This window comes from Xenopus laevis, chromosome 1L (assembly GCF_017654675.1).
Source record: "Xenopus laevis strain J_2021 chromosome 1L, Xenopus_laevis_v10.1, whole genome shotgun sequence".
In the NCBI taxonomy this organism is placed as follows: Eukaryota; Metazoa; Chordata; class Amphibia; order Anura; family Pipidae; genus Xenopus; species Xenopus laevis.
Genome location: NC_054371.1, coordinates 20,802,058 through 20,946,236, shown reverse-complemented (window position 1 = coordinate 20,946,236; position 144,179 = coordinate 20,802,058). Strand labels below are relative to the sequence as shown.

General features: G+C 40.1%; 1 protein-coding gene across 4 annotated transcripts; it reads left to right on the top strand.

The window, feature by feature from the left end:
- Positions 1-32,757: 32,757 nt before the first annotated feature.
- Positions 32,758-107,540, top strand: fam53a.L (family with sequence similarity 53 member A L homeolog). 4 transcript variants are annotated; one of them, XM_041587534.1, is made up of 5 exons: positions 32,758-32,879; positions 62,328-62,562; positions 75,694-75,748; positions 76,950-77,746; positions 104,448-107,540. In XM_041587534.1, the coding sequence occupies exons 2-5, from the start codon at positions 62,485-62,487 to the stop codon at positions 104,751-104,753; spliced, it is 1,236 nt and encodes a 411-aa protein (XP_041443468.1). In that variant the 5' UTR covers positions 32,758-32,879; positions 62,328-62,484; the 3' UTR covers positions 104,754-107,540. The 4 variants fall into 4 exon arrangements, with proteins under 4 accessions (XP_041443468.1, XP_018083420.1, XP_041443473.1 ...); XM_018227931.2 differs by lacking the exon at positions 32,758-32,879 and adding an exon at positions 32,998-33,185; XM_041587539.1 differs by lacking the exon at positions 32,758-32,879 and adding an exon at positions 37,238-37,608.
- The last annotated feature ends 36,639 nt before the right edge of the window (positions 107,541-144,179 follow it).

The following is a 144,179-nucleotide window of genomic DNA, read 5'->3' as shown; positions in this document are numbered from 1 at the left end:
AGTACCCGGGATCTTAATCCTTCTGACTCTCCTCGTCGGAGCCATGAGCTGCTCAGCTAAATAACCAGTCTGTCTGTCACTCCTAGAGTGACCTCTTAAGTGTGAGTAGCCTGTCCTTACTAGACCTGACCTGTCTAGGTTCCACTCAAGCTCTACCTGCCTGTTCAGGTCAGAGCCAGCACAAAATGGACACTGAAAGCATGGCTTCAGAAGCTTTTATATCCTAGCACAATGCCATCTGCTGGTCACTGTGAGAAACAACAAGGGGCATAGCTTAGAGCAGGAATAGGAAACAGTTACCCCTCCCAACTGTATTTTAGGACCCAGTTAGGTGTCTATAACACTGATGGACTGCCTGCTAATAATACTGGTGATGGCTATTTAACACATCCCTACAACAGTATATATATATATATATATATATATATATATAGTTCTCCCTGTTCATTTTAGGAGCGGAAAGAGAATTGCTCCTACATGAAGTGGGACAATTTGTAAAGTCAGGGGGCCTGGGAGTTATAGGGCTCCTGTGAGGCCCTATTTCATATACCCATATGTATGGGACCTGTTATCCAGAATGTTTGGGACCTGGGGTTTTCCGGATAACGGATCTTTCTGTAATTTGGACCTTTATTCCTTAACTCTACTAGAAAATCATGTAAACATTAAATAAAGTCAATAGGCTGGTTTTGCTTCCAATAAGGATTTATAATATCTTAGTTGGGATCAAGTTCAAGCTACTGTTTTATTATTACAGAGAAAAAGGAAATCATTTTTAAAAATTTGGATTATTTGGATAAAATGGAGTCAATGGGAGACAGCCTTTCCGTAATTCTGAGCTTTCTGGATAACGGGTTTCCAGATAACAGATCCTATACCTGTATTATCTCAATAAATATATGTAAACAGGTTAACCTTTAGACATTTTGGGGGCTTGAAAAATAATATGCTGGGCCCAGTAATTTGTAGTTACGCCCCTGTGTAAAGTGCATAGGAGCAGGGAGGGAGTTCTTTGGATAAGGAGTAGGCTGGAATGAGATATAGCTATAGGCTACTGGATCTTGCACATCAGACAAGCACATGTGAGGCGAATGTGAATTCATGGTGAAATGTCGGTCGAATGTCACTTGAAAACCAAAAACAAGAAAACCAAGAAGATGTCAGTTTCCCGGGGCTTTCAGCTTCAGAGAACAAGAATCAGTATTCCTGTAATTGCATAGAATGGGAGGTAACCTGCTGACAATGACTGGCCAATGCGTTGTACCCCCCACGCTACAATAGTGACGTTTATTGTACAGGAGGGAGAGTCAATAGGACTCGTCATTCACATGAGTAAAAAAGAGCAGTTGTAGGGCAAGTGTAATGCAGTCAATTCTTTTCAAGCTGTTCCTCCAGTCACATTTATGGGTTTGCCCCTTTCAACATATGTTTTGTGGTTCTCACACTGGTACCTATTTATATATCTGTATATCTATTTCTGTGCAGTTCAGCATTTTTTGGTGAAAACGAAACCACAAAAATCAATACAAATACACAAATAGCTTGTTTTTCAATGGGGACAGACTGCTAAAAAAATATAAATAATAGTTTTGCCCCTGGACCAATCTTTGTTAGTTGAGGCTGATTTTGTTTTTAGAGTTGCTCTACCCACCAGCTCAACATACGAACGAAGTGTCACAGGGATACCTTAGGGTTCATTTATCAACACAGCCGCAAGAGCAGTCGTGCAAAAATGGTTAACTTTTAGTATGATACGCAGGGTGATATTCTGAGACAATTTGCAATTGGTTTTCATTTTTTATTATTTATGGTTTATGAGTTATTTAGCTTTTTATTCAGTCGCTCTCCAGTTTGCAATTTCAGCAATCCGGTTTCTATGGTCCAAATTCCCCTAGCAACCATGCATTGATTTGAATTAGAGACTGGAACATGAACAGGGGAGGGCAATTACAATAAATTTGCAGCCATATGGCGCAGCAGGTTTTTTGGTTTTTTTACATGGGGGGAGTGACCCCCATTTGAAAGCTGAATAAAGTCAGAAGATGGCAAATACATAAAAAACTATAACAAGAAAAAATTAAGAACAACTGAAATATTGCTTAGAAAATGAAAGTTACCTAAAAGGTGAATCACCCCTTTTAAAAGAGAACTAAACCAAAAAAACTGAATATGGTTAAAAATGCCATTTTATATACTGCACTTATTACACAAGGCTAAAGTTTCAGCTTGTCAATAGCAGCAATGATCCAGGACTTCAAACTTGTCACAGGGGGTCACCATCTTGGAAAGTGTCTGTGACACTCACATGCTCAGTGGGCTCTGATTGGCTGTTGAGAAGCTAAGCTTAGGGCTCGTCACTAATTATCCAGCAGAAAATGAGCTTCCCCTGTAATATAAGCTGATGCTACAGGTTTGCTGATTATTAAATTCTGATGCTAATTGCACTGGTTTCTGTGCTGCCATGTAGTAATTATCTGTATTAATTACTAATCAGCCTTATATTGTGACATTTCTATTCTATGTGTACTGTATATTGTGAGTGGGTCCCTAAGCTCAGTAAGTGACAGCAGCACAGAGCATGTGCAGTGAATCAGCAGAAAAGAAGATGGGGAGCTACTGGGGCATCTTTGGAGACACAGATCTTTACTGCTAAAGGGCTGTGGTTGCCTTGGGCTGGTACAGAAGCCCAAAACATAATGTACAACATTTCTAGCTACTTCTTTACTTAAGCTTTAGTTCTCCTTTAAGAAAACCTTTCAAAATCAGAAAATAAATTCTACTAGCCAGGCATGGGCTTTTAAAGGAGGCCTGTCATTCTAAGGAATAATTACAAATTCTTTATTATCATGTTAGCGGAGCAAAATAAACTTTACTAACGCTATATGTATTATTTACATTTTGTTTCCTTCAGTCTTAGAACTACACTATTACAGCAAGCACGAAGGAGCCATTTTGTGGACACTGTTATTAAGATAAATTTTGTATCACCCCAAAATCTTATGTATACACCAGAATGGGGAACGTAATGCCCATGCACATATGTGTCTTACATAATTATAAAGCCTGAGGAGGGAAGGGGCAATGTGAGAAGTGCAGTGATGTGTAGGAAGTGCTGAATTGAAAGTGAAAGTAATTGACTGCCCCACCTCTCTGCCTCAGGCATAGAGGCGGGGCATATAATATTTAATTGATAGCTCAAATATTTAAATACCTTCAAAACAGGTATGGATGTTTTAATGAAAAAAATAACTTGTGTTTCATGTTTAATTTGCAAAGGACTTTCATTATGCAGCTTTTTATGCGTAGGTGACAGGTCCCCTTTAAAACGACTAATACTAGTGGGCTTCAAAGGATGCTTTACTCAAAGATTATTGCTTAGTAAAGAAAACAAGGATCATATCATAATTTGACCCCTTCAAGGGCCATTATAAAGTATTACACTGGCAGGAATGCAGCATGGCAGCTTCTCCTCATAGTATTAACTTCTGTATGTTGCTAAATAACTCTAAGCCATACTGAGCAAAGTAACTCACCCTTCTAAAAGATTAGAACAAAAAGCAGAGCCTTTTAGTTAAAACAGCGAGGCCTAAAAAAGGATTCAATTCTGTGTATGTTTATTTAATTTGTATTATTTATATTCCTGTCTGTACATTCCTGGCTGCACTGTATATTTTGCTTCACATCGTTGTGGATAAATAGAATTGATACACTTGTGTTTGTGCTTTCTACTAGATGTAAAAACACACACGTTACTATTCTGGCTTTGGGTAGATCCATTTAAGTCACTATAACAAGAGTTGTGATGATAAGCCTCATTTACTAATGCAAAGAGCAATTTTTAGATGCAGTTTGCCATGTTTTTTCGCATTGCAGTGTCTGCCCATTCATTAAAATGAACACTATAGTCCAGGTGTGTTATTTGTGAATGGGGTACAATCTGCGGCTGTTTTCAGCATGGGAATTTGTGTCACATCCAGTGGGACCAAAATAGCATTAAAAGAACAGTAACAACAAAAATGTTTTAAAGTACTTATAATCGAATGTACTGTTGCCCTGCACTGGTACCACTGGTGTGTTTGCTTTAGAACTCTACTATAGTTTATATAAACAAGCTGCTGTGTAGACCTGGGGGCAGCCATTCAAGCACAGGATACACAGTAGATAACAGATAAGTACTACTATAGTTTATATAAACAAGCTGCTGTGTAGTCATGGGGGCAGCCATTCAAGCACAGAATACACAGTAGATAACAGATAAGTACTACTATAGTTTATATAAACAAGCTGCTGTGTAGACATGGGGGCAGCCATTCAAGCACAGGATACACAGTAGATAACAGATAAGTACTACTATAGTTTATATAAACAAGCTGCTGTGTAGTCATGGGGGCAGCCATTCAAGCACAGAATACACAGTAGATAACAGATAAGTACTACTATAGTTTATATAAACAAGCTACTGTGTAGCCATGGGGTCAGCCATTCAAGCACAGGATACACAGTAGATAACAGATAAGTACAACTATAGTTTATATAAACAAGCTGCTGTGTAGCCATGGGGGCAGCCATTCAAGCACAGAATACACAGTAGATAACAGATAAGTACTACTATAGTTTATATAAACAAGCTGCTGTGTAGACATGGGGGCAGCCATTCAAGCACAGGATACACAGTAGATAACAGATAAGTACTACTATAGTTTATATAAACAAGCTGCTGTGTAGCCATGGGGGCAGCCATTCAAGCACAGGATACACATTAGATAACAGATAAGTACTACTATAGTTTATATAAACAAGCTGCTGTGTAGCCATGGGGTCAGCCATTCATGCACAGGATACACAGTAGATAACAGATAAGTACTACTATAGTTTATATAAACAAGCTGCTGTGTAGCCATGGGGTCAGCCATTCAAGCACAGGATACACAGTAGATAACAGATAAGTACTACTATAGTTTATATAAACAAGCTGCTGTGTAGCCATGGGGGCAGCCATTCATGCACAGGATACACAGTAGATAACAGATAAGTACTACTATAGTTTATATAAACAAGCTGCTGTGTAGACATGGGGGCAGCCATTCAAGCACAGATGGGGGCAGCCATTCAGTATGAAATATTCGAGTTTTTTCTTAAATAAGAAAATATTCGAATTTCGAGGTCAATCAAATTCATTCGAATTAAAAAAAACTCTAACATTCGACCTTTGATAAATCTGCCCTTTAGTGTCTGTTGTGGCTATTGATGCAACCAAATGTAGTGACTGTGACATGTTCAAACAGTTGTCTTAGTAAATGACAGAATCCCAAAGTGTTCACCACGTAGGCACTCTAAGGCATGAGCATGACAGAACCCAGCTAGTCCAATCCACAAACAGTTTGTTAAAAAATGTAGGTTAATTCGATAAAAGTTGCAACGTTTACAGAAGGTCTAGTAACCCATATCAATGAATCAATTGATATACTTGAAATATACTCAACCCTATACTCAACTATACTCAACTATACTCAACTCTTTTGGAAGAGTGTTGCTCTTGTCTTGAGTTTTTAATTCTTAAAAATTTAATAAAACTTAAAGAATTAGGTTTTTTCTTTTCTTACTCATCTTGGAAGACAGAAATCTGCTGCTGGACCTCCAAAACTTGCTGTATAGACAAAGAGGGGTTGCGCCATTTATAAGCTCTTCCTCATTCTCTATGGGAGGCAAAGTCAACAAGAAGGCATGGATGCAAAAACACTGCAGTCATGCATCAAGTCTGTACCACCAGCCTCTGCAATTGTAGGACTTAGGGGCACATTTACTAAGGGTCGAATTTCGAAGTGAAAAAAACTTCGAAATTCCACCATGAAATTGCAAATGTTTTTTTGATCGAATATGGCTATATTCGATCGAAGTAAAATTGTTAGATTCGAACGATTTAATTGATCGAACGATTTAAAAAAAAAACAAAAAACTTTGACTTCTAAAAACTTAGCCAAATGTTGGCTATAGGTTCTAGGAGGTCCCCATAGGCTAACATAGTTGATCTTTTTTAAAGAGACAGTTCGATTTTCGACTGGTTGAAAAGTTTTTTCAATTCGAATTGAAGTCTAAGTTGAATTTGGGCTATTCGATGGTCGAAGTACCAAAAAATTACTTTGAAATTCAAAGTTTTTGAATTCGAAAATTCACTTCAAATTCACTTCGACCCTAGTGTCCCTAATAGCAGTAGAGAAGTATGGGCACCTTAAAACCCAACACACAAAAGCAAGAGCGCTCCAACCTCATCTGCTGATTATTTTACAAGCAAACATTTTGCACACTAATATTATATGTATTGGGCTATTTTTAAAGACCAGTTTTCAATCAAGTTAAAATAATGCAGGGCAGTTCCCCAATAGCTCACCAAATCAGCAATGTGGCTCGGGTGCTTATGCCCTGAACCCTCCTCCTAATGGTAATTCAGACAAACATGTGCAAATGCTGGGGTCACTCACCACTCCTTTTCGGTGGCCTGGGTGCTGTGCCCCGAACCCTCAGCCAAAGTAGACTCCAAATCGACCACACCATACGGTAGGCACGCATCCAGGCAGCGGTAAAATCCAAAATACTTTATTTACACAAACATTAAGGGGCCGATTCATCAAGGGTCGAATATCGAGGGTTAATTAACCCTCGATATTCGACTAGGAACTAAAATCCTTCGACTTCGAATATCGAAGTCGAAGGATTTAGCGCAGATAGTACAATCGTACGATCAAAGGATTATTCCTTCGATCGAATGATTAAATCCTTCTAATCGAACGATTCGAAGGATTTAAATCCAACGATTGAAGGAATATCCTTCGATCAAAAAAACTTAGGAAAGCCTATGGGGACCTTCCCCATAGGCTAACATTGACTTCGGTAGCTTTTAGCTGCCGAACTAGGGGGTCGAAGTTTTTTTTAAAGAGACAGTACTTCGACTATCGAATGGTCGAATAGTCGAGCGATTTTTACTTCGAATCCTTCGATAGTCGTAGTCGAAGGTCGAAGTAGCCCATTCGATGGTCGAAGTAGCCCAAGAAAACTTCGAAATTCGAAGCTTTTTACCTTCGAATCCTTCACTCGAAGTTAATGAATCGGCCCCATAGTGTCCTAACGCATTTCGTGTGTCTCCACACGTAATTATAGGCAACCTTAAAACCCAACAAAGATACCTGGGTCAAACCGGAACATTAATTCCCCTTTGACAAAATAGAATCATATAATTAGTTTCCAATGAGGGTCAAGTATAGTCTTTGTTATACCAACTAGTATCTAATCTATGCAAGAAGAACGGGCTAATAGCTGATATTTCATATAGAAACTCCAAACACTTTTTCTTAGGTGGATGAATCGCCTGTTACTGCTGGTGTCCGGTGGTTTCCTTTTATGTCCATGTCAGACAACAGAGGAGTATAAAGCTTTTTTCTACCGGCTGAAATATGCCATCAGACAAAAACACTAAGGGGCAGATTCACTAAAGGGCGAAGTGACTTTTCGCCAGTGTTGCCACCCGCAGGGACATAGCCTATTCACTAACAGGCGCAGGGTAACTCATTTTCTCCAGACATTTTATAATATATGGAACATTCATTTTACAGTGGGCTCATGTGTAGGGCATTATATTAACTCTCTTGTCTTTATTACGGTTTCCTGGATATGTGTAATACAAACCGGTAACTTCAAGCATTCGCACCAACATTTATAATAAAGACGTCCATACAACTTTAAATTACCCGCCGTATTCAAATTGACCTAAGCACATGATCACTAGCGAATTTTCGGTAGGCACAAATGAAAGCTAGCGCATCTTCGCTATGAAATGCTTGCACTGCCGAAGGAACGGTAGCGGAAATTCGCCAGTGCTCAATGCCCGGGACTAAACTTTGCATTTTAGTGAATTATCATGTTCGTAGCGCATTTGCGCCTGGCGAAGTGGTGAAAATTCGCCCATTAGTGAATCTGCTCCAAAGGAGGTTATTTATCCAAGTTCGAGGTTGTGAGGTTTTTTTTACCTCGTACAAACCTACAACATGTTTGCTTATTTATGAAAAAGGCTCAGATGTAAAAAACTTGAATCGGTGCAATCAGGGTGAAAAACTAGAATACTCAGTCTAATTTATCAAGTGTTTGGCGAAGAAGAATTTAAATAGTTCAAATTGATCGAGTTTTTGAGCAAAAACCAACGAAAAAAACCCGAACATCATGAAGGCTGTAAACATCTTCAAATGGTTCAAGGGACCTCTGCCATTGACTTCTACATGACCTCGACAGGTTTTAGATGAAGTTTTTTTGGATTCAAGCTAATTCCAGCTTCGGAACATAATGAATTTTGATTTTTTTTTAACTGAAATTACCCTTGAAAACTCGAATTTTCGGGGGAAAAAACAACTCAACCTTTGATAAATAACCCCCTATACGTGTTAGTACTAATCTACTCTCATCAACATTTGTCATTTATTTTCAAACCCAAATAAAAACATTTCATGTTGATGAGAGGAGCCATGGAACTGCAGGAGAGAAAGAGAAGTAAGGTATTTTTAAACTTTAACATTCTTGGAAAATGAGATGTTTAGAAAATACTAAAACATGGCGGGCTTGGATTAAAGGATAATAATCCCCTTAAGATCCAAACTGTGGTCAGGAGGTTAAAGGGATACTGTCATGGGAAAAACATTTTTTTTTCAAAATGAATCAGTTAATATTGCTGCTCCAGCAGAATTCTGCACTGAAATCCATTTCTCAAAAGAGCAAACTGATTTTTTTATATTCAATTTTGAAATCTGACATGGGGCTAGATATTTTGTCAATTTCCCAGCTGCCCCCAGTCTTTTAAAAAATTGAAAAAATTGACTGTTATTTTGATACAGATAGTCATGTGTTTTATTTTATATGTATAATTTTGAATATTTGTATATTATTTTGTGAGAACACTTCTTTTTCCCTTTAATTCATTAATGATATGCATAGGTGTCACTATTTAAGCACCTACACAGGTATGCACTAATTACTCTGATGAAGTGTCAGGCTTGCTGACACGAAACGCGTTAGTTGTAATCCCCCTCCACTGTACTTTTAATGCGCTTAATAAAGCCAATAATTTGATATTGAAACGCCTGACTCCGTGACTGCTTTGATCGGCGCTCCGTAGCGATACCATTGGAGTATGTGACTTGTGCTCTGATAAACTTCAATCACTCTTTACTGCTGTACTGCAAGTTGGAGTGATATCACCCCCTCCCTTTCCCCCCAGCAGCCAAACAAAAGAACAATGGGAAGGTAACCAGATAACAGCTCCCTAACACAAGATAACAGCTGCCTGGTAGATCTAAGAACAACACTCAATAGTAAAAACCCATGTCCCACTGAGACACATTCAGTTACATTGAGAAGGAAAAACAGCAGCCTGCCAGAAAGCATTTCCCTCCTAAAGTGCAGGCACAAGTCACATGACCAGGGGCAGCTGGGAAATTGACAAAATGTCTAGCCCCATGTCAGATTTTAAAATTCTATAAAAAAAAATCTGTTTGCTCTTTTGAGAAATGGATTTCAGTGCAGAATTCTGCTGGAGCAGCACTATTAACTTATTCATTTTGAAAAAAATGTTTTTTCCCATGACAGTATCCCTTTAAGTAACCATTTCTGTTTGCTATTTATAAGAAAACATACAGGTTTCTTTTTCCATGGAAAGGTTGATTAGCAGCGTTGGTTTAGGAAGCGTGTGTACGTCTCTATACAAGGTGAGCAGTGTAGCAGGGAATAAAGATAGCATTATTGTCTGTATCAGGCTCTGCTGTCTTTCATCTTCAGTCAAACAATCAGCCAATCACCAGCTTATTTTCCCAATTTCCAACATACAAACCCATTTATAGTGGATGCTCTGTCTCAAATTCGGCAAAAATCTGAACCTAAACGGAAATTAAGCGTCCCAGAAAAAAAAAAAAGAAATCAGGAAATTGACTCAAGTGGTTAAGCCTGAGGAATGCCACCGCAATTTACACACCAAAGTCCTGATATTGACTGAGAGGTAGAATTTCTGAGCCTCCTTGTACTGAGCACCTAATGAGCATTTAATCTCCCAATTCTAAGCCGCTAGGGGAGCAGTTAGGTTTACACTCAAATGCTGTTAAAAATAATATTACATGTTCAAAGTGAAAATAAGCACTGGTAAGTATTTATTTATTGAAACGGATCTAGGTTTGGGGGAAGGTGCTCACAAATGCTTTTGATATGGTTCTCTGCTTTTTTACATTACATCTTTATGAATTTGATGCTTTCAACCCCTTTCAAGTCATGATGCAACACAACAGCTAATGACCAAAAAAAAATTGCCATGTGCTGGGAACCCGTGTCACAGACGTGTTTTTAAGAAATTGACAACATGGGAGACTTTTTTTATACTGAAAAAGCAGTTCAAGTAGCAATGTGGGTTGTAGGTCCTTCAACAATGTAGTACGTGTGTGTAGTAGTATACTGAGCAAAAAAAGGGTGTGAGTTTGCCTTCCCGTTGACTCCGATGTCATTTTTCAAATTTTGACTCCAGTTTGCAAATTTTGACACAAAGAAAAACATGGCAAATTTGCTCAACACAGTCAACAGGACTTGAATGTAAGAAAAAATATTTTATTGGTAGCCCAGAAACAAGGTGCCATGAAAAAAACACCCATAGACTCTAATGTTGTTTGCTACAAAAATGTTTGTCATGCTACAAACTATTGTCGTCAAAAAGGTTTCGCATATTTTTCAGCAGTTTCGCAAATTTTTCAGCAAAGCGAGACAGGATAGATTCGCTCATCATTACTAATGACACAAAGAGGCCTTCTAATGTGCAAAGAGGCCTTTGTATAGTTAAAGCTGGCCATAGACGCTAAGATCTCATCGTACAAATCGAGGATTCGTACGATTTTCGGAACGTGTGTGGAGAGTCCCGACATTTTTCGTCGGAGATCGGTCATTTAGTTGTAATATCTCTGCGTGTATTGCCGATCGTACGATTTTCAGTGGGAGACTGTCAGTAGCTTTGTCTATCGTACGATTGCTGTCAGGGGCAGAACATCGGCTGATCTGTTCTTTTATTACTTAATTTGATCGGAATGGTAAGACTTTGATCTGAATGGTTAGTGGCAGGTCGGGAGATGGGAAAGTCTGATCGTACATTGATTCGTATGATCGGATCTTTGCGTCTGTGGCCAGCTTAAGGCTTATAGCAAATGTAATGCTTTTGTTGGCTTTGCCTGCTGGGTTTTTTTTTTCATTGCTACATGCAAATGTCCTCTCGCTAATGTCTATGGGAATAATTGAAAAGTCAGAAGCAGTCAATTTTCACACAATTCAGACCTGAAAATTTGTCTGTGTGAATTTCCAGGTATGAAAATTACCCTTGCTGACGTTTGGACACAATTAGCATAGACATCTGTTTAGACTTAGGGGCAGTTAGAGATGATCTGAGATGTCTTGATGACATGGTTTGGACTCCAAAAATTGTTGGACTGGAGAACCCCAGCAGAACAGACTTATACCAATGATTGTTGGGCACCTTGCAGCCACCAGATATAAGTGGGTTAGTCAAAAAAGCAATGTTCTGGGAAGGGCAAAGATGAGCAGTAGGAGACTAATCCAGTAAACAGATAGCGTTGTATATGACAAACAAGCAGGAAAAGCTCTTTTAGGTACGTAGGTAACAATGTCTTGGAGGTTCACAGAAGGAAGCCTGAGGCAGGTCTAGAAATGTACATTAAATAAAAATATATGTTATGAGCAGTATGTCCACTAGTGTCAAGTAAGTCATGGCCTGCATAAATCCAAGATGGCCAGTGGCATATGTTGCCAGCATCAAAAATGGCTTCCAGTGGGAAGTAGCTAGTAGCCAGTTTTAAATATCGATGGACATGTCAGCAGCCAACATCCGATTATTTCAATAGTATTGTAATGACATCAACAAATTATTATTTGATGTATAGTAAAATATAGAGAAATAAAAAGGAATGCACTGATTCCAGGGTTCTGCCAAGATAAGGGGGCGAATTCCCTAACCGCGAAAATTCCCCGCTTTGCTAGCGTTACATCGGCAATCAAAGCGAAGATGCGCTAACGTTGCCTAATTTGCATACGGCGGGAAATGATAAAGTTACATGGACGTTTATGTTGCAGCAAATACATTACGTTAAACATGTCCAGGGAACCTTAATAAAGACAATAGAGTTGTTATAATGCCCTACACATAAGCCTGCGGTATAGTTAATGTTCCATATGTTAGCAAATGGAGGGGGAACCCGGTTAGCCAAAAAAAAAATTTACAGACTGTGGCAGGCTCACTCTGAAAAAAGGAAAAGGCACCAGCGTTTTTTGGGACTTTTTTGTACTAAAAATTGAGAAGTCCTATGCACTCCATTGCACTTCGCCTGGTCTGAGCTGGCAAAGATAAGTGTGGCGAATGAGGTAACGTTCGGTAAAATCCGCATCTTAGTGAATTTGCGGAGTTACGTCCGTTCACCAGAGCGAAAATTCGCCTGGCGTTAGAGTGGGAAGCAACACTAGCGTCTATCTCCTTCACTTGCGAAGTGACGCCTGCGCCCGTTAGGAAATCTGCGAAGTTCCGGAATTACATCACACTGGTGAATTTTCGCTAGCATTAGACACTTCGCCCTTTAGTGAATCTGCCCCTTGGTCTTTTTCAGCAGGATTCTGACTTGGCTGAATTCAAGTGCCTGGTCGAATCGAATCCGAAAAATTACGTGACTTTTCATCACACAAAAAAATATATATTTTTTTTTTTAGCAGTGGTTCTCTTTCCCCCTCTTTTCCCTAATTTACATATGCAAATTAGGGCTTGGACTCAGTCCGGTATTCTGTCAAATCTTTTTTACAAACGATTCGGGATTCAGACGAAACCTAAAATAGTGGATTGGTGCATCTTTGTCATCCCGTGGGAAATAATGGGAATCTTTTCATGTATAATCTGGCAAGCAAAGCTAGAATTATAATTGAATATTTTTACCAATTTTAATTTTTTTACATGATAAGCTTTTCTGAAAAACAACACAAGTTTTCTACTTGCCGAGCTGAACAAGGCTACGCCACGACAAAGAGAAGCTCAATTCAAAGATCTTAGTTGGGTAAAGCCTGGCAAGGATTCTACCGTTAGATTCTACCGTATTTTATTTACCCTTGGCACAGGAAGCAGCACGTATTAAATAATCAATGCTAAGCAAAATAACCCATACTGTCTGTGGGAAAATAAAGCAAAAGCAAAGTCCTGTACAAGGGCGAGGTTTCAACAAGGATTTCATCTGAACGTATTTTGTGTTATTTATATTTCTCCTCAAGAATATCTACATTCCTTTCCTTTCAGTGTAATTTGCGTAACATCAGTATGTAAATATCACAAATATATGTGTATTTCTGCTTCGTAACTGTCACTTTGCAATGTAAGTTAAAAGGTGACTGCAGTATTCTGGCTTTGGACTTCTCTTGTCCACTTTAATCCAATCGAATGTAAAAACATTATCCCCAACCAAAGGTGCGGGCTAACAGAGCTCGCACTCAGATTGGGGGTAACAGAAGTTTTCTTTTAAAAAACTGCCCCCGCCAGAGCTAGGGCACTAGCACATGGAGGAAGCTCCGGGTGTGAGCGGCCATGTTGTACTTAGCTAATGCGCATAATGTCATGTGCATAATGAACAAGTCGTGGCATTCACTCATTATTTGCATCCATGCGCCCCAAACATGGCTGCTCAGACCAGGAGCTCCCTTCTGGTGCGGGTGGCCTAGCGCTGTCGGGGGGGGGAATTTTTTAAAAAGAAAAAAATACTGTTACCCCCAACCGAAGTGCATGCTCTATTAGCCCACACCTTTGGTTGGGGATAATGTTTTTGCCCAACAGGTGCCCTTTAAGGCCAAAAGGATTTACTGCTCATACAGTTTCTAGTCAGGGCTTGGCCAGATATTGATTGGTCTGAAATAATGACAACTTTAGATCTCTAATGTGATCTGATTATAGGCCATACTATCCAATCAGCCAGATTTGTCCCACCACTTGGGTGGAAATATCAGCCATCATTTTGTTGGACCAGTGTTTTTCAACTTCATTATCAGATGATTACAGGATTATCAAGCCCTGGTAACATTTTACTGGGCAGATTGGCTACAGAGTGTCTTGAAGTTGATTAAAAAAAGAAAACAGTTCTTTTTTTAACATGTTTTAAGGACATAATATATTCTCTTCAAAGCAATCTGCTGTAATATGGCCTTCAGCATTATTGTCCTGTCAAGAAACCAAGTCTACGTTACCCTTTACTGCGACTTTCTCCATCTATATTATATTTCCAATACCAAATCTGACTGCAAACATTATGCTGGCTGAGCATTTCTCGGTGTTGTGTCTCCATTTCATGTAGAGGTTTGTGGTTGCTAAGTGCTTGGTCTACATTTGAATTATCACTGTAAGATGTTATAAAATATATTGTAGATAACAAAAGTAGGGCAGGAGAATTGTTTTAGTGAAGAACACCTTCACGTAAGCATTATTTCCTCCATAAAAGTTTTGCCAGAGCGGAGGAAGCCTGCCTGGGAATCCAGCCAAAATAGGGGATTAGAGGGATGATTGTGATGAGTCTGCAGTGGGGCATGAAGTCCTGGCGTGCAGGAGATATTTATTCACAGAGATGTTATATCCAGCAAAAAGGTCAGCTGAGGAAAGTTTGATGAGCACATTCCATAGCAAAAAAAATACAAGACTAACCCAAAGATGCAATGATAGTGTGCGGGAAGAGGTATATAAGCACCCATCAACATACATTTAAGAAGAAGGAAGAGGGAAAATACTTGAAGCATGAGGACATTTCTGATGGGCACAGCTGATCAGGTGTAGCATAAGGGATGATTACATTTAGCATAAGCTATTTCTGAATCATTCTGTAGCAGATTTCAGGTAACAGACAAGCAATGACGATAGCAAGCATTAAAATGGCATGATTAGACAACACGCTGGATGTGAAGAGAGCAACAGATAACATGTGCTTTAAAGAGAAGCACATTTACAACGCATAGCACAAAGAAGTTCTGGTGCTTTGGATACAGTTCGGTTTAACGTATAGCACAAAGAAGTTCTGGTGCTTTGGATATAGTTTGGTTTAACGTATAGCACAAAGAAGTTCTGGTGCTTTGGATACAGTTCCATTTAATGTATAGCACAAAGAAGTTCTGGTGCTTTGGATATAGTTTGGTTTAATGTATAGCACAAAGAAGTTCTGATGCTTTGGATACAGTTTGGCTTAACGTATAGCATAAAGAAGTTCTGGTGCTTTGGATACAGTTCCGTTTAACGTATAGCACAAAGAAGTTCTGGTGCTTTGGATATAGTTTGGTTTAACGTATAGCACAAAGAAGTTCTGATGCTTTGGATATAGTTTGGTTTAACGTATAGCACAAAGAAGTTCTGGTGCTTTGGATATAGTTTGGTTTAACGTATAGCACAAAGAAGTTCTGATGCTTTGGATACAGTTTGGTTTAACGTATAGCACAAAGAAGTTCTGGTGCTTTGGATACAGTTTGGTTTAACGTATAGCACAAAGAAGTTCTGGTGCTTTGGATACAGTTTGGTTTAACGTATAGCACAAAGAAGTTCTGGTGCTTTGGATATAGTTTGGTTTAACGTATAGCACAAAGAAGTTCTGGTGCTTTGGATATAGTTTGGTTTAACGTATAGCACAAAGAAGTTCTGATGCTTTGGATACAGTTTGGTTTAACGTATAGCACAAAGAAGTTCTGGTGCTTTGGATACAGTTTGGTTTAACGTATAGCACAAAGAAGTTCTGGTGCTTTGGATACAGTTCCGTTTAACGTATAGCACAAAGAAGTTCTGGTGCTTTGGATACAGCTTGGTTTAACAATATAAATGTTCTTTTTAGGGCCCTGTAGTTCAAAGTTAGTCTGACATGGATACAATGAGGTAGACACATAGCAAAGGGGCACTCGCACACTCTTATTATACTCTGTTTGATATGCTTGGTTCTCAGCGATGGAGGATTCAGCAACCTCCCAATGCATAGGTAGAAGGAACACCGATACACAAAGCTAGTAGATTCAGGGAGAACCCTTGAGCAGGGGAACACCTCATATAAGGACTGTCCACCTTCCTGGATTATCTGAGAGTCCCCCAGGTTGATATATACTAAGTTGAAGCAAAGCTGGTTGGTGGCTGTGGCATGAAAGCACATTGCAAGGGTATAATCGGACATGGGCTAGATGTGGCTTGGTCATAAACCTCTTAAAATGGCCAATCTTGATCAAAGAAATCTAGATATAAGATGCTCCTCATATAAATGACTGTTTACAGGCTCCACCCACTTACATAACATAAATAAATAATTCCCGCCTAGATCTGACAAACATCTCATAGACTTCTTCTCGCGTTAGAGGCAGATGACATAAATAAAAGTATCTGCCCTGTATACTTGTACGGTTAAGAGATTCTTCTGTGTGTTTTCTAATATCTCATAGTCTTCTTTTCATAGTCTTCTTCTCACATTAGAGGTAGATTACATGAAAAAAAGTAACTGCAATGCATACTTGTACGGTTATGAGATTCTTCTGTGTTTTCTAATATCTCATAGTCTTCTTCTCATAGACTTCTTCTCACGTTTGAGGTAGATGACATAAATAAAAGTAATTGCAATGCATACTTGTACGGTTATGAGATTCTTCTGTGTTTCCTAATATCTCATAGGCTTCTTCCCATAGACTTCTTCTCACGTTTGAGGTAGATGACATAAATAAAAGTAATTGCAATGCATACTTGTACGGTTATGAGATTCTTCTGTGTTTTCTAATATCTCATAGTTTTTTTCCCATAGACTTCTTCTCACGTTATAGGTAGATGACGTAGATAAAAGTGTCTGCCCTGCATGCTTGTATGGTTATGAGATTCTTCTGTGTTTTCTAATATTAACAATTATCAAATATGTATATAGTATATGGTAGCTTCTCTAAAGTCTTTCCTTTGTATATTTTCATTCACGGTGTTCACAGTGTTCAGTCCACAATATATTGCTCAAAGACCGTAACTCTACAGAGTTGTGCACATAATCCTTTTTTTTTCTTCTGTGCTGAAACAGATGGTGGTTATGGGATAGAAATGCAGCAATAGGGGCAGCTTGTAATCAGATCTGTGTAATGTTCCCTTGTGCTCAGAGCCCTGGTCACTCGTCAGCAAAACTTGCATAATTACTGGTTTGTTAACAAACTCAATCTGGATTTTTGCCATAACAATTATCTTTCACCCTCTGTTAGGGCCAGAGGTTACTCAGAGATGGGAAAGAGAAGAGCCCGGCTCGGTTGGCTACTGTGGCATGATGCCACTTGCTAGAAGCTACAAAGGATAAGTACAATGGAAAAAAACTCACCAGGAAAACATTATCAAGGGCAACGGGCATGAAAGTGCAACCTTCAAGTGCCACCATCCCTTCATTTCTAATACAAAGCATTTGTCTAGTTGGGAGATTGTATAATAGTAACCTATATTGAGAATTTTACTAGGTGTTCCTCATTCTGCCTTTGAATAAACTGCCTTTGTCTCATTCTCTTTCCCACAACCGCCTTTATATCCACACACCACTCATTTGTCAGTGCAATGATCCTTTTGCAAAAAACTAGCAGCTCAGCTCACATGCCCTGATTTCATTGAGGTTGTGGCTAGACAGAAAACTGGTTGAACATGTAAAGGCAGTAACATGAACAACCCCATTCATTTGCTCGTGGCCTGTATAAAGAGACACAGCAGGACTCAGTCTGCCCTGCATAGTGAACAAGTTTAATGGTACAGTTGCACATTTTGGTAGTATTTAAACACCTAAAAGTATTTCAGTTACAGCTGTGGTCGGAAACTAAGCCTATAGTGGTGCATATGTCTTATATAACACATAATAATAACTTTTTTTATACATGTGGAATGTTATCCTTGCACCCTACAATGACAATACAATCCCACGACCAACTTTTTCTGTATGTCCCACCTGCTTTGCTCTCTGTCTAAACAGGATACATCTTTTGTTTCTCTATCTCTAACTTACATTGCCCTCTGTTTGAGCAAGATACAGTCATATGAAAAAGTTTGGGAACCCCTCTCAGCCTGCATAATAATTTACTCCACTTTCAACAGAAACGATAACAGTGGTATGTCTTTCATTTCCCAGGAACATCTGAGTACTGGGGTGTTTTCTGAACAAAGATTTTTAGTGAAGCAGTATTCAGTTGTATGGAATTAAATGTGAAAAACTGGCTGTACAAAAATGTGGGTACCCTTGTAATTTTGCTAATTTGAATGCATGTATCTGCTCAATACTGATTACTGCCAACACCAAATTAGTTGGATTAGCTCATTAATCCTTGAACTTCATAGGCAGGTGTGTCCAATCATGAGAAAAGGTATTTAAGGTGGCCAATTGCAAGTTGTCCATTGTTTGACTCTCCTTTGAAGAGTGACAGCATGGGATCCTCAAAGCAACTCTCAAAAGATCTGAAAATAAAGATTGTTCAGTATCATGGTTTAGGGGAAGGCTACAAAAAGCTATCTCAGAGGTTTAAACTGTCAGTTTCAACTGTAAGGAATGTAATGAGGAAATGGAAGGCCACAGGCACAGTTGCTGTAAAACCCAGGTCTGGCAGGCCAAGAAAAAAAAGTCGCTTGTTGTATGCAAAAGCGCATTTAGACAAGCCACAGTCATTTTGGAACAAAGTGCTTTGTACTGATGAGACAAAAATTTAGTTATTTGGTCATCCCAAAAAGAGCTTTGCATGGCTGAAGAAGAACACCTGCTACCTACTGTCACATTTGGAGGAGGTTCCATCATGCTGTGGGGCTGTGGGGCTAGTTCAGGGACTACTGGGGCCCTTGTCAGATGAATTCAACTCAATATCAACAAATTTTTCAGGATAATGTTCAAGCATCAGTTACGCAGGGGTTGGACATTCCGACAAGACAATGACCCTAAACACACTTGGAAATCTACAAAGACATTTATGCAGAGGGAGAAATACAATATTCTGGAATGGCTGTCACAGTCCCCCGACTTGAATATCATGGAAAATCTATGGGATGATTTGAAGCAGACTGTCCATGCTCGGCAGCCATCAAAATTTAACTGAACTGGAGAGATTTTGTATGGACGAATGGTCAAAAATACCCACATCCAGAATCCAGACACTTATCAAAGGCTATAGGAGGCGTCTAGAGGCTGTTACATTTGCAAAAGGAGCTCAACTAAGTATTGATGTAATATCTCTGTTGGGGTGCCCAAATTTATGCACCTGTCTAATTTTGTTATGATGCATATTGCTTATTTTCTGTTAATCCAATAAACATTATGTCACTGCTGAAATACTTCTGTTTCCATAAGGCATGTTATATAGTAAAAGGAAGTTGCTACTTTGAAAGCTCAGCCAATGATAAACAAAACTCCAAAGAATTAAGAGGGGTTCCAAAACTTTTTCATATGACTGTACATCTGTTCTTATTCAGTTGGTACAGGGTCATACTGGACACTGGGGGACCAAAGGATTATAAACCTCTGGGGGCCCCCCGCGCACATGCGTAAACTCCGGGCCCCCCATACGCGAACGGGGACAGGAATGCACAAATCCCGCCACCGCAGTTTGGTTTTTTGTGGGGCCCGGCAGATCGGGGGAGGGGGGCCACTGGGTTTTTTTCCCATTGTCCTGCTCACTCCAATCCTGAGTTGGTATGTACCATTTACGTTGTTCTCTGTTCTGGTAAGTTACAATTGTGGTTTACCAGTCAGCATGAAGCACTTACATTGTCCTCTGTCTGACAGGCTACATGTTTGGTTACTCAGTTAGCATGTACTAATTAGATTACAATCTGCCACTTGGCAGGATACATTTGTGGTTTCTCATTCTGTAGGTACCACTGACCTTATCCTCTGTCTGGGCAGGGTACATCTGTGGATGTTCTTTCTGACAACAGACATGTATACAAGAAGCCACTTTGACAATGAGTGTGTGCTAGAGTAGTTAAAAATATATCTTAAAAATAAGAAACGTAATTCCCCTTTAATACTCACCATAGCAATGACCCAGTTTTTATTTTAGACTGCGGCAACTAACCATCAGTCCTTCTACAAATAGACTTTAAAGGAAAAAAAAGTCTCATTTAGAAGCAGCGGCTATCTAAAAACAAAAACCTGTTAAGTATGAGAGTGTGGCTCACTCTTTGTACAGATCATTAAAGGAACAGTAACACCAAAAAATTAAAGTGTAGTAATGAAAATATAATGTAGTGTTGCTCTGCACTGGTTAAACGGGTGTGTTTGCTTCAGAAAAACTACTATTATTTATGTAAATAAGCTGCTGTGTAGCCATGGAGGCAGCCATTCAAGCACAGGATATACAGTAGATAACAGATAAGTACTACTATAGTTTATATAAACAAGCTGCTGTGTAGCCATGGGGGCAGCCATTCAAGTACAGGATACACAGTAGATAACAGAATAGTACTACTATAGTTTATATAAACAAGCTGCTGTGTAGTCATGGGGGCAGCCATTCAAGCACAGGATACACAGTAGATAACAGATAAGTACTACTATAGTTTATATAAACAAGCTGCTGTGTAGCCATGGGGGCAGCCATTCAAGCACAGGATACACAGTAGATAACAGATAAGTACTACTATAGTTTATATAAACCAGCTGCTGTGTAGCCATGGGGGCAGCCATTCAAGCACAGGATACACAGTAGATAACAGATAAGTACTACTATAGTTTATATAAACAAGCTGCTGCAGGGCCGGAACTAGGGGTAGGCAGAGTAGGCACGTGCCTATTGTGCAAAGCTGAGGGGGCGCCAGGCACGTACCTGCTCTGTCGCCTACCCCGTGTCCGGTCCTGTGTCTCCCTGACTGGTGGCGATAATTTCTGTTTTAATATGCGCTTGCACGCATGCGCGCCGGCGCGTAGTTTCGCGCATGCACGATTGAGCGCACACTAAGCCGGCGCCGTGCCTGGCCAGGTTGCCTAGGGCGCCTGGCCGGGTTGGCCTGGCTCTGAGCTGCTGCGTAGCCACGGGGGCAGCCATTCAAAGCTGAAAAAGGAGAAATGGCACAGGATACACTGCAGATAATAGATACGCTCTTTGTCATACAATGGGATTCTTCAAAAATTATCTGTTATCTGATATATGTCCTGTGCTTGAATGGCTGCCCCCATGGCTACACAGCAGCCTGTTAATATAAACTATAGTAAAGTTTCTGAAGCAAACACACCAGTTTTACCAGTGCAGAGCAACACTACATTATATTGTCTTTCCTTTTAAAAACTTTTATTTTTTGGTGTTACTGTTCCTTTAAGTTTTCTAAGGGGGTTATGTAATAAAAAGACAGAAAGCCATTACTGGTCACCTTTTTTTAAAAAAAACAAACATCTTATTGATTACTATTAGTTACTGCCCGTGGGCAAATTTAGTGCCTTTTAATCCATATGGGAGAAGTATTGCTAGTTCTGCATGTGAGCGGGAGGTACCATATTGCTCAGCAGGCTCCCAGCATACCCCTTAAACTCAACTTCTCAGGGAGTTTTGTCTAAAGTGCTGATGCCTTTCGGAAGGTTCTACATTTATATATTTTGTTGACAGTTTCCTTCAAACATTCACATAACCTCCCTCTACATTTCAGCACATGGGCAGAAAGATACAAGTTATTTTGTGCTGTGTATGCGTTTCACGCCAATGTCAGAGGCCCTATGCAAATGGCTGGCAATGCAGATCTAGTATTACACCCACGCACAATCTCCTCTTTCTCTGCATCACTAGAAAACCCCTGATGCCTAATAAACCTTGTAGGCCTTGGATACACTAACACCTTCCCTCTTTATTCTGCAGGCCGAGCAGGGCCCTTTGAAGTCGTACAGAGCAGTGCCTGTCTCGCAGCCCCAATGTTGCGGCTACACCTCTGTGAATGGACTTGCCGATGAGAGGCCTAGCTCTATTTCTTTGGATACTTTCATTGCATTACTGGGCGGGGGGGGGGGGGGGTATGCATGTGATCAGATTTCTTTCCCTTGTAAAAACGTACATTTACTTACAAGTTGAACCCATCGCTGTTGCTTTTGCACAGGGACATGTAAAGAGATGATTTAGCAGCAGTAATGGCATGCTTTATGGTAAAGATTCTAACTATCTTTATAACAGTGCCTTTTGTCACAGTGGTCACAGACCATACCGAGGCGATTTATTAAAATTCAACAGTTATGGATTACTAACTGTATCCAGTTCTCCTAAAATCGCAATAGTTCTGGCGCTGTTTCCTTTGGTTTACTAAAATTGAATACAGTTACCGGTAATCCAGATATGGGCTCAAAAGCCTAGAACAACGTTAAAAAATTAATTGTGGGGGAGGAGATAGACCCAAATGTTGCACGTGGTGACAGCATTGGCACATGAGGCCTAATTCAAGGGATTTAACCCAAGTACAGATCGTTTTGCATCATTTTCTTTCTCTGCCTGCATTTATGTGCCATTAGCCTTAAAGGAGAACTAAACCCTGGCTAAAAATGCTGTATTTTTATAATGAATTGCACCAGCCTAAAGTTTCAGCTTGTCAATAGCAGCAATGATCCAGGACTTCAAACTTGTCACAGGGGGTCACCATCTTGGAAAGTGTCTGTGACACTCACATGCTCAGTGGGCTCTGATTGGCTGTTGAGAAGCTAAGCTTAGGGCTCGTCACTAATTATCCAGCAGAAAATGAGCTTCCCCTGTAATATAAGCTGATGCTACAGGTTTGCTGATTATTAAATTCTGATGCTAATTGCACTGGTTTCTGTGCTGCCATGTAGTAATTATCTGTATTAATTACTAATCAGCCTTATATTGTGACATTTCTATTCTATGTGTACTATATATTGTAATTTGGGATGAGAAGGAGACTTACACCAAAAGAATTACACACAAATGGCATTTTAACACTGAAAATTGCACAATCCTAACTATGACAATTTTGACTGCATCTTGCATGTGATTTGTAAAAAAAAAACACTGCTGCATGTATTTTAATACAATAAAGGGATTCTGTCATGGGAAAACTTGTTTTTTTCTAGGGATGCACCGAATCCTGGATTCCGCTAGGCTAGGGATTCGGCCAGGATTCGGCCTTTTTCAGCAGGATTCGGATTCGGCCTAATCCTTCTGCCCGGCTGCAAATTGGGAGCAGGGAGGGAAATTTTTCTTGTTTTATTTTTGATTATTTTTCTTTTCTTGGTTTATAATTATAAGTACATGTGGAATTGATAATCTAGATTGAGTGCTGTTACTATATTATCATATTGCAATTTTGTATAATGTGCGTTCTGCAGGACTGCCTTTCTCTTGATTGTCTAATATGTCTTTGGCAATGTGATCACTGTACTGAAAAAATTTGTTAAAAAAAAAAGTATACCTCTTCCCACCTCTAATTTGCATATGCAAATTAGGATTCAGATTCAGTTCGGTATTCGGCTGAATCTTTCACGAAGGATTCATGGGGTTCAGCTGAATCCAAAATAGTGGATTTGGTGCATCCCTATTTTGTCATAACGTATCAGTATTTTATGCTGATCCAGCAGAATTCTGCATGGAAATATCTTTTTTAAAAAGAGCAAACAGTTGTTTAATATTACATTTAAAAACTCTGACATGGGGTTAGACATGTTATGAGTTTCCCAAGTGCCCTCAGTCATATGCTCTGATAAACTTCAGTCACTCTTTACTGCTGCACTGCAAATTGGAGTGATTTCATCCCTCCCTTTTCCCCCGGCAGCCTATCAGCAGAACAAGGGGAAGGTAACCAAGTAAATCATGAAGCACAAATGTGGTGGGTGCACATCCTCGTGTGTCCACAATTAAGCTGGTATTGCGTGAAAATATTATCATAAATATTGGCGAATTGTGTCTGAAAAAAGGATTTGTAAATGATTCTAAATATTTTTGGCCCTGTGTGGACTGAATCCTTTGTTATAAAAATAGTGCAAGCCATAAAGCATTCTTGAAATGCTGCATTCTGACACAAGGGGAAGGTGACTGTACCATAGTATGCATATAAAGATGGGCTCACGTTAACATATCCAGTTATATTATATATTGTGGTTTGGTTTCTTCTTCCTTTTGCTTAGGTTTCTAGGCTATTGCTTTAATCAAACTAATAATGTTATTATTTATATCATGAAACTAGGGATCTTTTAAAGTGGCAGCTGCAGATTAAAATGCAATTGTTTACACTTATCATAGTGCTTTGGAAGACTATTGCAGGGAAAGACTATGTCCCAGCAGTCTTCATCCTCTTAAATGGCATGTGACCTAGGGAATTGTCTGAAGCTGTCAGTCCATGCTTGGTCAGTAGTTGTTTTATATTAATGAGGAAATAATGTAGAAAAAAGAACACCCTTATATATTTATTTAATTTTCTTATATAAAATCACACTGCTGCCCAGGCTGCATCATATGCAATGTTTTTTGCAGCAGGGATGTTGGCTTGGCGGAAGCACAAGACTGTTGCAACCCTATTGAAGGCCATTTATTCTGCAGCTGCTTTGCTGTTGCTTTAAACTCCATTATTGATTTGCGAATATACAGAATTCAGGTCCATAAAAATTGAACATTGGGAAGAGCAGGGCTGAATATTTTCGTATGAATATTACAATACCCCAGCTGTATTCCCCAGTGCAGTCAAAGCTTTCTGTTTCTGAAGGGGTTAATCCCAGTACATACAATACTTCATATTGTTAATCCTCATTGTGATAGGTTCACCCTCGTGCAATAGATACTCATTCACTACAAGCAAAACTGTTTGTTTACTTTGATCTTCAGAACCTTCCTGGAAATGTTGCCCGATTTCAGGGGTGTTTTTCGCACTGTAACACTAGACAGCCCTTGCCATTAACACAATGTGCCATGAACCTGTAGAGTCTATGCTTGTCACACAGGGCCCTTTGCCTTCTGTGTTTTTCATCTCTCGGATTCCCAGCTGTAGGCTCTGCACATCTCGTATTTATTCTCTATTTGTGTCCTCGCATGTTTCGTGCAGTTGCCTTTTACACTATGAGCCCTGGTTACTCGGGAGTGGGTGAAATTACTAAACCTGAAACTCATTTTGTGCGGTTTTAATTCCCCTTTCGTTGGGCAGTTAATATTCTGTTGTGAGGCTGAAAACCAATAGTTCTTTCATCAGTAACAATATTACTATTAACAATATTATTCATCTTTTTAAAGGAACAGTTCATTGTAAAAATAAAAACTGGGTAAATAGATAGGCTGTGCAAAATAAAGAATATTTCTAATATAGTTAGTTATCCAAAAATATAATGTATAAAAGCTGGAGTAACTGGATGTCTAACAAAACAGAACACTACTTCCTTCTTTTCGGCTCTCTAACTCTGAGTTAGTCAGCGACTATAGGGGGGGGGCACATGGGTCATACTGTTCAGTGAGTTTGCAATTGATCCCCAGCATTCAGTTCAGATTCAAAAGCAACAGTTATGACCCATGTGCCCCCCTCAAGTCACTGATTGGTTATTGCCTGGTAGCCAATCAGTGAAAAGCAAGAGAGCTGCAAAGCAGAAAGTAGTGTTCTGACTATTATGTTACAGGGCAACCCTTTTGAAATAAAAAAATAACAAAAGTGGTATAAAGGTGAAACTAATATACAGTAATCATAGCAAGCTTTTCAGAACATTTTAGTTCCTTTTTCAAGCTGATTACTTGTTCTGAAAGCTTGCTATGATTATATTAGTTAGCCAATAAAGGTTTCATCACTTTTGTTATTTTTTTATTTCAAAAGGGTTGCCCTGTAACATTTTTACTGGCTAACACGGTACAGCAAGTTTACCGGCTATTATGTTAGACATCCAGTCACTCCAGCCTTTAAACACTACATTTTTGGCTAACAAACTATATCAAAAACATTTTTTATTTTACATAGCCTATCTATTTACCCAGTTTTTATTTATATACTATACTATATAATAACTATTCCTTTAAGACTATGATAACTATACTGTAGATATATCTAGTAGACTGTAGCTCATACAATATTATATTATTTTTATTTATTTATGACATATTCTGCAGTGATTATACATCATTCACATCAGTCCCTGTCCCAGTGGAGCTTACAGTCTAAAAGCCCTATCACATATAAACACCATGGAGCCAATTAACCTGCCTGTATGTTTTGAGGTACGGAAGGAAAGCACCTGGTAATGATATGCAGGTATATTGTATACTCACAGAATTCAGGTCACAAAGTTGGTTTGGTATGGGTTTGTTTGAGTGGAGGGTTCAGCTTTGGTTTTTGGTATTCCTGCCATGTTGAGCCCCTGAGTGTTAACACCCGGGAGCCTATTAGGAAGACCATTGGGGATCAGTAAAAGTTAGGGACCATGGACTCAGGTGGGTGTGGGTTCCCTAGGGGGGATTAAGGCCACCATACACAAGCAAATATAAACTGCCGACAGGTTAAGTCGACAGCTTATTGGGCAATGTATGGGGCCCTCAGACAGGCTACCCAGATTGATATCTGCCCAAAAGTCGATGGGAGGGTTAGAAAATCCTGTAGGATCTAGAACTGCATCAGTTCATTGATGCAGTCATAAATCCGACTGCCCGTATTCTCCTCATTGAGATCAGATCGTTGGGCCCTAGGGCCCACAATCGGATCAGCCCAATATCACCCACCTCAATGTGGGCATATCGGGCAGAGATCCGCTCCATATGTATGGCCATCTTTAGAATGGAAAAAAACACATTGAACACTGATGGCCCATCCACATCAGCTACAATACATAGAAGCCTACACCCACTCAGCAAGCTGTAACAGGTGATCCGGGGGTGGAATATTTACTATTAAAATCCTTAACAATGTGGGAGAAAGTCTTCTCTGAATCCTCATTAAACATGCAGATTGCCCATGTGGCAGAATTACACTTACTGAGGCTTAGCTTCCAACTGACCCTAAATTGCTACAGTGCCAATGTCCCTTTGAAGATTTGGCCCAGGGATTTTGGCTTGAAAATCAGCAGCTGCGCAGTATCACATCTCTTGTGTTAAGACCAGTATATTCTCTATAGTTCTGGCTTCTGCTTCATCATGTTTTTAAATGTAGCCAGTATTTTACAGTTTTAATACGTTAGAACTGAAATATGTTTTTGACTAGGGACATGCCAAATACTGGATATACTAACTGTAGGTAGCTCCTGTACTTTACCAGACTCCCAAATTTTTGGTTTATAGGTGAGAATCCAGCATTTTATACCACTGGGGAGAGGCTAGGTTGCATTCAAAGGAAACTATACCCCCCGAACAATGTAGGACTCTATAAAAAGATATTGCATAAAACAGCTCATATGTAAAACCCTGCTTTATGTTAATAAACCATTTTCATAATAATATAATTTTTAGTAGTATTGTATGTGCCATTGGGTAATCCTAAATAGAAAATTGCCATTTTAAAAAATAAGGGCCGCCCCCTGGGATCATACGATTCACGGTGCACACAAATAAACCAAACAGAATTTTTTTGACTGCGCCCATTTTTGTGGCCACACCCCCTAATTACCATGTTCTGTTTACAAAATTTGGCAAGTTATGAACACATTTCTCTGTTTGTTTTCAGTTATTACAGTTTTTCTTATGAAGGTGAATTGCCCTTTAAGCTGTGAGTCTAACTTCTCCCAAATTGTTACAATTACTTATTTACTTATCTCAAAATTGTTACAAAAGAATCTTACTTGCACCTGGTGGCTGTTCTGGGATGTCAAAAGCCAATTAAGTAAGAAACTTTGTATCTTTTTCTCGCTGCTCAGTGGAGAGAAAGTCGGGACTTTCCAGTACAAATGTGGGACTGAGGGTTGAGCTGTCAAAAGCAAGACTGTCCTGCTGAAAACAGGACAGTTGGGAGATATGCTGACCCCATCTAAAAAACAAATGATCTGTAAGGTTACACATTTATTGTTACTGCAATTTGAACCTTAGCAACCAGATTGATGTAATTGCAAACTGGAGAGCTGCTAATTAAAAAGCTAAATAACTAAAAAAACTGCAACCTGTTTCAGAGTATCACACTCTTTATCATAATAACAGCTAATTTAAAGGCAAACCACTAAGCTGGGGGTCAGAGGCAAAATTTAAAAACAACAAAATGCCTAGCTAGACTGCCTTTGCTTGCAGAACTCAAGAACATCAGCTGTGCCTTTTCTTAAAGATACTGCTGGCAGTATTTCCCAGACTAAACATTGAGGTGCTGATCTCCATTGTTGGCCACAAATCAGCACTAAGCATCAGCAAGATTTTACAATGCAGTTTATCAAGGGAAGCTTCCCACTACCAGGATATCAGTAATGATATCACAATGGTTTATCTGCCAGTACAAATCTTGCCCAGTTAAAGGGGTTGTTCATCTTAACTTTTAGTATGATGCTATTGTGATATTCTGTGACATTTTGCAGCTGGCTTTAATTTTTCATTATTTGTGGTTTTTTAATTATTTAGCTTTTTATTCAGCAGCTCTCTGATTTGCAATTTCAGCAATCTGGTTGCTAGGGTCCAAATGCATTGATTTGAATAACAGACTAGCATATGAATAGGAGAGGGACAATATAGAAAATAAAAAATAGCAATAACAATACATTTGTAGCCTTACAGAGCATTTGTTTTTTAGATGAGGCCAATGACCCCCATTTCAAAGCTAGGGTAGCTTTACCGGCCTGGCCACAAAAAATGATGGTTGATCCCAATGTTTTTAATAGGAAAAAAAGATAAATATATAGGAAGGCCGGTATTTTTTTCCAGAAAAGGTGGCAACCCTATTCAAAGCTGGAAAGAGTCAGAAGAGGATGTCAAATAATTCAATATCTCTAGAAAATATTTATATATTATATTTATATATTTATTTATTATATTTATATATATTTCTATCTATATATTTTTAGGGTGTTGTTTTTATTTCTAAATTACACTATTTACACTGCAAATAATTCACTCTACTATGTAAAATGTCATTCCCGAACCAGCAAGTGTATTTTTTTAGTTGTAATATTGGTGTGTAGGTGCATCTCAGGACATTTTGCCTGGTCATGTGCTTTCAGAAAGAGCCAGCACTTTAGGATGGAACTGCTTTCTGGCAGGCTGTTGTTTCTCCTACTCAATGTAACTGAATGTGTCGCAGTGGGACCTGGATTTTACTATTGAGTGCTGTTCTTAGATCTACCAGGGAGCTGTTATCTTGTGTTAGGGAGCTGCTCTCTGGTTACCTTCAGCCAAACGAAATGCAGATGCACACCTGGTCCCTCTTTCAACGTCCACGGTGCATGGACCATAGGAGGATGGCACCCCCAACAAATGGTACGTAATAGAATTAATCCAGCACACGAAATCTGCTCAAGGGTTATAACCCGTGTTTAATGTCAAGCCAAACAGGTTACAACGTTTCGGGGGCGTACCCCTTCGTCAGGTACCCCTCTGGTTACCTTCCCATTGTTCTGTTGTTAGGCTTCTGGGGGAGGGGGAAGGCAAGGGGTGACATCACTCCAACTTGCAGTACAGCAGTAAAGAGTAACTGAAATTGATCAGAGCACAAGTCACATGAGTGGAGGCAGCTGGGAAACTGACAATATTTCTAGCCCCATGTCAGATTTCAAAATTAAATATTAAAAAATCTGTTTGCTCTATTGAGAAACGGATTTCAGTGCAGAATTCTGCTGGAGCAGCACTATTAACTGACGTGTTTTGGAAAAAAAAACATGTTTTCCTATGACAGTATTCCTTTAAAGGTGAACCACCCCTATAAGGTCATGTTAATAAACGTTATTACCCATGAAGGCCTGGCCGTTGGGAATGGGAAAGTAAATATGATCTAATAGCAGACAGAGCGCAGTCACAAGGCCCCTATGCCAAGGAAAGAATATCACTGCCGCTGATTTACCTGCTATTTTGTTTTAATAAAGGCAAATTGTATTTGCAACGGTTCTAACGAACTAAATAATTTGTATGTGTTTGTTTTCCTGTGTGCCCTGGTATATACAAATATGTAACTAGTAGAGGCTGTGTGTGTACTTTGTATTGGTATTCCTGTCTGCTTCCTTCCAGGCACTAACACTGACTTGTAATAGAGAATGTCTGTCACAGAACAACATGGAAGATTACTTCCTCCCCAACCCCCTCCCAGTCAGCTTAGTCTGTCCCTGGCAGCCATCTTAGTATCCCAGAGACTGACTGAGAGATACTCTGCCCCACTTCAGGCTATTTACAGTTTAATCCCCCTTCCTTGCATGGCTCAAAAAATATGGCAGGCCCTGCTTTTATCTATCTAAAATATGCTGAAAATGTGATATTTTTTTGTCCCCCACTTATTTATAGAAATAAAAATCTGACCGGCTAAATTGCCTTGAAATGACACCAGAATACGTAGCGGTCAGATCACAAGTAGCAGCTGGAGACTTTGACCTACAAAGTTGCCAGAGGATCAGTCACTTGGTACATAATGAGTTGAGGGGATTTCCTGTGTTTAACAGCAAAAATAGTTGTTTTTCAACCCATTCTGCCTGCGTAATTGCAGCGGGACAGAAGAACAACACAGAGGAAGACATTTGAAAACAATTTTCAGGGACATTTGCTGCTGGGCCAAGTGGGCACAGTGTATAATACTCACCATACAAGTCTGGCGTAACGGGGATGAATAGAAACAAAATTAAGACTGGCACTGACTTTGAGCATCTCAGGGTTTTTTCTTAAGTTTCTGACCCTAAAGGGGAAGTAAAGGCCTCACGGATTTCTTATAAGACCATATCTGTAATACAGAGCTATGGGATCCCGTATCCAGAAACCGGATATACAGAAAGTTCCAGATAGCAGGAAGGTCATCTGCAGTGGTGTATTTATACACAAAGCAGATCTCGTGGTTGCTGGGGGCAATATACTCTCGAGTACTGGGCAATCGCAGGCAGGGAGGGGGGCAGCGCTGCGGGTAGGTTGCTATGTGCCCAGGTCTGGATTGGGAGTCAAAATAGGCCCTGCCATTTCAAGTACATAGAGGCCCAAACAGCCCTCAAGCAGCCCACTAAATAGTGACTTTCTATGGCATTGTACAGCAGCCCCTATGGCATTTGCCAGAACCCACAGTTTGCCAGTCCGGGCCTGTGTGCGCCCCAGGCAGGGCCGGAACTACGAGTAGGCAGAAGAGCATGTGCCTAGGGCTCAACAGTTGGGGGGAGCTGGGCACATACCTCTTCTGTCTGCCTACCCCTAGTCCGGCCGTCGTTCCTTTGTGGCAGGTAGCCGCCACGAGCTCCCGCCCACCCCATGTGACGACATTGAGCATGCACGCGGTTGGCACGTTCAGGCAAGGTTTGTGCAATGAGAGCTATTGCGCTCACTACACTAGCAGAGATGGATTTCCACATTAAAAAATGGAAATTTCACTCTTAAAGTTACCAGAGGCGGCTTTTTACCAGCCCTTTTATCCTTTTTTTACTTTCGATGTATTTTTCCCCTGATATAGACCACCCTTGTGGTCAAAACGCATACGGCTAATTGCCGATTGATGTAAGTTTGATACAATAAATTTTGATTTTTTTTTTTAGTAAAAGAGTGTGCAATCCTCTTGTTTTGTATTGATTCGTTTAGGAGGTTTCAAAGGGCATTCTCCATTGGATTAGCACCTCAGTATTATCTAATTGGGTGTGCGCCTTCCAAATTCTAGCTCCATTTCCTGGTAACTGGCCACTCCTCTCCTCATGGTAGGAGTGGCCCTGGTGGGGAGCAAGGGGTCTAGCCAGGTTGCCTAGGGCACCTGGCTGGCTTGGCCTTGCACTGCGTTGGCCAGGGTGCAGAATCATGGAGTGGATACGCTCCACGTGGCTACACCCAGGCTCAAACAGCGCCTTTTGGTGGATTGGCTGATTCCCGGCCTGCTTTTATATGCAAGCAGAGAATCAGCCCTGTCTGGCAGCACCCCATTAAAAAAAGATCTCTAAAACAATGTTGCAAACCTCTTTTTTTAAAGGCATTCTCACCGAAGCCTTTGCTGTTAAAGCTGAAAGTAGTAAACTACCTTTAATGTGATTTTCACTATTTTATAGAATGCTCTATTCTGAGTAACTTTTGAAATTATCTTAATTTTTTTTTGTTTGGTTTACTTATTTGCCTTTCTCTTCTGTTTCTTTCTGGCTTGCAGATGAAGGTCAATGGACTCAAGCAGCCAAAAAAACCCAGTTGCTCAGTTTTAAGTTATTTTCACTTTTTTAGTACTTTATATTCTGATTCAGCCCTCTCCTAATCATCTATTAGTCCTTCATACCATTGTCTGGTTGCTAGGGTAGGTTGGGCCCTAGCAACTAGATTACAGTTTAAACCTAAATTAGAAACAAAATTCTAAACAACTAAATAAAACATAATCAGATTGCCATATAATGCCATGTTTTTTCATAGCAATTAATTTAAAGTCAACATTCTTTAAATGTGTCTCCATATTTCCTTGTGGAAAGTAGAAATTAATTATGTGCTTACAAAACCGAAAGCTTTGTAAAATTCCCTGGGATAAATATAAAAAAAAGGCAACAGGAAAAGTGGGTTACTGATTACAGAGGCAGCATTCCTGTTTCATTTATAGTATCAGTAACCCACAGCGCCAATAGAGGGCAGCACTAGCTCTCAGCCAGCCGCAGTACAAGACAGCGTGTGTCTCTGGTTCCCACGAGGTTCTTTGTTTATAATTTGTAAACTAACCGGAGCCGTTCAACTCTCTGATAAAAGGGGGGTATGGATTTCAGGACTCGTGCGTAGCCTCGGAGAAAAGGCAGATCCTTGTTAGACAGTGTGCCGATCTGTCTTTATCAGTAAGTGACATTCACGCTTTAAAATAATGTGACTGAATTGGACGCTTTTTCTTTTGCTGTGCTCCCCTATTTCATCGTGTAAGATGGTATCGGCTGAATCTATATATAGCAGTGCACTGCCTGGAGGCACTCATTGGAGCCCACATAGGCGAGGGCTGTGTTAGTTGCTCTTGCAGAAGCAGTGATATTGCTTGAGACGCGGAAATAGTACATTTATTATTTTACATTCTTCCCTACACCTTTGCTAAAAGCTTCTTGCACAAGTTCCCGGAATTGTAATACCGGTGAGGCTTAAAGAGGACACAGGTAACTGCTATGCTGGTGTGCTTGCAGGCTGGGGCCACATCAGTGCAATTCAATTCTAAACTTCTATAAAGTTATTACTGTCTGCAGCTCAGGATGGGCCCCTTGTAACCAATGCAACCCTTTTGTGCAGAGCTCTAGTTACATAGACTTTATATTGGATCCCTTCATTTAGATTCTATTTTAATCAGGCTATATATATATATATATATATCTCCCTATATAATTTATATATATATATATATCTATCTATATGAAATTTGGGAAAGTGCTGCATTTTTGATTATATATATATATATATATATATATATATATATATATATATATATATATTGCATTGGCATTTACATGAGAATTTACACATGCAGCATTTTCTGTGTGCACTAAAAAAGTATATTGAATTTACCCAAACTTTCATGTGTGTACCCGGAGACTTGTATATTGAATATATCTATATATCTGTATATTACTTCTGTTCCTGAGTGTAATAAACTGTGCATTTTTTTCAATATCTGATATATTTAACCTATTAGTGCTGTGTTTAAATAGGGATCCTAAAATGTGAGGCATATTTTATATAAGATAAGTTTGCCTAATGTATTTATGTGTCAACAGAAAAATAAAAAAAACTGCAGTTCCGTATATATATATATATATATATATATATATATATATATATATATATATATATATATATATATATATATATATATATATATTAGAATGCGCAGAACCTGGGGTTTTCCAGATAACAGCTTTCTGTAATTGGAATCTTTGTACCTTAAGTCTTCTAAAAAATATGTAAAACATAAAATAAACCCAATAGGCTGGTTTTGCTTCCAATAAGGATGAATTATATATTCGTTTGGATCAAGTACAAGCTACTGCTTTATTATTGCAGAGAAAAGGGAAATCATTTTTTAAAAATTTGGACTTTCCGTAATCCGGAGCTTTCTGGATAGCAGGTTGCCGGATAAAGAAACCCATAACTGTGTGTATGTATGTATGTGTGTGTATATATATATATATATATCAGATGTATGACATTTACCTATATTTAATAATAAATGGCTCCATAAAGGGCTACTGCAATTACTGTAAATAAGGCTCTTTATAAACAATATTTATATATTTTTTTTTATATATTTTTTGCAGTCCCCCAATATTCTAACAAAGGGCTGGGTTTGCTGTGAGTCCAGTGTCAGGCAGTGTCTGTAACAATGTTGCTCCCCAGGAATCAGGCGCTGGGGGTCAGGTTTCACGTTGGTGTAACTCAACTCCTCGGCAGCTGCTTTCATGCAATGTTCCCTGAGTCTCCTTTAACTCTGTGCACTCATTCTTGGCCTACAGTTTCCTTAATTCACACCACTGGGTAACTTTGAGACTCGCTGCTTGTGGCTTCCTCCCTCGCAAGCAAATAATATTATAATAGAAGCTGTCAATTCCATTGTCTTTAAATGAGAGCCTGGACTTGGGTCTATTATAAGTCATTTGCTTCATTTTAATATTCACTGATTCCAGATATTTGTGATTTTTGACTCTTTTATTGCTAATGAGTTAAAACATCAGTTTTTTTTGGAAAGCAGTGTTCTTTGTTGTTCATAGAAGTTTGTATTGGGAGTTAGTTTATAAGGATTGCTGCAGATTACTGGAAAGTTTTCTGTTCAGAATTTTATATCTGTAGAGGAAAAATGGCTTCCCCCCCAGCTGGGACAATGCTCTGCTTCTCTAGGAAAAAAAAGCACATGGAGTATTGTTGTACTGGACGGATTTATCGGTGTTTGGGGAATGTGATTGCTCTGCGTGTGAAGTAAGATCCATGCGGAGTCTGTGCTCACATTCATACTTAAAGCCCCTGTAAGCCCAGAACTAAAATGTTATACAGGTATGGGACCTGTTATCCAGAATGCACAGGACCTGGTGTTTTCCGGATAATGGATCTTTCCATTAATTTTCTCTTCATACCTTAAAGGGCATGTAAAGGCAAAAAAATAAAATCCCATTTTTACTTTCTTTAATGAAAACGAAACCGATCTCCAATATACTTTAATTAAAAAATGTGTACTATTTTTATAAGAAACCGACTGTATGCAGTGAAATTCTCCCTTCATTTACTGCTGTGGATAGGAATTGTCAGACGGTCCCTAACTGCTGAGCAGGGAAACAATCATGCTTATGAACAGCAGGGGGAGCCCCCGCCTTAATTCCCAGCCATGCAGAACTCAAGCAGCTTTGTTTATGACGATCCCTAAGCAGACCAGACCCCACTGAGCATGTGCACAGTCTTAGTCTTGCAAAGATGTATAACAAAGTTACAAGATGGTGACCCCCTGTAGCCAACTTTGAAAGCATAAATTATTTTTGATTAGGCTTGTGGTGGAGTAAGTTCATGTCTATATTTAGTATACAAAATACAGCATTTCTAGCCTTATTCTATTTTAGACTTTACATGCCCTTTAAGTCTACTAGAAAATCATGTAAACCTTAAATAAACCCAATAGGCTTTTTTTGCTTCCAATAAGGATTAATTATATCTTAGTTGGGATCACGTACAGGACACTGTTTTATTATTACAGAGAAAAAGGAAATAATTTTTTAAATCTTTCCATTATTTGGATAAAATGGATTCTATGGGAAACGGCCTTTCTGTAATTCGGAGCTTTCTGGATAACAGGTTTCCGGATAACGGATCCCATGCCTGTAGTTTAAAGAAAATGTAATTTCAAAGCAATTTACAGCTATGCATTCGAGAAGAATTTCCAGTGGTTTCAAAGTTCTATAAAATGCAAAGGAAAGCAGTGTGTGCCTGGTTCTGGCTCTTGAAACAATGTAGCAGCAGCCGGCCTTCTACTCATTTTCACAGACTGATTCACTTCTGCTGTGGAGTTTTTAGGAGTGAGAACTACCAGGGCAGAGCATAGCAAACGACAGACGCTTCTTTCCACAGAAATTACATTTACACAGCTGAAAACATGTATAAATGTTAGGGATGCACCGAATCCACTATTTTGGAATCGGCCGAATCCCCGAATCCTTCGTGAAAGATTCGGCCGAATCCTTCGTGAAAGATTCGGCCGAATACCGAACCGTATCCGAATCATTAGGGGTCGGTAGGGGAAAACCTGTCCTTATTTTGTGACAAAAAGTTACTCAAATTCCCTCCCTGTCCCTAATTTGCATATGCAAATTAGGATTTGGTTCGGCCGGGCAGAAGGATTCGGGCGAATCCGAATCCTGGTGAAAAAGGCCGAATCCTGGCTGAATCCTGAACCAAATCCTGGATTCGGTGCACCCTTAATAAATGTATATTGGAAACTTTAAAAGTTACTTTTTGGCAAAATTTTTGGGGATTAAATTCTCTCTCTCTCTCTCTCTGTCTCTGTCTCTGTCTCTGTCTCTCTCTCTCTGTTCAGCTTTCAAATAGGGGTCACTGATCCCATCTAAAAACAAATGCTCTGTAAGGCTACAAATTTATTGTTATTGCTGCTTTTTATTACTCTTTTTATTCAGACCGTCTCCTATTCATTTTCCAGTCTCTTATTCAAATCAATGTACCCATCAAATTGCCCTAGCAACCAGATTGCCGAAACTGCAAACTGGAGAGCTGTTGGATAAAAAGCTAAATAATTAAAAAACTACAAATATTAAAAAAGGAAAGCCAATTGAAAATTGTCACAGAATTTCATTCTCTACATCATATTTAAAAAGTATTTTAAGGGTCAGTCACACAGCCAGATTCGGGGAGATTAGTCGTCCGGCAACAAATCTCCTCTTCTTCTGGCGACTAATCTCCCTGAACTGCCTTCCCTGCTTTCCTGCCGGCTAAAATGAGAATCGCGGGCGGGATGGCACTAGGATCGATTTGTTTTCCGAAGTCGCCCGATATTGCCTCACGAGAGTCCTGCCGGTGACTTTTAAGCCGGCCTGTGTGCCCTGACCCTAAAGGTGAACGACCCCTTTAATTAGCTAGCTTCTGCTACATTGTCTGAGAATAGAAAATGACAGACAGACCCTGCTTTCAGTGACGTATATAGTTATGAATAACTTTAAAACCAATGAAAAGAAGTAATGAATATAAATTGGAAAGTTGCTTAGAATGCTATTTCCTTTCATTAGGCATAATTTTATTTATGGGTTTAAATCCCCTTTCAGACAGTGCTTCACTTATAGCAGGGCTCCGATCTGTATCAGTTGAAAGGCTTGAATAAAAAAAGGTTTCAGGACTTCCACCATGTGGCGCTTTAAGGCCTCTGTGATATATTTATAGCCTGCACGCTATTTTCTTTCTAATCTTTTGGGCATTGGAAAAAAAAAAAGAAGGCCGTGAGAAAGTTTTTCTTTACTAAAGAGAGAGAAGTGTGGATTTAATCCTCCAGTCTCCGCTGCATGGTTATTGTGTGTGTTCTGGTGACTACAGACAGGCCAGGTAAGTACACAAGGGCTTTTACAGGCCAGGATCATGGGGCTGAACTTCACGGTGCATAATAAAGGGAATTTCACAATTCCAATGGATCGTGTAACTGGAAATTTTTAGATAAAGGGCAAATTTGTGTTTTTTTGTTTTTACGATGGTTTATGATGCGATCAAACCCGCAGATAATACGTGTATAAATGCCTCGTGGTTTACAGGAAGGAATATGTGTAGATATGGGCTGGGGTTTCTGTAGATAAGGGTGCACTTGAAGGTGTTGCTTTTAAACACTTAACTGCCTTAATGTGCGGGGGAAAGGGTTATGAGCCACAACTGATGGGGGGAAATATATCATTTATGGAGCCAGCAATTGCTCACATAATGCTTTGTTTATGATACGGACTGCTCAGTATGGAGTTTAAATAAAGGCTGAATTCAAAATAAACGTGCATTGTCCCTTAATAATCATTCAGTAATATAAATATTACATAGTAACTTTAGTTTCTGCTATGACAGTAGGTGTTCACTCGTCTGAGTGGCTACTGCTTTCCTCTTCCTGACAGCCCTTGATTGTGGCCCATTTCAGCTTCAGTGGCAAAAAGATCCAATTCTGTATATGCTCCTGCTCCCCCCACCCGGCCAGGGCCTGTTTATGGTCTGGCTACTGTGTGAATACTGAAAATGTACCCAGTGTTTCATAATTCTGTTGGGTTTTGGCTACATAAATCGGGAAACTTGGAGTAAAGGGTTGTACTTCACAAAAGTCTTTTTTTTTTTTTTTCGCCTCGGCTACTAAGTTGTTGTGTAGCTGGAGGACTCTGTAGCTGCTTTTAAACTGGGGATGCTGGGAGTTGTAGTTAAGCGTGGCTTAAATGGGCTGTCAGTTGGAGGTGCAGATTGAAACTATAATCAGAATGTTAAAGGGATTCTGTGATTTTTATGATGTCGTTTTTATTTCTAAATGACACTGTTTACACTGCAAATAATTCACTCTACTATAAAATATCATTCCTGAACCAGCAAGTGTATTTTTTTTAGTTGTAATGTTGATGTGTAGGCGCCATCTCCGGTCATTTTGCCTGGTCATGTGCTTTCAGAAAGAGCCAGTGCTTTAGGATGCAACTGCTTTCTGGCAGGCGGTTGTTTCTCCTACTCAATGTAACTGAATGTGTTGCAGTGGGACCTGGATTTTACTATTGAGTGCTGTTCTTAGACTAACCAGGCAGCTGTTATCTTGTGTTAGGGAGCTGTTATCTGGTTACCTTCCCATTGTTCTGTTGTTATGCTGCTGGGGGTGGGAGGGGGCGTGATATCACTATAACTTTCTGTATAGCAGAAAAGAGTAACTGACGTTTATCAGAGCACAAGTCACATGAATGGGGGCACCTGGGAAATTGACAATGTGTCTAGCCGAGGGTTGCCACCTTTTCTGGAAAAAAATACCGGCCTTCCTATATATTTCTTTTTTCCCTATTAATAACATTGGGATCAACCATCATTTTTACCGGCCAGGCGGGTAAAAAAACGGCCAGGTGGCAACCCTAGTCTAGCCTCATGTCAGATTTCAGTGCAGAAGTCTGCTGGAGCAGCACTATTAAAAGACTTTAAAGACTTGTGACCTTCCCTGAAAGGGTTAAACATTACAAAGCAAGTGCCAGTTTTGAAACCAATGAATTAGCCTATTTGTACCCAAATATTTTGGGGGTATGTGATGAGAGAGAGGAGTATGTGGCCCCTATAGAGGCCCCTGTGAGTTACTTGTGTAGAAGCTGCAGCAGCACAGGTTGGTATACAAGCTGGGACAGGAGGTAACCGAAGCTCTCACGTGGGCGGCTGTGCAACAGATGTATGACTGCATGGATAAAATAGTCAGGTACATACAGGCTGCTGGAAATTTCCACTAGTCCCCAGGCCTGTAATAAATATTATAGCATTGCTTTTCTCCCCTCAAACAGAAGAATGTCTTCACACACTCCCAGCTGATCAGTGGCTCTGCAAGATCTGGTTTAACAAAAAAAAAAATGAAGTTACTACTGGGTACTGACAGCTTTAAAACTTGCTGTACAACTTGTCATCTGTTTGGCCCCGGGGAGCAAATCTTTCCCATGAGCTGTTAAGAGAAGTCCCATCAGGTATGGATAATACTGCAGGCTCAGCCCATGTCTGATTTAAAAAAAAAAAAAAAAAAAAAGTATATTTGCCCTTTAAAGCGGAATCAGAATTCTTTACTGGATTCATTTTTCCAGACTGAAAAATCCATTGCATGCCCCCCGGTCTCTGTTTTCCCAACGATTGGGCTGATAATGCAGAAAATTAAGTTTATTCTGCCTGCACGATTTGTTATAGACTGAGAGTTGCAGTTCAGCACGAGCCAGCCTATCTGTTGGGCATAAAGAATAAATAAAATTAGACATTTTTTTTTTAAAATGTTTTTATTTGCATCATAGTATCATACATTAGCAACAGAGCAATCATGTTATTAAAATGACAAATAAACATTGCGTATTTAGAACTGGGTCTGGTCTGCACACTTTCATAGCCCTTCCCCAATCACACAAGCATGTATTTAAAAAGGAAAACTATACCCCCCTCAAACAATGTAGGTCTCTATAAAAATATATTGCATAAAACAGCTCATATGTAAAACCCTACTTAATGTAAATAAACCATTTTCATAATAATATACTTTTTTAGTAGTATGTACCATTGGGTAATCATAAATAGAAAAGTGCCATTTTAAAAAATAAGGGCCGCCCCCTGGGATTGTAGGATTCACGGTTAGAGTTGCCACCTGGCCGGTATTTTACAGGCCTGGCTGGTAAAAATGTTGCTTGATGCCAATGTTATTTATAGGGAAAAACCACAAAAATATAGGAAGGCCGGTATTTTTTTCCAGAAAAGGTGGCAACCGTCTTCACGGTGCACACAAACATACCTAACAAACCATACTTGTTAGGTCACATGAGCCAATTAACAGACGAGTGGTGTCTTTTGCTTCCACTCTTCTTCCTGTTACAGTTAGAGTTGCAGTATTTCTGGTCAGGTGATCTCTGAGGCAGCACACAGACCATCACAAAATGGTGGCTCAAGGTAAACTATGTAAAAGGGCAATATTTACTGATATATATATAAAATCCAAAAAGGTAAGGTGCACACTGGGATCCTTTGTAGCTTTTTTAAAAAGATAAATTTTATTCAGTACATGTTAAAAAGGAGGTCAACGTTTCGGTCTGTTCCTAAGACCTTTATCAAGACCAATGATTGGTCTTGATAAAGGTATAGTTTTCCTTTAACTTTCAATATAATACAGAGTATTGGTTAAGAAGACCAAAGATTTTTGTAGTTAGGTATCGCCTTCCCCCAGTTATCCCCACCTCTCGCATTAACCAACTTAGTTCATGCATCGCATTTTTTTAAAGGAAGTTGACATTATTCGTAAATGTAATTGCAACTAAAATCCATATTTCACTGGTTTCTGCACTGCTGGTTCTGGGTAATGAAGCTTCAGTAGAATGTACTGATCTTCCGATTTTTTCTGGTTGTTGTTAATGTTCGCTTTGCAATGTTTGAATAAAGCTTGGGGGGAAAAAAAAGGAAAAAGTGTAGAAGAGTAGCGGCCAATGGGCAAGAGGTGGGCGGGCTTAGCTGCAGGAGGCATGTGTTAGTGTGCGTTTGCTCCTGGCAGTGATGCTGTGCTGGCTCATATGCAGGGAAGCAGCCAGCGAGAGCAGTGAGGAAGGCAGCTGCACAGGTACATGTGTCCTTGTATTGTCAGGGCTCCTGCCTTATTGCACCCTCCTCCTCTTCCTCCGTCATGACAGGCACTCCCTGCCTACTCCCGGCACCTTCATGTAACTAAAGCCACCATGATTAAGCACCTTCTCTTCCATCACTTCCTTAGTCTCCTAAACTTTTTACAGTAGCTTCTTTATTTTCCTCCGCTCTATGCAGAAATACGGCAGCAGAATAAAAAACATATATGTACGTGTGTGTATGTATGTACAAATAATTTTTCAGGTTGTGACACTTTATTTTTAGTAAATTCGCAGTATTGGGTAACATCCCCGTGCGTTTCTGTTCTCCTGCATGACGCACGGCTCCCACACACATGTAGTCTGTTCGTGCCATCTGGGTTGGCAAGGTGTACAATAACATGTAAAGTGCGTGGGCGCCTGTGCTGCTTTTTTAAATGCGTTTCTCTGCCTAAAGCCTCTGCACCGGGGCTGTTTGTAGAGCATGTGTTTTCTTCTTCTGGATGGGTTGCTGTTAACTCATTGTCTGCCTAGGGTATGCAGGCACAGGTTGGTATTGTAAAGGAGCTGCACCTGCTGGTTCTGTTAATAAATATCCATGACGAGACCCTAAAATGGTCATGGGAAAAATTATATATTGTGTAAAAAAAAAACAAAAAAAACCTTGTGTTAAACAACATTGTCGTTTGCAGGGCCACAGGTTGGTATACCACAAGTGCCTCGGCTTTAAGCATTATACCAAGATAAAAGTATCTCCTTTAACTACAGCAGGAACTATCTAGAAGGACACATTAACTCTAGAGCGCCTGCTCTCTCTCCGTGCCTTCGTGCAAGTGTTGCAGGTCACTGAAGGGAGGATTCTGTAAGACAGGAAGACGCAGCTGGTGTTCCGGAGGTTATGTTAGGTGAGACACGGCCTCATGGAGCTCACAATACTCTGCCATCCACTTTATAAATAGTCGTTTTTTTTTTAAAGAAAGACACTTGAGGCCAGATTGGCATTTCAAAGCTAGGAGATAAAAAGGAAAGGCTAAGGGGCTTATTTATTAAAGGAGAAGGAAAGCTACGGAGGCATTTTATTGCCAATATTTTATTATCAATAGTGCAAGCTCGCATGCTATATTTATTCTGTAGAATGTTTTACCTTACCTAAGTAAAAAGCTCTAGAAGCTCTCAGTTTGTTTAGGATAGCAGCTGCAGTATTAGCTTAGCGTGACATCACTTCCTGTCTGAGTCTCTCCCTGCTCACTCATAGCTCTGGGCTCAGATCACAGCCGAGAACAGGGGAAGAGGAGCAAACTGAGCATGCTCACACCCGGGGCAAGGAGGTTTAAGATGAAAACAGGAAGTCTGATACAGAAGCCCATGAGTACACAATAGAAGGAAAGTAATGCTGTTTCTTTTGACAGAGGACTCAGAGCAGCATTACTTTAAGAGTTTACAGTTATATTTAGGTGAACCTTTCTGGTAAGGCTTACTTAGTCTTCACCTTTCCTTCTCCTTTAAAGGAGAAGAATAGCATTTTACACTTGGTCGTGCCAAAAGTTAGCCACCCCCAAGTGACTACTTTTACTTACCTGACACCCCGGGCCGGAGCTCCTATCGGGTTTTTCTTGTGAGCACCACGGAGAGATCCTCTTCCTGCTTCATCGGTTTTCAAATTTCCTGGTGCAGACGCATGAGCAGTAGAAGACCTAAAGAAGCAGGAAGAGGATCTCGCCATGGTGGTCGCTAGAAGAACCCCGGGCCCGTGCTGTTTTCTGCTGATAGAAGCGCCTGCCCGGGGGTAAAATGCTATTCTTTCTCCTTTAAGGGTCAAATTGAGAATTTGAATTTTCTCATTTTTTTATGGTCAGAACTGTCAAATTCGAATAGTGAATTATCCAAACTCGATTCGAGTTTTTAAAAAAAAAAAAATTAGATTTTTGACATTTATCATACTGTGGTCCTTTAAGAACTCGAATTCGACTATTCGCCACTTTAAACCTGCTGAATTGCTGTATAAGTCAATGGGAGATGTTCGGGGATCAATTTGGTGATCTTTGCAGCCTTCCTGACATTCAAGTTTTTTTAATTCGATTCAAGTTTTTCTAATTCAAATCGAATTCTATTCGATGTTATCGGGTCGATTCAATTCGTCCAGGCTGAGAAAATTTGATTTTATTAATAAGTTTCTAATTTATGGGAGTTTAAAAAAAAAAAAAGTGCCTCCCCGTGTATGACTTTTAGGCCCAGGCTGCATAGCAAACTACGTTACCTTCAGCTGTTCCCTTTAGCCCTGTGATTTTGTGGTTTTCCTCTGTACTGTAGAACAATTGTAAGATTTTGTAAGAGGCAGGCTAATTGCATGCTGGCTTTGTAATAGGGGAAAGGCAATTTTGCAGAAGGAAGAAAAAAAAAAAAACCACACTAAAAAAAAAAACGAAAAAAAACCTCTTTAAATAGTAAATGTGAGTCCTGGGGGGCAGGTTGAGGGTTTAACGTAAACCAGAGCCTTGAGTTGATATTCAGGCAATGGGAAGTGTTTATACTAAGGGGCACTAGACATGGAGAGGCTTTAATTTAAGCCACGCCGGGCCTTTTTACTACATCTCCGCTGCCTGGGCTCCAACATGTGTTCACATTTACTCGTCTGCGAAAAGATCGTTAACTCTAAGCCGGCTTGTCCCTAATAGGCAAACGTTTTGTCAGCTCGTTTGTTTCATCCAAACGTTTCATTTATAGAACGTTTCTGCTTTTATGACCTGTAATAAGAGGTTTTTATTGTTTAAAAAAACTTTTTTATTGCCAATTTATGAAAGTGACTAGTAGCCTTCTATATCATGTGGCCAACATGGAATACCTTGAAATTCCATCCAGTAATTAAAACCTTTTCCACCAGGCAGAATTTCAATTGCATTGAAACAGTTCCACGTTTTGTAATATTTGTTTTTAAGGACTAATTTATGACTGTGCGCCTTAAATTTAAAAGCCACTGCACAGTATCACCACCTGCCTGTCTTGCAGCACGCTGGTGCAGTCGTCATGCAGTACTGGGGCCGTAGGTTCAATTCCAGCCAGGGCACCATCTGGAATTTGTGGAGTTCATTTATCAACACTGGACAAATTTGGCCATGGGCAGAAACCCATAGCAACCAATCAATGATTGGCTTTTTTTCAGCCAGCTGCAGGTAAAACAAAGATTGCAGCAAGTTGATTAGTTGCCATGGGTTACTACCCACGGGCCAAATTTCCCAGTGTTGATTAATGAGCCCCAACTATGTTCTTCCCATGTTAGCATGGGTTTCCTCTGGGTATGTCAGTTTCCTCACTCACTCTAAAAACATTCAAGCTTGTTAATTGGCTCTGTGTGTGTGAATGTGATAGGGACTGTAGATTGTAAGCTTCGCTGTACAGAATACATAGATTGTAGCCCACCTCGTGTTAAATGCTGTCGTTAGGGCATTGTCCACACTTTTCAATAGTAAGTCTTCAATAATGTCTAGACTGACTTGTGGTCCCAAGCTATATAATGCCCAAGCTTTCAAGGTGGTTCCCTTCTCCAGGTGAAATAGAAAAATTAAGCAACAGGTGCCCTTTAGCTCAGCTGAGTCTGATGTTTTTATATTGATGGGCAGATTATATAGTGTACTAGAAGGAGTGTCTGCTTTGTGGCATACATATAAGCCTAAGTATCTCTTGGGCAGGCCTGTGGCATTTAAAAGGTTTTTGTGGGGCAGGTCATCATGTGCTCAGGTTTCCATTTGGGTAGGGCAGTTCCAGCCTAATATCACTGTATTCAGTAAAAGGGACGTTGTCTGACACCCTTTATTGTACAGGTACGGGATTTGTTTTTGAAAACCAGTTATCCAGAAAATTAGAATTACAGAAAGGCCATCTTGCATAGACTCCATTTTATCCAAATAATCCACATTTTTAAAAATGATTTCCTTTTTCTCTGTAATAATAAAACCGTAGCTTGTACTTGATCCCAACTAATATCCAAGTAATCCTTATTGGAAGCAAAACCAGCCTATTGTGTTTTATTTAATGTTTACATGATTTTCTAGTAGACTTAAACTATGAAAGAAAGATCCTTCATCCAGGAAAACCCAGGTCCCAACCATTCTTGATAACATGTCCCATACCTGTAATTGTGCCAACCTTAATTCTACAAATATTAGGCTTTACAGGGCTGCATATTTATAATGTGGAATAATTACCGTGGTAAAGTAAAAACCAGGACATCTGGTATGGCAGCACGCTTGGCTTTCCAAAAGAATCATTTTTAAACCGAGCCTGCCATTTTGTTTCCTGTAGCACAAAGCTAAACTAAGCAGGTGATGTGTTCTGCATCTGCAACTGGCAGTTTAATAATGCCCCTTTAATAAGTTAAGGGAACATACCGTAAGATTGAGATTCGGATGTTTTGTACACCTTGTTTTTAAGGTTGACAAGAGCAAATGCTGGTGCTTGAGACATTTTTCTATTCATCTCAATGGAGAAGGAGTCTTTGGGCACCTTGATGGTGACACAACTATTTCACCATGTCATAGACATTATTAAATGATGATCTAATTTTATTTTATTTGGTTATTGATATTATGGATGGCCATTCGATTAACTGGGAAAGTGAACCACAGAGGCCTCCAATAGTAGCAAGGATCAACTGCCTGAAAAACGTTGAGAAGGACATATGGTCCCGTGGCTTCATCAAACTCCGATCTTTTTCTGTTTCCCAGAGCCATCAGCAAGCACAAAGTCTGTTCCACTCCATTAGCTCTGCCAAGTCAACCATATTAAGACCAGAGACTGCTTGTTTTGTGATGACTTCAAAGCACACAGATGGCACATCAGATTTAGTTGTGTGGGGTTCAGAATTTACTTTAATTGGTTTGCACGGGGGTCCGTGAAGCAAATATTTCATTCAACGTTTTTGAGCCTATTGACACTTAGATATTGAGCACCGGGGTAACAGTTTCCATTGGGCAATTCGTTAGTTGCCGGTTTATTTATTTGCTGATACAGTGTATTGGGGAAAAGACATGTCCATCAAGGTCAACCTTTGTGTCCAAATTAAGCTTGCTTAACTGCTGGTGAACTGCCAGAGGAAGGAGAATAACCCCATCACAAGCCATTTCCAATCTGCCTAAGAGGGGAAATAATCCTTCCTGGCTCCTTCTGGGAGCCTATTTCTCAACCAACAGGGCCACTCCCTCTCGTTGTTCTTGCTATTAGGAAACTGCTTATTTCTAATGAAAACATTGCTCAAAGGGAAACTATGCCCTGCTTTAAAACAATGTTAATCTTTAATTTGATGCATTTTTATCTTTAAACGAAAACTGCCTCTATACTTCCATCCATTTTTGTTCAGTAAGAACCACGACTGTGTGCAATCAATATATAGTGAATAAAGTACCCCCTCTTGTAAAATATAAGAATATTATAAGTTACCGCGGAGTTTCATGACCATATAAAAACACAAGTCCGAAGTTCTAATATCCTCATATTTTACAACTGGGGTTACTTTATTTATTATAATACACCAGTTTCAGTGAGTCATGTGACAGAAATGACATCAGAACTCACGGTTTATAACTGATGACATCAGAACTCACCGTTTATAAGGATATAATTTACAAGATATTCATGGCTTTTGTGTATTATATATATATATATATTTATATATTTATTTATATATATATTTATTTATATTCTGGTGGCATGCAGGGATTGTCTTCCTTTATGCCCAAGTATTCATACGCGAGCCTTCTGCAAAGAGCAGGGTTATTAGTACAGGTATGGGATCCATTATCCGGGAACCCATTATACAGAAAGCTGCCAATTAGGGAATGCCTGTCTCCCATAGACTCCATTTTATCCAAATTTTCAAAAATGATTTCCTTGTTCTCTGTAATAATAAATCAGTACCTTGTACTTGATCTCAACTAAGATATAATTGATCCTTATTGGAAGCAAAACCAGCCTATTGGGTTTCTTTAATGTTTACATGATTTTCTAGTGGACTTAAGGTATGAAGATCCAAATTACGGAAAGATCCATTATTCGGAAGACCCCAGGTCCCAAGCGTTCTGTATAACAGGTCCAATACCTGTAATACTTACCGTAAATACTTCTGGATAAAATGTCCATCTAGATAAATGGCCTCCAAAAAGACATTTCTAACTGTGGCAGAAATCAAAGTTGTTTCAGAGTGATCTGAGAACACCCATTGTATTCAATTTTCCTGTGGACTGAATTCTGTGTGACAGAATTTCAAAGCAGAGGATTGGCTGTTGGGGATTGAACATGTGATAATCCTTAAAGGGGTTGTTCACCTTTCTGTTAACTTTTATTATGATGTAGAGACTGATATTCTGAGACCATTTGCAATTGGTTTTCATATTTGATCATTTGTGGTTTTTGATTTATTTAGCTTTTTATTCAGCAGCTTTCCAATTTGCAAATGACCCTAGCAACCATGCATTGATATGAATGAGGGGCTGAAATATGAATAGGAGAGGGCTTGAATATAAAGATGAGTAATAAAAAGAAGCAATAACAACGAGGCCCATTTATCAAATCACAATTCGACTGGGAGTTTATTTAAGAAAATATTACATTTCGAATTAAAATTCGAATCATTTTTGATTCGTACGAATAGAGTTTTTCTTCCGGGAAAAAAAAATTCTAATTTGAATTTGCTCTTCGACGCTTGATAAATATGCCCTTAAAAGTTTTTTTGCTCTGTTGCTTAGAATTGGCCATTCTATAACATACTAAAAGTTAATTTAAAAGTGAACTACCCCATTCATTTTAAAACCATTTGAGGCCTTCTTTGTGGGCTGCAGGTTGTCTAGTCTGCTGTCTAAGATATCCATCAATTGTTAGTGAAAACTCCCAGCGTCCTCAGCCTGAAAATGCAGTTGGTGTACTGGGGAAGTGACACTTGTGTCCTGGAGGAAAGAGTCTTTTCCATTACTGAAATTCTTGTTGACTTTGTAGTGCCCCCCTCCAACGCATTCCTCTATGCTAGCTACGCTCATGGCATGCTCCCGGGGTGGTTGATCTATTACTATGTTTTCTTTGATTAAAACTTTCCTACATTATTAACGCAATAGAACATTTGAATGTATTTGAGCTGTACTTGTGTTGCTAGCGTCTAAAGCTGGCCATAGACGCACAAATCCTATCGTACGAATCGAGGATTCGTACGATTTTTGGATCATGTGTGGAGAGTGCCAACATCTTTCGTCCGGCGGTGATCGGCCGTTTGGTCGATCGGACAGGTTTGATTTTGACCCGACCGATCCTGCCAGAGCCGGATCGTTTGGCCAAACGTTCAGATTACCCCCGATATAGCCATGCTCGTTAATGGCATATCGGGGAAAGATCCGCTCGTTTAGCGATGTTGCCAAACGGGCGGATCTTTGCGTCTATGGCCACCTTAAGCATTTGTGTGTGTTTTTCATGCGAATTATAGAGCTATTCTTTGGTCAGCTGCTGTCAAACATCACGTGCCTTCCTAATATTTCCTGATAAACTCACCGGCTCTCTTCTGCCGTTACTCAACAGATGTCTTCAACGATCTTAAGACTGACAAGAAACCGTTTCTTTCTTATCGGCAGGTGACTTTCTGATAAACGTTTTGTTTTTGATAACTGTAAATCATCAACAAGAGTCCATGGGAACAGGGTCCTGCTTATGAAGATCATTATTAAAGGAACTTTGTACAGATAAACCGAAACTCTAAAATTCATCGAGCACAGAATAACGCCAAGGAGGAAGTGGCCTTGTTTTATTCACTAGAAAAATCCAGATTATTATTTATTATCCTCTCATATAAACGTCATCAATAATTGGTGCTTATCCGTCTCCAATACATAAAAACAGGACTAATAATGAATTTGATGTCTAATATAAATTGTGTATTGCCACCCTAAATATAGAGCTGAGGTTGTAAAACACCTCTATGTGGGTTGGCTCACATTCTACAACCTCCCAATCACATATGCTGATCAGACTCATTAAATAAGGTTATGGATCAATTGAAAATGTTCCAGGAGTATTTCACACAAAGGTTTATTTTGATCTTTCTTTCTCAGAGAAAAATGGTTTTTCGGCACAGGATGTGGAGGAAAAACAAACGAGGTCCCTTGTGGTTGGGGCCCCAGATCCTTCCCCCCCCTAAAAAGTGTGTTCTTGACCCTTAGAAAAAGATCAGGATATGACCTGGGCCAAAACAATCCTTCCAAATCATCCATGAGGTCTATATGGGATCTCCATGAGTATGTGGCTTCTACCAATTACTCAATGCTCTGCATTATTAGTATTTTAATGCATTATGTTTATGAAGGGCTAGCACTAAGGGCGAGGTCACATGTGGCGTTTTTACTTTGCGTTTTTAAAAATGTACAGCCGAGCATAAATACGCACAAAATTAAGCCCCGTTGAAAATAATGGCATGCACCCTATAGCAACTCCTATGGGGTACTTGTAAGCCAACATCTGCTGCGCAATGCCAGTATTTGTTTTTCAGCAGAATATGCCAAGGAAACGCCACATTATTGAACTCTATGGGACCCGCAGGTTTGGAAAATACGCGGCATATTTACAAAATGGCGGCCAAACTCTGGCAAGATAGATTGCACATATACGTATTTGCGGCGTTGTATGCTGGTGGCATAATTAAATTGCATATTGACGATCATTACGGCTACATTTTGCATGTAAATTGCTTTTCCGCTTAGCTTTTTTTCACAAAAGTTTACTAAAATTCTTCGAGTGGAATTGTGGGGAACGAGGAAAAACAGAAATGCATGTTGGGAAAATAAATCTACAGGCTAAAAAAAATGCATATTATCATACGTGTTTGGATTCATTGGCGTATTTACGCTCATCTGTGCATTTATAAAAACAACACGTGGCCTTGTCCTAAAATATGTGTAATAAGCAAGCTGAGACCTATCTGGCAGTAATTTCCCAGCAATCCCAGCTGTCCACTCGTTGCACAAAGTTGGTTACCTGCTTGTATGTACCAACCAATTACAATCAGACATCTGACTAGCCAGTGAATGAGCTGCCGGGGTGTCCGACGTGATCACTGGGTTTTATTTGTCTAGGTCCTCCCGTCACCAGCTCCATCCCCAGGTGGAAAAGGAAAAGTTGTCCCCTTCCACAGATCGGCAATAGACGGGCCATTAAACATCCCAAATTCCTATTCCATACATTGTGCTGCAGAATGCAGATTGATATCATTGTGTAAGGGGAAGTTTATAGTAGGTGTGGGTCAGAGTTGCAGTAATACTTGTACTGCAGACTGTCTGTGTGTTCTGTTTTGCATAAACAACATTTATCACTTACTGTAACCTATTAAATGGCTTGTGTAAGCACTTCAGGGGCATGAGTAAGCCATAATAGACTTTAAAAATGAATTCAAAACAAAGTTTATTTGCTCCATGGTGTTTTGTTATAGGTGTAAAAAAGTGATTAAAGAGAAAAATGCTTGCACCCCCCTATTTAAATTAAATTTTATAGTATTGCTCAGATTTTATTAAGCGGATCAATGATTATCTAAAGTAAAACCAAGGAGCACTGTAAGAAGAAGGTATTGGCTTTTCTATGTGTGTCACCTTATCTAGACAATGACCAGATGATATAATATGTTGTCTGTACACAGGCTGAACCCAAGGGGCTGCATAACAAAGAGACATTGCTGGTGTAAATGTAGCTGCTGTTTTCCTTTAATCTTGAATGCTTGGGACCTGGGGTTTTCTAGATAATAGATATTTCCGTAATTTGAATCTACTAGAATATCATGTAAACATTAAATAAACATTAAATAAACCCAATAGGCTGGTTTTGCTTCCAATAAGGATTAATTATACTTTAGTTGGGATCAAGTACAAGGTACTGTTTTATTACTACAGAGAAAAAACAAATCACTTTTTTTAAAATTGGGATTGTTTGGATAACATGGAGTCTATGGAAGACGACCTCTCTGTAATTCAGAGCTTTCTGGATAATGGATCCCACTCCTATAGCCTTACCTCCTTACCTTTAGGGTGGTAAACACTAGAAAACATAAAAAAAAAGGATGGCACAAGTAGAAAAGCAGGAGCCAGATGATAAAAGTTAAAAATTTACATTTTATTTTCCATAGTTAAAAGCAAAGGCCTGATGCGTTTCGTGTCTACTAGGGGCACTTAGCCACGAGAAAACTTCAGACGACTTCGGAAAACAAAGTGCTCAGAGTGCCATCCCGCCGGCGATTTACATTCTAGCTAGCGCAAAGGCTTTTCGTGGAGATTAGTCGCCCGAAGAAGAGGTTTGTCGCTGGGCAACTAATCGCCCCGGAATCTTACCGTTTGTCACCACCCTTAAATCACCAGAGACTTAATTGCTGCATTTAATAGCAGGTGGTGTTTCTTGAGCACTTTTCTAGTCATACAGGACTGGGATTCTTTATGTAAATTGTTCATCGGAGTCTTGGCAGATCCATGAGCCTTTGAGGTGTAGTTAGTCGATCTGAGTGACCTCGGCAATGATTTTCTGCTCCTGGCACAGGACCCAAACACCCCTGCCAGAGTTTTCCCATTCAATAAGGAACTTTCTATAACAAGAGTTCTTAGGAACTGGCCAAAATAAATCACAGCTGACGAAAAGTAGATGTTTGTGCTCAAAAAGCGCACGACACAGTAACCAAAGTACAGAAATATCCGCAAGGCTGCAGATCTTTGAGATTTTTATCATAATACCGATACGGATATGTTTATGCTTAAGTAGTGAGTGTTTGCCGAAGGGCTCTGTGTTTCATAAGAAAATGCTTGAATTACTGAAACACCTTTCAACATCCAATTTGTGAAATATGACGAGGGAATACAGCGTGGAGCTTGTTTATAAGATGTTATAACCACATCTCTTGCTCTAGACGCACTTGGACCACTCTCAGATCAGTGTTTTGCCGGCCCAGCCAGTAAAAGTGATGCTTGATGCCAATATTATTAATAGGGAAGATAGATACAGATATGATTCCGTTATTTGGAAACCCGTTATCCAAAAAGCTCCGAATTCCGCAAAGGCCGCCTTCCATAGACTCCATTTTATACAAATAATCCATTTTTTAACAGTCCTTTTTCTCTGTAATAATAAAACAGTAGCTTGTACTTGATCCCAACTAAGACATAATTAATCCTTATTGGAGGCAAAATCAGCCTATTGTGTTTATTTAATGTTTACATGATTTTCTAGTAGACTTATAGGGGTGGTTCACCTTTAAGGTAACTTTTATTATGTTATAGAATTCTAAGCAACTTTTCAATTGGTTTTCATTATTTTTTATAGTTTTATAGTTACTTGTCTTTTTATTCTTTGCAGCTTTCAAATGGGTGTCGCTGTCCCCTACTAAAAAATAAATTCTCTTTAAGGCTACAAATGTGTTGATATTACTGATCCTTCTATTCAGCCCCTCTCCTATTCATATTCCAGTCTCTTATTCAAATCAATGCATGGTTGCTGGGGGAATTTGCGCCCTAGTTACCTGATTGCTTAAAATGCAAACTGAAGAGCTGCTGAATAAAAAGCGAAATAACTCAAAAACCTTCAGTAATAAAAAATTAAAACAAATTGCAAATTATCTCCGAATATCACTCTCTACATAGTACTAAAAGTTATCTCAAAGGTGAACAACACCTTTAAAGTATTACGATCCAAGTTGCGGAAAGTCTGTCTCCCATAGACTCTTTATTATACAAATCTTTATTTATACAAATATACTTTATTTATACAAATAATCCACATTATTCCTTGTTCTTTGTAATAATAAAACAGTAGCTTGTACTTGATCCCAACTAAGATATAATTAATCCTTATTGGAAGCAAAACCAGCCTATTGGGTTTATTTAATGTTTACATGATTTTCTAGTAGACTTAAGGCATGAAGATCCAAATTACGGAAAAATCCATTATCCGGAAAACACCAGGTCCCGAGCATTCTGAGTAACAGGTTCCATACCTGTACTGTTATGGTATTTTTTCCAGGAAAGACGGAATCCCTATAGCAATCACACTAATCTGATGCAAAAAAAAAAAAAAAGGAGCTCTGCTGTACTGACTTGCAGTTGTCCCGCAAATCCTGAGTTAAAACATTCAGCACTGATCTAATAACCTTCGGCTGTCCGCAGGATTCCGAGAGTTACAGTTGCACAAGATCTAAAGGGCCTGGCCATTGCCCATGGCTGGTTTCTATAGTGCTTGTAAATGATCGTTTTGATGTGTTAACACAACAGGTCCTATCAGATCAGTGTAACATAAACCAGAGAGATATCTGCTGTGTGTCACGGATTCATGTAACAATCAGATAATCTGCCTGGAAGGAAGACATCAAATGCTCGTTAGTAATCAAAAAAAATATATAATTAATTACAAATACAAAATATGTTAGACAATCACAGGAGATAAGTGTTCGTTGTCCGCCAAACTGTAGCAAGATTATATCTGGACAAGCCAAACGTTGCTGAACTTGGGCCCGTGGGCCTCATGGAGTGACGTTCTGTTTATTCCAAAAAGAAAAAAAGGAAAGGCACTTGAAATTCCAGTGTTCTTAAGGGAAGTCAATTTCCTCTTTAAACTTCCTTTTCATCAGTCTGGAAACATCTCCTGGCCTTTCCCTTATTCTGCTGTTGTAAACGATGGCAGGACCTCTGATCTACAGGATATTACTCTTGACATTTGGGGGTTCAGCCCCGCTGCTTTTGGTATCCAGCATATGGTCGGGCCTGGCTCTCGTATTTTTTTTATTTTTTTTTTTATTGTGGTGACAGGCAACAACTGGTGGTGTTCTTTCCTTTACAACAGCATCCCCTGCCAAACCGTTATAGGTTAAAGGGATTCTGCCATGATTTTTATGATGTCGTTTTTATTTCTAAATGACACTGTTTACACTGCAAATAATTCACTCCACAATATAAAATTTTATTCCTGAACCATCAAGTGTATTTTTTAGTTGTAATATTGGTGTGTAGGTGCATCTCAGGTCATTTGTCTGGACATGTGCTTTCAGAAAGAGCCAGCACTTTAGGATGGAACTGCTTTCTGGCAGGCTGTTGTTTCTCCTACTCAATGTAACTGAATGTGTCCCAGTGGGACCTGGATTTTACTATTGAGTGCTGTTCTTAGATCTACCAGGCTGCTATTATCTTGTGTTAAGGTCCCCACAGACACAAAGATTTTTATTTGGTGAATGACAGATGTTAGTGCAATCCAACCAATTCGTCAAATTATCGTGAGTTAATGGGAATCAAACGATCGTGAATCTAACGATTTTTTGTCCATTGGTCAGAAATTTGAACGGCCAGGTTAGAAATTCATCGGTCACAGCGGAATCTATCTATTGTCCAATTGTTTGCAGGGCCAAGCAGGCAACTACCCTCAGTTTTCCTGGCTTCAACTAGACAACATTGCTTGAAATGGTTTTTTTAGTTGATGGACAAATCGTACATTTAAACGATCGTTTTAAGATAAACTTGGTCTAACAGTAACGAAAAGATCTTTTAAAAATCTTTACATCTGTGGCCAGGTTTAGGAAGCTGCTATCTGGTTACCTTCCCATTGTTCTGTTAGGCTGCTGGGGGGGGAAAGGGAGGGGGTGATATCACTCCAACTTATAAAGAGTGAATTTTATCAGAGCACATGACTGGGGGCAGCTGGGAAACTGACAAGCCCCATGTTATATTTCAAAATTAAATATAAAAAAATCTGCTTGCTCTTTTGAGAAATGGATTTCAGTGCAGAAGTCTGCAGGAGCAGCACTATTAACTGAGAAAACATTTTTTCCCATGACAGTATCCCTTTTAATGATAATTTTAACCCATTGCTGGTACTCAGCTGGGCTGTCATGCTTCCAGTTGAACACATGTGCAGGATGTGGGGTTCTCAGAAGTTTTCTTTATTTAACCAAAGGGTGGTACCCTGATCCGGAAATCAGCAATCATAAGGCAGCTTCACATCTTTATCCCCTTATTATTGGATGAATCCGCAATAATTAAGTACAAGTCTAAATGGGCCGATAAAATTTAATCATTTAAAAACTGAAACCTACAGCTGGTTTTCGTATTTTAATACTTTGTTATAATTCACCTGTCTGCATCATACAAAATTCATTTTAAGGGGAACTACCCTTTAAAGGTCAAGTTCACCTTCCGCATCTATATTTCCCTCAGCTTGGAACGGAGTCTGTCCTGTATTTAAAGCAAAGCCAGAATATGCAAAATGTCTCTAGTCTGATATCCCAGACCTGTCTAGGGCAAATAATCTATGTAACCTGCGTGTGTTCTCCATCCCCGGGTTTATAGGGAGCCGTAGCATCTGTCTGGGGGGTGTATGAGAAAAGAATAATAAACAGAAAAGTACCAGCAATATCCATCATTTCTGTCAGGCGTTCGAGCAGATCAAGATATTTACCATCTGCTTGGTGCACGTTTCCGTCAGTGGGTTACTTGGCGTAATACATGTATAAATATAAACACAGGAAACACACAAAGTAACACTGAATTTAATAATGATGTAACAGTTCTGAGCACAGTGATGTCACTGGACTTTATTATAAGAGGCACATTTATCAAAGGTTTTTTTTAAGCTCCTTTAAATTTGAATTTATTTAAAATTCCATTGGGGGGGTTATTTAATAAAAAAAACGAATATCTAAAACTCACACAAATTTTACCGACTCAAAAACCCGAATCGAATTGGAATCAAATCTGACTTAACCCGATTTGAGTTCTTTCTCTGAAAAAACTCGGATGTCAGGAAGGCTACATGTCCAAATTGGTCCCTGGCCCTTTCCCATTGACTTATACATGAACTCAGCAGGTTTTAGGGGGCGAATAGTCTAATTTGAGTTCTTAAAGGACAAGGAAAGTTAAACTAAAGAAGTAGTTAGAAATGCTGTACATGATGTTTTGTGCTTCTGTCCCAGCCCAAGGCAACCGCAGCCCTTTAGCAGTAAAGATCTGTGTCTCCAAAGATGCCCCAGTAGCTCCCCATCTTCTGCTGATTCACTGCACATGCTCTGTGCTGCTGTCACTTACTGAGCTTAGGGACCCACTCACAATATACAGTACACATAGAATAGAAATGTCACAATATAAGGCTGATTAGTAATTAATACAGATAATTACTACATGGCAGCTCAGAAACCAGTGCAATTGGCATCAGAACTTAATAATCAGCAAACCTGTAGCATCAGCTTATATTACAGGCAGGGAAGCTCATTTTCTGCTGGATAATTAGTGACGAGCCCTAAGCTTAGCTTCTCAACAGCCAATCAGAGCCCACTGAGCATGTGAGTGTCACAGACACTTTCCAAGACGGTGACCCCCTGTGACAAGTTTGAAGTCCTGGATCATTGCTGATATTGACAAGCTCAAACTTTAGCCTCTAACAATAAGTTCACTATATAAAATATGGTATTTTTAGCCATATTCATTTTTAGGATTTAATTCTCCTTAAAGGGCCAGAGTATGATAAATCTTGAGATTCGAATTGAAACTCGGATCGAGTTTGGATAATTCACAATACGAATTCAACATTTTGACCATAAAAAAGAAATGCCCTCCTCCTCCAAAAAAAAAAAAAAAAAGCAGAACCCAGTCAGGTCTGTGAACTCTCATGCTGGAAGCTTGCAAACTACTCCGCCTAGTCAGGGTCCGAGCACAATATCCCATCTGTTGGCTCTGTTTGTTCTGGAGCATCTGGGTAGGTAACGGCTCCTGACAAAGATACAAGTGGCAGGGAAATCATCTGCCCTTCACCTTAATGTGTAATCTTTACTGCTGGGCATAAATCCCTTCCCACATCTGCTGGAAATGGAACAGCTCTCGCCCCTCACTTGTATCATGGCCTTAACTTCTGTTTTTACCGATCAAAAGATAATTTCTAATCTATTTTCCGCACCTTTTTAGTGACGTGTCCTAAACCGAAAAAAATCTTTAGTTTGTTTTCCTCTGTTATAAAGCTTTGGAAACATCAAGTCTTGAAGGCAAAATCATAGCTGTAAATGTAAAATATAGTTTCACTATCACTACAGTTAAGGAGTTTCTTGCCTTATGTATGTTATAGAATGGCCAATTCTAAGCAACTTTTCAATTGCCTTTCATTATTCATTTTTTTTATAGTTTTTTTTTAATGAATTCCCTTCTTTTTCTGACTCTTTCCAGCTTTCAAATGGGGACCCCATCTAAAAACAAATGCTCTGTAAAGCTACACATTTATTGTTTACTTTTCCTACTCATCTTTTTATACAGGCCTCTCCTATTCGTTTTCCAGGCTCTTATTCAAATCAATGCATGGTTGCTAGGGGAATTTTAGCCCTTGCAACCAGGTTGCTGAAACTGCAAACTGGAGAGCTGCTGAATAAAAAGTAGGAATACGCCGAATCCACTATTTTGGATTCGGCCGAACTCCCGAATCTTTCGCAAAAGATTCGGGCAAATACCGAACCCCAATCTCGGGAAGGGGGAAAACATTTTTTACTTCCTTGTTTTGTGACAAAAAGTTGATTTCCCTCCCCACCCCTAATTTACATATGCAAATTAGGATTCAGGTTCGGTCAGGCAGGAGGATTCGTCAGAATCCTAATCCTGCTGAAAAAGCCCGAATCCCAAACCGAATCCTGGATTCGGTGGATCTCTAATAAAAAGCTAAATAACTCAAAAACCACAAATAATAAAAAATGAAAAACAATTGCAAATTGTCTCAGAATATCCATCTGTACATCACAATTTAAACGTGAACAACGTCTTTAACTTGTGTGCCGATGAAAGTTATTTAGTTTGCAGTTGGTCGTTTTTTGTGATTTTTAATTTACATATGTCTTTAAAGGGAAAATTTAAAGACCAACCTATTCACAGAAGTTTTGGCCGCTCACTTTGCAATCTGAGCCGTTAACTCTATCAATAATAAATCTGTAGTTTAGGGTCTGCAGGTAGAAATTGATAACTCACCACACAAGGGAAGAGGCCCAGGTGCACCGCCCTCAGCACGGGGAGCAGACAAACCGAAAAAAAAATTTGGAGCAGGCGCTATAGCTTATGATTAAGTGTTTATCACCAAACGCGTAAGGCTGTGGACACAATAAACTCTTCACTTTAAATTTATTTGCCTGGTGGAAGATTGCCTTCATTGAGTGCCTGCTCCAAAGTTTTTTTCGGTTTGAGCCATTAACTCTGCCATCTAGTGGATGCTACTTTGGGGCCTATGCAAAGTGACAATGACTGCAGTATAACTATAAAGATAGGCCTGTTATATAACCCTTGCCATAAATCTATGACATTACACTATATTCCGGTAATCACGTAGGCATGCTTATAAAATATTGCTGTGGAGTTGCTTAGTGATAGAGTGTGTGGGTGCAATGGAATTCCTAGGCCAGGATTGTATTGGTTAATCACATACTGGCATATTCTGTTTAATTGTGCATGTGGCATATACAGTTCTTTGTCCAGTATGCATTAAAGGAGAAGGAATACCATTTTACACTTGGGGGTGCCAAAAGTTTGGCACCCCCAAGTGATTACTTTCTTACCTGACACCCCGGGCCAGCTCTCTGTTTGTTTAGGATAGCAGCTGCCATATTAGCTTGGTGTGACATTACTTCCTGCCTGAGTCTCTCCCTGCTCACTCATAGCTCTGGGCTCAGATTACAGCAGGGAGGGGGAGAGGTGCAAACTGAGCATGCTCAAGTCCAAGCCCTGAAGGTTTATGCTGAAAACAGGAAGTCTGGTACAGAAGCCCATGAGTACACAATAGAAGGAAAGAAATGCTGTGTTTCTTTAACAGAGGACTCAGCATTACTTTGAGGGGTTACTGGTGTATTTTTATATAGACCTTTCTGATCAAGCTTACTTGGTTTTAGCCTTTCCTTCTCCTTTAAGGCAGGAGCAATAATGTTCATTATTCACAATGAAGTTGGCCAGTGTCTGACCCAAGTGGAGACTGCCAGTGTAGATATGGTCAGTCTGAAAAGCAGACAGGGGGCTCTTTGAAAGCTCAGCAGTTCGGTGGTAGTTGGTTTTTAGAGATATCATGCGGCTCCGGTGACTTCTAGGAAGTGTGAGAAAGAAGAGCACTTGGGTGTGAGCCTGTGGGGAGATAACGGGAGGCACAATCAGGGAACTGCTTATATAATATGTGGTTTTTGGCCAAAATAACTTCACTTCGATAAACCTAATTGTGAACAGTTGGGGAGGGAAATAGCTGTTTCCTTGTTGCATCACAGAATTGGTAATGGGTTCTGTTAATGCTGGCCTTTCAATTTCCAAATCAGAGTTAAAAAAACAAGGCATTCTTTATAAATGGATGGACCTCTCCTCTGAGCACTTTTCCATTAGAAATATCTTCTGGTTTTCATACTAGAAGCAGCTACCTTAACAGAAGTCTGTATCGCCACATCAACAAACTGGCCTTGATGCATTGATATCCCCCATGGAATTTTTACTTTCCAAAGAAGCATCAAGCGCAAGTTGACTCTTGACGTGCCTGCAACAGCCGATTCCATCCGAGTAAGCTGCAGTTAGTGTATAGACTGTACTGGAAGTCAGACAAGCAGCCGTGGAATGGAATCTTACACATACATCTGTGTGGCTGTTTCAACACGTTTATTTTGTCATGGGCTCAAGTTCAGCTCTGATATTAGTGTTATTTCACTGCTCGGACACCGGATCTCTAGAGGATGACTGCTTTAGCCTACAGCTCTCTGTCCCAATCCCCAAGGGCTTAACTACAAGAATGGGGGGCATCTAGTAGTATAGAACAGAGGATTTACTAGGAGCAGTCTAATTATATCATATTTAAATTAACTTTGTAAAATGGCCGTCAGGAAAAGGTCAACTGTTCATTACAATGATTCACACACACACACATACTACCATGCTGTTTATTATGTTTTGCAATTGTCTGTTTTCTAAAGCTCTCCCTCTGCCCTGTAAGATGCCATCTTGGTTTTTTGATCCAGCCCCCCTGCAGCATAGACTTCCTGTAAGACACCCACGGGAAATTTCTTCATCCCATGGCAGCCATATCAGTCGAGTCGGGACCCATATGACATGACTAATTAATTTAATTTGTTTTGAAGCATCACAAAAACAGATTTTCCCTTGCCAAGTGCCCATTTTAAGGCTTAATTTAGCGTGGATAAAGTTTCCACCAATTAATCAAGTCATTACGACTCTGTGCAGGATGTCATATGACATTCTCCTTTCTGAAAATCCAAGGAGTAATGATCTTTTTTAATTTTACTCATTTTAAACTTTTGACAAATCGTGTCTTGTGAGCTACAATTGGCTGCTGGTTTGCTACTGAATGTGGATAGCTTGCTTTTTTTACTTTCTTTATTGTGCCTTATTGGCCAATTCTATTGATTTCCAGTCATTTCCCAGTTCAAAAAGTCGTTAGGATAATAGAATGCTACTGCTGAGGTTTCCTTCTCCCGACTGGGGAGCAAAGAAAACCCTCATCTCATTGCTTTATTAGAATGACATTTCCGGAACACATAATTGTATAGCTGGGGTTAGCCTTCCAGTCAAGTGGCACAAATTGCATTTTTCTCCAGTTTCTTGGGGGGTTAAGTCTTCCTTTAAAGTATAATCTGTGTTTTGTTCTCACACCCCTCCAGCTTCCTAACTTTAATGTAGATGTATTGGTTCATGGACTGTTTGCATCCCCCTAAAGTCTTCTTGCCACCAGCTAAGGTATTGCTGTAATTCCCTGCCAGCTGTTTAAGGTGTGGAAAGGGTTAAAGTGGCTGATAATTTTTGGGAACAACAGGACAAAATTTTGATTTAAAATCCGGGAAAACATTACTTAAAATCAGGGAAATGCACCCATTGAAATGCAGTATAAATTGGTGGAACCACAAACAGAAAGTTTAAAATGTGGGAAAAATTTGACGTTTCTATGACACGCTTATTTTCTGCTAGTGTCTTGATTTCCTAAGCTTGACAACAGCCTAGAGCACACTGAGCATGTGCAGTGCCACTGACTCAAATTGTGACCTAAAATGATCCAGGAGTTTTGTAGGCTTTAGATCTCCATTATAAATAGTGGTTATACCTATACAATACACAGAAGCCATGAATATGTTGTAAACTATATAGTGAATAAAGTACCCCCTACTGTAAAATATAAGGATATTATAAGTCACGAGGAGTTCCATATAAAAAGGAAGGTCATGGAACGCCGAGGTAACTTCTAATATCCTCCTATTTTCCAACAAGGGGTACTTTATTTATTATAATACACAAGTTTTAGTGAGTCATGTGACAAAAATGACATCGCTACTCACCGTTTATACCTGATGACATCACTAGTCACCGTTTATAAGGATATAATTTACAAGATATTCGTGGCTTTTGTGTATTATATCCTTATAATCAGTGACTAGTGATGTCATCAGTTCTAAACGGTAAGTAGTGATGTCATTTCTGTCACATGACTCACTGAAACTTATGTATTATAATAAATAAAGTACCCTCTGTTGCAAAATATGAGGATATTAGAAGTCACCTCGGAGTTCTATGACTGAGTCTTCAGCCTTGTGCTTTTATATGGTCATGGAACTCCTCGTTGACTAATAATATCCTTATATTTTACAACAGGGGGTACTTTATTCACTTTGTATTAGTGCAATTAGTGTATTAGTCTTTTGCTCGTGGTTGGCTGTCAAGTGTCATGGCTGCATGCCTGGGCGTCCATGGGACAGTCCATTCTAGTGTCAATAACAGATGTAATGGTGGTGTTAAAGTGCAGCACATCAAGCCATGCAAACGTCTTTCAGATAGTGTTGTCGTTCCAGATATAGACAGTTGGCACAGAATGGTTACAGCTGTATATTGGATAAGACTTCCTCTGTATATTTTAATGCAGTTATTTTATACATTTCCTTTAGCATAGCATGGGTGACATTCTGCTGCTCAATGTCTGTGGTTTAACAAGTTCTGTCTTTTGCAGATGAGAAGAATGCACTGGAACCCTGTAATGAATTAAGAAGCTCTGCTTTTGCAAGATGGAGGCGTAAGCTCCACCCCCACGCTATCCTCTAAAATGGCCAATCAGTATTAGCCCAAGCTTATCCATTTCACACGCTGAAAAGGGGGGGAAAACTACCATGGTAACATTAATAACCGAGAAGCTTCAGAACCAGAGCTTGGATGATCTGTCATGCAAAACCTACAACCTTAATCTGGTGAGTAATCAACGGGTCACACTCATTTTCTCGTTCACTTGGAACCAATGTGGTTAAAGTTCTAACACTGGACACAAGCACCAGTCATTATTCAGTCATTATGTATCGCATCAGACTCATGCCAGCATATACATTCTAGATATTGAAGTCACTATAATGCCGAATGAATTCAGATTAATTCAGATTAACCAAATATTTATTATAAGGCAATACTTGGTATATTCACCCCCTCTAAGCCATAATTTCAATAGTGACCTGGCCGGTATGAATAATGGTGGATCCCAATGTTTAAAAAAGATAAATATATAGGATGGCTGGTATTTTTTTCCAGAAAAGGTGGCAACCCTACCCACCAAGGATGTTAAAAGGCAGTGTGGATCAGTATGGATCCAAGTTTAAAGGGACAGTAACACCAAAAAAAGCATTATAAAGTAATTAAAATATAATGTACTGTTGCCCTGCTTTAATAACAATTGTTTGCTTTAGAAAGACTACTATCTAAGGGTAAGGCCACACGTGGAGATTCGGAGAGATTTTGTTGCCTGGTGACTAAACGCCTTGTCTTTTGCGCGACTATCTCCCCGAACTGCCTCTGCGTTTTTCCCCATAGGCTAGAATGAAAAGTCGCCTGCGCTAATGCACACGCGGCGATGCGTTTTCAATAGTCGCCCAAAGTTGCCTCACTGAGGCGACTTTGGGCGACTATTGAAAACGCATCGCCGCGTGTGCATTAGGGCAGACGACTTTGCGCTGTAGCCTATGGGGAAAAACGCAGAGGCAGTTCGGGGAGATAGTCGCGCAAAAGACGAGGCGTGAAGTCACCAGGCGACAAAATCTCCCCGAATCTCCTCGTGTGGCCTTACCCTTAAAGGGACAAAAAAAATCAGTTAATCAGTGCTGCTCCAGCAGAATTCTGCACTGAAATCCATTTCTCAAAAGAGCAAACAGATTTTTTTATATTTAATTTTGAAATCTGACATGGGGCTAGACATATTGTCGGTTTTTCAGCTGCCCCAAGTCATGTGACTTGTGCTCTGATAAACTTCGGTCACTCTTTACTGCTGCACTGCAAGTTGGAGTGATATCACCCTTTCCCCCCAGCAGCCTAACAGAACAATGGGAAGGTAACCAGACCTTATATTTTATTTATTTGAATGCACTTTCAGTTTTTGGTGTTACCGTTCCTTTATCATAGGTAGGCAGGTCCACTCCCTTAAGCAGCCGCTAAGCAGAGAAATGTGCCTTATTCTCAGGTTTTACCTTCTAAGAAATTTTCATTCCATGTTATATTCCTAGTACCTGTATATTCAAAGTATTCCATCTCTGCACTTTTGCATAATTTTACCCAGAAGCTGCGTGTTTAGTCCATCCATATGGATAGGCACCCTATATTTCTGACCTGTACGGCCCCCTATTTCATATAACCGCTAAAATGCTGAGAAGGGATTCTGTGCACGCCAAGCTAAGCCTCCTGCTTTCTGTTTAAGGAAAAGTAAATAGAAAATTATTCTCCCTTTAGTAATTTGTATGTTTTTACAGCTGCTTGCTGGTTTTTTAGCTGCTGATATTGCCTTTCATATAAAAAAAGAAATCACCCCCAGACTCTAGTGGGTGCTTCGTAAAGTTTTCAGGATAGTTTTTCAGACATTTCAGTGGTTCATAAGTGGATTCTGCAACCAAACACTTCCTCCCCCCCCCCCTTCTGTTGCTAAGGGCTGCCATACTGTTTTGCACTTGGGCATTCCAGATCTCTGACTCATGAATGGGATCAGTTAGCCAGACCTAAATGATGCAAGCTCCCACAGAAAAACAATTTTCACCTTGTAGTACAAATTGCTGTGGTTATCGGCATGGGATTTATGGCAGGGGTTTTCTGCAGCAGGAAAAAATTGTTGGGGTAATCAGCGCTACCTACCAAAATGACAATTCCACCCTAATATTCCTCCTTAAAGTGGACCTGTCACGAGACACAAAAATCTGTATAATAAAAGTCCTTTTCAAATTAAACATGAAATCCAATTTCTATTTTTTATTAAAGCATTCATAGCTGTTGTAAACTCATTTAAACATCTCAGCTGTCAATCAAATATTGTCTGCCCCTCCTCTATGCCTTAGGCAATTACTTTCACTTTCCATTCAGCACTTCCTACATGTCACTGCTCTCCCCGCATTCCCCCGTTCTCTTCACCGTTTAATTGTGTAGCCAGGGCTTGGGGATGGACATCAGGTCCCCCATTCTGGTGCACAAACAAGATTCTGAGATGATACAAGGCTTGTCTTAATAACAATGTCTGCTGCCTGCTTGCTATAATTATGAATTCCCAGACTGATGGAAGCAAGATTGAAATAATTTATGCAGTGTATTTAAAGTTCACTTTGTTTGACTAACCTGATAAAATAGGATTTTGAAAAATTTATTGGGGCGACTGGTCCCCTTTAATAACACTATCAACACCTTAGGGGGACCATTCCTGACTATTACATAGATGTATATCTATTTATATATCTTTATATATACCTTGAAATCTTGCCACTTCTTTATGTCCGAAATTTCAGTGGAGCGGCGGAAAATCCATTGCCAGTTTGCTGAGCCCCGAAAATAGATTCTACATATGTGTTCCTCTGTGCAAGGATACTAAGATGTGTTCATGAGAAGTTTTTAAAACATTTGTTTTTTTACTCTGCACTATCTGTGAATTGCACCTGCACTTAAAGGTAAACTATACCCCTCAAAATGTATATCCAACAAAAGGTTTCACTATTTAAAGGCACAGTTTCATATAAATAAATCCTTCTCCAATAGCAGGTATAGGTATGAGATCTCTTATCCGGAAACCAGTTATCCAGAAAGCTCTGAATTACGGAAAGGCCGTCTCCCATAGATTCCATTTTATCCAAATAATCCACATTTTTTAATAAGATTTCCTTTTTTCTCTGTAATAATTAAACAGTAGCTTGTACTTTATCCCAACTTAGATATAATTAATCCTTTATTGGAGGCAAAACCAGCCTCTTCGGTAGGGTTGCCACCTGTCCGGTTTTGAACTGGACAGCCCGGTATTTTGAAGGACTGCCCTGGTCAAAACTTCCTTATTTGGAAAACCGTGCTGGATTCCCCATGATTGACACGGCGATCGGCCAATCGTCGATTGCTGTGTTATAGACCCGCCTCAACGTCACGGCCATGGCCCTCGATTTCACTGCCCCGTCCCTCAACATCACAGCCCCGCCCCCTCAATCTCACGGCCCCATGCTAGGTCTCCACCGAGGGAAAAGGTGGCAACCCTACTCTTGGGTTTATTTAATGTTTACATGATTTTCTAGTAGACTTAAGGTATGAAGATCTAAATTACGGAAAGATCCATTATCCAGAAAACCCCAGGTCCCTAACATTCTGGATAACAGGTCCCATACCTGTAGCATTTGAATAACCCCACAATAAAACAGTGCCATTTAACCTACACAAGTCCATCCTTTTGGCTCATATGAAGCACTGTGCTGACACTCAAACCAAGCGCACACATAAATGCTAGGTTACATTAGCCAATGAATGGACAGACGGCGGGTCTTTTACTCCCACTTGTTAGAACGTGTATTATTTTCTGTAAGATAAAATATACAGCTGAAGTAAAAGATTAGTGTTTATAATTGGAAAAATAACTCCTGTAATATTTTACCTGCAGCTTCTTTATTTATTATAATTTAATTTCAAGGTAGCACAGAATTTGGCTGCTGCTTAGTGGCTCCTTGGCTAATTTTAGGGTTTATACTAAAAATGGCATCTTTTGTGGTTGGCACTGCATTTAGAGCAAGCTAAAGCAAAATGGCCCATGTTTATCTAAATAGCGCATTGGTGTGTGTGTGATGACAGGCTGATGCTTTAGACATAAAATAGAGAAAGTTCTCTAAATAAGTGACAGCAGGGCAAATAGAAGGACTTATCTGCCTGTCACAGCAAGGGCCCTAAATCATAAGGAACTAGAGAGAAACCTGATGTCTGTTCTGCTGTGACATGTGCCATGCTGCTTTTGGCTTGAAAGGGAAGTCTAACCTATTTATAAACTGGATGTACTTTCTCCTTACTTTCCTACAGACATTCAGTAAATATCACACATCTGCCTGCTTCAATGCATTAAAGGGGTGGTTCACCTTTAAGTTAACGTTAATATGTCACAGAATGGCCAATTCTAAAACTTTTCAATCTTCATTATTTATTTTTTATAGTTTTTTTCATTATTTGCCTTCTTCTGAGTCTTTCCAAATGGGGGTCATTGACCCCATTTTAAAAAAACAAATGCTCTGTAAGGGTCAGGGCACACAGGCAAATTGGGGGGAAATTAGTCGCCTGGTGACAAATCTCCTCTTCTTTGGGGCAACTAACCTCCCTGAACTGCCTCCCCTGCCTTCCCCCCGGCAAAAATGTAAATCGCCAGCAGGATGGCACTCGGATAGTGTTGCCACCGGCCTGGCCGGTAACAATAATGGCTGATCCCAATGTTATTAATAGGGACAAAAGATAAATATATAGGAAGGCTGGTATTTTTTTCCAGAAAAGGTGGCAACCCTGTGCTCGGATCGATTCTTTTTCCGAAGTTGCCTCACAAGGAAACAGGCGACTTCGGAAAATGAGTGCCATCCCGCTGGCGATTTATATTTTAGCCGGCAGGGAAGGCAATTTGGGGGAGATTAGTCGCCCCAAAGAAGAGATTTGTCGCTCGGTGACTAATCTCCCCGAATTTGCCTGTGTGCCCTGACCCTAAGGCTACAAATGTATTGTTATTGCTACTTTTTATTACATATCTTTCTATTCAGTCCCTCTCCTATTCATATTCTAATCTTGCATCGTTTCTAGGTTAATTTGGACCCTAGCAACTAGGGATGCACTGAATCCACTTTTTTGGATTCGGCCGAACCCCCGAATCCTTCAGGAAAGATTCGGCCGAATACCGAACCGAATCCGAACCCTAATTTGCATATGCAAATTAGGGGTGGGAAGGGGAAAACATTTTTTACTTCCTTGTTTTCTGACAAAAAGTCACACAATTTCCCTCCCGCCCCTAATTTGCATATGCAAATTAGGATTCGGTTCGGCCAGGCAGAAGGATTCGGCCGAATCCGAATCCTGCTGAAAAAGGCCGAATCCCGAACCGAATCCTGGATTCGGTGCATCCCTACTAGCAACCAGCTTGCTGAAATCGCAAACTGGATAACTGCTGAATAAAAAGCAAAAACGACAAATAATAAAAAATGATAACCAATTGCATATTGTCTCAGAATATCACTCTACATCATACTATACGTTATCTCAAAGGTGCACAACCCCTTAAATAGAAGCGGGCTGTTATACTGCTTGCTGAAGTGTATTTATAAGATTCTAACTGATTACTAAAGCTTTTAAGAAATAGCTACAATTATTGCCTAAAATGTTAGATTCCTTTATTCCTATTGCTACTTTTTATTACTTATCTTTCTATTCAGGCCTCTCCTATTCATTTTCCAAATCAATGCATGGTTGCTAGGGTAATTTGGACCCTAGCAACCAGATTGGGGAAATTGCAAACTGGAGAGCTGCTGAAAAAGAAGCTAAATAACTCAAACCACAGATAATAAAAAATGAAAACCAATTGCAAATTGTCTCAGAATATCACTTTCTAAATCATACTAAAAGTTATCTCAAAGTGGCACAACCCCTTTAATAGAAGCGGGGGCCGCTATACTGCTTGCTCTACTGAGCTGAAGTGTGTTTATAAGCTTCGGACGGATTACTAAAGCTTTTAAGAAATCGCTCCCAATTATCAGCTAAAATGTTAGATTCCTTTTTTCTTTCTTTTTTTTTTTTAATTTTTTCGGAGTTCATGAGTGAGTTGGGAGACTGCCATAAACCTGTATAGTATCTGGTGATTCATCAAGGGAAAACCAGCTCAAAAATGCAAACAATCTGCGGGTTTCCTTTTATCACATACCTGAAATAACCGACCGCCTACAGAAATAATGGAAAATATCCTTTGTGAAGAAAAATGTATCCTTTAACATTTTAAAAATATTTCTGCGGTTACATATTGCTGATCAGCAGCTGCATCATATGTACTATTGACAGCATTGTTAAGCCCCATAATATTAAAGGGATAATATTAAATGGGATTTTTTTTTTTTTTTAATGAATCCGTTAATAGTGCTGCTCCAGCAGAATTCTGCACTGAAATCCATTTCTCAAAAGAGCAAACAGATTTTTTTATATTGAATTTTGAAATCTGACATGGGGCTAGACATTTTGTCCATTTCCCAGCTGCCCCAAGTCTCTGTTTTATTATTACAGAGAAAAAGGGAAATCGTTTTTAAAAATGTGGATTATTTACATAAAATGGAGTCTATGGGAGACTGACTTTCCGCAATTCTGAGCTTTCTGGATAACTGGTTTCCGGATAACTGATCCCGGATTAAAACATTAAATAAACCCAATAGGCTGGTTTTGCTTCCAATAAGGATTAATTATATCTTAGTTGGGATCAACTACAAGGTGAAACAAGAGAAAAAGGTAATCATTATTTTGATCAAATTGAGTCTATGGGAGGTGGCCTTCCGTAATCTGGAGCTTTCTGGATAATGGGTTTCCGGATAATGGATCCTATACCTGTACTTGATACTAACTAAGTGGCATGAATCCTTATTGGTGGCAAAACAATCCTACTGGGTGGTTTGACCGCCCAGAACATGATCTCCTGATCAGGGTCGGACTGGGGGGGGGGCCTGGGGCCCACCGGTGCTGCTACTTCAGTCCCTGCCCCAGAGGCGAAGACACCTCAGCCCCCCTCGACGCAACACCCCCCTCTGCACCTACCTTTTTTCCTGTTCTTGGTGGTAGCCAGGGGCCAGAAGGGAGTTCAGGGAGCAGCGCTAATAGGGTCTGGGCCGGCGGGGCCCTCAAGTCTTGGGGGTCCACCAGGTTTTTTCCTGCGGCCCAGTCCGAATCTGCTCCTGTTGCATCTCTGTGGCCAGATGGAGGAATGACGCACCCATAAATGTGAGCAGTTCCTAGTATCCAGTGTATAAATGCACCACCATCTGTGTGCAGGTACAATGACTCAGTAGGGATGAGAGAATTTAACCCGTTTTACTTAAAAATTCGCCGGTGAGAAAATTCACCAAAATGCATTAAAGTCTGTGGGTGACACATTTTTTTTGACGGGCAACATTTTTTCTTGCTCCCATTGAAGTCTATGGGCGTCATTTCCGCAAAAAATTTCGCTCATCCCTACATCTCATTTCCCCTTATCCCATAGTTCCAGTTTCACAGAAAAGCACAAAATCCGCGGAGCTTCATTACTTCCACTTTGCTGCTGCCATGTAAACAAAGCCAGGGTTTCACCTGTTTCTATAAAGACCCCGTTTACCCATGCTACACACTGCATACTATACATACAAGTATGGGATCAGTTGTCCAGAAACCCGTTATCCAGAAATCTCCGAATAATGGGAAGGCAGTGTCCCATAGACTCCATTTTTATCCAAATAATGCATATTTTTAAAAATGATTTCCTTTTTCTCTGTAATAATAAAACAGTTGATTATACTTGATCCCAATTAAGATATAATTAATCCTTATTGGAAGCAAAACCAGCCTATTTGGGTTTGTTTAGTGTTTACATGATTTTCTAGTCTGAGACCTGTACAACATATATGCTGAGTGCAAGAAGAAGCAGGTGCACAAACACTTTATGCTGATTATACAAAACAACAGACTGCAGTAATAAAAGCATGCGTGTTACACACAACCAGACAGGCAGCATTACACACTCCTGACACATGCCTGGGCAACGCTCTCCTTTAGAACAACTTGGCCTTGTGAAAGCTAAACATCTATAACTGTAAGACTTCTTTTCAAACTTCTGATTTGCTTGAAATGACAAATACAAGACAATGATCCATTTTCCGGAAACCCGTCATCCAGAAAGTGCCGAATTACAGGAAGACGCTCCCCAGTGACTCCATCTTAAGCAAATGATTCAAAATGCTGTAACCTATTTCCTTTTTCTCTGTACAGGTATGGGACCTGTTATCCAGAATGCTTGGTACCTGGGGTTTTCTTGATAACGGATATTTCCGTAATTTGGATTTTCATACCTTAAGTCTACTAGAAAATCATGTAAACATTAAATAAACCCAATAGGCTGGTTTTGCTTTCAATAAGGATTAATTATTTCTTATTTGGCATCAAGTACAAGCGACTGTTTTATTATTATAGAGAAAAGGAAATTATTTTTAAAAATGTCGATTATTTGGATAAAATGGCGTCTATGGGAGGCGGCTTTTCCGTAATTCGGAGGTTTCTGGTTAATGGGTTTCCAGATAACCGATCCCATACCTGTATAATTTATCCCTCTGATATGGTGGACATATGGAAAATCAATTGACATCACGGAAATGTCACTGCCCTATAATCATTTTATCACTGGCCTTGAACCAGTCGCCAAGACCAGAGCATTTTTTTTATGAGTTTGAAACTTGCACTTTGGCAAATCCACATGTTTTTATCAATCGGCACATTCACCTGATGCCAAAATAACTTCTAAACAGACAGAATTTCCTACTTTACTTAGTCCATTGGCATTAATACTGTCCCCATGTAAGGAAAGGCTGTGTGTGCTCCGTGATGACCTAAATTCCACTTTTACACTGCAGGATTATCAGAGGACCCAGACACCAACCCTAAAAGGGACGCCCCTCACCCCAAACCTGTATATTTGGGAAAAGCATTGATCATTAATTAAAATCTATTTTAATGGGGAATGCCACAAAACATAACTTAAGAAGCTTTTTGAAAAGTAACTTAATTTCAAGCAACTTTTCAATATACATCAATTAAAAAATATGCAGGCTTTTCATGATTTTCAATAGTTTGGACAGTTCCCTAAGCCTAGCCTCCGCTCTCCTCCTGATCTGTCTGACTACTTTGCTGAGCTGTCTGACTACTGTTACTTTGTATCAACAGCCATCTGTCCTCAGCCTGCATCCTCCAAACCCCACAATTCCCTGCACATGTGATTTCAAAAAGGAAAGGAACATCACGGTGCAATGCATTGTGGGTTATGTAGTTCCTGCATTCTGTCTGTAAGCTGCGGAGAAGTTGTTACAATTTGTAACATCAGTGTTTAGTCCCTCCTTCCCTGCCAGGATTTCAAATGATGCAGAAAGAGTAGAACTGTTAAACAGCTGGATTGCAGCATAGAAAATGCCATTTATTCATACTTTTTGAAGAAACCGGTAACGGTGATGGATATATTAGGGGTTTCTGTGTTATGGGGGCCTCTCCATCAAACTTTGGTTTGGAAGCCGGAGTTCCCCTTTAAATTTTTTCACAATATTGAAATATAGACTGGGGTTAGACCGGGCAGAAATCCACTGGTCGATTTCAGCCCCCTGACTGCTAGGAGAATCTACTCTCTTCTCATCCAGAAGCCTTTTCTCTACTCTGGCGCAAACGCAATTAGCGGATTTAGGGTAAAAAAAAAGGGCAAAGTCTTGCGTTTCTTTACTAAAATTGGTCGAGTGTGTTTGCGCCAGAGTAGACACCAGGCTTCCAGACGTGAATGCTGAAGAGGATAAGAACTGGTCAGGGGCTGAAACCGGCTTGCGGATTACTTCACGCCTTAGCCAAAAACCTTGTGCACTTTGCTTGGTGCTACTTGGCTGGATTCTGATTATTGCAGTTGTTATGGCTAAGACTCTGGACTCTGATACAGAGAATACTGGACTCTGGTGTCAGCTGATTGTGCAGCCTTTAGCACACCCTGCATCTCTGCCTCTGGCACCAAAAACAAATGATAATCTATGTATTGGATGCATGCACTCTGACACTGTATTTGCTTAGCAGTAGGCTTTTAATTTTGTTTATTTTTCCTTAAATATGCATTATGCGTAATCTGAGGATATAGCTTTAGTTCTATACAGTGCATTCCATCTCCTTTAATCCCAACAGGCAGCTACCATGATTGAAATTTAAAGGGATACCGTCATGGGAATACATGTTTTTTTTCTAAATCAGTTAATAGTGCTGCGCCGGCAGAATTCTGCACTGAAATCTAATCCTCAAAAGAGCAAACTGATTTTTTTTATATTTCATTTTGAAATCTGACATGGGGCTAGACATATTTTCAGTTTCCCAGCTGCCTCCAGTTATGTGGCTCTGATAAACTTCAGTCACTGTTTACTGCTGTACTGCATGTTGTAATGATATCACCCCCTTCCCTTCTCCCTCCAACAGCCCATCATTAGAACAATGGGAAGATAACCAGATAACAGCTCCCTAACATAAGATAACAGCTGCCTGGCAGATCTAAGAAAAACACTCAATAGTAAAATCCAGGTCCCACAGAGACACATTCAGTTATATTGAGTAGGAGAAACGGCAGCCTGCCAGAAAGCAGTTCCATCCTAAAGTGCTGGCTCTTTCTGAAAGCACGTGACCAGGCAAAATGACCTGAGATTCCCCTACACACCAATATTACAACTAAAATAAAATATACTTGCTGGTTCCGGAATGAAAATTTAAATTGTAGAGTAAATTATTTGACAGAATCCCTTTAATAACAACATGACCATTTTATTGCATTGAATATAAATCTGACAGTCAGAGGGTTAATTTGTCTGGAATTTCAGGTTGCAACGCCGGTATCATTTTGTGCTTAAATGGTTTTCTAAACAGAACAGAGAAACAGGGGTGTATTTTGAGGATGTTTACGTTCCAGTGGAGCAAAAAGAAAAGAAACAAGGCTATCAGTGCAGAGGAAGCGTTGGAACAATGGTATCTTTCTTGGCGACTTTCTGAAATAATCGCGCAGCAGAAAGCGTTTCACCGAGGAAGTTTGTTACTCATATGTGCTTTACCACCACTTCAAAATAATAGAAAGCTGTTCGGTCTATTGTCTTGTTGGGGGGGATCAGAAATAAATGCTTCCAGCTGTGCGGAGTGTGGGGGGGATGCACTAGAGGGCCTCAGGTCTATACTAAAAGCTATTGAATTGGTTTGTAGTTCAACTGGAAGGCCATAGGTTGGGCAGTACATTGTAATTTATTTTAAGTAATTGCAGAGAAATATGTCCCTTACTTTTTATTGTACTCGTTATCATTAATAGTATTATAGTCTGCCTCTGACTCACAGTAACCATTTCTCAACCCTCTCTTAGTCTGGCAGTCATTTAACCCCTTTCCTCACTTTACTCCATTTTAAAGCCATGGATTGTGGGACTTGAAGTCCCTCTGTTTTTCATGGTCGATGCACAGATTTAATACCTTCCAATTGCCCTGTTTTTCGCGGGACAGACCCAATTTTGACAGCTCGATCAGCAGTCCCGGATGGTTACTGAAATGTCCCGACTCTCTTTGATCTCTTGCACGGAACAGCCAGAAAAAGATACAAAGTTTCTTAAACTTAATTGACTTTAGAATAAGTGCCAGGTGCAGTGAGATAAGTTTGTAACAATTTAAGAGAAGCAAAGAAACAATTGTAACAATTTAAGATAAACCGGTCTCTTGGGGAAACTGATTTACAGCTTAAAGTGGACCTGTCACTAAGACACAAAAAGCTGTATAATAAAAGTCCTTTTCAAATTAAATATGAAATCCAATTTCTATTTTTTATTAAAGCATTCATAGCTGTTGTAAACTCATTTAAACATGAAAGCTGTCGATCAAATATTGTCTGCCCCGCCTCTTTGTTTTAGGCAATTACTTTCACTTTCCATTCAGCACTTCCTACATGTCACTGCTCTCCCAACATTCCCCCATTCTCTTTACCATTTAATTGTGTAGCCAGGGCATGGGGATGGACATCAGGTTCCCCATTCTGGTGCACAAACAAGATTCTGAGATGATACAAGGTTTTAATGAAAGGGATACTTTCATGGGAAAAAAATGAATCAGTTAATAGTGTTGTTCCAGCAGAATTCTGCGCTGAAATCCATTTCTCAAAAGAGCAAACAGATTTTTTTATATTTAATTTTAAAATCTGACATGGGGCTAGACATTTTGTCAATTTCCCAGCTGCCCCAAGTCATGTGACGTGTGCCTGCACTTCAGAAGAGAAATGCTTTCTGGCAGGCTGCTGTTTTTCCTTCTCAATGTAACTGAATGTGTCTCAGTGGGACATGGGTTTTTACTATTGAGTGTTGTTCTTAGATCTACCAGGCAGCTGTTATCTTGTGTTAGGGAGCTGCTATCTGGTTACCTTCCCATTGTTCTTTTGTTTGGCTGCTGGGGGGAAAAAGGGAGGGGGGTGATATCACTCTAACTTGCAGTACAGCAGTAAAGAGTGATTGAAGTTTATCAGAGCACAAGTCACATGACTTGGGGCAGCTGGGAAATTGACAAAATGTCTAGCCCCCATTTCAGATTTCAAAATTGAATATAAAAAAATGTTTGCTCTTTTGAGAAAAGGATTTCAATGCAGAATTCTGCTGGAGCAGCACTATTAACTGATTCATTTTGAAAAAAATTTTTTTTCCCATGACAGTATCCCTTTAATAACAGTGTCCACAAAATGGCTCCTCTATGTCCGACAAAAGCTAGTGACAGTCTCCCACTGAAAATCGTACGATCGGCAAAACACGCAGAGATATTAACCTGGCCGATCGACCGATCTCCGCCGGACGAAAAATGTCGGGACTCTCCACACACTGTCCGAAAATCATACGAATCCTCGATTCGTACGATCGGATCTTTGCGTCTATGGCCAGTTTACGAATGGTTTATGTCTGTGTAAAAAATAAATAAATAAACATACACGTGTATATATAATATAGGAACTGCCATACTGATTTTCTCCTATGTCTCCAAGAACAGGGGCCTACTGGTAACAAAGGTTGTAGAATAGAGGATATTTTTTTAACCACTAAGAAATGAGATTTTATTTTTTCCAAAATGGGTTGGAATATTGAAGCTTGCACAATACAGAAAATGGGCCTACTCCATGCTGGTTTTATCCGACCCGCACAAGACAATAAACATTTAAATGCATTTTTCCCCCTCTCCCGATCTCCTGCTTTGTTGTGTTCATGATACGTTTTAAGATGAGTGTCTTTCACACCATGTTCTGATGTCTATGGTGCTGAAACCCTTCTCTCTGGTTAATTTCAGCACCCATCTGTGAAACTGAACAAAAGTGCCTGCTTGTTCCCTTACGAAATCAATGGTAAGTTTAAAGAAAAAAAAAAAAAACCTTAGCAGATTTATTAATTTTTTTTTTTTGGTTGTTTTTAAATAAAACAAAAGGTGTCCAGCGGAGTACTAAAAAAAGCCTTTTCTGTTGCAAATCAGATGCCCTTTAGAGGGGGCCAGGGAATTCAATTGGAGAGTCTGCTGGATTTGGAACAATACTGTCGAATCCCAGGCTCCTCGGGTGCTTGTAGGCTGCTTTGCATTGTAAAAGCTCCCCTGCTATACAGGCATAACGGCTGGGAGGGAAGAAACACTCGCGTACATATGCTTTAGGGGTGGGGGGTTGAGACAGCTGTACCGGCCTGTCTTTATCTTCAAATTATACTCACTTTAAAGAGTCCCTGCACAAAAATGTCCTTTAGATCTATCCCCATGGAAAGGATCTGCCGCACTGTTTGTCTCAAACAAGGCAAGCAATATGGCAGCTCCCATTATGCAGTTTGATGGAATGGTTTAAGGGGAACTATCCCTAAAATTACATTTTAATATAAGCTTCCTCATACTGAAGTAACTTTCTAAATACAATCAATTAAAAACTCTGCATTGTTTCTGAAATAATCAAGTTTATCTTCACTATCCCTCCCTCTGCATCTGTTTCTCTTCATTCTGTCTTCATGTAGCAGTTGGGTGTCAGATATTCATTGACAGTTAGATCCAATATAGCAGATGTATTAGAGCTCACTTAAAATAATGGATATCAGTACAAACAAAATCTAACAAAATAACTGCCTTTTGCACAAATTCTGCATGTAGAGAGACATGTCTGGTGATTTTAATAAAGTGAGCTCTAATACATCTTCTAGGCAAAAAATAAGATATATTGGATCTAACTGTCGAATTTCTGACACCCAACTCCTGATTGAAGACAGAATGACAGATGCTGAGAGAGGGATAGTGGAGATAAACTTGATTATTTCAGAAACGGTACAGAATTTTTAGTTGATTGTATTCAGAAAGCTTCTTATTTCAGTATGCGGAAGCAAATATAATTTTTCCGTTTTCGCGATAGTTCCCCTTTAAGAACAGGCATAGAGTAATTAGGTCCTACAGGCAGTTGATCTCTGATGCTTGAACATTTTATTTGTAGAAGCCTCATAGGCTGTATATGTTCACTGCTTGGTTTGTAATGTTCTTTTTCTTGTTTTCTTTTTTTTCATTTCTCTTCTCCTATATAGAAGACAGCCCTTGGAAAGTCCTCAACGGGACATATCCAATCAGGAATGAGGTGAACAAGAATTCGATCTTTTCCTTCTCCACGTGCCCCTTTGGTGCAGGCACTTCGGGCAGCTACGGTCGGCAGTTGCAAAATGAGTCGTCCAGTGCAGCCAAGGTCTCTGGGTGGATAAGTGAACTGACTCTAAATGACAGCTTTGGGCAGCCGCTGGCACCCCCTACAAAAAGACACTGCAGGTCATTGTCTGAGCCAGACGAACTGTCCCGCTGTCGGTCTCCCTGGAAACCTGGCAATTCCAAAGTGTGGACTCCGGTATCAAAAAGGCGATGCAACAGTGGCGGGAGCACGACTTTGCAGCGATGCAACAGTCACGGTGGGGGCAACCTTCAGAGAAGCACAAGCATCAGCCTCCAACAAAATCCAGTCAAAAACATCTTTGCAGCCTCCAACTGCGACACGTCCCCAGTCCAGAGGCCATCATCAGCTAGCAGCGGCTTTGTAGATTGTAACGAAGGAAGCACCATTTCGAACGTCCGCTGGAACTCTGCGGAGCCCAGTGAATTCAATCCGAGGAGACGCTTCTCCCTCTCTCAGGAGCACGTTACGGAAAATGCCGATCTTTCGCCTTCAGCCAATAGCACACCCACCTCAACTCCAGAGCTCCGGCGGCGCCAGGGCTTGCTGAGATGCCGCTCCCAGCCATGTGTCCTCAACGAAAGGAAAACGCGGCTAAAACGCAGGCGCGACGAAGACGTCCGATGGACTCGGCCATCTTTGGATTTTCTCAAAATGACACGGGTAAGCTGTTCTCTAATCAGCTATAATATAATGATGCCATGATCAAAAAACGAATACAAGTAGGGATGCACCGAATCCAGGATACGGTTCGGGATTTGGCCAGGATTCGGCCGAATCCTTGTGCCTGGCCGATCCGAGCCCTAATTTGCATATGTAAATTAGGGACGGGAAGGGAAATCACGTGACTTTTCATCACAAAACATAGAAATAAAAAATATTTTCCCACTTTTTTTTTTCTTTCACCCGTAATTTGCATATGCAAATGCAAGTTAGGGTTCGGTATTCAGCCGAATCTTTCACAAAGGAATTGGAGATTTGCCCGAAATATCTTTATTGGCTAATTTAGTCCTGAAAGCTTGCATTCTGTAATCTGCTAAATTAGCCAATAGATAGATATCACTAAATCTCTGTTTAATATTATGTCAGGTCAGCTTTGGACAAGTTGCAGTGTTTATTTCACTTTTTGTGAGTTCATTGAGCCTTTTCCTGGTAGCTAAGTGGCTATCGCTACAGCGAGTATTCTCAATATCACAGTATAGCTTTGCAAGGTCATTTATTGGAATGATTCCGGAATGCCATTGTTTACACTTACCGAAATACATAGATTTAAAGGGGAACTATTGCGAAAAGGAAAATTTAATATAAGCTTCAGCATACTGAAATAAGAAGTTTTCTAAATATAAACAATTAAATATTCTGTACTGTTTCTGAAATAATAGTTTATCTTCACTCTCCCTCTCTCAGCATCTGTTTCTCTTCATTCTGTCTTCATGCAGCAGTTGGGGGTCATATTCAGTTATTCAGGTATTCAGACAGTTAGATCCAATATATCTTATTTTTTGCCTAGAATGTATTGGAGCTCACTCTATTAAAATCACCAGACATCATGTCTCTCTACATGCAGGATTTGTGCAAAAGGCAGTTATTTTGTTAGATTTTGTTTATACTGGAATCAGTTATTTGAGTGAGCTCTAATTCATCTGCTAGGAAAAGAGCCCCCCTATAAGATATATTGGATCTAACTGTCAATGGGTATCTGACACCCAACTGCTTTGTGAAGAGAGAAAGAACAGAAACCGATGCTGAGAATGCAAAATATTTAATTGATTGTATTCAGTTTATTATGTCAGTATGATGAAGCTTTTATTCACTTTCAATATAGTTCCCCTTTAAGTAGTATTGTAGGAAAGGATGTGACAGTTGCCTAATCCAAAGCCAACTAAATCTCGGAATATTTTTTTTTTTTGTTTGTTTTATGAGGATATGAACCTTTCTTATCATAAGCTCTTGGGGTGGGAAATAAATGCAGTTTATAGTGAGTGGCAACGTTTTCCATTGCAATAAATTAGTCGCTGTCGAGATAGCTGGGTCCCTCTGCCAACAATCCCTTCCTGCTGTAGATACCTGGGGTCAGATCCACAGGAAATTCTCCCGGTGCATTTTTAGAGAAAAGATTTATCATATATATTTATCTTTTAAATCATTCCTTATACAGCATTTGCAGTGTAACACAGCCACACCCTGGTGATTGGGAAACAAATGTTTTGCACCAAATAAACATGTGACAGGCTTAAGCAATGGATATTATCGAAATCTGCATTTCTGCGAAAATGGTTTCCCTCCAGCTGTTGCACTACAGCTCCCATCATTCCATGAGAGGTTTGTGCTGCAACAAGCAATCTGTTCATGGGAGTAATCCTAGCTATGGCCCACTCCCCTAACCTTTAAACCCAATAATAAAGTTTTCCATAGTGAAAGAATGTGGAAACTAATCGACTTTCCAATAAACATCCATTACACATTTAAAGGTACAGTTATAGGATCTGTTATCCAGAAAGCTCCTAATTAAGGAATGGCCGTCTCCCATCGACTTTATTTTATCCAAGTAATCAAAATTCTTATAAATTATTTCCTTTTTCTGTGTAATAATAAAACAGTAGCTTGTACTTGATCCCAACTAAGATATAATTAATCCTTATTGGAAGCAAAACCAGCCTATTGGGTTTATTCTGTCATGATTTTTATGATGTCGTTTTTAATTTCTAAATTACATTGTTTACACTGCAAATAATTTACTTGACAATATAAAATTTAATTCCTGAACCAGCAAGTGTATTTTATAGTTGCAATATTGGTGTGTAGGTGCATCTCAGGTAATTTTGCCTGGTCATGTGCTTTCAGAAAGAGTCGGCACTTTAGGATGGAACTGCTTTCTGGGAGGCTGTTTTTTCTCCTACTCAATGTAAATGAATGTGTCGCAGTGGGACCTGGATTTTAATATTGAGTGCTGTTCTTAGATCTACCAGGCAGCTGTTATCTTGTGTTAGAGAACTTTTATCTGGTTACCCTCCCATTGTTCTGTTGTTGGGCTGCTGGCGAGGAAAGGGAGGGGTAATATCACTTCAACTTGCTGTACAGAGTCACAAGTCACGTGACTGGCGGCAGCTGGGAAACAGACAATATGTCTAGCCCTATGTCAGATTTCAAAATTAAATCTAAAAAAATCTGTTTGCTCTTTTGAAAAAAGGCTTTCAGTGAAGAATGCTGCTGAAGCAGCACTATTAACTGATGCGGTATAAAAGTCCAAATAACAGGAAGATCCGTTATCCAGAAAGCTCCAGGTCCCAAGCATTTGCAATAACAGGTTCCATACCTGTATATATGTAATTACAATTAGAAGCAGTGTCTCTCCCTTTCTGCACTGCTGCCTCTGTCTCTTGAAACAATGTAGCAGAAGGCAGCCATACATGCGACTGTGCACTGCTGCTGATTTCTGCTACATAAAGTCAGAGCCAGAGGGGAGAAAGGGACATTCAGCTCTCATAAAAAGCCTTTGATTTCTTCTTGTGCCCAGTGAGCTGGTATAAGGGAGTTCACCTGCTGGAATCCATCGAGTGTCATTCTTACTGACTTGTCGAAACTTGACTCTCAATCTCTAGTTCAATATTTATTTACTGAAAGAACAGTGGCAGGAGCGAGTCCAGACCTTTGTTTTCCAGCTAATTTTTCAAGGTACTAGGGGCTTATTTGTGTTGGATGGCTTAGAGATAGGTACACTGTTTGACTTTACCTTCAGGGGTGAGTGAGCGCTGTGCTGTACAAGTAAAAACAGTCTGCAGAGAAACCGAAACTAGTCTGGGTGAGGGCTGAACTGCTTGTAGTGGGGGGTCCTGTGGTTTGTGAGTTATAGGCATGAACCACAATAATATGCCCCACATTTGCATAGTGTAGGGCAGGGGCCGGAATACCCTGTGGGGCAGAAGGAGAAAAACAGGAACCATAGCATTTCAGCTGTAAAGCATCACTGAACTGCTGCTCTGATGTTCTATACACGACAAATAACAATTGTTGCTACCATGACAGTGTGTAAAATGCACATTTATTTTTAATATTCCTTGCCATTTTGCCTTTTACCTTTACTGTTACGTGAGCTGTGACTCTGAGCTAGAGTCCTGCAGCAGGTCGGGTACCCACAAAAAAAAGCGGGTACCCTGTGGAATGAGGGAAGTCTTTTCAGGTGTGGGTATAGATGTGGGTCTGCAGGACGCGGGTCAGGTCTGCAGCTTTTCGTTCCACTCCCATCTGGCTTCCGGCACAGCACTCTTAAATCACACGGCACGCTTCTGTCCCCATCCCTCTCAACTATTGGCCACGTTTGATGATGCCACTTCCGGTTTGCAACAACATCACTTCCGGTTTGATGGTGGTCGGCGAGTCGGGTTGCGGATAAGGCAGTTGTATTTAAGGGTCTGGTAGCCGTTCAAAGTGGGTGAATATGCGGGTTGCGGGGTTGGTTCCGCGCGGGACTCTACTCTGAGCAAAATACTAAAGAATGGGACCTTTGCTATACACGTTACACTAGATATTCTAGCGCCTTGAGATCTGCTCAGATGGAGGCTTATTTTTTCTAACACCACACCTAGCAACCTGTGCCCAGTGACCCAAGGTTGTTATCAGGCTAACGTCTCTTTCCATCACTTTGCTATGGTGCTAGGCTACAACTTGGCTTATATACAGGACATATACGGTAAGTGTATCACTGAAACCAGAACAATTTAACTCTCATATGCATTTATTTGAATAAGTGCCCTATAATAATGGACACTAGGATTAGGAATACTCTATACTACTCTGCTCCACCTTGCTGGAAACTACAACTCCCAGCATTTCAGATGTACTTGACAGGGGTGCCATCTGTAGCTCACCTGCGAAGTTATCTGGCAGCAAAGTAAGAGTCCTGGCAGGCAAGAGGTTTAAAAATATATATTTAAAGGAGCCATATAGGATAAATGAAAAAACCCAAATTTTGTAGGCAATTATGAGTAATATATGGTGTTGCTTTTACATGGTGCTAAGAATTAATATTATCTTTAAAAATAGCCCCTTTATCGGAGCTCCCTAAAGATGTTCTCTGGTCCTTGTCTGTGTTTCAAATTAGGGGTGGGCGTGTCCTAACTCTCCCTGCCAGAAGCACAGTAGGAGGGGGACAGCCAATCACAGTCATGCAGTCACACAAGCACAGACAGGCTTCGGTTCCCTATCAAGTCCTGCTAGCTGCTGATTGGTTCCTGTCCTACAGGGCCGGGAACACAGCCTGGGAATTCAGGGAGGAAGAGAAGGGAGGGATTATTGGGGTTTTTGCAGAAATATTCAATAAATCAGCCTGAAACACTACTTTTTTTAAGCACAATTCTTCTATTTCTAAATGAGTATAACATACTGGTACGTTCTTATTTTTTACACAGTGTCTCCTTTAAAGGGATAAAATAACATTGGTGATTGGCATGAAGCTTTGTAGGGGAGACAGTATTTTGAAGATTAAAGAAAAGGGGCCAGTAGGATCACGTTCCATCTTATTGAAGTGGACTAACAGAGCCGTACCATTGTGACTATTCAGCAGGGGCTGTCTGGTTTCCCATCATTCTCTTGCATTCTTAAAAAATAGTGGATGCATTCTAAAAAAATAAATGTCCCCTGACGATTTACGCTGGTCCCGCAGCATAGGGAACGCTGCAGAGGGTTTGCCCAGCTGCCACTCTTCACCTTTTATCAGAAAAATGGAAATGTCAGCCAAGGAACATCTAGTGTTTCAGTGTCGGCACACAAACTCTGCCTTATGAATACTTCAGTTTTTAAGACAGCTGCTTGACCTTGCCAGAAGTCTCTAGTCCCACCCGGTTTGATCCATTGTATGACAATATGGGCTCAGTTTAGGCTATTGAGCTCCTCACCCAATTGAGGTTAAATTTCCTTTTTTCTCTTCTGGCAGGCAACATTATCTCTGCCTTATACCTGGGGCAGAATTCAGCCCTGATTGCACCAAGTTCAGCAAAGTGCTTTTATCCAGCGGTGTCCATATTAGAAGTTCTGGCTTTCATCAGTGCACTGGTCACACTAAGCTGTGCCATTATGTGACTAATTGAATCCTTTTTTCTAAATGGAATTAACTAAAAGGTCTCAAAACCTGCTCCGCTAAGTCATTATCTTAAAGGAGAAGGAATGTTACCGAAACATCATTATCATTTGTGCTGAACCGAAACAGTTATACCTGTAGATTAGCCACAATGGTGCAAGCTATAACACTATATATTTATTCTGTAGAATGCTTTACCATACCTGAGTAAACTGCTCTATAAGCTTTCTCTGTTTGTTTAGGATAGCAGCTGCCATATTAGCTTGGTGTGACCACTTCCTGCCTCTCCCTGTTCACTTATAGGTTTGGACTCAGATTACAGCAGGAAGGGGAGGAGGGAGGGGGAAATGGAGGAGGAGAGGGAGAGAGAAGCAAACTGAGCAAGTCCAAGCCCTGGAGGTTTATGCTGAAAACAGGAAGTCTGATACAGAAGCCCATGAGTACACAATAGAAGGAAAGAAATGCAGTGTTTCTTTTGACAGAGGACTCAGAGCAGCATTACTTTGAGGGTTTACTGGTATATTTATATAGAACTTACGGATCAAGCATACTTAATTGTAGCCTTTCCTTCTACTTTAATCAAATGTAGAGCAAAGGCTTCCAACCTGTCATAAAGCTTATAAAGCATGTTCTCTGCTGAATATCCTGTAAATTAGATCCTTCTAAAGGGTGCTTAGTGATGTCATCGGTTATAATCGGAGCTTAGTGATGTCATTTTAAATAAAGTACCCCCTGTTGCAAAATATGAGCAAACTAGAAGTCACCTCAGAGTTCCTCGGTAACTTGTAATACCCTTATATTTTACGAGAGGGGGTACTTTATTTACTATATATACTTTTCAAATCACAGTAGCAAGTAGACCGAAGTCACTGACTGGGCAGCCATTTTAATTTCTAGGCAGTTTCTGAACTCCCAGCCAGCTCAGAAGCACCCAGGAGTTGTGCTTATGCATGTATTTATATCATTGCCAAATCCAGTTCTATAGGAAGACTTTTCACCTATATTTCGCATTCAGAAAGTACAGACAATATTAAAAAAGGACCTTTTTTCTTTTGTATCTGCTCCCCTGCTAGGGCCTTGTGCTCTCTCTCTCGTTTATATGGTTTTTATACCAAATTGCCACCTACAAACCAGTATCTCATGTCCACTTTCATCTCTTCCTCTGGGAAGCACCGGGAGAAAGTTATTTGTGGCTTCATGGCATACCATTGCTTTATAGGCACCAATTATCATGGCTGAATAAACCTACCCAGTCCTTTTATTTTTCCTTTTAAAGAGAGTTAAAAATAAAACTGCTGCTTCCCTTACATTCCACTCTAACATTCCAAGCAATCTTGTAGATACAGCTCTATCAGATCTAGGTGCTTATGTTTTCCATACTCAGTCCTTATCTGCAGGTAGCATACAGTGAAACCTCAATTTTAAGTAAATTATAAATAAACAAATAAAACTTAACTTGGACTTAACGAAAGTTAAGTCCAACAAATACTAGTGACAAGCGCCCATTGATATCAGACAAGCAATACATGCAGAGATATTATCATTAGCCGACAAAATATGAATATATCTATGGCGAGCTTTAGTAAGACTAGGTCAGGGTCTCTTATATTTTGTAGGAACATACAGGGAAATCACAGGCATGGAGGGGTCTGCTTAGAAGTTTCTCATCGTCCACCCCCCATAGGCTGAATGCCCTACGCCTTTTGGACTGCCCTGCCCATGCCTAATTCAAATAGAACTGTTGGTAAATTTGTACTGGTGGATATAGTAGAACGTTTCAAGGCAGGGTTGCATGATTTTTTTTTTTTGATAGGAAAGCGAGAAGAATTATTACCAACATTTACACTTATAGTGCAATGTTGATTCACCGTACAGGTCCCATTGCCGTTTTGAAGCCAACAAAGATTTTTTTTTTTTATAACCTTCTGAAAATACTTGGAGACAGCTTTTCTCATTTTTTTTTTCACTGGACCAACAAGTTAGGTTGGATTTGCTTGAGGTTGAACTTGATGGACTTACTATGTACTGTGTACCTATGGCTCTGCTCAGCCTCGTCTCCCAACAATAAGCTCCCAGAAACATTCTAAATATGTGACCGTTGCAACTGATTCTGAATAAGTCCTGGAATAGACCTGCCAAATGGCCGTGCATTAATAGCAATGGCTTCTGTCTGTTTTAATTCTCTACAAGCTTCCCCCCTTTAAAGAGAAAGTATTGGTGACACAAGGGAGTGCCTGCCACCAGAAGTGGTAAGAACACGTGTAGTAATTTCAGTGAATGGCAAGATTTTCAGGGTAGGCCTGCCCTGAGGGCAGACTGAAACGGAACTGTTTGCACTAATGTGGGAATTAGTCAGGGGGAAATGAGTGGATCTAACTAGCACTCATGTTTTCTGTCTCTGGGGAATGATTTTTTCCATAAACAGCCCTGATGGATTATAAGAGCCTTTTCCAGGCTGCTGGGGAACCCCCATTGTGCAGATTGGATGTGGCTGTGTATTAAGCTCCCCATAGACGCGACGATTCTTCTTGCCGAACGACCGATTTTAGCGAAGTCCGACCAATCCTTCGAAATTATTGTGCGGTTAGTGGGATTCGAACGATCGTACATCTTACAATTTTTCGGCCGACGTGTCATGAAATTGATCGGCCAGGTTAAAAAATCTTTGTCGGTCCCAGTGCAATGTATCTGTTTGCAGGGCCAAGCAGGCAGCTCCCCTTTGTTTTCCTGGCAAATTGGTCTTTTTAGTTGATCGTCAATTCGTACGATCTTTCCGAGAAAATTATGGTCTCACGATGAGGATCGGATCTTTTAAATATCTCAACATCTATGGCCAGCTTTACTTACAACTTCTTCTGCCCTAATATGAAGATAATGTAATTTTTCCCATTATAGAACATAAAAGCCATATTAGACTTTCATCGCATAGAGATACCTTATGATATCTTATGGACACCAGCATAGTGTGGCTACAGTCTTGGCTCACCAGTGCATTCTGGGAGTTGGGTCCAGTAGTCAATGCGTGCTCATGTAGCAAACGTGTTGCACCAATAACTGTATAATATCCGATTATTTCATATCTGGAGCAACTGGTATCAAGCAAGCAAGCAAGAAATGAGTCTTCCCATCCTGCTTTAGAGCCGCCTTATAGCTGTGGTTGCGCTGGCTGTTCTGATGAAATTTCTAGAAACCACAGATTTCCATATTGTGTCATTACCTAATGCAAATGTACAAACATGCGTGCCTCAGCGATATCCATTCCAGAAAGGACGTGCTGTAATGCTTGCTTGTGGCCTGCACTCCGGCAGCTTCCTTCTGCTTTTGCAAGCCCTCCACTAAACAATGGGGATTTACCAGTTTCTTGATCAAATGAGGCCCAGTATTGCTTGTAGGCAATGCAGTACCAATACCGCCAACCATACTGTCATATCACAAGCAACGTTACCGTATGAAGGAAAACCTGTGGTTTCTGTGCGGCAGGTCTTTGTTGCATTCATAAATATTTGAGGTGGTTTCACAAAGAAAAGAACAGTAAAGACTAGTTGTTCCCGTATGAAAGGTGTGCCAGTTGCAAGTAACCTGGAGAAAGGTTCCGTATATTATTCAGCTGTTCTCCAATTTGACATTTTTGTAGTTATTTTGTTGCTAGTGTCCATGTACCCTAGCTGTCTGGTTTGATTGACAGAATGGAAGATGCGTTGGAGGGGTCCTGAACAGAAAACATAAATAACAATAATTGTAGCATCGGAGAACAATACATCTTGTTGTTGCTGGGTTCAGCGAGCCCCATCAATCATATTTATGAAAAAAAATCATATAAAAATGAAGACCATTTGGAAAAGTGGCTAAGAATAGGTCATTCTATAACATACACAAAGAGTTAATTTCAAGGTAAACTACTCTTTCAATGTATTCTTTTAAATAAGTCTCTCTTGCCTGGTGGCATGATTTAACCTCAGACCCATGTGTTCTGCAGCTTGCTTCAAACAGCTTTATCCGGTAGACAAAAATAGAAGAATAAAATTTAAAGAACAAAAAAAAAAATCTTTATCTGTTACCGAAAAACTTCTCTTTTCCATTTCCTTTTTAATTTTTTTTTTCAAGAGCAAAAATGTTTTAATATGCAGCAGTTGTTTTGAACAAATTCCCCCGGTTTGGGTACAAAAAAACCCTAGGCCTTTAGGTATAGGGCAGATTGGTGTACTTTATGCATTTACTACAAAGGCAGACCAGTCGTCCCAGTGAGAAGCAGGGGCAAGGTAATCACAGGTTATGGCTAAACCAGATGGGAGACTTCACCTCTGTAATTAAAGTGAACAAAGTGGATAGTCCCCAGTGGGATGTGGGAATCTGGCGAGGAATCTGGCGGCCGCTGGGCTGCTGCTTTCAAGCTATGAATTGACTATGCCAGCACTGTATATCATTGGGTTGATTATGCAGAAAGCTGCAAAATATGTCTGCCATTTTTTTAATTTAAAAGAAAACTATACCCCCCAAAATGAATACTTGAGCAACAGAGTTTATCTCAAATTAAGTGGCATATTAAAGAATCTTGCCAAGCTGGAATATTTATTTAAGTAAATATCGCCCTTTTACATCTCTTGCCTTGAGCCACCATTTTGTGATGGTCTGTGTGCTGCCTCAGATCACCTGACCAGAAATACTGCAGCTCTGACTGTAACAGGAAGAAGTCTAGAAGCAAAAAACAGAACTCTTGTCTGTCTGTTAATTGGCTCATGTGACCTAACATGTATGGTTTGTTTGGTATGTTTGTGTGCCCCGTGAATCATGCGATCCCAAAGGGCTCCTCTTATTTTCTAAAATGGCAGTTTTCTATTTATGATTACCCAAATGGCACATACTACTAAAAAAAGTATATTATTATGAAAATGGTTTATTTACATGAAGCAGAGTTTTCCATATGAGCTGTTTTATGCAATATCTTTTTATAGAGACCTACATTGTTTGAGGGGTATAGATTTCCTTTAAAATGCCCCCCTTGATGGTAATTGAAATGCCCTGGCTGATGCAACTGGAGCCTTAAAGCTGAGGACCTTATCCAAAAACTGCAGGTCTCCAAGCATTACAGCTAATAAATACCATACCTGTAGTATCCATGCACCCTGTCAATCAGACTGTAAGCATATCGTGGGCCTAGCACAAGCTGCACCTCTGTTCATCATCTACATTGAGGTGCCTGAATACAGGTCTAGCACAGAGCTGGTGTAAATGCTGCATCATACAGCAGCTGTATTCACTGCTCTTTATTCTGGAAAACCATGCAAAAGGGTACTTGCTACTACTCATGACTGTTATGAGGAGCAAGGATTTATGATCCTGCTTTCCCAGCTGGTTAATCTTTTTTATGGTATGGCTGCTTGATATTTACCATTGGTATTTATATTTTGGAATGGTATCCACCTCTGCCTGCACACGAGGCCCCTTTCTTGTCTGAGTCTGAAAGAGGCTTGACATGAGCCTGTAGATGAATACAGGTTTAATGTTTGTTTATTATCCAAACAAAACTGTTTATGCTGTGCATTGCAGTGAAATAGCATCCAGCCTCCAGGGCAGTTTGTAGCCGGTGTTTGTTTCTCCACTCCTTTGACCTCAGAGTTATGCAGCCTGGACTTTCTTTGCTCAGAACCCGCCATACACAATCCTCATCTGCCCTTGTAATGGCAGAACCTCTCCTGAGACTGTAATGTGAGACCAGCGAGGGCACAGCCTTTAGACTTGATTGCAGTGAAATTCTAGTTGGTCTGCCTTGGCTCCGCCTCATATGGTGGCCAGGTGCTAAGTGTCACATAAAATTGTATAAAATTCCTCTCAGCTCCTTGTTACAGGAAGTCATATTGTCAAAAATGGCTGCCCCCAGTCTGAAATGGGACACATTCTTAGCAGTGTGTGAGTAAACTGGATTGTTTGGAATATGGGCACCCAGACATCTGCTGGAATGTGTCAAAGTCTACAGCCCCCACCCCTGACATGGAAATATGTTTCTCCACTTCAGTTTTCACGTGTCTGCAATAAAGCTTGCTTAAGTATAACCCTAGTGAAGCATACCTCGGCCGTATCAGTGACCTGCTAGTGCTCCGTTCCTGCTGGGCTGTGCTTGAGAGCTTTATAATCTAGAATGTACCGTCTTGCTAGTTTTATTCAGCTGGAAGCAGCCATTTTGCCCCTACTACTTCCTATTACCGACAGAGGAAAATGGCTGCCTCAAGCCTGTGTGTGAATACTTAAAACAAACATTCGCTAATGTCCATGTGTCTTTTCATGTAGGAACAATGTGTAGTCCAGCATCATCTGGGGCAATGTAATTAAAATGAATAATCTGTTTATAAACAAATATCCTATTGGTTGCTATGGATTACGGCGCCAAGGCGCCTTTTATTAAATAAGTGACCATTGTTGTAAAGAGACAATATCAAAATAAAACATGTTTAATAGTATTTGAAGAATAATTTATTATTTTTTGGGTGGGGAGTTGGTGGTGGAAGATATTTTGTATGTGGGGGAGAATGTATTTACTGGTATTCATGTACATTGTTTTCTACTTATGGCATGGGGTCTAGATGCAATTAGGATTGGAACAAGTGTCCTACAAGACACATGAGTTTCGTAAGTAGCTGATTCCCTTTCTCGTAGCTGTTCAGCGGCTCTCCATACCCAAACACAGCTGAAGGGAATACTTGGGAGTTGTAGTTCAGAAACAGGGAAGGGTTGCAGGCATTGCAGCTGTTCAGCAGCTGATAAACAGCTGACTTTAGAGAAGATAAGGAGTAATGCAGAGACCCCTCTAACCTGAACGACCTGAAGCAAGCTTGGAACAACAGGGCCCAAATCACTTTACACTCACTCTGTGTAAAAAAAAGTTTGAATCTTACATTTTGCTACAGGCCATACTATGTTTTCCAGGGTAAGTGTTCAGATATTATGCCAAGGAGTTGGCTCTGGTGTCACTTCTGCCATTCAACCATGCCTCCTTGTTTCCAGAATTTAGAGTCACACTGTATGTCGTATGTGAGCAAAGATGAGAAAACATGGAATTAAAGGAGAACTAAAGCTTAAAAATGAATGGCTAAAAATATATTATATACTGAACTTATTACTGCACCTAAAGTTTCAGCTTGTCAATAGCAGCAATGATCTAGGACTTCAAACTTGTCACAGGGGGTCACCATCTTGGAAAGTGTCTGTGACACTCACATGCTCAGTGGGCTCTGAGCAGCTGTTGAGAAGCTAAGCTTAGGGGTCACCACTAATTATCCAGCAGAAAATGAGGTTCCCCTGTAATATAAGCTGATGCTACAGGGCTGATTATTAAATTCTGATGCTAATTGCACTGGTTTCTGTGCTGCCATGTAGTAATTATCTGTATTAATTATTAATCAGCCTTATATTGTGACATTTCTATTCTATGTGTACCGTATATTGTGAGTGGGTCCCTAAGCCCAATAAGTGACAGCAGCACAGAGCATGTGCAGTGAATCAGCAGAAAAGAAGATGGGGAGCTACTGGGGCATCTTTGGAGACACAGATCTTTACTGCTAAAGGACTGTGGTTGCCTTGGGCTGGTACAGAAGCACACTTTACTTCTTTAGTTAAGCTTTAGTTCCCCTTTAAAACCCCACCCCTTTTTGTTAAACATTTCTAAGTTTAGTGTGTCTGTATCTCAATAGTCCGACAATTTTGGACATGCTAAACTCGGGGAAAACTTCACTCCCTACCCATCTACAATAAACATGACAATGAGGGCTACTCAGGATTGTTAGGTCTTAGATGTCACTGTAGAGCAATGGAATTAAAGGATACCTTATATTCTCTGTAGGAGAAAATTAAGTTACAGACTCTGTCAATTCTGCTCTAAAATTAACTCTCCTCTAAGTAATGACTAAGACATGGCAAAATTTGCACACCGTAACAATTACAGAAACCCTCCAAAAAAAGTAGTAAAAAAAGACACATTTTAATGAGTATCTATACTCTACATATAACTGAGCACATTTTAAATGTAATTCTTTTTTTATTTCAAGTTATTAACAGTTTTTACACTACTTATATGATGTGTACATGGAGCGCCCCTGCTGTTCAGCCTGGGGAAGGCCTAGCAGAAAAAAATTTAATTTGCTGAAGCAAAAAGTGTCTGCGGGTGCTTTCCTGCTCAGCTCTAACTCAGAGGTGACTGGAGATTGAGAAATGAGCAGGGAGCCATCTGGAGACACTTCCAGCTTTAGTAAATTAAGCCAAGACCTCTCTACATATAAAAGTATGTAAATTGAAAAAATACTCCCAAGATAACATTGAGCAATTTCATATTGTCATATAGTAGGGTATATTTCCCTTTGAATATTTAGCTATATACAATGGGAACAATCACCAATTTTAGTTTGTAATTTTGTTTTGCAGTCTGTTCCCAGATTTGGTAATAACCCTAAATGTGCACTCCGTTTTATAGCCTCAGTTACGATGCAGTTTGCGGTCTGCAGCCTCAAATGTTTCATGTGAACTTTCAATTTGATAGACAAATATGCAATCACAGTTAAAGATCGTTAACACTTCAAATCAGTGTGTAATTAATGCTTAATAAGCTAGCGTTCCCACACTTGAGTACAGGGCCAAGCCACGAGTAATTCCCTTGCATGGAAACCCATAAATCTTGGAGTATCTGCAGCTGCACCCATAACTAAGAGCTAGAAGGAGTTTTGTAAGCTCTATATGTCATCGGTTCTATCCAACTTTTTACATGGAGTGGGCAGGTTAATTCTTGTATCCCAAATTCAGTGGCTAGATTATTTTAAAATTGTGTCAAACTAAGAAACCTATGGAGAGACTGGGGGGGGGCAAACAAATCCCTTGGAGGTTCACATATGGTCCAGTTGAACAGTTAAAGGAAAACTATTCCCCCAAAATGAATACTTAAAGCAATAGGTAGTTTACATCACATTAAGTGGCATATTAAATAATCTTACCAAACTGGTATATTGCCCTTTTACATCTTTTACCTTGAGCCACCATTTTGTGATGGTCTGTGTGCTGCCTCAGAGATCACCTGACCAGAAATACTGCAGCTCTAACTGTAACAGGAAGAAGTGTGGAAGCAAAAGACACAACTCTGTCCGTTAATTGGCTTATGTGACCTAACATGTATAGTTTTGTTTGTGTGCACCGTGAATCCAACGATCCCAGGGGGCAGTCCCTAATACTACTACTACTACTACTACTAAAAAAGTATATTGTTATGAAAATGGTTTGTTTACATATGAGCTGTTTTATGCAATATCTTTTTATAGAGACCTACATTGTTTGGGGGTTTTCCTTTAAGCGCCATTGTTGGATACTCCTCTTCGTTGCTATGACTGTTCTTTCTGCATTATGGATGTGTTTGGTAGGCCTGAAACCTGTGGGCTGTTTACATGTTTTGGCACCAGTTGTAGACCAAACTAATTACAAAGCCTCACCTGGCTTGTTGCCTTCGGTGTCTTCTCCTGATGCAAAGTCACCAGTGAGCCTGCATGTCTACTTGGAAGAGTTCTGGATCCCTCTCTCATTCTCGGGCTAGAGAAGGCCTGGCTGGAGGTTGGGATGTTTTACTGCACAGTCATGAGGCAAATTTGTGGTGTTCTTGAGCTTTCCCACACACTTCCTATGTCAATTGCTACCTTCTACCTATGGTGGGACTCGACCCTTTGCTTGGCTCTTTCCCACTGAAGAAAGCTTTGCTTGGCACAAAAGAGTTTTAAATGGAAATGTACTAAAAGGGATTCTGTCATGATTTTTTTTTTTTGTCGTTTTCATTTCTAAATTACACTGTTTACACTGCAAATAATAATTCACTGTACAATATAAAATTGCATTCCTGAACCAGCAAGTGTATTTTTCTTTTTTTAGTTGTAATATTGGTGTGTAGGCAGCCATCTCAGGTCATTTTGTCTGGTCATGTGCTTTCAGAAAGAGCCAGCACTTTAGGATGGAACTGCTTGCTGACAGGCTGTTGTTTCTGCTACTCAATGTAACTGAATGTGTCTCAGTGGGACCTGGATTTTACTACTGAGTGCTGTTCTTAGCTCTACCAGGCAGCTGTTATCTTGTGTTAGGGAGTTGTTATCTGGTTACCTTCACATTGTTCTGTTGTTAGGCTGCTGGGGGAGGGAAGGGAGGGGTGATATCACTCAACTTGCAGTAAAGAGTGACTGAAGTTTATCAGACCACAAGTTACATGACTGGGGGCAGCTGGGAAACTATAAAAAAAAAAATCTGTTTGCTCTTTTGAGAATGAATTTCAGTGCAAAGGTCTTCCGGAGCAGCACTATTAACTGATGCATTTTGGGAAAAAATGTATTTTTCCCATGACCATATCCCTTTAAATTGGAGTTGACTCAGTTCTGCTGGAACAGCTGATTGGTGCCTTCCACATAGCTGAAGTGTAAGACTGCTGGAAGATGAGAAGGTGCAAGTGCCTTTGCAGATGGCAGCTCCTCTCCTCTCAGCATGGACTCTGGACACTCTGGTTTCACGGCCTGACAGCTCTGCTTTTAAATTATCATGACTAAACAGAAACAGCACAGTCATTATGTGCATTAACGATCAGCCGCAACAAGATGTCAAGTACAGTGAGATACAGTATCGCACATTGGAGACCTTGGCCGGAAAGCCCGTTGCCATAACAGTGAGCAAAACACAACTGCTGACCCACATGCTTGCGTTCTATTGACAGAGCGGCCTGTGTTTTTATGAGCGGCGCTGGATTCAATGTCGTTTTGGGTGGGAGGCCGAAGAGCCCAGCGACACATAGGAGAGGAAATAAGAAATATTTTGGCCTGTGCTCACAGTTAATGCTCTCTTCCAAGTATTTAGAAAATACTTTTTCAAGAGACTGTGTTGTGGGGGCCAGTTTTTAACTTGTGACACATACAAAAGCTTTGTGGTTTTTGAGTTTCCGGTCGGGTTGTACTCCCTCCAATCTAAATCAGAATCTGTCAAACTCTATTGTTGCTTAGGAACTGGCAAGTCATACAGAGATGTATCTTTATTATCTCTCCTACTTATCATTCTGAATAGTTAACCCTTTGTCTCCTTAATCAGGATTGACTAGTCCCAGCACCACTGTGTGCTAGACTTCCCCAGTGCTATCACTACTACTACCATCTCTCCCTACTATACCTGATATCCCACAGCCACACTCCCTTCCCAGAGACTATTATCCACTGTTACTATAGGCACCATCTCTCCCTACTATACCTGCTATCCCACAGTCACACTCCCTTCCCAGAGACTATTATCCACTGTTACTACAGACACCATCTCTCCCTACTATACCTGCTATCCCACAGTCACACTCTCTTCCCAGAGACTATTATCCCACTGTTACTATAGGCACCATCTCTCCCTACTATACCTGCTATCCCACAGTCACACTCCCTTCCCAGAGACTATTATCCACTGTTACTATAGACACCATCTCTCCCTACTATACCTGTTATCCCACAGTCACACAGCCTTCCCAGAGACTATTATCCACTGTTACTATAGACACCATCTCTCCCTACTATACCTGTTATCCCACAGTCACACTCCCTTCCCAGAGACTATTATCCCACTGTTACTATAGACACCATCTCTCCCTACTATACCTGCTATCCCACAGTCACACTCCCTTCCCAGAGACTATTATCCACTGTTACTATAGGCACCATCTCTCCCTACTATACCTGCTATCCCTCAGTCACACTCCCTTCCCAGAGACTATTATCCCACTGTTACTATAGGCACCATCTCTCCCTACTATACCAGCTATCCCACAGTTGCCCTCCCTTCCCAGAGACTATTATTCCACTGTTACTATAGGCACCATCTCTCCCTACTATACCTGCTATCCCACAGCCCCTTCCCAAAGACTATTATCTCCACTGTTACTATAGGCACCATCTCTCCCTACTATACCTGCTATCACAGTGGTAAAGAAGCATTTTCACCCTTTTCTTCTTGAGTTAATTCTAGCCAAGCTTTTATGAGTCAGCTTTGAATAATTATATAGCAGACACATATTTGCATTTACTTTGTTCCAGACAAAACTGAACTGCCATGGTTCCGGACAGACATGTCAGTATCTGGGTTTATAAATTCACTATTTAGTTACTAGTCTATACTGGGAGTGGTGTGAGCACATCAGGAAAGCTTCCTAATCCAAAACAAATGGAGATCTGATCTCCTGTTGGCATTGCCTATATTTGATATAGTGAAATCTCAATGCCAGTCTGTCTCCTGATGACCAGAAATGTGATTAGATTGACAGCCATGGTGTTGAACAAGAAGGTGTGCTTTTTTGTTTCACATTTTATCACTACATTTACCAGGGAAGAGTCTTTAATGATAGGCAGCACCCTTGATTTGTTGGCTTGGATTTCTGGGTAATAATTTACTGTGGGTCTGTAACCAAGCCTTCACCATTGTTTGTACATGGAGCCGCATAAATAGCAATTTATCTCACACACTTCTGTTTTGACAAGGCACGCCATTTTTTATATGGGTTTAAATATTGGGTTTTTTATTTGTAGTATTATGAGCACGGTTTGACTTTTGAAGATTCTATGTTGAAAGATCAGTTGTTCATGCGTGTAAAGTTGTCCCATTTGGGTTATTTCTTCCAGCACCTTAGACGTTTTTCCCATTCATCTGTCATTTCAGTCTCAGCATTATAGTAACAGGTGCAAAACCTTTTTTTTTTTTTTTTTTTTTTGCATGGTCGTATCCGTTGAAGTACATTGGTTTAATGAGCAAGTGCATATTCTTCTTTTAACAGATTAGATTCTAAGTGAATGTTTCTGCTGGCTTTCCAGTTCTCATTAGTATGCAGGGAGTCCAGCACGGTAATCAAAATTCTCAAAAGACTCACAGCTCCTCAGTCTGTACCCCCTCTTATCATGCTGAAGGGGCCACCAATGTCGTTTCCAAATGCAAATAGCAGAGTATAAATATGAGTTTGAAGAGTTAATTTGAGGGGGACGTAGGACCTCATGCCTGCATTGCAGCTGCCCTTTCATCTACTGTCTGAATCAAGGTGCCTGCTGCCCAGCTGCTTCCACTTGCCAGACCCTTCCTAGTGCCTATAAGGGGGTGCAGCTCAACAGAATGGACCTGTTACAAAATATCTATGGGTTTAATGAGGTTGAAATCTGGCAGGTTCCTTCCAAATGCAATCGGGATGGGGGGCCTGGGCAAATGACAGTTCTTTAGAAGCCAGCGCATTAATTGAGCCCTTTTTTCCTTTTTTTTTTTTTTTTAAGGAATCATTTTGTGCTCTAGTTGTAAAAGTGCATGAGATGGTCGGATAATGAGAGTTTGTGAAATAGGTTTTTAGACCCTAAAAGATTTCTTCTCATATTGTGCTTAGTTTTCCAGACTCTGTAATTATTATATCTTCAGTTTTACTGTGAATAGGGGTCACCCCTGCCTTGTACACTGTAGGATTATCTGTCTTTTAAAGGAACAGTTCAGTATAAAAATAAAAACTGGCTAAATAGATACACTGTGCAAAATAAAAAAAAATGTTTCTAATATAGATAGTTAGCCAAGAATGTAAGAATAAAGGCTGGAGTGACTGGTGTCTAACAGAACAGAACACTACTTCCTGCTTTTCAGCTCTGAGTTAGTCAGCGAATTGAAGGGCGGCCACATGGGACATAACTGTTCAGTTAGTTTGTAATTGATCCTCAGCATTCAGCTCAGATTCAAAAGCAATAGTTATGACCCATGTGCCCCCCCTCAAGTCACTGATTGGTTACTACCTGGCATCAGTGGAAACCAAGAGAGCTGCAAAGCTGGAAGTAGTGTTCTGGCTATTATGTTCGACATCCTGTGACTCCACCTTTATAGATTATATTTGGCTAACTAACTATATTAGAAACATTTTTTTATTTTGCACAGCCTATCTATTTATCCAGTTTTTTTTATTTTTACCCTGAACAATTCCTTTAATGGACAGTTATTTGTTGTATGTAACGATTTTTCTTCCATTTTGTTGTCTTTTCTACAAAGGCCCAACTTTTTGTTGCCACATTCGGAAACCATTCACTTTGGTGCGACCAGTTATTGTAGTTACTTTTACCTTTGTGTTTATACTTTACCTTGTTAGCTTTGAAGAAGAAAAAGCTAAATGCAACCTGTAGCCACCATACTGGTTCAGAATTACATTCCTTCCATTTATATACGTTAAGTTGGGTGGGGCTCTTGAAAATGGTTGAAACTTTAATGGGAATTATTCCGATCCTTGTAAGTCCCAAGTTACTTTTAAATATATGTTTTAAATATGTTTTGTGCAGGTATAAGTTCCACCGTGAGCCAACTTTGTAGAGTGTCAAGTAGTAGCCAATCAAAACACTAACTTGAGGCACGTTGCAAAGCTTGTGCAACTTGTTTTCTATGTGGTTGTGTTTATCTGAAAGCTTCTGTTATGCATTCTCATTACTTTTCATGACCTAAAACTCTCCAGATTCTGGCACTTTCATTATTTTTGGATTTCCACTATTCCGAACAATGTAGTTAATGTCCCACCCTTCCAAAAGCCGCATAGATCTTGACTTGTGCAGATGATCTCAAATGTTGCCCGTCCATTCACCATAAGCAAATGTCCAATTTCCGATTGCTTGCCATATAATGGTTAGTGAAGATTCCAAATTATCATATTTACAAGTTATTCTGCATTGAGAAAGCCAGTTGGATGACTGGTGAAGAAAAAAAAGAAAAAAAAACAGCAAGTTCAGTTTATTTGACATATTTCTACAGATTTACCATATTGTGTATATCACCGCCTGCTATATAGGGTTGGTTTATAATTTATAAAAAGTAAAAAGTATTGTAGTAGTGATACCTATATTGGCTAAAAATAAAAAAAACATTGCAAGCTTTCGGAACACCAAGGCCCCTTCGTCAGGCAAACTTCCTAATTTATTGCCCATGAATACCTTTCACTGATCTATATATAATGTATGCTGTGCCTGTCCATCTTTTATTTGTATTTTGCCTGACGAAGGGGCCTTGGTGCTCCGAAAGCTTGCAATGTATTTTTATCGTTAGCCAACATAGATATCACTTCTACAATACTTTTTGTATTTGTTTGTTTTTGTTATTTTATTTGTTATTTTTGCTACTGGCTAACACGGTACCCTTTTTCTGTTTTGTGCTAATTCATGGACTTGAGACTTCATAAATTACTTCACAGATATTTCTTTGCTCCATTGAGCATGCTGAACAGAATGGCTGGGTTTGGGCAAAGATGGCATGTCAGTTCCTGCCAAACAAAGACCTGACGGCGCACATAACAGATGGCTTGTGCCAGTAATGATCTTCTGAGTCGGCCCCAGATACCAGTGTTCTTTTTCTTCCTCTCTGTTTCTACGAATAATGTTGCCATAAATCTCGCCTCTTAATTTAGATCTGACTAGCGGTACTTTTTCATTGTTTTCCAAGCTTAGCAGTGCCCCCCCCCTTCACAGGATCAACATTTAGGTTCTTAACAAGGAACCTGAGGAATTCATCCTGTTTTTGAATGAATTAGCAGACACAGGGAGTATGAATGGGCAACTATAAGCGAGGAAGGCCTACTGGAATGGGGAGGCAGGCGTTCTTGAAGGGATCTTGCCAGGTCACAGCCAGGATGAATCCTCTGGCCTTTTCATTTCAGCATCGCATGAACAATCAAAGGCCCCCTTTTTATCTTTTGTTGCCCAGGAGGATACCCAGTTCAGATTCCAGCAGGCTTGAGAAGAAGGAAAGGCGATAGCAGTAGGCAGTGCTAGTAGATGATAATCAGGCATCAAAAGCAAGCTGAAGACAAGCCAGTACTTTGTCTTCTGACAGGAGAGAACAGACTGAAGTGCTTAGTTGTCAATGGGATCTCAAAGCTTTTTTGGAGCAGTGAATTAAAAGCTATGGAGGAGGCAGGCACCAAGAGCATCTGGCCCTTTTCTGCCTTCGGATCCACAAAATAAGATCACAATGTGAAATTAGGCCCAAAATGTCATAATGAAGTGAGCCTCTGCTTTCAAGGGGGTTCACGGTCAGCTAAAAGAACCGATATTTGCAAAAAGACCAGAGTAGAACAGTTGTGTCGGCTATAGAATTTTACATACGTTGCCCTTGCCTTTTGTATCATCTATAACCACGCTGGTAGTTGCCTAATGCCAACAGATGGTTATAAATATTAGGAGACTGATAATATAAGAATTGTGTCTCAATACTTTATTCTATATCTTGAATACAAAAAACACTCAAATAATTTAGTAGCCATCAAACTAAAAATGTAGTTAAAGGAAAACTATAACCCTCAAATAATGTAGGTCTCTAAAAATAAATTGCATAAAATGTAAAACCCTTCTTCCTGTAAATAAACCATTTTCATAATATACTTTTTTAGTAGTATGTGCTGTTGGGCAATCATAAATAGAAAACTGCTATTTCTAAAAATAAGGGCCACCCCCTGGGATGGTAGAATTCACAGTGCACACAAAGCAAGCATACATGTTAGGTCACATGAGCCACTTAACAGACAGAGTTCTGTCTTTTGCTTCCACACTTCTTCCTGTTACAGTTAGAGCTGCAGTATTTCTGGTCAGGTGATCTCTGAGGCAGCACACAGACCATCATGAAATTGTGGTTTAATGCAAGAGATGTAAAAGGGCAATATTTACTTAAATATATATTCCAGTTTGATTCTTTAATATGCCACTTAATATGATGTAAACTGTGTTGCTCAAGTATTAATTTTGTGTATAGTTTTCCTTTAAATTACTTTCAAACAAGCTACAAGCAATGCTTCTTGGTTGGCTGCTAATATCTACTGGTTTCTATGGGTTACTAGACCTGAATCAAACTTTATGCCCACTGGACACACACATGCAAAGTGAACAAACCTTCCAAGAGGTCTAGTTGTCCATATAAACCTCAATTGGACTGCAAGAAAATATCCAGTGTTTTTGACCAGGTTAAAATTGCAAATTGACCATATCGAGGAGGCTGATCTGCTGGGGAAAAAAAACTTCCAATGCATGTCTGGTTCTTTCACTATACGAGGACTGTCCAATCAAAAATGCTGATAGGGGGCCTTGGTTTGAGGGATATGCTTGGATCAGTTCATGATAAACAGTAGTAATGTATATTAAACAAAATAATAATGGATATGTTCGTCCTTTTTGTGTGGGATTCCGATTGCCTTGACTTTAAGGGTCACATCTCCCTCTGCCCAGACCATATATTTTCTTTGCTGATGGAGAACATCTGTTCATTTCTTCTCTGCTAGTTATTACATCTTCTCGTCTGTTCTCAACTAGTCATTACATCCGTTCATCTGCTTTCAGCTAGTCATTTAGTGATATTTCAGCTTTCTCCTTGTGCACGCCCACTGCTATTTCCAGCAGAAGCCAGTTGACGTCTTCCATAGTCATTCCCCTGTCGAATATCTTTAAAGGAGAACTAAAGCCTAAAAATGAATATGGCTGAAAATGCCATATTTTATATAGTGAACTTATTGCACGAGGCTAATGTTTCAGCTTGTCAATAGCAGCAATGATCCAGGACTTCAAACTTGTCACAGGGGGTCACCATCTTGGAAAGTGTCTGTGACACTCACATGCTCAGTGGGCTCTGATTGGCTGTTGAGAAGCTAAGCTTAGGGCTCGTCACTAATTATCCAGCCGAAAATGAGGTTCCCCTGTAATATAAGCTGATGCTACAAGGCTGATTATTAAATTCTGATGTTAATTGCACCCTCTTGCTTTTCATGTAGCAATTTTCAGCATGGGGCTTTGCATCTGCTGTCAAACTTCAGCTCCCTGTACCACGGCTGCCATATATGTTGGTATGTTCTTGTGCAGCCTACGAGAAGCCTTAAAGCGGTTGTAAACCTTTAAATTAACTTTTAGTATGACATAGAGAGAGATATTCGGAGACAATTTGCTATTGGATTTTATTTTTTATTATTTTGAGTTATTTAGCTTTTTTATGCAGCAGCTCTCCATTTTGCAGTTTTTGCAATCTGGTTGCTAGAGTATCCCAGCAACCATGCATTGATTTGAATAAGTGACTGGAATATGAAAAGGAGAGGCCTGAATTGAAAGACGAGTAATAAAAAGTAGCAATAACAATTAAATTTGTAGCCTTACAGAGAATTAGTTTTTTTGATGGGGGCAGTGACCCACATTTGAAAGCTGGAAAGCTTTCATAAGAAGGCCAATAATTCAAAAACTATAAAAAATGAATGTGAAATGAAAAGTAGCTGGCCGTACTGTAACATAATAAAAGTTAATGGAAAGGTGAATCACCCATGTAAAGGTGGCCATACACGGGCCGATAAAAGCTGCCGACAGACCGAATCAGTAGCTTATTGCCCCGTGTATGGGGGCCCCCGACGGGCTTCCCCGATCGAGATCTGGCCGAAAGTCGGCCAGATCTCGATCGGATGGGGTTAAAAATCCCGTCGGATCGCGGCCGCATCTGTTCGTTGATGCGGTCCCGCGATCCGACCGCCCGTTTGCGAACGTGAAGGATCCGATCGTTGGGCCCTAGGGCCCACGATCGGATCAGCCCGATATTGCCCAGCTCAAGGTGGGCATATCGGAGGGAGATCCGCTCGTTTGGCGACATCGCCAAACGAGCGGATCTATCCGTGTATGGCCACCTTTAGGCAGTGTGTCTACTCCAGCTATGTCTGTGGAAGACCATTGAATCATGTTTTCATACCTCTAATGACATCAGGAATCGCAATAGGAGGATTATGGGAAGCCAGACTGCCTGGAGGCTTAGGCAGGGCTGAGACTGTGCAAATATATAAACACCCTATAGAAGCTGGGTTGGGATGGTGCAGCGGAAACCGGACAATACTACTTCTTTTAGACAAGTACAAAGAGAGAGGAATTGCCAGTACAATGGCCCTTTAAATGGACTATGGAAGAACATACCAACAGCTGTCAGCTTGTACTTACAGGAGGCGCCTCTCCTCAAGCAATTTTAAGAAAGTTTTTTGTCTTGATCGTCCATTTAGTAAAAACACTGTGTGTTCAGTCAGGGTTTTGTTTGAACTTAAGCCTGCACCTAAATTGGCCGTGTTCCCCAGGTATGTGCACACTCCCAGCTGAACAATAAGCCATTCTGTGAGGCTGTATGGCAGCACCCAATGATAAGGAGTTGGTAACACCCATTTAGTGTCAGTCATTGCTTCCATTTAGCTTCCCACAAAGGGACACTTGGCTGATTGGCATCCAGTTTCATTACAATGGCCAAACAAGCCCAAAACTCAATATTGTGTGCCCTATTGAGACCAGTCTTAATTTAAAGGGCAAGTAGAATCAAAAATTCTCCCTTTGCTTCCTATAGGCAGGTTAGTTGGCTCCTGGTAGACTTGTCTGTTGTATGAATGTGATTGAGAGCTTAGATTGTAAGCTCCACTGGGACAGGGAAGGCATGTGTAAAGCACTGCGGAATCTAAACAAAAAGGCTATACAATACAAACTGGTTTAGCTATAGATCTGTCCCAATGAGAGTGACTGACTTATTATTGCACTGCCGATATAATAACACTCGGCATGTCTGAGCATGTTACATTTATCTACCATGAAAGCAAGCGCCCTCTGTGTAACCAAGACTTATCCCAGATCCTGCAATCCATTATCTGCCTATGTTTCCAAGTAAACTTTATATATATATATATATATATATATATATATATATATATATATATATATATATATATATATATATATATATATATATATATATATATATATATATATATATATATATATAGGCAAGAGAGAAAAACCGCACCAACAGGTCTTTATACAAAAATAGAAACCTTTTATTCAACGTTTCGGCTCAAACCGCTGGAGCCGTCTTCTTTTTGTTCCTGAAGACGGCTCCAGCGGTTTGAGCCGAAACGTTGAATAAAAGGTTTTCTATTTTTGTATAAAGACCTGTTGGTGCGGTTTTTCTCTCTTGCCTATGACTATTGACACATGTAACCAGCACACAGGCATTGTTTTTTTCGGTTATCCGTGTGCACTTTACTCAAATTTGCTATATATATATATATATATATATATATATATATATATATATATATATATATATATATATATATATATATATATATATATATATATATATATATATATATATATATATATATATATATATATATAGTTTACTTGTGTGTGTGTGTGTATGTATATAAATATATATATATATATATATATATATATATATATATATATATATATATATATATATATAAATAAAATGTGTGTGTGTGTGTATATGTATATATATATATGTATATATGTATGTATGTATATATATATATATATATATATATATATATATATATATATATATATATATATATATATGTATATAGTTTGGATCTATTTTATGTAAACATTAAATAAATCCAATAGTGTGGTTTTTGCTTCCAATATGGAATAATTATATCTTAGTTGAGATCAAGTAAAAGGTACTTTTTTATTATTACAAAGACAAAGAAAATCATTTTTAAAAATTTGGATTATTGGATAAAAGGGAGTCAAATGGAGATGATCTTTTCACTATTCAACGCTTTCTAGGTAACTGGTTTCTGGAAAACAGATTGCATACCTGTACTTAATCCCAAAGAGAGTATAATTAATCCTTATTGGAAGTAAAACCAGCCCGTTAGATTTATTATTTAATGTTAACATGATTTTTTAGTAGACTTAAATGACTGCAAACCAATCATTTGGGTTGGGTGTCAGATGAATGATCCAATATATCTTAAAGGGGGGCTTCCTTTCCTAGCAGATGTATTAAAGCTCACTCAAATAACGGATTCCAGTACAAACAAAATCTAACAAAATAACTGCCTTTTGCACAAATTCTGCATGTAGAGAGACATGATGTCTGGTGAGCTCTAACACATCATCTAGGCAAAAGAAAGCCCCCCTATAAGATATATTGGATCTAACTGACCATGAATATCTGACATCCAACTCCTGAATGAAGACAGAATGAAGAGAAACAGATGCTAAGAGAGGAATAGTGAAGATAAACTTGATTATTTCATGAATGTTACAGAATTTTTAATTGTATTTAGAAAGTTTTTTATTTCAGTGTGCTGAAGCTTATATTAAATTTTCATTTTTGCAATAGTTCCCCTTTAATTAAGCGGTTAATTTTTTCTTATTCTGGTATCATGTTATTAATCATGACATCGTTACATTATTATTGACGTTTCCATATCTGATTTGCTTTATTTCACAGACTTTAAAAAATTCTAAAAGCCTTTGCTCTCTTGATTATGAAGAGGACGAGGATCCTCACATGAAGACTATTGTCTCCTCTCCGTGTGACTCGGATGACCTCATGAGTAGCGTCACTCCTGGTTCCAGTCCTGCAAAGGAGTCATTTGTGGGAGCTGCGAGCCGGGGGCCCTTACGTGCCACAAACACAAGGGAGCCGCCATTGAGTGAAAGCGAAGAGGACACCAGCGATTGCGAGAGCTCAGAAGGAAGCGGCTTTCCTATAGACTGCGGCGACTTGGATCTGGAACAGATTGAAAACAATTAAGTCCCAAAGCTTCCGTTGGGTTCCTACGTCTTGGCAAGAGCTAATGGCGGCGTCTATGCAGTGTCATGCATGATCTGTCTGCCTTTGATATCTCATATTTTTTTTGTTTGGAGGCTCTGTCGGAGCAGTTGACAATGTGGAACATTTTCACCTATTTAGTTTTGTTATTCATGAAATGGACAAGATATAGTTTGGATATGACTGAGCGTTAAAGCTTATTTTCCACCTGGCAGTGTTTGCTTAGTGTTTAAGTACGTGGGACCTCCCCGATGAATTTTTTTACAAATATGGCTAATCTTCCATGTATTTTCCTTTTTAACCAACAGCAGAGTATGAGGGTGCAGCTTATTGTGTGCATGGGTATGCCTTTCTACCTATGAGTGGGAGCTGCTATTTTTATTGCCTCTTCCGGTGCCTGATCTGTAGACTTGAGTTGAATGTGATGACCTTTAAGGCTTACGTAACCGATAACTGCAATATTAAATGCATACATTTGGGGTTATGCCATAGGTTCCCAAACTGTGGGGCAGATCCACCTGGGGTTTCAAATCAAGTGATGGGGGCGGGGGCAGTCTGTAGGCCGGTAATAAGATTTGAGGTGTATGCCTGTTTGCACACCTGAAGTTTTGTGGAAGTACAGTAAGACTAAGATGAATTTCGGGGTAAACACTTATTTTCAGCCCTGGGATTTCTTGGGTGCATAGCACAGTAATTGATAATAAGAAAAGGAGTGCCCTGGCTGCATTTTGACCCCTTAGGCAAAATAAACACAGTTTTATGCACTAATATAACTAAACTTTTACATCTTCTGATGTATTGTAGTTGCAAAAAGCAACAGGGTCAAAAGGTGCACTCCCAATCACCAGTCACCACAACGTAATGAACATTCAAGAAAGATGAAGATTGCACACCCGAGAGAAAAATTCAAATCATTTTATTTCATCCAAAAGTTACAAAAAAATAAAGCATTGGCCCTACGCGTTTCGACCATTTAAGGTGTTCATCAGGGCCAAAAAATCTAAATATAGTAAAAAGGCATCTTTTCTTTACTATATTTAGATTTTTTTCCCCCTGATGAGGACCTTAAATAGTCGAAACGCGTAGGGCTAATGCTTTTGTAACTTATGAAATAAAATGATTTGAATCTTTCTCTTTGCAACGCCAGTGTTCAGCAAGAAGATGAGCTTCCTTAATGTTGGAAGGTTCACTGTGATTGGCTACACCAAGCGTTGCAGTGCAGCGATCACCGACGTGGATTTCCGGCCAACAATGGGGTGTAGCTGGGGAACCATTGTCTGCAATATTTCGTGAAGATAATTGCATGCTGCCTTTGCCTTTTCAGGGCAGTTTAATTAGGGCTTTAGCACTGTGTTGAGTGGCCCCTCTGGAAAATTCATGGCAACCTGACCATGCAGCACTGTCCGTTCACTCCCTCGTTTACTATTTGCACTATTTTTTAGACATTATGGAAGAGCACATTTCTTCCTCAGTTGCCCTTAGATGGTGGTGCCTTTCCCTCAGTCTTCCATGCTAAGTTCCTCATGAACTGGTCTGGATTCCTCTAGCTCCTGCAAAATGCCCCAACAGTTCTCCTCATTGCAATATCTGATGCTACTTCCTTTAGCCATGGTAACCACCAAAACATTGAGCAGCTGGGTCTGCCCAACATTTTTGTATGCATAACGCTAAATCCAATGGGATGTTTAGCTACTCAGGAGCCACACCTATCTACAAGTACCTAGACTTTGTATCCTTTACTCAAGTGTTTCCTTCTCTCTATGGAGAGCGTTTGCTGGTTCCCCTTCCTTTGTATCAATGCACATACCAACAGCAGGAACGTCCTGCCAACACAATAAGCTGCACCTTCTCTATGATGATCTAAGGGAACATCAATGGGAGATAAAGCCTACTTATAACTGGAGTATGTTTTCCCTTTATGTTGAAGAGTTATGTACTCAGTTTGCCATTGGATGAAATTTAAGCTCTTCTGCTCTCACGTTGTTAGAGGACTATTATGGCCTCACTTTTGAGGGGGCTACGTCAAATGCTGAGTACAAGAAGTTTAGTTTTGTAAACATCTCCCATACTTGGCTTCGTTAAAAAAATAATAAAAAAAAAAATATTTAAAAAAAAAAAATCCCGATAAATTTGTCAGGTGGATTTATAATAAATTTCTAACAGATTTCTTCTTTTCTTCCACTTCTCTGGCTTTTTATAGTTCTGGAAGAATTAAGCATCTCTATTTTGAAAGAATATTTTTCAGCAGGGCATTCTGTAAAACTTCTGTCTGCCGCAGGAATGCGTTTCTTTTTTTTGTTATTATTCAAGAGTTTAAGGAAAAGAAAGCCTATTTCAATCAACAGATGATATTTCTGGTCCAAAATAACTGCTCACTTATATATATGTTTTTTGTAATAGTGAGTGGTTATAAAACTTGAGAACATGTACAAATGTGTTTATTTTTCATAGATTTCAATTTTGATCAAAAAAGAGTTCTAGTGACCTTAAAAAGCGAAGGAGAAAGAGAGTCCGTGATTTTACTACTTGAATATTTTTCTATCCTGAACAAATTGTCATTTACATTGTGTGCATTTACAAGTGCGATTAGGCACCGACGTTTTAGGTCATTTATTACCTTTATTTTTCTTTCTCCTGTTGAATGTATAAGAGCACTTGAACTTCACACAGGGACGTTGTCTTGTAACAATTGATTCCACGGGAGGTGATTCCTTCAGCAATACGTAGGATTATTTCTCATTGAAATAAATCAAATTGCTTTGCATAAAACGTTTGTTTCCTTTATTTGATGTCCCACAGGGATTGACTGGGAAAGAGTGTAAGCATGTGGACAAAGAGTTCTGTATTTTCACCATGGGGGTGATTATTCATCTGCCCTTTAAATTATTCACATAAGATTCTAGCTCTTCAAAAAAGTCCATTCACACTAGTTAATCTACAGGCACCATCTCTCCCTACTATACCTGCTATCCCACAGCCACTGTCCCTTCCCAGAGACTATTATCCTCTGTTACTATAGGCACTATCTCTCCCTACTATACCTGCTATCCCACAGTCACACTCCCTTCCCAGAGACTATTATCCACTGTTACTATAGGCACCATCTCTCCCTACTATACCTGCTATCCCACAGTCACACTCCCTTCCCAGAGACTATTATCCCACTGTTACTATAGGCACCATCTCTCCCTACTATACCTGCTATCCCACAGTCACACTCCCTTCCCAGAGACTATTATCCCACTGTTACTATAGGCACCATCTCTCCCTACTATACCTGCTATCCCACAGTCACACTCCCTTCCCAGAGACTATTATCCCACTGTTACTATAGGCACCATCTCTACCTGCTATCCCACAGTCACACTCCCTTCCCAGAGACTATTATCCCACTGTTACTATAGGCACCATATCTCTCTACTATACCTGCTATCTCAGTCTTTTCTCAAAGGCTATTACGTTGCTAATATAAGCACCATTATCCTGTACTATGCATACTATCTTACAGCTACAGAATGTTCCCCATGTCAGTTGAGCATTGTCAAACTGTTTGTTTACACAATAAATAACTTGTGGCCTAAATAAATAAATTGGTATCCTTTAGTGCAAACCCAATCACCATATCCATTGCCAAAAAAAAGCCGTATTCTGTTCCTTGGCAGAAATGGGGTGTTTGTCATGACCGAAATTATGCTGGTCCTATCACTGCCCACCTTAAAGCTGTAGACCTAACTTTTACAATAAGTGCTTGCACCCCAGTAAGAGTAACTAATGAGAATAAATAAGTATTGGACAGCCATATGATAAAGAATAACAGAGAAAAATAACAGCAAACAGTGGAAATATAATAGTATTAAGAATGATAGATAATGAGCCTTACATAGGGTTTTCTGTTTCAAGCTCCCAGCCAGTAGTTCAGATTAATGCTACCTTTATGGAACCATGGAAAATGCAGGATCCCTTCTACACCTCTGAATTTCTTCAGATGTCACCTCTTTGAAGAGTTACAATGTGCCATTGTTTTTGGATTAGTGGAAGAGTTTATATGCCGAGAACTTCCCACACCAGTCAGTTGAACTGAAGAAGCTGCTCGGATGAGTAGTGAAACGTCTTCATTGATTACTCAGCAAGTCCAGTTGTTTTTAGATTTACCAATACTAGATATACAATGACCTGGATGAATAGTCATATTCTGAGGCTATACCTTCTTCAACAAGCAAGGAAAAGTTGTGCCTTAGGCTACTAAAAATGCCTTACCCTTTAAACAAAACCGGGATGGTTTGTCCATATATTGCAATATATTCAAGCTGGCCAACTACATCAAAGTCATCCCTGGTCTGACCAGTCCTACACTCAACTTTCATCTGATTCATTAAAAATTCCATTATGATTTACCTGCAACTTTCTTGCTGCTTTCAAGGTTAAAATTCCCAAACATGATTTCCCTTTAATTGTCCACCAATGGAATCACCTGACTATAGCTGGAAAAAGTGGGATGGAGCTACAACATGGAGCTGGCCACTGAGTTGAGTACAGAGGACCTCTTGTATTTGTCTATATGAACTTCTTTAGCAGGGTGAAAAGTCTGGAAAACTAACACTCAAGTATAGCAGCATGTAAGAACCAGACTATTACATTTGGGAATCTTGTTGCAATTGGTTAGGGCACAGATATATTATTTTTATATTATTACTTGTTATTTTAGACAAAATACTTGCCTTCTGAGTGAGTGATTCTTTCCAGTGCTCTTGTCATTCTGCGGCTTCACTGGGGGCATACACATGTAAATGAACGTGCTCGCGAGGGCACCCTTTGATTAAACCGTTTATGGAAAGGGCTCCATTATTCACCCAGCCAGCTGTTTCAGACCGACAAGGGAAGGTCTCTTTCTGCTCTTTTGTATTAATAAAATATATGCAAATCTCTCATGAGAGAAAGCCAGCTGCTTTGGAAAGTAGGGGGTTTGCATTAAAAGACTATACAGAACAGGGTATGTGTTATTCCGGAATGTTCATATCGGAGCAGGGTGCTCTAATGTGCTCAGCTGCCTAATGTAGAATGACGGGGTGCAAAGCAATTAATACTCCGTAGTGTCAAATTAAACGTAATCAGGTCACTTAGCAAGAGGAGCAGCATGCATAAGGGCTAAAGTCCCATGTGGAAAGAGAACATTAGTTGGGTGGTGGATTCCATTTCTCTCATATTATACAAGTTTTCATAAACCTTTTAATTATGAAGCTGAGCTATTATTGTTATGTTTGCCTTCCTCTGTATCAAACTGGAGGACCATGGGCCATCATTGTAGTCAAACTTTGCCAGTTCAAGCCCCCTCGGAGGTTCAGCCTTTGGTCAGCTAAGCGAAGGTTACAAGAAAACTTCATCAGTCATTCATACATAGTTCCATGAATATCTAAGGCAACAAATAATTTTCACCTCAAATCTAATCCTAACTGTGATGGAAATTGTCATACCTCCATACTCCCTAGCCATTACTCAAAGCCTCCTGGGGACCAGCCACGCAGTTAGTAACCACTGCTTGGCCCCCCTCCATACCAAGTAGTCAACTTATTGAGCCATGTATGGAGGTCCTTCTAAGGACCTGCCTGATCAGATCTGCTTGAGAATCAGGAGACATCTCGTGGGCAGTTTAGAAATACTGTCAAAGATCACATCAACATGTTAATGTGATCCTAGACTGAAGGACTTTAGATCTGATTGGTGGCCCCAAGGTCAACGATTGGATCATCATGGGTGTTCAAATCTAGCAGAGATATGCTTGTTTGGTAACCTCATCAAATCTCAAGGTGTATGGTCCACTTAAAGAACATGTAAAACCTACATTTTACTTCCGTGTTTGGGCATCTCTTCACACTCAATCCAAATAATTTGTACTACATATACCCCCTCCATTTGCCAGCACCATCACATTTTCCTACAACAAAAAGCAGCTTTCACCCGGCGGCCATTTTTCCTCTGACACATCATCAGTAACAATGACATCTGCAAACAGGACATGTATGTTGCTGTAAAGTTCATTGGAATGCAGAATGCAGGTTTACACAGGCACAACATACTTTGATAAAAAAGTTCTGCTGGGGTTGAGCACTGTAATGGTTAAGCTGAGTTTAGGAGAGGTGGTTAGGAAAAAAAATAGGATCCGACAGCTAGAGTTTCTAAGGGAACCAGCAATGCTATTTCTTCATTGGCTGTTAGACTGGAGGGTGTGTTTAGTAATCTGAGAAGAAATGACCATGCTAAAGGGAATTCCTGAGGGAGGGTTAGAGGAGTAGAAGTATTTCTAAGTGATTAAGGGGATGCTGCAGCCTTACTGTTAACCTTTTAACAACCAGAGTGGCAGGTATCTAAAGATTTCAAATAGGCTGTTCACTGATTAACTATTTATCGGAGGGGTTTACATGTCCTTTAAGTCATTTCATTAAAAAATAGAGCAAGTACACTTCCAAATAGACTTTCCTTTCATCTATTTTCATTGGTGCTCCCAGTCCCAACGCCGTCCTGAATCGCTGTAGAAATATTTCACCAAACAGAGCATTCAGGAAGTAAGGAAGGTGCAAGGCTTATAGCCATGTTTTTTCTGGGTGTGGCCTTTCTTAATATGAAAAAAGGTCACTTAATTAAGTGAATCCCATTGTGTTGGCTTAGCATGGCTGGTGGTTAGCATTGCTTCCTTGCAGTACTGGGTTTGTTTCTGACTGGAACACTGAGTATGTTCTCTTCAAGCTTGTGTGGGTTTTCACCCACAGAAATAAAAGGATCTTAATTTAAGATGTTATACTAGTCCTAAAATACATGCTTTGGGTGACTGAACTTAAAAAAAATAAATCTAATTCTGCCATTTACATAACCAACCCCTAACCAGTACATGCGTCCAAACTGAGAGAAAGACGTTTCAAACTTTAAGCATTAGGAGTTTGGTGGATTTCACAAAAAATCTGGAGATCTAGAAATCTTTGTAGCTGAGCCAGCCTCAAAGGGTGGTTCACTTTTAGTATGTGGGGGCACACCAGTGAGATCTCTGCCCCGGGCCCACTGGTACATTAAAGCAGCCCAGGTCTATATGACTCATGCCCACATTCACCTCATTCATATTCTTATTTCTACATCTTGAAGTGGCCATACAGGTTTTGAAGTTATCATTCACATTTCTGCAATCCACACAGATTTAGTTTAGCACTCAGCGTCAGATTAGATGACAGGAGGCCCACTGGGGCTTCTGCCACAGGGACACCAGCCCCCCACCTCCAAGGCTCCGCCTCTGGGCCCACGCTACATTTTTCACCACCCGCCTAGCGGCCCAGGCCACAACCCCCCTCTGGAAACTTACCCTTACCTGTGCGCTAGTTGAGGCCACAATCAAGGCTGGGGGTCAGTGTTGGACTGGCCCATCGGGATACCAGGAAAACTCCCGGTGGGCCCGAGTGTCAGTGGGCCCTCTTGCTTCTAACCATTTAGCCTATTTCATGGTCATTCCCTATTTCTTTATGGGGAAAAATGCTTAATATTGGAAGAATATAATAAGTAGATATAAAAGACTAGGAGAATAAAGAGGTTGAGTGAGGAAAGGAGGAATAATAGTCTGGAAAGTGGGCCCTCAGTCTAAAGGTTTTCTGGTGGGCCTCCAGCATCCCAGTCTGACACTGGTGGGTGTGATGGGGGGGGCGTGATCAGGGGACGGGTCTAGGCTGGAGCCCACCGGGTTTTTATGCAGTGTCCCACCAGCACAGTCTGACCCTGGGAGCACTTAATTCTGTTTAGGAGATGGTCTGAACAAGAAGAAATTACAAGGAACTGCAGCTCCTCTTGTTTCTACAAATACCAGTGCCCCATCTACCTACTGAGAAAGGTCCTCAGCAGAACTTGAAAGACCAACTGCCTTTCAACTGTTTGATGGTAGAACTGACTCCTGGTGCATCTTACAGGCCCAAATGGTCCAGCCAAACCTCACAGCCAAACCTGGACACATGACCTCCCTACTAAGTTGATATTAGAACTGCAGGAGAAACCAAGAACCACCAGAGAAGCCCTCACAGATAATGAATGGTTTGGGACTGAACAGAGGATTCCACAAACCATCTATATTATCTCACCTCAATGAAAGGGATCCTTATGAAAGAAATATGACTCCTCATCTTTTTGCAAAATTGCACCTCTGAGTACTCCAAATTGTTTTGACGTTGAGATATTGAACATAGCTTTAATAAAGTGCCAAAGGGAGCCGCACCCTCGTCCTGATGGAGGCAGGTAACACCTACAGTCTCACACAGAGATACCCCAGGGCCGTGTCTATGTCATTCCTTTGCATAGTTTGTTAATGTTCATTTAATAACATTCTGCAAGTACACGACTGATATTGCCTCCTCTCCAAAAGCCAGAAGAATTTGTTATGAAACAATAATAAATGGAGCTGGAATAAAATGTAATTAAACTCTGCTATTTTAGTACTGTGTTTGCCTGCTATAACCACGCTCTTAAAGGAAAACTATACCCCCCGAACAACGTAGGTCTCTTTTAAAAGATACTGAGTAAAACAGCTCATGTGTAAAACCCTGCTTCATGTAAATAAACCATTTTCATAATAATATACTTTTTAAGTAGTATGTGCCATTGGGTAATCATAAATAGAAAATTGCCATTTTAAAAAATAAGGGCCGCCCCCTGAGATCGTAAGATTCACTGTGTACACATACAAACCACATGTAAGGTCACAGGAGCCAATTAACAGACAGAGTTCTGCCTTTTGCTTCCTCACTTCTTCCTGTTACAGTTAGTGTTGTAGTATTTCTGGTCAGGTGATCTCTGAGGCAGCACAGATAGAGTCATGAAATGGTGGTTCAAGGCAAGAGATGTAAAAGGGCAATATTTATGTAAATACATATTCCAGTTTGGTAAGATTATTTAATATCTCATTCAATTTGATATAAACTATCTGTTGCTTAAGTATTCATTTTGGGGGTATAGTTTTCCTTTAAAAGCAATAGTAGCATGCGGGAAAAGTGCATTGCTTTTCGTGGCGTAACCTTAAACCAGCAAATGTTGATTACTATGGGTTACTTGGTTTGCGACAAGCATGGATCCTGTTATTATACTCCTTCTGATTGGTTGCTATGGGTTACTAGACTCAAACAGACTTTGCAACCTTTATAATACAAATGGAATCAGGGGGCGTAACTACAGTGGAAGCAGACCCTGCGACTGCAGGGGGTCCCAGGGGGTATAGGGGCCCCGTGAAGCCCTAATTAATATACAATTTCAATCTCTGCTATTGGATTTCATGGAAATATATACAGCACCAGGGGAAAAGGTTTTTTTTAAAAATATTTACCATATAAGTATCCAAGGGGCAGAACTAAACCCTAAAAATGAATATGGCTAAAATCCCCATATTTTGTAGATTGCACCAGCCTAAAGTTTCAGCTTGTCAATAGCAGCAATGATCCAGGACTTCAAACTTGTCACAGGGGGTCACCATCTTGGAAAGTGTCTGTGACACTCACATGCTTAGTGGGCTCTGATTGGCTGTTGAGAAGCTAAGCTTAGGGCTCGTCACTAATTATCCAGCAGAAAATGAGCTTCCCTGGCTGTAATATAAGCTGATGCTACAGGTTTGCTGATTATTAAATTCTGATGCTAATTGCACTGGTTTCTGTGCTGCCATGTAGTAATTATCTGTATTAATTACTAATCAGCCTTATATTGTGACATTTCTATTCTATGTGTACTGTATATTGTGAGTGGCTCCCTAAGCTCAGTAAGTAACAGCAGCACAGAGCATGTGCAGTGAATCAGCAGAAAAGAAGATGGGGAGCTACTGGGGCATCTTTGGAGACACAGATCTTTACTGCTAAAGGGCTGTGGTTGTCTTGGGCTGGTACAGAAGCACAAAACATAATGTACAACATTTCTAGCTACTTCTTTAGTTAAGCTTTAGTTCTTAGGCACAGGCCCTTGAGTGCCTATATTGTTAAATACGAAGTGATGACCTGTAACAAAAAAGTTTATATGGGGTTTTCCACTTAGCAGAGCTTTAATAATGGGCCAAAGGCTTGTTGAGCTGCAACCTCGTCCTGATGGAGACAAGTAACACCTACAGTCTCACACAGAGATACCCTGGGACAGTGTCTGTGTCAGCTCTTTGCACAGCTTATTAATGTAATGGCGGTTAGGGAATGCTGGGCAAGGCCAGAACTAGGGGTAGGCAGGTCAGGGAGGTGCCTTGGGCCCAATAGGAAGGGGACACAATTGGAGGGGATAGGGAAAGAGAAATGAAGAGCAACAGGAGCAGTAGAGTTGGGTTGTTGCAGACCAGGTGCCGGGGTATGTTGATGAGCAAGGAGAGCAAGTGGGTGGGTTGTACAAGCAGGGCTCTGAGCTAACGAGTTTGTTACTACATGGCCAGCTGAGAAGTTGGAAGTAGACTTTCCACCTGGGTAGTATTGTACTGGAATAATATAACATTACCACCTTGCACACCCTGACTCTCCGAAACGTGAATGCCCACTGAAGAAGGCTTTGGAAACCTCCAAATTTAATATACAAATAATTTCACTGGCACTCATATCAAAGTCCAAGCAGGGACAAACCCTTGCTGTGTTTATTTGCGAATGTGCAACGTTTCGAGGTGTTTATTTGCGAAAGTTCAACGTTTCAGGGTTAAGGGTGCACTTTCGAAAATAAACACAGCAAGGGTTTGTCCCTGCTTGGACTTGGACCTGAGTGCCATTGAAAATATTTGTAGTATTGTACTGGTCCATCCAATATAAATGGCGCTGAGATATTTGTAGCACAGCATGGGACCATTGCATGATTCTCTCATACTACAGATGCCCTACTCAGTCCATATTGCAGCCTCTTGTAGTCTATGTGTACATTCCCAGTCCTGCCAGGTCTCCTCCACCAGTCATTGGATTTATTCCATTTATGGAGTTCCTTGCTTCCCTATAAAGGGGATCTATCATGTGTGTGTCTAATGTGTATACCTGATTTAATAACAGACTCTCGATGTATTATATGTTTATACATGTTTAATTCATACGGGTGACGGGTACAGTATTTCACAGGACAGACCTGTTTTCCTACACTGGGTGGCACAAGGCTGGGGGCACCAGAAAAGTTCCAAAGCCAGGCAGTCTGTATGACTTATAGCAGTCTGCCTTCACAAGGACAATTACTTAACCCTGTAAACCCCTCCGGTGCTACATCAGCTCTAGTGAGGGCTCCACATGTAATGTAAATGTATAAGCAAAGCAAATAGGCGTATTAGGGGAGTGGAATGTTTTTACTAGTTTGCATGTCGAGTCCTAGAGGCCTTAACATGTTGTGAAAGTCTGTTATTGAGATTAGAAAGAGCAGACGGAAATTCTGGAAGTAGAAGACGCTCCAACTGGATTCACGGTCACATAATTTACTGTATTAAATCTCCTTCTCTCTCAGCGTGCATCAATGCAATGATTATTTCCTTACGCAGATTAAGGGAAAAAACAGGCAACAATGGAGCACCTTATGCCAAATGGCCAAAACCCATTGACATTGCCTAATCCAGCTGCTGCTGGGAATTAATCTGGCATATGGCTCGCCCGTAGAGTAAGAAAACACGCACCCCCCGTTCTACTTTTTTTTTTCATGTTTGTAATTATGTTCTAATAATGCTCTTAGTTTATTGGATTTTGTGTGTCATTGTCACGCGGCCAAAATCAGGTCCTGAATGGGCTAACGGGCAATTAACAGAGAAACATACTGGGATTTAGCAGAACCTTAATTATTCTCCCATGCTCCAGTTTGCTGTGGAACTAGGACAAGAGTAGCTCGAGCTTCTGTTGCTCTTTTCCCTCCTCTGTATAGTAAGGGTGGAGATAAACGTGTGCAAAAGAAACATCAGCATAGGTAGGACAACATATGAAAATATTTTACATTTAGGGGGAGCCAACATGAGGAAGGCTGAATTGTGGCACAAGTTGAATGCCATGGTAAATATTTGGCCCTTGACAAAGTACATGATACAGTTACAGCAGTGTAACCACTGCTCTCGCTCAAGCACATTGTATAATGGGACAGCATCCCCGGCACTTTATATAATGAGACTATATATATATATATATATATATATATATATATATATATATATATATATATATATATATATATCCTATATAATAAAGTTGAAGTGTCTCTGCGTCAAGTCCCTGTGTCCGTGGGATTGCGCTACTGCGCATGTGCCCCACGGACCGTCTCTGGCGAATGTTTGACTACATATGTTCTAGCGCCCGTTAATTTAACGGGCTTAATGTCTAGTATATATATATATATATAGAGAGAGAGAGAGAGAGAGAGAGAGAGAGAGAGAGAGAGAGAGAGAGAGAGAGAGAGAGAGATAGAAGTATCCAAAACACATGATAACGTGAGAGCAGTGGGTAAAGGGATATCATCTCCAGCACTTTGTACAGGTATAGGATCCTTTATCCGAAAACTCATTATCCAGAAAGCTCAGCATTATGGGAAGACCTGAATACTAATCAAATACTTCACATTTTTAAAAAATGATTTCCTTTTTTCTCTGTAATAGTAAAACAGCAACGTGTACTTTTATAGATAAAGTTATTTCATAGTGGAGGCATGGAGACATGTTTTTTTCAAAACGCATCAGTTAATAGTGCTGCTCCAGCAGACTTCTGAACTGAAATCCATTTCTCAAAAGAACAAACAGATTTTTTTATATTTAATTTTGAAATCTGACATGGGGCTAGACATTTCGTCAGTTTCCCAGCTGCCCCCAGTCATGTGACTTGTTCTCTGATAAACTGTGATATCAGGAGTGATATCATCCCCTCCCTTTTTCCGGCAGCAAAATTTTAGGGGGCGGCATGCTGCCCAACCTCACCCACATTGGTTCAGAGACACTGGGGATGCACAGGAGATATGATTGTTTTTTAAATTTCCCATTGCTCCAGTCCCAATGAAAATATGTGCAAATAAAAGGGAGTGCATGGGGGAAACAAACAGCAGCAGGTCTCGGGGTGCCTGCTATATAAATCCGGCCCTGAACAGAACAATGGGAAAGTAACAAGATAAGAGCTCCCTGACACAAGATAGCTCCTTGGTAGATATATGAACAGCATTCAGTAGAAAAAATCCATGTCCCACTGCGACCCCTTCAGTTACATTGAGTAGGAGAAGCAACAACCTGCCAGAAAGCAGTTCCAAAGTGCAGCACTGGCTCTTTCTGAAAGCACATGACCAGGCAGAATGACCCGAGATGCACCTACACACTAATATTACAAATAAAAAAATCTACTTGTTGGATTAAGAATGGGATTTTTTATAGTAGAGTGAATATAGTAGAATAGTAGAGTGAATTATTTGCAGTGTAAAGTGTGTAATTTAGAAATAAAAACCACACCGAAAAATAATGACAGAATCCATTTAAGGTATGGTCATCCAAATTATGGAATGAGTCCTTATCTGAATCCCGAGCATTCTGAATAACAGGTCCCATACCCTAAGGAGTCCACTTGGTAATGGGTTTTCCAAATCAGTGAGAGCAATAGATAATAACAGCCAAAGTACATGATACAGCGAGAATGGCTTCTCCAGCACAGTGAGAGCAATAGATAGTATCAGCCAAAACACATGATAAAGTGAGAGCAGTGGGCCAATTGTCAGGCCAGGAATACATGAAATAATTGTTGCCCTATTTAGTATATCATAGAGTAGTGTAACTAACACTCAACAGACCCCATGACTGCCCGGTGCATTCACAAGTGCAAGCTTTTCAGCAACAGCAATGAAATATCATGTCCTTCAACTAGCTGAATACTAATTCGAGTTCGTATTAACTGTTACATTGTAAAATTGAGTTGAAAAAAGTCCATCAAGTTCAACCCTTCCAAATGAAATGCTGTGACATTGGATGTACAGAGAAAGTGGAGGCGAGGCCACGGAGACCTGGCAAGGCTATAAATGATAATATTTTAATGTATACTCTGTTACACCCGTTGACTTTGATCTTTGTAGCACAAATCCATGCAGAATAAAGAGCCTTCAGCTCAAGCCAATAAGCAAATCCTGAAGAACTGCCTTTCTTTTCTTTCGCATTTGGAACCTTGGCTCTGTGAATAGGAAAATGGCAGCACAAAAGGCCTATTTACAGAGTAGCGAGAGCGCCGGATAAATGAGGATTGTGTTGCAATTATTGGCCTAGCCAGTTTGTATTAAGCATCACCTTTAATTTGGAACAAAGGCAACTCCTCGTTTACCTTGGAAAGTTCTGTATGTATTTGACATGGACTAGTGCAAAATGTTTAATTGGTTTTATTTGTCATCTTGCTTTCTCTTTCTTCTTTTTTATATGGTTTATTGGCTCCCGCTACCCTTGGAACATTATTTACTTAAGTGGGAAATAAAGGCGTATACACCGGGTTCTCTAGCTATGCCTGCTGTTTTGCCGGGCTCAATAAAATCCTCATCTTAAGGGGGGCAGGTCACGTTGGTTACTTAAATTGCTTATGTTACATATAAAGTTACTTACACACTTTACACATGTAACAATCTCGTTATCGGAAACCTTGCTTGGTGATGGGCACACTCACAGCACAAAGGGGATCCCTGTGGATTCCAGTGTTCACCGACTCCCTTTTGGGGCCCCGGGCTTTCTGCTGCGGAAAACACAAGAGAAAAGGGCAAAAAAGTGCAAAAAAAACAACCAGTCCATAAACGAGGAACCGGCAAGGATTAAGAGGAGACGTAGTCGAGAATAAGGCGAAAAGTTCAAGGCAGGCGGCAGAAATCGTAGTCAGAAGTCAGGCAAGGCTCAAGACCAGGAATACAATCACAGAATAAATGCTTTGGCTGGAACAGAAAACTGGAACCTATCTTGGGCACTATCAAAATGGCGGACTGGCCTTTTAAGGATGATTTGGCACCAAATTCCAATCTGGCGCCCCTCGATGACGCAGGCGTCAATGAGACTGGGAACCCAGAAGTGGGGCACCTGTGCACCAGGACTGCGCGAGAGATGCACCGGGAGATAAGGGTAGCCAGTAATCTCCCGGCGCGTCTTACAACACACTTACACACTTTTTGTAACTTTCCTAGAAATTTAATGTAACCACTGACCCCCAGCGGGTGACCACCGCACTCCCTCAGGGCCCACTAGACAATTGGGCTGGAATGAATCCTGAATAGCATCGGAGGGGGGGACCCGAGGCCCACCAGGGCTGGTGCCTCAGGTTCCCACCACTACCCCCGGTCATCCTATAGTTCCTGGGCCCCCCAGCAGTTGTAGAGTCTGTTTTCTCTATAGTTACTTCCCTGCTTTTCAGTTCAATGATTGGAGGGTTTGTGTCATATTAACTGGGATTAAAAAAAATACATCCAACAAGTTCAAACTTTTGTCACTGCAAAGCCTACTTACCTGACAGTTAAAGCAATACAGTCACGGGAAATTTTTTTTTTTTTCAAAACACGTTGGTTAATAGTGCTGCTCCAGCAGAATTCTGCACTGAAATCCATTTCTCAAAAGAACAAACATATTTTTTTTATATTTAATTTTGAAATCTGACATGGGGCTAGACATATCATCAGTTTCCCAGGTGCCCCCAGTCATGTGACTTGTGCTCTGATAAACTTCAGTCACTCTTTACTGCTGTACTGCAAGTTGGAGTGATATCACCCCTTCCTTCTCCCTTTCTCAGGAGCCAAACAACAGAACAATGGGAAGGTAACCAGATAGCATCTCCCTAACACAAGATAACAGCTGCCTGGTTGATCTAAGAACAGCACTCAATAGTAAAATCCAGGTCCCACTGGGACACATTCAGTTACATTGAGTAGGAGAAACAACAGCCTGCCAGAAAGCAGTTCCATCCTAAAGTGCTGGCTCTTTCTGAAAGCACATGCCCAGGCAAAATGACCTGAGATGCACCTACACACCAATATTACAACTAAAATAAAATATACTTGCTGCTTCAGGAATTACATTTTATATTGTAGAGTGAATTATTTGCAGTATAAACAGTGTAATGTAGAAATAAAAACGACATCACAGAAATCATGACAGAATCCCTTTATCTTGGCCAAAAATGTTGGCACTGTGTATTTCATGGGGGTCCACCCATATAAATAATTTGTACAGGGTCCCAATGTTTATGCCTGTATGTTGTTTTAGTATGGGAGGAAATCCAAGAACCCTGAGGAAATCCATAAAAACGTATAAACCCATTGTAGATAGTGAGAATGTACAGGGTAAAGGTACTAACTCATTGCAGATAGTGCCCTGGGTGGAATTGAACCTAGGACCTCAGTCGTACAAAGCAATAATAGAGAGTATTGCTTTCCATTATTGCTTCATAGAAATGAGGTCCATGGTTCAATTCCACCCAGGGCACTATCTGCAATGAGTTAGTACTGCTGGTATTTGGCTGTTATGAATTTATGAGGGGTTGGCTGGGGGGGGCAGGTAGTAATCCCCAATTGTGTCCCCTTTATTTGTATATAATTCCCTGTCCCTACAATCTAATTTATGTGCTGTAGCCCTGGATAATTCAATGTCCCTCTGTTATTTGAGTGGCTGTTGCTGCTACTTGATATTTCTTGGTTTATATAATATAGCATAAAAAAAGTCCAAAAGAGTTACTTAAACTTCTAACACCAAACATTTACTAGGATTTCCATTTCACGGGACACTTTGTTGTGTTGTTGTGTTTGGGTGAAAGGAATAACACAGGCTCCTGTTATGATCTGCTTCTAATTCTTCTGGCACGGGGCCCTCCCTGCTGACGGTACGTAGGCAATTTGTCCGCTACATTGTTTGCTGTTTGTGTTGGGAAATCCGCCAGTTTGCAAAATGTCCAATTAATAGGGGCAGCAGTCCTGGAGATGCTCTCATTGTCTTCCAATTTCATCTCCTCTCCGAAGCTCCAAGTCCCTCGGTCGGGGCAACGTCCTCCTTTGAAATGACAATGAACTGTGACCCCGTTCCCCCCTCATTATTGTCTCTCTCTCATGTTTACTACTTGGGATGCGGATCTCAATGGAATGTCCATCAGAAGAATTAATAAAAAGGAGTTGGATAATTGTGTCCTGCGCTAAAAATGCAGAGCGTTTATTAAACAGATGGGGGCACGTGGCCAACGGATGCAGCTTGTCCTCACAAACAGGTGGCTGTGATTTGGGGCGGGGGGGGGGCATCATCCGTCTGCCTTTTTAATTACAACTACAAGACATACTTTATCCATATGCTGCTGCTAGGCCTCATCCCCCTCATCTACAGTACTGGATACTGTCTTCAACTTCTGCATATGGGCACAGAGCGCTATTATAACCCTTAACAGGTGTTTAAAGGCAAGTTTGTACCCCCTATTGTAAATGATAAGGATATTAGAAGTCACTGAGGGGTTCTGTGACCATATAAAGGCACAAGGCTGCAGGCTGAGTTATACAGGGAACTCTGAGTATCACTCATATATTATAAGGGATAATGTACCCCCTACTGTAAATGATAAGGATATTAGAAGTCACTGAGGGGTTGTTCTGTGACCATATAAAGGCACAAGGCTGCAGGCTGAGTTATACAGGGAACTCTGAGTATCACTCATGTATTATAAGGGATAATGTACCCCCTACTGTAAATGATAAGGATATTAGAAGTCACTGAGGGGTTGTTCTGTGACCATATAAAGGCACAAGGCCGCAGGCTGAGTTATACAGGGAACTCTGAGTATCACTCATGTATTATAAGGGATAATGTACCCCCTACAGTAAATGATAAGGATATTAGAAGTCACTGAGGGGTTGTTCTGTGACCATATAAAGGCACAAGGCTGCAGGCTGAGTTATACAGGGAACTCTGAGTATCACTCATGTATTATAAGGGATAATGTACCCCCTACTGTAAATGGTAAGGCTATTAGAAGTCACTGAGGGGTTGTCCTGTGACCATATAAAAGCACAAGGCTGCAGGCTGAGTTATACAGGGAACTCTGAGTATCCCTCATGTATTATAAGGGATAATGTACCCCCTACTGTAAATGATAAGGATATTAGAAGTCACTGAGGGGTTGTTCTGTGACCAAATAAAGGCACAAGGCTGCAGGCTGTGTTATACAGGGAACTATGAGTGGGTTTCTGCAGAATATTTTCCAAAAAAAATCATCTACCAAAAACAACCCGATTTCTAGACTAAGTAAATGAGTAAAAATCAGGTGAATGCTTTGCATTATACATAACAGAATAACAGGTCTTTTTATTTGGGACGAAAGGTTCCATCCTTATGCCGCAGTCCTGTTACTCATGGGGTCCCAGGTTTAATATCCGTATCAGGCACTTGTCAATTGTGTCCGACCTACACATAATAGTACAGTACTACATTTGTATTTTCAGGCAGCAGGGAAACAAACGGAGTCACGTATTGAATATCCAGGGGCAAGTGCCCTCTCCCCCCTCCCCAAGCCCCTGTATACCTATGATATTGTGCTCTTTCACTTTCATATTAATTGTTCAATTTGACTACAGGTTCCTCTTTACAAAAGCCTCTCCTGTTTAGGCCTCATTGCCTTTTCAGATTTGCATGTGGCCTGTACAGAAGATTTGCAAGAGAAATGTGCAAGTGAATTACAGGGAAATAACCTTTTGCATCTCCAGCATTTGGCACCGCTCTCTCTAGCCCACACTCAATGCTCTGCAAATGTTCCGAGTCTCTATGGGGCAGGCCTAACACAATGCAAAGGCAAATGTAAGGGTAGGGCATTTTTTTATTATTTGTTATTAGGCTTTTTATTCACCATCTCTCCAGTTGGCAGTTTCAGCCATCTAGTCGCTAGGGTCCAAATAACCCCAGCAACCATGCATGAATATGAATAAAATACTGGAATATGAATAGGAGAGGGCCTAATTAATAAAAGTAATACAAAGTAGCAATAACAATACATTTGTAGCCAGAGCATTCATTTTTTACATGGGGGTCAGCGACCCCCATCTGAAAGCTAGAAAAGTCAGAAGAAGAAGGCAAATTATTCAAAAACTATAAAAAATGAAGGCCAGTTGAAAAGATGCTTAGAATTAGTCATTCTATAACATACTAAATGTTAACTTAAAGGTGAACCACCCCTTTGAAGTCATCCTTTTGATCCATTTTGATCCTTTTGATCCATTTGATCCTTTTGAATTGTGTCAACTATAAAGATCCCAGCACTTTCTGCTGCTGAGCCGCCTAAATCTTGGCCTTCTGTAAACAGGTAGGGGCTAGTGATGGGCCTGGCACGAATTCGCTGCGAATTCCCCTGTTTCGCCGCCAGTGAATAAATTCGCGAATCTCCCCCGAAAATTCGCTGGTTAAAATTCGCCGGCGTCAATTTCCTATATACACAAATTTTTTGTGAAAATGTCAGATTTTCACAATTTTTTTGTGAAAACCTTCAAATTTCAAGATTTTTGAGTGAAATCCTTCAAATTTCATGATTTTTGAATGAAAGCCTTCAAATTTCATGATTTTTGAGTGAAATCCTTCAAATTTCACGATTTTTGAGTAAAATCCTTCAAATTTCACAATTTATTAGTGAAGTCCTTCAAATTTCACGATTTTTGAGTAAAATCCTTCAAATTTCATGATTTATTAGTGAAAACGTTCGAATTTCACGATTTTTTCGGGAACTTTCCAATTTCACGATTTTTCGCGAATTTTGCGGGAAATTAACTAATTTTTCGGCGAAGCGAAATGGGACAAATTCGCCCATCACTAGTAGGGGATGTGCTGCATTCCTGTCCTCTAATCCAATTTTTCATGAATGCCTACAGGCTAAAATAGTAGCCCGATGAAAGCATGATTGACTGGTGGCCATGGAAAGACTGCACTGCATTCTATGTCGCCCTGTTGTAGCGCCAACGGTTTCCTCTTCACAGTGCTGCTTTGTAATATGATATACAGTCATAAAATGACAATTTCCAGGTTCTGCTGTGAGGGTTTGGGGGGGGAGAGATTTTGGTGGGGGTGAAGGAAGGAAGCAGCACTTTATGATACAGAAGGTTCTTGTCAATGGGATAAGATGTGAATGAGTCCGGCTCTCCTTTCAGTAGGTGTTTAATGCGCAGTTTGTATGCAGAGCAAATACCCACATTCCTGTAGAATTTACACATTCGCCTCCAGGTGTTTTATTTGGGAAAAAAATGAATATTTGAGCATGGGTTTCAGCTATTATATATTTATATATATATATATATATATATATATATATATATATATACTGTATATATTGGGTTGTGGCTTTAAAGGGACCGTGCTTAATTAATTTAATTTAAAAAGCAGGGTGGCCTTGATTAATTCCCATGTGACTTGCCTGCTAATTGGGCATGTCAGCTCCACTTTACCTCAGTACGGCAACTCATAGCAACCAAACAGACATCTGTTTTCATTGGTATAACTCAGGAGTGCCCAAACGTATCTAATGCGAGGTCTACTTTTTGTGATATTGTCCCATTATGATCTACATCCATAAATGCATTGTTAGTATTCTGTTCTAATGAGGGACTGCGGGTTCAACTGTCAAAAGAGGGACAGTTGGAGGTATGTCTACTGATCACCAGCTAAAGGTCTACTACTAGATCCTGATCTACCTTTTGGGATCCCCTGCTATAACTACTGTAGAGGAATCAAAAATAACTGACGAGCAGTACTAAAATCGGCTACATTTGCACCATTGTTTCATTATGCTTTCCATAATAGTAAAGTAGTGACCTCTTGCAACCAATCAGCAGTTACGATTTACAGGTCTAGAGGAGATTACACCATAAAAGCAAACATCTGATTGGCTGCTGTGTGTTACTAGATGAAGAAACGTTGTATTTACATTTCCCACTTGAAGGGGAAAAAGTCAAGGTCAGAACCAGTGTTGGACTGGACAAAGCACCCTCTGGCCGCAAGCCCCCCCCCATCACAGCATCAACCCCCCTGTAGCCTCCCTGTACTTATGTATTGCTTCAAGTGGCAGCGTTAGGGGCCAGGGAGGGAGAGCAGCAGTGTTTCAAGTAGGGAGCGGGTCTTGGCCCACAGGGTTTTTTCTCAGTGCCCTGCAGGTCCAGTCCAACCCTGGCCAGAATTAGGGGTAGTCTGAAGAATTATGTCCCTGGCCATATGTAAAAAGCAGTGTGTGGGGTTTGGTGTGTGGACTGAGTGGGAGGACGGGGCTGATAGAGGATGAATAATGTTATACGAGGACACCAGGGGCACCAGAAACTGTTGGTGTATGGGGCCCGTGATTTCTAATGTTGGCCCTGGCACCAGGCCAAGTAGTATTGCATGGGTGCCAATACTAATGTACACGGCAGTGCTTAATATACAGGCTGGGTATAATTAATATGTCTGTATAAGGATAAGAATAACAATACCAGAGCTGGCAAACCACCCCCCTATTTTTTGCAGGCCAAATTTTGGGCTCCATCTCCTGAATTCTGGCTTTTTTTGGGGGACATAAATCAGATGTGTGCAGACCATTTCATTGATGTGCACATGTGGATAGAGAGGATAGATCAGGTGCATACGTCTGACGTCACTTATACGGAACGCTCCAACTCCCAGCAGGTACATCTGGAAAGCTGACAGCTCTGACCATATAATTCATTGTCAAAACAGAGACATTTATTAAATTGCCTCTCCTTTCTGAGCCCTGAGACCATAGACATCAATGCAATTGCTCCTCTAGTGGTCATATAGAGATGGTGGTTTTCCAAGACCCTCTAGAGAATGTCTCATCATCAGACTTGGTAAGAAATATGGCATTTCCATTCCAATGCATATAATACAATTTTCTCTCAGCGGTGAAGGGGAAGTAAAGTTATATATATATATATCATGTTAAAATAATATATATATATATATATATATATATATATATATATATATATATATATATATATATATAAATATATATAAAATAATTTTAAAGGTCTACTACGGTACTTCCTGGTTATAGTATCTAGTAGAATTAAGTCAAAGTATCAGCTGATACTGTATATATCATGACCTGGATAAATGAGAATCTTCATAGACATATTCCTGGTTAAAGTAACCTCTAATGCAACTTAAAGGAGAAGGAAAGTCCAATCAATGTTGGGGGGTGCCAAATGTTAGGGTGCCCTGCAAGGATTGTAATCACTTCCCTGATATCCTGGACTGGTGCTTCTGTTAACAGAGAACTGCTCCGGCCTGGGGTTCATGCGACACCCCCCTTGATTGGATCCTTCTCCTTTAAGGTATTCCCACAGGCCCCTCCCCCAGGTGCACTTTATTGGTCCATTTCCATCCCTGCTACTATTATAATGTAGAAAGTGGTAATATAAGGCAATTTGCAAGTGCTTTTTATTTATTCATTTTTTTAATTTATGTTTTTGTTCTGTAACACTTCAACTTGGAATTTAAACTATCTAGTTACTTGGTACCCCTATCCCTAGCAACCAGGCACTTAATTATTACAGACTTAAAGGGGTGGTTGAACTTTTAGTTAACGTTTAGTATGTTATTAAGTGGCCAGTTACAATCAACTTTTCAATTAATCTTCATTATTTATTTGTTATAATTTTGGAATTATTTGCCTTCTTCTTCTGACTCTTTCCAGCAGGTGGGGGGTCCCTGACCCCATCTAAAAAAAATGCTCTGTAAAGCTACACATTTATTGTTATTGTTACTTTTTATTGCTCATCTTTCTATTCAGGCCTCTCCTATTCATATTCCAGTCTCTTATTCAGATCAATTTATGGTTGCTAGGGTAATTTAGACCCTAGCAACCAGATGGCTGAAACTGCAAACTGGAGAGCTGCTGTATAAAAAGCTAAATAACTCCAAAAACAGAAATAATAAAAAATGAAAACCAATTGCAAATTGTCTCAAGATATCACTCTCTACATCATATTAAAATATAACTCAAAGTTGAATAACCCCTTTAAGAAGGATAGTTGAGGGGACCCCTATTGAATACTAATAAATCTGCTTTCTGGTCACCTTACATTTTAAATTCTGAAGGCAAATGATTAAAAACTCACACATGATTAAAAACAAAGACAAACTGGAAATCAATTCACAATATTAAAATTTAAAATTTAAATGTAAAGTCAGTTGTAAGTTGAATTCCCCCTTTGAATAGTATATCCCAGGCCATGTAACATGACTGAGGCTGTAGTTGTCCTTTAATAAAAGGAATGAATATATAGTGCCTGTATTGATATTTCTGGTGAATGTGGTTCTCACGTGCGGCACGTGCTGTCTCTGATGTGAAAGTCTCTCCTGCCCATGTTATTGCCCAGCGAGATAATGTGGCCCTTCCCAGCCTGTAGCATTACAGTGCGTTTGATAAGAGAAATCATTGTTTTTTCCACTCCGCACAGCCCTGCCCTATCTCTGCCACATTGTGGCCTGACTACGCACATTCTCTGCACTCTCATGACTTTCATAAGCTGTTTTTTCGAGTGGGCGACACATTGGTGAAATAACTCAGTTTTTACCTGTTTTGCTGAAATGCCGCTTTATCTGGACATCACCTGTGGCACAATTTCAGCTTTTGTGATAAGAACTCTGGAGAATGTCAGACCCTTTGCTATTTATAAACTCCAAGAATGCTGTAAATACACACGTTACTAATAATGCTTTTGTCAGTCTGGTTACTCACTTCTCCAACAGTACCAGCACCATACCTTCCACTCAAATAACCCAATCACTATACCCCCTGCTCCAACAGTACCAGCACCATACCTTCCACTCAAATAACCCAATCACTATACCCCCTGCTCCAACAGTACCAGCACCATACCTTCCACTCAAATAACCCAATCACTATACCCTCTGCTCCAACAGTACCAGAACCATACCTTCCACTCAAATAACCCAATCACTATACCCTCTGCTCCAACAGTACCAGCACCATACCTTCCACTCAAATAACCCAATCACTATACCCCCTGCTCCAACAGTACCAGCACCATACCTTCCACTCAAATAACACAATCACTATACCCCCTGCTCCAACAGTACCAGCACCATACCTTCCACTCAAATAACCCAATCACTATACCCTCTGCTCCAACAGTACCAGAACCATACCTTCCACTCAAATAACACAATCACTATACCCCCTGCTCCAACAGTACCAGCACCATACCTTCCACTCAAATAACCCAATCACTATACCCTCTGCTCCAACAGTACCAGCACCATACCTTCCACTCAAATAACCCAATCACTATACAATCTACACAAATGAAGAACCAGTAAGTGAAGGTTTCCTTCTTAACACTCCCAATTCTAGTAATACAACTAATGATGCATGGTTCACACATGAAGAAATTCAAAAGAGACTTGAACATGTTAAGATTAACAAAGGTCCAGGGCCAGATGGTATTCATCCCAGGGTAATTAGCGAACTTAGCTCTGTGATTGCCAAACCTCTTTACTTAATTTTTCAGGATTCATTGAGATCTGGCATTGTGCCGAGAGACTGGCGAATTGCTAATGTGGTGCCTCTATTCAAAAAAGGATCCCGTTCTCAGCCTCAAAACTATAGGCCAGTTAGTCTGACGTCAGTGGTAGGAAAGCTTTTCGAAGGGTTAATAAAGGATAAGATACTGGACTTCATAGCAAATCATAATACTATGAGTTTGTGCCAGCATGGTTTTATGCGTAATAGATCTTGCCAGACTAACTTAATTTCTTTTTATGAGTATGTAAGTAGAGACCTCGATTCTGGGATGGCAGTGGATGTGATTTACTTAGACTTTGCTAAAGCATTTGATACAGTGCCACACAAAAGGTTACTGGTTAAATTAAGGAATGTTGGCCTGGAACATAGTATTTGTACCTGGATAGAGAACTGGCTAAAAGATATTCTACAAAGAGTGGTGGTAAATGGAACATTTTCTAATTGGACCAGTGTTGTTAGTGGAGTTATCCAGGGCTCTGTACTAGGTCCCTTGCTTTTCAACTTGTTTATTAATGACCTGGAGGTGGGCATTGAGAGTACTGTTTCTATTTTTGCAGATGATACTAAATTGTGCAGAACTATAGGTTCCATGCAGGATGCTGCCACTTTGCAAAGTGATTTGTCTAAACTGGAAAACTGGGCAGCAAACTGGAAAATGAGGTTCAACGTTGATAAATGCAGGTTATGCACTTTGGCAAAAATAATATAAATGCAAGTTATACACTAAATGGCAATGTGTTGGGAGTTTCCTTAAATGAAAAGGATCTAGGGGTCTTTGTAGATAACACGTTGTCTAATTCTGGGCAGTGTCATTCTGTGGCTACTAAAGCAAATAAAGTTCTGTCTTGCATAAAAAAGGGCATTAACTCAAGGGATGAAAACATAATTGTGTCTCTTTATAGGTCCCTGGTGAGGCCTCATCTGGAGTATGCAGTTCAGTTTTGGACTCCAGTCCTTAAGAGGGATATAAATGAGCTGGAGAGAGTGCAGAGACTAAGTGCAACTATGAGGGTAGACTGTCAAGGTTGGGGTTGTTTTCTCTGGAAAAAAGGCGATTGTGAGGGGACATGATTACACTTTACAAGTACATTAGAGGACATTATAGACAAATAGCAGGGGACCTTTTTACCCATAAAGTGGATCACCGTACCAGAGGCCTCCCCTTTAGACTAGAAGAAAAGAACTTTCATTTGAAGCAACGTAGAGGGTTCTTCACAGTCAGGACAGTGAGGTTGTGGAATGCACTGCCGGGTGATGTTGTGATGCTGATTCAGTTAATGACTATAAGAATGGCTTGGATGATTTTTTGGACAGACATAATATCAAAGGCTATTGTGATACTAAACTCTATAGTTAGTATAGGTATGGGTATATAGAATTTAATTAAAAGTAGGGAGGGGTGTGTATGGATGCTGGGTTTTCATTTGGAGGGGTTGAACTTGATGGACTTTGTCTTTTTTCAACCCAATTTAATTTAACTATGTAACTATACCCCCTGCTCCAACAGTATCAGCACCATACCTTCCACTCAAATAACCCAATCACTATACCCCCTGCTCCAACAGTACCAGCACCATACCTTCCACTCAAATAACTCAATCACTATACCCTCTGCTCCAACAGTACCAGCACCATACCTTCCACTCAAATAACACAATCACTATACCCTCTGCTCCAACAGTACCAGCCTCATACCTTCCAATTAAAACAACCCAATGACTATACCCTCCGCTCCAACAGTACCAGCACCATACCTTCCACTCAAATAACCCAATCACTATACCCTCCGCTCCAACAGTACCAGCACCATACCTTCCACTCAAATAACCCAATCACTATACCCTCCACTCCAACAGTACCAGCACCATACCTTCCACTCAAATAACCCAATCAGTATACCCCATGCTCCAACAGTACCAGCACCATACCTTCCACTCAAATAACCCAATCACTATACCCTCCGCTCCAACAGTACCAGCACCATACCTTCCACTCAAATAACCCAATCAGTATACCCCATGCTCCAACAGTACCAGCACCATACCTTCCAATTAAAACAACCCAATCACTATACCCTCCGCTCCAACAGTACCAGCACCATACCTTCCATTCAAATAACACATTCACTATACCCTCTGCTCCAACAGTACACGCACCATACCTTCCATTCAAATAACACAATCACTATACCCCCTGCTCTAACAGTACCAGCACCATACCTTCCACTCAAACAACCCAATCACTATACCTTCTTCTCCAACAGTACCAGCCCCATCCCATCTTCTCCAAAGCATAAATAAAGGGCACATAATACAGTGTGACAATTGTTATATCCGTTCAGTATATGTATTAGGGATGCACAAACTTCAGCCTGCCATTTGTTGTTGACCTGGGGCTCCCTATATACCACCCGTTGCTTATACTGTCATCTATCATCTCATGTTTAAAAACATGCTTCATTTGGAAATATTACACTGGACTCCCAAATATTTACAATCCATTAAAGGAAGCTGAAAGTGATAGTGTGCATTCAGAAAATAGCACTGAAAATTTTATGAAGACCTCTGGTATTTTGGCGCACTTATGGAAAAATGAAAAGATATCACCTATGGGTAGGAACTAGTGGTGTAGCTATTTAGGGAAAAGCTCCCCCAGGTGTTCCCATTCCTTCCAGTCTGAATGTACCTGTGGGTCCACTATCACCCGGGGAAGCCAAGTTACACCCCTGGTTGGAATTTTGGGTGAGCAGCCTGTTTGCTTTTATTTGTTAGTTGATCCTTTAAACTTAGTTGAACTGTTTGATGGAGAACTGGAGATGAGAAATCTTATGTGTAAGCAGATACAAAATATAAGATATCAGTTTTACCAATATATATATATTTAAATAGTGGACATCAGAGCTTGTTTGTAAAGCTGTCCATACGCAACAAGATCTCCATGTTCTCCAAGGTCACCGAGTGAGCAGCACTTTGCTTGCTCTGATCCTGCGGGACTTAGTCATTGGGGATCAGTCTAGTCAATATCTGTTATTATGAGATATTGGTCAAGGATTGCAACATTCTGGTTCCATACACAGGCCAATTAGTTTAGGGATTTTAGTGTAGGTATACTGTTAATAAAATCCATGATAAATGCTCATACATTTGTTTTTACTTGTTCATAGTTGCAGAGTGACCCAGTTTTTTGCTGCCTGTAACGGCTATTTCCTACCTGAGGTGTTAATGTTGTTTCCGCTGTGCCTGTACCTATGTGTCTATATTACCATTTGGAAAGTCACATAAAATACACTAAAAGGTCACTACAGCTTCTCCCCTACAAGATGGCTTCAACTGGAATTTCTATATTATGGAACAACTACAAGGACGATTTCCCCGCGATTGTGCCGGATCCGACGCTCTGCGCCAAAACGCAGACGGCAAGTCAGATGGAAATAAGGTAAGTAACAGGAACTTAGGATGGTGTCGCAGCGTTCTTCTGATGCGACTCAACTGTCGGGTGCAGACACTGCATGCTGCATCTGCATCTGACAGTCGTGTCACGTCGGATGAACGCTGCAACTTCATCCAACATTTCCATCTATTACCTTATTTACGTCACATCCGACTTGACAGGGTCGGACTGGGGGACTTGGGGCCCACCGGGGCTACTGCCCCAGGGCCCCCCTCTGGCCCCTGCTGCCTCTCTAGTGCACTGCGTCGGCGTGCCTGGTCTCTGCGTTAGTGGGCACGCAGCGTTTGTGTGCACGCGCAAAATATTTATTTGCAACACCAAGAAGCGGATCTGGGCCGGCAAGGGCCCACCGGGTTTTTTTCCGGCCCACTCTGACACTGCTACTTGACGCCTGCGCAGCGTGTCGGATCACGCCGAAATCGTTTGTGGAGTTCCTCCCTTAGACTCATAGACACATTACATCTTTCTGTCTGTATCTTTTACTTACTTATATCTATTCTTGCCTCCCATATAGATATGTTTATCTCTCCATGTTGCTAATTGCCTCCCTTCTGCTTTTTTATGTTTTTCCTCGCCTTCTTCCCTCCCCCTTAAAAGGGTGGTTCACCTTTACATTAACTTTTAATATGTCACAGAATGGCCAATTCTAAGCAACTTTTCAATTGCCATTCACTTTTTCTTTTAAGTAGTTTTTGAATTATTTGTCTATTATTCATCTTCTGACACCTTCCTGCGTTCAAACAGGGGTCACTGACCCCATCTAAAAACAAATGCTCTCTATGGCTACACATTTATTGTTATTGCTACTTTTTATTACTCATCCAGTAATATTCCAGTCTCTTATTCAAATCAATGCGTGGTTGCTGAAATAACAAACTGGAGAGCTGCTGAATAAAAAGCTAAATAACTTTAAAAATAACCACAAATAATACAAAATAAAAACCAATTGAAAATTGTCTCAGAATATCACTCTCTATGTCATACTGAAAGATAATTTAAAGGTGAACAACATTTCTGTTGCTCTTCCCTGTTCTCAGTTGCCCCCAAACATTATTGTATCATTACTAAACTCCATTCTCATCTAAGCCTTAATGTTTTACCTTCCTATTTCTTTCACTTGTGTTATTTCTTCCCCAAATCACCTGATCAAGGTTGTCACACTCCTCGCTGTGCAGCTGTTGGGAGCTAATACTTCCAGCATCCCACGATCGTTTTCAGATACTTGGCTTAAGGATGGTGGCACAAAGGGAGATTCAGTCGCATTAGATAAATCTTTGAAGAACCGAAGTGACTCTTATGTCATCTTGCCGAAGATTCACATTCTTGCCGATGGGAAGAAACTTCGGGCGACTTCGGAAAACCAAATGACTCATGCCATCCCACCAACGACTTGCATTCTTGCTGGTGGGAAGAATCTTTGGGCGAATTCGGAAAACTGAAGCGACTCTTATGCCATCCTGTCGGCGATTCGCATTCTTGCCAGTGGGAAAAAACTTTGGACGACTTTAGAAAATCAAAGCGACACATGCCATCCCAGCAGCGATTCACATTCTTGCCGGTGGGAAGGCATTTTGGGGAGATTAGTTGCCCGCGGTAGTGAAGATTTATCGCAGGCGACTAAATCTCTCCTGTGTGCCTCCACCATAATGATGGTTCTGAATAACATTGCATGGATGTTCAAGCCAAATACCTCGATGGTGATAATGAATATAGTCAATATATACTTATACCATTATTTCTATTCCAGCATCCCACAATCATTTTCAGATACTTGGCTTAAGGGTGGTGGCACACGGAGAGATTTATCGCATTCGATAAAACCAAATTGACTCTTATGCCTTCCCACCAGCGATTTATATTCTTGCTGGTGGGAAGAAACTTCAGAAAACCGAAGCGACTCTTATACCATCCCACCAGCGATTCATATTGTTACTGGTGGGAAGAAACTTTGGGCGACTTCGGAAACCCGAATCGACTTTTATACCATCCCACCAGCGATTCACATTCTTGCCAGCTGGAAGGCATTTCGGGTCGTCTGCAGTAATGAAGGTTTATCGCAGGCGACTAAATCTCCCTGTGTGCCTGCACCCTAATGATGGTTCGGAATAACATTGCATGGACGTTCAACCCAAATACCTCTAGGGTGATAATGAATATAATGAATATATATGTATACCATTATTTCTATTGTGCTGCTGGAGGAAGATCCCTAAATAAAAAAAACACAGCCAAGACAGAAAAAGCTAGTAGGTTTATAAATATGCTGAATGACAACTGTTTATTCCACCTCGTTCAAGAACCTACTAGGAATAACTCTCTTTTGGACCTTGTGATAAGTAATAATACTGAACTCATCTCTAACATTTGTGTGGGTGATCATTTAGGGAATAGTGATCATAACATGGTCTCCTTTGAGATTCTGTTGCAGAAGCAATTCTATAAGGGAGTAACTAAAACACTAAATTTCAGACGTGCAAACTTTGACAGTATAAGGGCATCTCTGCAACATATTAGGTGGGAAATGCTTTCCACAGGGTTCAACAAAGAACAAAAATGGGAAGTCTTTAAAATGCTGCTTAATAAATATACTTGTCAGTATATTCCACTTGTAAGCAAGGAACGTCGTTGCAAAGCAAAACCTTTTTGGTTCAATAGAAGCGTTGGTGTTGAGGTGGGTAAGAAAAGACGTGCTTTTAAGGCTTTCAAGTTAGCTGGTACAGCCGAATCATTTATAAGGTACAAGGAGGCCAATAAATCATGCAAAGAAGCTATAAGGCAAGCTAAAATGGATATGAAAAAGGATATTGCAGCAAGCAGTAAAAAGAATCCAAAATTATTTTTTAAATATGTTAATAGTAAAAAAATTAAGCAGGAAGGGGTGTGACCTTTAATATCAGAGGGGGGTCAGCTGATTGATGAAAACAAACAAAAAGCGCAGATTCTGAACTCATATTTTTTGTCTGTCTACCAGTTAATGAAGGTTTCCTTCTTGATGGTCCCAGTTCTGGTAGTGCAACTAGTGATGTATGGTTCACATACGAGGAAATTCAAAAGAGACTAGAACAAAGGTCCGGGGCCAGATGGTATTCATCCCAGGGTACTTAGCGAGTGTAAGGAATATTGCTTACCCTGGTGGTCCAGTGACCTTCCCTGGTGGTCTAGTGGTTAGCAGGGACGCATGCCGCGGCTCTGACGTGGACGCCCGCTGCGTGCGTCCTGCCTCCTTCAGTGCCGGTTCAACTATGGCACGCGTGCCGTCGCACTTCCATGTTTATGCACCGGCGTGATGACGTCATCGCGCATTGACGCGAGATTCAAATGTATAAAAGGGGAATTCAGGTTTCTAAGCTCTGCCCGTTGTTAGGTTCTATTAGCAAAGTTCTTGGGTGTTTTTTCCTCTTGTATCCTGATTGATCTTCTGTGGTTGACCTTGTCTGCCTTCTTGATTCCTCTAATCTCTCCAGTCCTGACCCTTGCCCGCCTGACTACTCTGATATCTTCAATCCTGACCATAGCCTCCCTGTTTAACTCCAAACTCTCCAATCTGATCTTTGCCTGTCCACTGACTATTCCACGCTCTCCAATCCTGATTCTGGCCTGTCTGACTATTCTACTCTGCTTGTGCTGGCCCGCCCTGCCTTGTTCCTCTCTCAAATAAGACCTGGTGGCATCCAATTAGCCGAGGGCTCCTCCCGAGGTGAAAGGCTGCGGTTATAGGCGGAAGTGAGAGCCGACACCAGGGAGCTTAACTTGGGCTCTTGATTTAGGGTGCCGATTCGTGACAGCGAGCTTAGCCATTTACTTAATTTTTCAGGATTCTTTGAGGTCTGGCATAGTGCCGAGAGACTGGTGAATTGCTAATGTGGTGCCGCTATTCAAAAAAGGGTCCTGTTCTCAGCCTCAAAACTATAGGCCAGTTAGTCTGACGTCAGTGGTAGGAAAGCTTTTCGAAGGGTAAAAGGATAAGAAACTAGACTTCATAGCAAATTATAATACTACAGCTTTTTATGTCTGGGTGACAGGTCCACTTTAATGTTCGTTTAAGGGGGCAGGCCAGAAGCTGAACTTTGGAGTATTACAGATTTACAGGTAAGTACATTGCGTGTAAGTTTGTAATATCAGCCGCATCCTTGGCAGGTGTTTTACCAGCTAGGCCAATATAAACCAGCTGAGTTGCAACTGTAACCGAAGGAGAACTGACTTCTACTCCTTTCATAACCAGAGAATTTATAAATTACTTAAGAACCATTGTACGAGGTATAATGAATGCATAATGGGAAGTTGCTAGAATGACACTTTCTTTCATAAAGCAAAAAAACAATGTTTGGGTGGAGTTCCCCTTTACGAATGTGCAAGCATGATAAAAAGAGTAATTAAAGGAAGGTGCTGATGTTACAAGTGCACAGTTACTTTGCAAATACAATCTAACGGGGTAACCACAACCACCGAGCACTAAGGTGACAGTATGGCCACATATGTGATATTTGCTCAGTCTAACCCATACTCAGTATGACTCAACGAGCACTGGCATTTCCATTCTGGCTGCTGGTGTGTATATAACTATAGAACCCACAATATATATATATACTATATATATACACACACAAATAGTATATGCATATATATATATATATTTTGGCCCAGAAAATAACTAACAGTATAACTGATACACATGTGGCTTATGCGTCTGCTTTACCTGTACATTAGCCTGGTCACAAGAAAGCAACGTGTGTGTTTGACTTTAGAGTAGAAAGGAAGTCGACCTAGAGATGAAGTGTCAGCAGCGCGGTGCAGGCAACAGCAATGTTGGTTACTCTGCTCGTCATCTTTTTTTTTTTAATGTGTCTTGAATGTATTTGTTGTAGTGTCACAGCAAAGTGACGTGAGATTATGATACTGGTATAACTTCCTATAATACACAAAAGCCATGAATATCCTGTAAATTATATCCTTATAAACGGTGAGTTCCGATGTCATCAGTTATAAACGGTGAGTAGTGATGTCATTTCTGTCACATGACTCACTGAAACTTGTGTATTATAATAAATAAAGTACCCCCAGTTGCAAAATATGAGGATATTAGAAGTTACCTCGGAGTTCCATGACCTGTATAAAAACACTCGGCCTTCGGCCTCGTGTTTTTATATGGTCATGAAACTCCTTGGTAACTTATAATATCCTTATATTTTACAAGAGGGGGTACTTTATTCACTATATAATATATCCCATATTGAGTATATACATTTCTCTAATGTGTAACCTTATCATGCACAAGAACCATGAATATTATGTTAAATGTCTGCTTCTAAATGGCGTTGAGTGATGTCGATCGTGCTGCGTGACTCACTGGATCATGTGTGTGATAAAGAATAAAGTTCACCCTGTGCACATACTGTATGTAAGGATTCCTATAATAAATGCTTTTTGGTGAGCTGTATGAATTTTTTTTTAAAAAAAGCACGTGTTGCCATTACTCAGAATAAATTCACTGCACTTCATCTGCTAGAGTCCTTTTTTTATACAATATGGGGATATTAGAAGTCAGCTTGACATATATATCTCAGCCAGTGGCCTTGTGCCTTTATATGGTCACAGAACAACCCCTCTGACTTCTAATATCCTTATCATTTACAGTAGGGGGTACATTATCCCTTATAATACACGAGTGATACTCAGAGTTCCCTGTATAACTCAGCCTGCAGCCTTGTGCCTTTATATGGTCACAGAACAACCCCTCTGTGACTTCTAATATCCTTATCATTTACAGTAGGGGGTACATTATCCCTTATAATACATGAGTGATACTCAGAGTTCCCTGTGACTTCTAATATCCTTATCATTTACAGTAGGGGGTACATTATCCCTTATAATACATGAGTGATACTCAGAGTTCCCTTTATAACTCAGCCTGCAGCCTTGTGTCTTTATATGGTCACAGAACAACCCCTCAGTGACTTCTAATATCCTTATCATTGACAGTAGGGGGTACATTATCCCTTATAATACATGAGTGATACTGAGCGTTCCCTGTATAACTCAGCCTGTAGCCTTGTGCCTTTATATGGTCACAGAACCCCTCAGTGACTTCTAATATCCTTATCATTTACAGTAGGGGGTACATTATCCCTTATAATACATGAGTGATACTCAGAGTTCCCTGTATAACTCAGCCTGCAGCCTTGTGCCTTTATATGGTCACAGAACCCCTCAGTGACTTCTAATATCCTTATCATTTACAGTAGGGGGTACATTATCCCTTATAATACATGAGTGATACTCAGAGTCCCCTATATAACTCAGCCTGCAGCCTTGTGCCTTTATATGGTCACAGAACGACCCCTCAGTGACTTCTAATATCCTTATCATTTACAGTAGGGGGTACATTATCCCTTATAATACATGAGTGATACTCAGAGTTCCCTGTATAACTCAGCCTGCAGCCTTGTGCCTTTATATGGTCACAGAACAACCCCTCAGTGACTTCTAATATCCTTATCATTTACAGTAGGGGGTACATTATCCCTTAGAATACATGAGTGTTTACCTTTTTGTTCCTCCATTGTTACTGAGTGTCTCACCGTTACACACTTGTTAGGGAATAATACCCGAGGCCAGTATATTTATTTATATAGCCGGAGCACACAAGGACAAATGGATACCGTTCCTGCACTATGTTGCTCTGCTATAATTAAACCCACACAGCAAACTGTTTGTGCCTTATGACTGAGCCTTCAGTTGGGACGAAAGGTCACGTCTTTGTGCTCAGAAGTATTTGTGTTTCCCACTAAGTCATTAGATAATTACCCACTTACATCATGCTAAATTATCAAGGCGCTTGTAATAAATACGGTGCTGAATGATTCACTGTGAGCGGCGCAGAGCAGAGCATGTGAATTCCTGTAGAATAAGTTCAATTTACCCTAGAAGTTTTTTGCTAACTCTATGGATATTTTGTTTTATATCCTATCTGTATAATGGGTTTATCACAGAATAGCACAATAGGAGGGCTATGGTAGATGTTATGGGTTATGTTATGGGAGCTTGTAGCCAGTTCATACTCATTGCAGTTCATTCTACTGAAGTTAAAGTGGCAGCTTTCTAATCTCCTGTAGTGGTTCCAGCCCCACAGTTCTGTACAGGAGAGACCTTCTTTGCTATTTCTGAGATAAAAAACATTATATTCCATTTGTTCTAGTTAGACCCTTGTCATTTTGCAGACATCTGAAGCCATAACTTTGATTGGTAAGACGTTGAACTTTGGAGTTCTGTTACCTGTCTGTAAATGCTCGCTACCTTTCAATGGTCACATGACCCCTCAGCACTACTGATATTCTTATATCGAAAGTGGTTGTTGCCTTTGAATGTTGTTTGTACAGTGATATTCTGAGACATTTTGCAATTGCTTTTCCTTTTTTTATTATTTGTGGTTGTTTCGCTTTTTATTCAGCAGCTCTCCAGTTTGCAAGGGAGGCCCTGAGACAGCAGAATCCCCGCTGGGCCCCAGGCCCCCCACGACTCTGCATAAAGTTAAAGGAACAGTAACATCAAAAAATGAAAGTGGTTTAAAGTAATAAAAATATAATGCAGTGTTGCCCTGCACTCGTGTATTTGTTTCAGAAACACTACTATAGTTTATATAAACAAGCTTCTGTGTAGCCATGGGGGCAGCCATTCAAGCACAGTATACACAGTAGATAACAGATAAGTACTACTATAGTTTATATAAACAAGCTGCTGTGTAGCCATGGGGGCAGCCATTCAAGCACATGATACACAGTAGATAACAGATAAGTACTACTATAGTTTATATAAACAAGCTGCTGTGTAGCCATGGGGGCAGCCATTCAAGCACAGGATACACAGTAGATAACAGATAAGTACTACTATAGTTTATATAAATAAGATGCTGTGTAGCCATGGGGGCAGCCATTCAAGCACAGGATACACAGTAGATAACAGATAAGTACTACTATAGTTTATATAAATAAGATGCTGTGTAGCCATGGGGGCAGCCATTCAAGCACAGGATACACAGTAGATAACAGATAAGTACTACTATAGTTTATATAAATAAGATGCTGTGTAGCCATGGGGGCAGCCATTCAAGCACAGGATACACAGTAGATAACAGATAAGTACTACTATAGTTTATATAAATAAGATGCTGTGTAGCCATGGGGGCAGCCATTCAAGAAGAAGTGTGGAAGCAAAAGACACAACTCTGTCTGTTAATTGGCTCATGTGACCTAACAAGTATGGTTTGTTTGGATTGTTTGTGTGCACCGTGAATCCTACGATCCCAGGGGGCGGCCCTTATTTTTCTAAATGGCAATTTTCTATTTATGATTACCCAATGGCACATACTACTAAAAAAAAGTATATTATTATGAAAATAGTTTATTTACATGAAGCAGGGTTTTACATATGAGCCGTTTTATGCCATATCTTTTTATAGAGACCTACATTGTTTGGGGGGGTATAGTTTTCCTTTTATTTCGGTTGGTCTTTTTGAATTTGAATTTCGAAGCTTTTCAAATTCGAAATTCGAACCTTGATAAATCTGCCCCTTAATGTTTATATGATTTTCTAGTAGACTTTAGGTATGATGTTCCAAATTACCGAAAAACATCCGCTATTTGGAAAAGCCCAGGTCCCAAGCATTCTGGATAACAGGTTCCATACCTGTAATAATAAAACAGTAGCTTGTACTTGATCCCAACTAAGATATAAATTAATCCTTATTGGAAGCAAAACCAGCCTATTGGGTTTATTTAATGTTTACATGATTTTCTAGTAGACTTAAGGTATGAAGATCCAAATTACGGAAAGATCCATTATCCAGAATTCCCCAGGCCCCGAGCATTCTGGATAACAGGTCCCATACCTGTATTTTATTCTACCCCATAACACCATGTTTCTTTATCACCTGCAGGCTGCCCCAAATCTCCCACTTGACTTTCTGTGCTTGTGTCACAGTATCGGCCTTTGTCCTTCACATAATTTCATGGCCTGTGCTAGGCCTGGGTGTTGTTTTTATTGAATGGGCTGAACTACAACTTGCTGCCCTTTCTTATCTGAATAAACATTTTTTAATGCAACAATCTGCTTTTTTTGCTCGTTCTGACTCAGCACTCGCCGGGTCATGCTGGAAGCCCTTTGAAGTGTCACTTAAAACAAGAGTTTCAAGGTGAATAGAAACTTTAGAAGCTAAATGTGATATTTCCTGAAAAGGAACGGCATGTTTGCACCTACAGGATGATACTGGGTGAGGCGCTAATTGCTGGCTCTGCTCTTCTCACTCATCTCTGTGAAACCACATACCAAAGCGCATCTTGTATGCTGAGCAGAAAGCTTGCTCTGCAGCAACAGACTACATATTTTATTGGGTAAAATGTCACATATATATAATTTTACATAACTCTTGCCCACAAGCCGCTGCTTTTTATTTCCTTTTTGTCAGTTATAGTTTCTTTTCTCAGTGACACATCCTCTATGTCAGGCCTATGCAGTATTTACTGAGATGCACGCACTAGTCGCTATAATACAGGTTATCCGGAAACCCGTTATGCAGAAAGCTCCAAATTACAGGAAGGCCATCTCCTATGGACTCCATTTTAATCAAATAATTCACATTTTTTTTAAGATTTTTCTCTATACAGGTATAGGATCTGTTATCCAGAAAGCTCCAGTAGCTTGTGTTTGATCCCAACTAAGATATAATTAATCCTTATTGGAAGCAAAACCAGCCTATTGGGTTTATTTAATATTTACATGATTTTCTAGTAGCGTTAAGGTATGAAGATCCAAATTAACGAAAGATCCGCTATCCAGAAAACCCCAGGTCCCGAGCATTCTGGATAACAGGTCCTATACTTGTAATCGTAAAACAGTACCTTGTACTTGATCCCAACTAAGATATAATTCATCCTTATTGGAAGCAAAACCAGCCTATTGGGTTTATTTAATGTTTATATGATTTTCTAGTAGATTTAAGGGATGAAGAACCAAATTACAGAATGCTCTGAATTACGGACAAGCTCTCTCTCATAGAATCTAAATAATCCAAATTCTTAAATATGATTACCTTTTTCTCTGTTATAATAAAACAGTAGCTTGTATTTCATCCCAACTATAATATAATTAGAGGCCCATTTATCAAAGTCTGAATTTATCTCATTATTTTCTGATAACTACTCCAACCAAATCCGCACTGGTTTTTTCCATTTATTTATCAATACATTTTCTCAGAAATTTCCTGTGTGTGAAAAAACCTGAAAAATTTGTAAAAAATTCGGATTGTACAAATTTTTGGATTTGCCGCACGAAAACTCAGATTTTTTTTGGATTTTTGCCTGAAAACCACAAAGTCTTCAGATTATTGCACAAAACCCAGCGAAGATCAGGATTTCTTCTGGACTTCCCCATAAACTTACTTTATATGCAACCTTGGCAGTTCCAAAATTCCAGATTTTCAGATTTGGACTATTTCCATCCTTGGGGTATAATACATTTCAAAAACATTTGTTTTTTCTACAAAAAATTCGGACTCATATGAATAACCTCCTTAATCCTTTTTCTAGGCAAAACCAGCAGGCTGAATTAATAAATTAATGGTTTATAGGATAATGAAATTATGGAAAGATCACTTATCTGGAAAACCCCAGGCCTGAAGCATTCAGCATAATAGCTACCATACTTCATCTCTTGAAGACCAAGTAGAGTCCTAGGGACATCTTCCAACTGTGGTGGCCATAATGTAGCAACAGATTGGCTGCACCGTGATACCAGCTGATGAAGCCAAATGCTTTGAACCTTACTGTGACCTCATTGTTGATCACTACCCCACCAATCCTAGGTTCTAACATGACTTAATCAAAACTAATGTCATCAGAGAAGACAATGTTGAGTGAACTAGTGGCTTTAGCTTCAAAGGGCCCCGTTACAGGTGGATATGGTCTGATGTGGAAATCCTTCCAAGTTATGATCTGGATCTTTTATGTCTCTAATGATCAGGAATGGGAGAACAGCACTCTCCTATTGTCCTACTGAAGATGGTCCAAAAAAGGTAATTTTTCCTAACAGATAAGTCATTTGAGTCCAAGGAGAGCAGGCACCTCGAAGCAATGGCACTGCAGTGCAACCTATAATTTATATGAATATATAATATGTATATTAACCTGGGGCTTACTGCTGAATTCAGAAGGAGGAGGCGGAAAATTAGCTATGGGACCTTGGCATCCTTCATTATAACACACACTAAAGCAGCCTGTTTGGCCCTGGAGTGAAAAGAAGCTTCTCGTGCTGGAATTAACAGCAAATAAGGGCCCTGTCTGTGAGAGTTGGCAATGGAGATGGATGAAGGGGCCAAATTTTATCTGAGAGTAGTTCAAAAGAGTGCGTTGGTGCGTGCACATGCATGCTCATACATTGACTAGTTCAGTGTGCTATATGTATATAAAAAAAAGACTCGATTCTGGATTGAAGA

Coding starts and splice junctions, on each gene's coding strand:
- fam53a.L (XM_041587534.1), top strand. CDS start 62,485: ATGGTAACATTAATAACCGAGAAGCTTCAGAACCAGAGCTTGGATGAT. Junction 62,563..75,693: donor AAACCTACAACCTTAATCTG/GTGAGTAATCAA, acceptor GGTTAATTTCAG/CACCCATCTGTGAAACTGAA. Junction 77,747..104,447: donor ATTTTCTCAAAATGACACGG/GTAAGCTGTTCT, acceptor TTTATTTCACAG/ACTTTAAAAAATTCTAAAAG.